The sequence below is a fragment of the Dreissena polymorpha genome, chromosome 5 (genome assembly GCF_020536995.1).
Source record: "Dreissena polymorpha isolate Duluth1 chromosome 5, UMN_Dpol_1.0, whole genome shotgun sequence".
Lineage (NCBI taxonomy): Eukaryota > Metazoa > Mollusca > Bivalvia > Myida > Dreissenidae > Dreissena > Dreissena polymorpha.
The window spans coordinates 40,588,500-40,701,967 of record NC_068359.1 but is presented as its reverse complement, the minus strand read 5'-3'; the positions used below and the strand labels follow the sequence as shown (position 1 = coordinate 40,701,967).

At 36.0% G+C, this 113,468-nt stretch overlaps 3 protein-coding genes and 1 long non-coding RNA gene across 5 annotated transcripts; 3 read left to right on the top strand and 1 right to left on the bottom strand.

Annotated features, from left to right (window-relative positions):
- Positions 1-47,642: 47,642 nt before the first annotated feature.
- Positions 47,643-51,503, bottom strand: LOC127881048 (uncharacterized). The gene is made up of 2 exons (XM_052428648.1): positions 50,997-51,503; positions 47,643-47,733 (listed from the first exon to the last, which is right to left on the bottom strand). Exons 1-2 carry the CDS (start codon positions 51,399-51,401, stop codon positions 47,683-47,685), a joined length of 456 nt encoding a protein of 151 aa, XP_052284608.1. The 5' UTR covers positions 51,402-51,503; the 3' UTR covers positions 47,643-47,682.
- Positions 51,504-53,522: 2,019 nt separating this feature from the next.
- LOC127881022 (uncharacterized) lies at positions 53,523-95,135 on the top strand. Its single transcript, XM_052428600.1, has 5 exons — positions 53,523-53,685; positions 62,091-62,239; positions 69,914-70,099; positions 75,167-75,292; positions 80,294-95,135. Exons 2-5 carry the CDS (start codon positions 62,140-62,142, stop codon positions 85,381-85,383), a joined length of 5,502 nt encoding a protein of 1,833 aa, XP_052284560.1. The 5' UTR covers positions 53,523-53,685; positions 62,091-62,139; the 3' UTR covers positions 85,384-95,135.
- On the top strand, positions 58,193-59,278 carry LOC127831176 (uncharacterized). The gene has a single exon (XM_052356170.1). The coding sequence runs from the start codon at positions 58,193-58,195 to the stop codon at positions 59,276-59,278; it is 1,086 nt and encodes a 361-aa protein (XP_052212130.1).
- Positions 95,136-101,079: 5,944 nt separating the features above from the next.
- Positions 101,080-104,502, top strand: LOC127881053 (uncharacterized). Of its 2 annotated transcripts, none has more exons than XR_008049876.1 (4): positions 101,080-101,210; positions 101,805-102,042; positions 102,845-102,882; positions 103,182-104,502. It is a non-coding gene; the product is annotated as an uncharacterized LOC127881053 (long non-coding RNA). The 2 variants fall into 2 exon arrangements; XR_008049877.1 differs by lacking the exon at positions 101,080-101,210 and adding an exon at positions 101,467-101,538.
- Positions 104,503-113,468: the final 8,966 nt, after the last annotated feature.

The following is a 113,468-nucleotide window of genomic DNA, read 5'->3' as shown; positions in this document are numbered from 1 at the left end:
GGTTCTGTACCCATTTCATTTATCGGGTATTGGTTGTGTACCCATTACATTTATCGGGTATTACTATTGGGTGTGTACCCATTACATTTATCGGGTATTGGTTGCGTACCCATTACATTTTGATTTATCGGGTATTACTCTTGGTTGTGTACCCATTTCATTTATCGGGTATTACTATTGGTTGTGTACCCATTACATTTATCGGGTATTGGTTGTGTACCCATTACATATCTTGGGCTTTAGTTTAGTAGTGTGCCCACTACAATTTTACAAGGGCTTTAGTTTAGTAGTGTGCCCCCTACAATTTTACAAGGGCTTTAGTAGTGTGCCCATTACAAATTTACAAGGGCTTTAATTTAGTAGTGTGCCCACTACAATTTTACAAGAGCTTTAGTTTTGTAGTGTGCCCACTACAATTGTACAAGGGCTTTTGTTATGTAGTGTGCCCACTACAATTTTACAAGGGCTTTAATTTAGTAGTGTGCCCACTACAATTTTACAAGGGCTTTAGTTTAGTAGTGTGCCCACTACAATTTTACAATTATCGGGTATGTGGTTGTTAATTGTTACCCATTACATATCTTGGGCTTTAGTTTAGTAGTGTGGAGTGCCCACTACAATTTTACAATAATAACATATCTTGGGCTTTAGTTTAGTAGTGTGCCCACTACAATTTTACAAAAATCAGGTATGTGTTGTGTACCCATTATATACTATCGGGTATTGTTTGTGTACTTATTTAATATTACTGGGTATTTGTTGTACCCAGTACTAATTATCTATTAAGGGTTTGTGTTCCCATATTTATTCATGAGTATTTGTTATGTGCCCACTACAGTTATACCAATGTTTACATTAAGTATGGTTTTACTGGGTATTTGGCATATAATAATGCTATACCTATAACAATTAATTTGGGTATTGGCACACTATTGTTTTTCAAGACATACCTTTCAGGTATGTGGTTTTTCAAGCTATTTGAAACATGAAATAGCAAGTAGTAAACTCTTAATATGATTTTTAATTATTTATTTTCCCCTTACATGTTGATTGTCGTTTCAGTGCCATGGGCAAAGCAAATCCTAACACAGCAAAAAGTGGCAAGTTAAAGGTCACAAAAAGCCCGCCTTAATGAATCGGAAGAGCCAGGACCTAACCAGAGCCGCATAGACATAATTTGTTGTATATGTCTCTTTCACTGTCTGCCAGTTTAAATCTGCAGCCCAATTGTTTATACTTTTTGATTGGTTGCTCTTTTTCAGGTACATTCCGAAGCTTACTTTTGTCAAGGTTGTTCATATTATGTATATATGTTAACTGACAGGTTATGGTTCCAGGTGTCTTTCACTTATTAACTAGTACCTGTACTTCATGCCAATGCGTGTTGTAGTTATTTCTCTGGTTGTCTGTCGGTTCCAAGCCACAGCTCCATAGTTGTACTACACTGTACTTGATTGCTTTCCCTGTTTATGTGTTACAGTTATTATTTTGCTTTTTGTGTGTTGCTTGACTTTTTATGTTTACCTAACAGTTTAAAGCTGCAGGTAACCTTTCACCAATTACCAATTTCTGTTATTAAGGACAATATTTGTCTTTTTTTATCTCATATGTTGTCTGAAAGTTTAGACTGCAGTTCCATTGTTTTACTATATGATTGCTTACTCCTGTATGGTTACATTTTATTATTTTACTTTTGTTGTTCTGCTGTATAATCTATGTTTACCTGCTAGGTGAAGGCTGCAGGTTGTCTTTAAAATTTTACCATTACCCTTTATTAAGGCTAATATGTGTTATATACTTTTCATATGTTGTCTGATGGTAAAAGGTAGCACCTACATTGTTTAACTACTGGGTTCATGATACCTTACTACTTTACCAATACATTTTAATACTTTGCTTTGTCAGGTTCTTGTAAATTTAAGTTTTAAGCTGCACGTTCATTTTCACCTCATAAAAGGTACCTTTACTTAAAGTCTTAATTCCAAAATTTGTTGTATACTTCACTTTGGTCATCTTGTTGGTTTAAGGCCGCAGCTACATTGTTTTAACATATTATTGTTTGATTTCTTATCGATACATTTTCTTATCTTACTCTAGTTGCTTTTCTGTTCAAGTTATTTTTACCGAACCGTTTAACAAAGGCCTGTTATTAGGGCCATATCTGTTGTATATATCTCCTATGTCTGACGGTTTAGGGACACAGATCCGTTGTTTTACTGCATTATGCTTACTTTTTTACCGGTACATCTGTTTTATGTTTGCTTTTGTTGCTTTGCTGTACACTTTATGTTTACCTGACAGTTTAATGCTGCAGGTAATTTTTCATCTATTAACAAGGCTGCTTTTAAAGGCCAATATCTGTTGCTCATATCTGCTATGCTGTCTGGCGGTTTAGTGCCGCAGATCGGGGATCATACTATATTACTTATTGCCTACTCTTTTACCGGTACATTGTCTTAGAGTATTGTATGTTGCTTTGCTGTACAATTTAGGTTTACCTGACAGTTTTAGGCTGCAGGCAAACGTTTCACCTTTTAGCAAGGCTGGTTATTAAGGCCAGTATTTGTTGGTTATATGTCCAATGTTGTATGACAGTTTGCGGCCGCAGATACATGGTTCTTACTACATAATTGCTTACTCCTTTAAGTGTTCATTTTCTTATTTTACTTTTGTTGTTTTGCTGTAAGTTATGTTACCCTGACAGTTTAAAGCTGCAGGTAGTCTTTCACCTTTTTTACTAGTGCTTGTACTTGATACAAATATTTGTTTGTTGTTTTGTGTCCGACCGCTTAAGGTCGCAGCTTCAACGATTTACTTATAGTCTGTCTCAGTCACTTTTGTTGACAATTATGTTGTGCAGTTCTTATTAACAGTGTTTTTCTTATGGAGCATACACTTGTAATTAAGTAATGCTCATTCTAGTGATCGTTAACACCATTCATATTGTTTCAATTAATTAACTTCACTCAGTTCTATAATTTGTTATTCATTAGCAGATGAATGGTTTAAGCCTAATGCCTCATTACAAATCAAAGCTTGTAATGCTTATTTGTCCTTAATGTTCACATTACCTGACCTTTATCGTAAGGCTACTTTTATATCCATTCAGGGGCAGCTACCCCCTTTTCGAATTGCTGTCCTCTCCCGTACGAAAGAGTATCTGCTTCAAATGTCTCTGGCGGCCTCGACCAAACGTGCGTATGACCGATTCTGGGTCATGTTCACAGCATTTACCTCATAACATTATGGACAGTTTGTAACCTGCTACACATAAAACAGTAGATTCATTTGTTGCACATGTGCACAATCGTTTCATTTACAATCTTATCCTCACCACAACTGTAACTTATAACTGAAGGTATTGGTTGTGTATTTTTGAGTTATTTAATGACATCTGTGTACATACTAATCTTTTTTGTGTGGGTTATTCTTGGCTATTCTTTGTCTCCTGTGGTGTTCATTGCACTAAGCGAGTGCATTAATATGAGAACCCAGGCTAACCATATGTACATACCTAAACATAAAGCTTGTGTTGTTTTTATTTAGTTTCTTAGGGTCAACTTAATATTCTGTTGTGTTTATTGTTCATGTTCAATTTTCAACAGCTTATTGCTTCTTGTATATGCACGTAAACTCGTTTGATTTTTACCTCTGCATTTGTCTGGATTATTATTGTCCATCATTGCGGCACCTTGTCAAATTTTATTCTCAACTATGTATATTTGCTTGTAAATACATATATGTATATCATTACTACATATTGTCTCAATATGTTTTTTTTCGATGACAATTCATCTGTATTCTCTATGGACCTATGTTCCGAATATACTGTCATTGTCAGCTTGTGATGTGCCATGACACCTATGCTATGTTTAAATCACAGATAACGTAATTCTCACTGGAATTTATGTTTTGCACGTACTGCAATTGTCATGTGATGTGCCATGACACCTTTTCATCCTGTTTAATTTTTTACTTTATTTAACTTGATTTAATCCAGTCAGTTCTACTGCATTATTTGAATGTTTTATACTTTTTAACTAGTCAACAGTTTATTTTAATTTTTAATTGCAGACTTTTTCAGTGTTTGATTCGGTATTACATTTTGGAGTGATGTCAGACTGTTCTTGTAAAACCATATCTGTTCAAATTAAATATTTATGCATCCATTGCTTGTCTGTAATTTTCTTTTATGAAACATTCTTTAGGACTTGCGCTCTCCATTTCCTTGGTTGGACTGGTTTGTGGACTTTAATGTTCGCCCAACTTTATGGAACATTTGCAAGTTTTTGATGGTTTTAATTCCATTATTGCTTTCTTATTTAGCAATAAATAAATGCCGGTTTGCGCTTCTGCGCCAGCCCTTTTCAATCCACTCATTTGTTGTAGTGTTTTCATGTCCCACAAATGAAATAGGAAATTTTGAGAGCGAAAATAAAAAATAATAATTTATAAGACGCAGGAGTTATAAATTGATTTATATTTAAAGCGTACTCACTCGCTGTTAACACCGTGGCTGATTGCAGCCTTTGATTACAGATTTAGTTACTGCTTTGTAACCTACTAATTTATACCGGAAATTGCATCATTCTCCAACATGATTCAGAACAAAGCAGTTTTCATTGTTTCTAAAGCGCAATTTTAACCACCATCCCACCTCTTCCTCCTGCGTCGTTATGATTCTCAGTCTACTTTTGTGTTTTATTTGCAATGTATGATTTGTACTTGCATGCATAATATACATGCCATGTTGATATAATGTCGGACTTTAATGTTCGTCCAACTTTATGGGAAATTTGCAAATTTTTGATGGTTTTAATTCCATTATTGCTTTCTTATTTAGCACTGAATAAATGCCGGTTGGCGCTTCTGCGCCAGCCATTTTCAATCCACTCATTTGTTGTAGTGTTTTCATGTCCCACAATTGAACTAGGAAATTTGGAGTGCGAAAATATAAAAGTGTTCATCCATTCCCGAATACGAGTCAATTTAAGTTCCTATGGTTTGTAGATTGTGTCTGTACAGCCATGTTAAACACGTCACACAAATGCTTTACAATATTTGGATTGCAGATTTCTTTATGTGTGATGTGAAACTTAGGCAAAACATGTGTTGCACAGGCGTTATAAGCTTGTGTTCAACTGCAATGATGGTTGTTTTATTGAACAGTCTGAAATTTTCTTATTGCAATGCATCTACTGTCAAAGAAATAGGGTTGTGTAAATGTTAATATATATAGTTAATTTGAATAGCCAGTATAAATGTTATTATAAACCGGCTGCGGGATACACATGCAAGTTTACTGAAAGCCCTGAAATCATGAATCATGCTGTCAAATCCAATGGGAAACTAAAAAGAGATTTGGGGTCAGTTCTGGGGTATGGGGATACTAGTGTTTATTCAAGGAAGCCTGGTTGGTGTATGGGGGAGTTCGAGAGTTTTCTGTGTGTTTATGAATCATTTGAAGTTGGGCTTAAGACCAGAGCGTTTGTTGTTTGAAAGGAGGTGCCATCAGAATTTCTGATCGTTGGCCACATTGTGGAGGCATTTAGAGTGTATATTGAAGGATAAGAGAAGAAAATCTAAATGGCGTATGTTATTTAACAATAATCGTTCTCGTCCAACATATGCATTATTGTAGTGATCATTCTGTATTGTTTTGTTTTTCTTGTAAAACTTGTAGTGTTTGATGTTACGGAAATACTATGTTATTGCCATGTGATTTTGATAACTAGTAAGATGTGGTATAATTGAAAGCTCGTATAAGGGATTAAACATAAACATAATGATCTGAATGGATATTCTTATATCCTTGTAGATCCCATTTTTTTGTAGGGCTGGAAGAATTATGGCCGAAAATAAGAAAATAATTTGATGAAGAAAGTTGATCGATAATGGGATAGAAGATAGAAGATTAATGAGATGTATGATGCTAACTAGAACTAGATTTGAATAAATATTGGCCATCAGTTTCACAAAGACAACTCCAAATAATTAATACAGGGAAACACACTGACAAGAAGAATTCGTATCATAGCAAAATCAAGAAGTGTAGCAATGATGTGTAGTTCCCATTGGGTAACTGGAAAAAAACGAGGAATAACTATTCCTTGGGTTTGGACATGTTAACTGAATATAACCAGCAAACACATGACGTCGGGTAGACGTCATTTTACCGTCGGATTTTCGTCGCAACATCGGCGACCAAAACCCCGACGTCTATCCCACGTCCTACCCTGACGTAAGTTAGACGTCGGAAAAAGTCGTCAGAATGACGTCGGTTTTTCAGTCGGTATTTGCAGATACTGTATATTCATATTCAATTATAAATAAAACTGGTATAAAACGAGAAATTACTTAAATCATTTATTTGCTATTTCAAAGTTATGGAAGGTAATTCATCTACCGATTATCATCGCACGTACACAAAGTAACAGCTCTTAGGATCTATTTTTAGGATACGTTTGCTTGCGCAAGCGCAGATGAAACAGGCGGCGACATTATTTCCAGACATTTTCAAGTACAGCTCTTCACAATTTAAGCAAATACAACATTTTACAGCAAAGTTCTACTATTTAAAATTAGGATCAGGTAAGTCGTAAATGAGATTGAGTTATGCTAGCATGAAAAGCATGAAATGTTTCAACTTTAACCGCGCGTCGATCGATTCTCAAGCCTTGTTGTTGTTCCCCACCCACCTAAATAAACATCGCTCGATCTTTGTCGTACTATTATATACAGTTGGCTAAATACTTAAGAAGATCGTAGGAACTTAAAGCACTTTCCACTTGCAAGGAGTAGAAATGTTTAATGTAGCCATATTAAATTCGGTTATTTGTCATTTTCTTGCAAATAACAAAGTCCAGTTGCCACGATGTGAAAAGAGACGTTAAAAATTAAAATGATAAAAGCAATGGATGAATGTTTATTAATCTTGATTTTGAATGAACATGAAACACTGTCCAGCGACAGGCTGCTGATTCGGATTTCTTTATCTCTCATTTATATGCACTAGTCAATGTACATGGGTAGAAACTTAATATCATATTGATGTACATGTTTACAGAATCAGGTACATTAAATTCATTTTAATATTAACGACTATTACATTGTTTTTCAGCGAGTGTTCTCCAGACACCGAATACAGAGCAGAATATATGCCAGGCCATTGCTGACTGTCTCAAATATGCCCCTGACAGAAGAGGAGGTGGGGGGAAGAAAGTGATAAGAAAATTTGATGAACAACTATACACAAACTCTTCTTCACTAGAACATGTATACTATTATGCTTGATGTGTCATATACTTAGTTTATTGTAACCTGCGTGTTACGTTTTATGACTTTCGGTGCATAGAATAATAAAATGTCAGCCTCCATGCACGTCTTTGTTACTTTACATGGTGTCAGAATTTGACGAATCCTGTCTACACGTGAATAATTACGCAAAATAGTAAAAGCCAAATAAAAACATAGTCCCAGGCCTATTGATTAAAGTCGGTAAGAGCCCAGTATGGAAGGTTTACACGGTAATGCACCGACGATGAATTGGCAAAGTCCGGATCTTGTAACGGCATGGAAAGACTTTTATACTCATGTTGAATTCATGTTTAAACGCTCCTTAAAAGGGAAAGGTGATGAGGAAAAGTCGGCATATCTAATGATTTGGGTTGGACTGAGAGGTAGAGAGGTTTATGTTACATGGTCAGACCTGTCCGATGATGATAGAAAAAAGCCTGCTGAACTTAAAAAGAGGTTCAAAGAGTATGTTAGACCCAAGACCAACACAGTCTATAACCGCTACAAATTTCAGTGTAGAATACAAAATGACTCTGAGACAGTAGATGAATATATTACTGACTTGAAAGTTCTGGCTAAGGAATGCGATTATAGAGAACAAAAAGATTTCCTTATTCGTGACCGTGTGGTATTCGGAATCAAGAGTCAAAAGATTAGAGAAAAACTATACAAGAAGGTTCTGATTTAACGCAAGAAAAGGCAATAGACATTGCCAGGTCGTATGAAATATCAAAAACACAGTCGAAATCCATGAACAGTGGAGAAGATCCTAATGTCCACCGATTGAAACCGCACAAACCTAAAACTCAGCAGCCGCAAACGTTCAAAAAGCCTAGTCGGAAACCACCCAAGTACACAAATCAACACAAACACCCTAGTGCACCAGTCAATACATGTGGCAGATGTGGTTATAAACACTTAAAAAGTCAGAACTGCCCAGCTGTGGGTAAAACGTGCAAGAAATGTGGGAAGAAAGATCACTTTGCTAGAGTTTGTAAAACTCGACCTGACAAAAAAGTACATGAATTAGAAGAAGACGAGTATGAGTATGATGCCTTATTTGTAGGTATGCTGAAATCTACAGGAAGAATGGCAAGAAAGACAAATGAGACTTTTAATGAAAATGTACTAATTAATGGAGTTAGCTTGAAATTCCAACTGGACACTGGAGCGAAATGTAATGTGTTATCAAAAACTGATTTCAAAAAACTGAATTTGAACGGCCCACTAAGAAAGGCAGTGGAAGCTTTGAGATCATTTTCAGGACACAGAGTTGTGCCGTGCCGGAAGGACTTATAACACTTGACCTTCAGTGGAAGGATGAAATTCATTCTGTTGAATTATATGTAGTTGACACAAAATCGGAATCAATCATAAGTGAAGATACGGCGGAAAAAGTAGGCTTGCTAAAACGTATCTACCAGACTGAAGATGAATTTAGCAATTTATTTGAAGGATTGGGATGCCTACCTAGGGAAGTTCAGATAAAGGTGGATAAAGATGCAGTTCCAGTTGTACATGCACCAAGAAAGGTACCTGTCATGCTGAAAGATAAGGTCAAAGCAGAATTTGAAAGGATGGAAAAGCTAGGAGTGATAGTTAGGCAAAAAGAACCTACACCATGGGTGAATAGGATGGTAACAGTAGTAAAACCAGATAAGTCAGTCAGAATCTGCATTTATCCAAAAGACTTGAATAAAGCAATACAAAGAGAGCACTTTCCCATGAAAACAATAGAGGAAGTAGTTGCTAAAATGCCTGAAGCAAAAGTATTCAGCACCATAGATGCAACGTCTGGATTCTGGCAGCTGAAATTGGACTATGGAAGTTCGAAATTGACAACCGTCAATACACCCTTTGGGACATACAGATTCATACGAGCTCCGTTTGGGATAAAGTCAATACCTGAAATCTATCAAAGAACAATGACAGATATGATAGAAGGATTGGAAGGTGTACAAGTGATTGTAGATGACTTATTGGTATGGGGCAAAACTGAAAAAGAACTTGATGAAAGACTACAAGCAGTGATGGACAGAGCACAAGAATGGAACCTGAAACGAAGTAAGAAGAAATGTAACTTCAGAAAGGGTGAAGTAGAATACGTTGGTCACAAGATCACGAAAGATGGTCTGAAACCAGACCCAGAGAAAGTTTGTGCAGTGCGTGATATGAAACCACCAGTGAATGTTAAAGAACTACAGACTTTCTTAGGCTTTGTCACATATCTTCAGAAGTTACTGCCAAACATGTCTGGAGTAAGTGCGCCATTGCGACAATTGTTACAGAAAGATACTTATTGGCATTGGGAGAAAGAACAAAACGAAATTTTTGAAAAGTTGAAAATGTTGGCATCAGATGCACCAGTATTGGCATTCTACAATAAGGATGAAGACATAGTGTTGAACGTAGATGCAAGTTCATGTGGCTTGGGAGCAGTACTCATGCAGAACAACAAACCGATAGCATATGCATCTAGAGCGTTAACCAGCACTCAAAAAACTATGCGCAAATAGAAAAAGAGACTTTAGCTATTTTATTCGGTTGTCAGAAGTTCCAAGACCAGTTATATGGTAGACACTTTGTTGTGGAGTCTGATCACAAACCGTTAGAGAGCATATTTAAGAAGTCAATTACAGAAGCGGCACCGCGAGTACAGAGATTTGCTCTTGCGCTACAGAAATATGACTTTGAAGTGAAGCATTAACCAGGGAAATCGATGTTGATATCAGACGCACTGTCAAAATTGTATTTGAGAAAAACTGATGAAAATATAGTTCCAGATCTCTCAGTACATGAATATAAAGAAGTGAAACTACAGCTGCTGGAGCAGTATTGAATTCTCATTAAAAACAATTAGTTGGTCCTTTATTTAAGGCAAGTGACCGATTGCCCAAACAGTACAAAACAGCACAATACAGCACAATACAAACTAACATAAACACAAAATATGAATAAAGCTGGGGTCACCGCCTTGGAACGGTCAATGCAAAGCATTGGGGGTTTAAACCGGTTATAGAGCGCAAGTACCTGAGACTATTAAAAAGTACTGGGCAATGAAAGATGAAATCACATGTGTCGATGGTGTATTCTATAAAAGATTCAAGGTGATAATTCCTCAAGGACAGAGGAAAATGATGTTGACACTAGTACATGAAACACACTTGGGCATTATGAAATGTAAAGCTAGAGCCATGTATTGGCCAGGCATGATGACACAAATTGAGCAAACAGTACAGAAATGTGCAATATGTGCTTTAAACAACACAAAACTAGGAAAGAAAGAGCCAATGATTCACAGTAAGATACCAGATAGACCATCAGCCAAGATGGGAGTTGACTTGTTTGAGCTGAAAGGTCATCACTACCTACTAACAGTCGATTATTATTCTAAGTGGCCTGAAGTAGAGAAATTGGACAATCTCAGCTCAGGAAATGTGATGGCATACTTAAGAAAACAGTTTACCAGATACGGGTATGTGGATGAGATAGTGAGTGACAATGGTCCACAGTTTAGTAGCCGTGAATTTCAAAGATTTGCAGAAGAGGCCAATTTCAAACATACTACCACTAGTCCTCACTATAGTCAGGCGTGGTCAAACTGAAAGATATGTACAGACTGTCAAAACGTTGATTCAGAAAAGTGACGACCCATCAAAAGCGTTACTCGACTACCGAAACACACCATTGGAAGGGATAAACCTATCACAAGCCCAATTACATATCGGACGACGTTTGAAATCTTCGCTGCCTACAAGAACAGAACTCATGAAACCGAAATTCACCAGTCAAAAGAAAGTACTCCAGAGGTACAAGCAGCGTCAAGCAAATCAGGAGCATTACTACAACCAAAATAGTGGTCCTACATTGAAACCACTTCTACAAGGACAGACTGTTACAATCAGACATGATGGGAAAATAATTCCAGGAACAGTGGTTAGGAGACATAATGCGCCGCGATCTTATATAGTGGAAACAAAGGATGGTTGAATCCTACGCATTAATAGACGACAAATGAAACCAACATCTGCAGAGTTTCAAAATGATCCACAAGAACCGTACAGCTCTGGGACTCATCAAGATTCAAAGGAACAGGAAAACATTGAAAACAGATCAAATCAAAGTGCTAATTTAGACATTTCAGCAGATGATTCAGTGCCAGAAGTTGTGTGTGAAAATGCAGATCTGAGTGGTACGAAAACCACAAGATCTGGAAGAAATGTGAAAATGCCAAGCAAATATAATGAATATGTGTGTAATCCACTAAATCCAGTCATAGTGTATGTGTGAAATCAGAAAAGAAATGTTCTAAATATCTTGTGAAAATTGTGAAGTTTCAATATCAGTATCATTTAGATATCATTTTTAAGTGTGTTAAAAGTGAATTTATCAGTTATGAAGATCCGTCCTGAACAATTCTTAAGATTCATTTTACCTGAGATATAATAAGAAATTGGTTTATAACATGTGTGTATCATTTGTTATTATTTCTCATGATCATTAATTAAATTTGTTGCTTAAGTTTAAATTGCAAATATTTGATAGCTTGTATTTAGATGTTTATGAACTTTTGTTGTGTAAGAGACTATGATGTGGATTAGTGACTATAATGTGGATTAGTGACTGCAGTTAGTTTGATATGTATTACCCATTTAACGTATATTTTAAGTTGTGTTCATTATCAAAATAGATGAGGTATGTTAAGAATTAATTTGTGAATGTTCATAGGATTGAAAAATACTTAAAAGACAATATTGGATATGAGCCTTACAAAAGTTAAAATTTTACTTTCATGAGTTCTTGTTTAATTTAGTTAGTAAGTTCATTTGTAAGTATAAACTAAGACATTCAACTTCATCTAAAAGACTGTTGTGTAAACTTTCAGAAAAAAGGAGATGTCATATACTTAGTTTATTGTAACCTGCGTGTTACGTTTTATGACTTCCGGTGCATAGAGGTCACAATATACTAAATAGTTTCCCTATATAATTCAATGTAAAAGCGACTACTTTGAGCGAAAATAATTGCAACCTTTTGCACATAGAGACCCCCATAACCATACCTTTTCGTAAAGGCCATTCTAAGCGGAATCGATTTTTGCAATAAAAAAGATATGTCATGTTCAAACCAAAAAAGAACTTGACGCTAATCAAAATCGACTGTTTTTGCAACTTTTTTTTCGGCCGTTTCTTAGTGGAATGTAACCTTTTTCAGTGCAATGCTTTACTTAAGTCTCCAAGTTTATCATATTTCAGGGATTCGGTCGTGAACAACTATTTATGCCCTACCATTATCTCCGAAAGATAAAACCCGAACAATAGTTTAAGATGTAAAACATGCCTTCGGGTCAACTATGATATTTTTTTAGAGAGTACAGCCCTACATGAAACGAGTATTTAGTATATTATAACCTATAAGACAACGTTTACTGTTAACATCGCGAAAAACAAGCACTTCTCGATACTTATAAACCTATTTTCTATGTGCATGCCGAATTTCAGACCGATCTTTCACGTAGAAATGCTTGAAAATGCATTTTATTAAAACGCCTGATAAGCCATTTGGCTTTCGCGGTCGGAGCTTTGATTTATAACGGGCGTTCAGGAGTTAAACGATTACCCTAAATAATAACAATCGGTCAAAATACCTACATGAAACGAGTATTTAGTATATTGTAACCTAGAGTAATAAAATGTCAGCCTCCATGCACGTCTTCGTTACTTTACAGATGAAGCTGTGTTTTTGTCATTTTCTGAGATATTTGAATTGTACGTAACAAGTAAATAAAATTGCAATTTTTTTACTTTTTTGAATTCAGTGACATGTATTTTATAGTAATCTACCATTGATTGCAACTTTTTATACATTTAGTCAATTGCAAAAATAGTCAGTTTTGCACTTAAATGATTTCTCACACTATCAAGGCTTTTAAATTGAAACTCCGTACACTGATGTAATTAACTAGTTATGTTTATTTGGAAAAAAAACACTCTTTTTTAAGCATTATTTAGAGTTTTCGTCAGTCGGGTACATGAAATGCTATCAAGCCCTGAAATAAGTGGAGCAGTTGCTCTCGCTAGGGTCTACAGCCTATAGTTAAAGCTCCTACATTAATTTATGTAGGAGCTTTTCATATGTTGGTGTATTTTTTTCTACAGGTAAATATTCTAGAGCTAAATCTTGCTTAATTTGTTAAATTTTGTTTTCCAACACTAGTCAATCAACTGTGTCACAGAGGCAGTTGTGTTTATTGGTACTTTATTCAAACATATGGGATTTAAAACAAATAACTCTGTTAACGGCCACCGGAAAAACTTTGCGAAACCGAAATTTCGCAAACTTAAGTACCCTTTTTCTTTAAGATTTGCTACTTTGAGACATAGTATGCGATAAAAGTCTTATCGTTGATTAATAATTGGTTATTTTCACTCAAAAAACGCGTTTTCTTCACTATGAAATTTATTAGCAAAGTTGGGGTTCCCATGGGATTTTTGCATTTTCCCATGGGATTTTCGATTTTCCCATGGGATTTTTTCTCCCATGGGATTTTTTTTCTCCCATAATTTGCAAATGGGAGAAAAATCCCATGGGATTTTGAACATTTTAAAAAACGTGTTTTATTTGCGTTTGCAAGTATTTTAACGTTATTTAAGGACTGTATATTGGTTTCATGCCAATTATATATATAAATATATAGTAATAAAAAAATCCCATTTTAAAATGGGAGAAAAAATCCCATGGGATTTTTCTTATTTTGAGAGATTTTTTCATGAAACTTTCAGAAACAGCATATTTTATGAAATGATGAACAACTACGATATTTTAATGCGTTAGGTCGTGTTTTAAAAAAAAAAAAAAAAATCCCATGGGAGAAAAATCCCATGGGATTTTTTTTCCCATGGGATTTTTTTTCCAATGGGATTTTTCAGTTTCGTAAGCCGAATAAGTTTTTTAATGCGAAAAACAACAATAAAGGAAATAATAATTATAATTTTGAATAAAATTGAATAATATAAATAACATGAATATTTTTAAAATGAGTTGCAATTAAAGGTTTATGCTAGTAGAACTTATCATTTCTTGTTCGAGCAGATGGTTGAGTCCAATTGGTGAGTATGCCAGCTTAGAACCAGTATAAATGCATCGCAGACAGACAACGCTGTCATACTGTACACACCGCTGAGTAACAATCTTTATTGCATTTCATTTTGCAACAGAAAATGAACTCCGTAGTATAATTGATCTTATATATGCCCTCTGCTTTTGAAAGCGTGCAACACATTAACATAACAATAAGTCCATGCCAAAAACTATGTGCAAATTCCATTCAAAGCTATATACACATTACAAAGGTCAGATGCCCCGCGTCATGATAAAATGGGTCTTATGTCATATGCGGCCAAAGTTGGTCCATCCTAGCTTGTCCAACCGCGCAGTCTGGTCAGGTTCTACGCTGACTGATATATAAAGTCAAGCCATGATTCGTGGTCTCATATCCAAACTCGGTAGCTCCTGTGCGAAACTTGCGCGTTATATGTTATATATAATAGCGCGATGTGTTTTTTCTTGCCTCAAATTAGTAAGCCCAATCAGCGTTTTATTGTGTTCTTTGCTTCTGCTATTAACAAGAACTTCAACCGATACGAACATGAATTTTATTTTAATATGTTTATTTAATGCTCGGAAAACTCATTGTATATTTAGACTACTACTTATAAAACAAAGTCGGGTTTTCAACATCTGTTTTCGGCATATAAATTGTTATTCCAAACCAGATTTTACGCACTTTACTGTACAAAATACCGTTAGGGCCACCGTGGTTACTCATTAAAATCCAGAGGGCGAGAATGCGAGAACGCGAAAGTACGATGACGACAGTGCGACAATACGATGGCGACAATGCGTTCGTACGATTGCGAAAACGCGCTAGTACGATGACGACAATGCGACAGTGCGACAATACAATGGCGGCAGTGCGATAGTACGGGGGCGACAATGCGATAGTCATATCGTACTGTCGCCGTGGTATCATCGCAATGTCGCCATCGTTCTATCGCATTGTCGCCATCGTATTGTCGCACTGTCGCCATCGCATTTTCAAATTGCCGCCATCATACTATCGCGTTATCGCATTGGCATCATCGTACTTTCGCACTGTCGGCTATCTCCATCGTATTGTCGCACTGTCGTCATCGTATTTTCGCACTGTCGTCATCGTATTATCGCACTATCGAACTGTAGAATTGTCGCCATCGTACTATCTCACTGTCGCCATCGTATTGTCGCACTGTCGTCATCGCACTGTCTGATTGCCGTCATCGTATTATCGCGTTCTCGCATTGTCGCCATCGTACTATCGCATTGTCGCCATCGTATTGTCACCCTGTCATCATCGTATTGTCACATTGTCGCAATCGTACTATCGCGTTCTCGCCCTCTGGATTTTAATGTGTAACCACGATGGCACTAACGGTATTCCGTAATACTGCTAAAAGCACAGTATGATTAGGTCACTCCCAATGCTCAAATCTCTATGTCTATTTTAGTAACAACACATGTCTATGGAAGGATATTTAGGTAAAAGTTACATCATTCGTGGTGAATATTTACATTATGACTGATGCTTATTCTAATTTGCTTTATGACAATTCCAACATGCTTGTTGTCTATTCGTTTATACTTGATGATTGCTGCAACATTACATCATTCATGATGAATATTTACATTATGCGTGATGTTTATTCTAACATGCTTCATGACAGTTCCAACATGCTTGTTCTCTATCGGTTATACTTGATGATTGTTTCAACATGCTTGGTGACTATCCAATGTTTGTGTGTTCATTATTCCTGAAACCAGTCATAATCGGTTTTGCCACTAAGCGTCATTAACAACGGCAGTTAGCAACAGGCAGTAAGCAGAATGCAAGTTACTAAATTATGACAACAGGTGGCGCGCGTTTATTTTCCGTATGTTGAATAAATTACTTTTCGGAAAAAAAAGCGAAAACATCCGAATCATTTTTACTAGTAAACTGAATAAGCTGAATTAGTTCCCTTCGTTATATAATATCCATTAAACTAAATACGTTCATTATTGCCATGAAGACCAGTAGGTTTACACAATGAATTGACTGCCGTGAATGTTTTTGATATTTGTAAGATGCAATTGGCACTCAAGAAATTATACATGTATTTTATTCAGGACATAACGGGGCTGATGTGTTGGAATTGTGGCCCTTCCCTAGTCCAAATAATTACAGTAGACGTAATCTACCGATGTGCATTGCATATCGACCTCATATTTATAAAGTAGCCCAAACCCCCATTGCCACAGACCTGTGCGTGAAACTTTCAGATTTCTCTAGTCTGTTTACCATGCTATAATTACAATTTCTATAAACACATATTTATCATTTTATGACTATATAATGTCTGTGGTATAAAGAGAAACCTGAAAGTTACAAGTACTCGTGTCTAGTACTGTACAACTATTGTTCTCCTCGTTGAGAAAACAACTACTTCATCTACATGTATTAAAATATCATAAAACATAATTTTCAATCAAGTTGGAAAAAATCAATAAATAAATGTCATATAAACAGGTTTGTCATGAACGTTGATGTCGCTCTTGGTTGCCAGAAAAATTCCCACGCACGGATTTCAACCGTCATTGTTTACAATCAATTAAGTGCATAAGTACTTGAATTTGTATAGTGTTTTTTAAAAGTGTCCAGCTACACTTGAATATATATTTAACTTATTTTTTTTAAGAAAAGTTGATTTTTCGTTATAATATGATTACTTATCATTCAAAAAGATGTTTTCACTAATTATTATCATAGCCACACGCTAACCACCTGTGTGTCCAGCACGTGTGCCGGGAGAACAGGGCTTAATGTATTGTTTGTTAAACTCTATAATATTTATATCCAATCTGTATGAAAAAATGTCGGTGAAAATTATTCCGGTGTTAATTTTTGAAAATATTGAGGCATTCGTTAATTATGGATCTAAAACGGAACATTAATCCGCAAAAAAACACCGGGCATATTGCATATTAGATCGGACACATGAAATTATTTCGAAAGAAAGCAATAAGAGTTTCAATTCTACATGAGTAAGTCTCGCTGTGCACGATTACGCTCTTACTGCTCGTATATATTTGACTCTTGGCAAATACCTAGTGTTTTATTTTGCTTAATCTAAATTGTGTCATGCATCTTTATGTACTTAAAGCAGCATGGCCAACAGCTCTTTCATATGTGAAAGAGATTGACACGAAATACCTACCCATCTATAATAAAGTTTATATGTGCATTTCAATATTATAGTTTTATAGCATTTTATGTGGTGCAATATAAAAGTACTCTAGTAAATTTGAAATTATGTAATCGATTTCCTCTCAACATACATGCAAAGTTCCAGATAACTTTTTCAGCAAAATCTTGGTTTACACTCTATAATAATCCAGCCTTAAAGTCTATTATTAATTCTTTTTTATCAGGTAAATATAATTTTTGGCACATCCGCATTAAGGTTTATAGTCTAAGAAGAGCTCATGACAATCGCCGGGTTACAGCAGACTTTTTGCGATAAAAGGACCAGATAATGGAAAACGTTCGGCTTTTCGACTGTTGTAAAGATGGTCTGTTATTCATAATAACGTTAAAGTGCTGTTGATTTCATAATTGTAATGAGGGCCTAGACGAGTGGGAACTCATTGATAAAATGTTTACATTATATGCATTGATATTGAGTTTTACGCATGATCACACATTTTGAATTCTTATTTTATTTTTCCAATGTGTAACCGTACGCACAGAATTTAAGTCTACTTTTTTACTAAATTTAATTCAATTTTTTACGACTTTAAGCGTCTTATCTGGAGCTCTGCATACATGCATTAGTAGCATATATTGAACTATATCGATAGACTTTCTTTGGTTATTGGAGGTAAATTACTGTACAAAAATTATGGTTAGTCATTAACCAAAAAAAGTTAAGTCTACAAACACGCGGTTAATTTCGGTTCAGTAGCAAATATCTTACAAAGGTGCGCAACTTCTCCTATAACATAAAATTTCCGTTATACGCCGTAAATTTACGTAGTCCTCCGTAGCATTTCGGAATGACTGTCAATTGACATCATTGTATCATGCATGATAGTATGTTGCTTTGTGCTTGGGTGAAACTCACATCTTACCATCGCGTTAATTTATTAAACGCATTAATATTTGATTACATTATGCACTGCGCCTATTGCACAAGTCTCTCTGCACAAACCAACATACACATATGCAGCATGCAATTAACGAACAAGAATGTTGCATCTGTACACATGCATGATACCATTAAGCAGAATGTAAATAGACATTGGACATCAGGCAAGATGTAAGTGTCATCAAGCATGAAAAGGTGTCTACATACTTATTGAAAGTACCATCAAGAATCATGACACAGTCACAAAGAAGGATGTAATTTTTACCTAAATACCCTTCCATATTTGTCGGCACTGTGTGTTTGCTTAATTTCACTGAAGAACGTCTACATCAACCATACATAATTATATGCGTTAAAACACCATAATAGAACAGCATGAATGAAGCTGTCTATTACTCTTTTATATTTCCTATACCAATATTTTTTTCGTTAATTGAAGGACTAGTTGAAATCTTTTATAAAAGCCCTCCCCCCCCCCCAAATAAAAAAAATAATAATAATAATAACCCTAGCAAACAACAATAAACATAGGTTAGTTAGTATACACTGTGCTTTAGCAACCATGCATAATGAATGTTTATGACTTCGGACCGTTGTGATCAAATTTAAAAAAGCAAGATGGTATGTATGCGGCACACAACACATAGATAATTATAGTTTTATACCTTAAACGTAGTTCATCAAAATAAAGATAAGTTATAATCTATGTAATACTTAAATTAGGTTTATAACGTATGCATATTTGTCTAAAACTTGTGAAATGTGATTCGTAAGCCGACGACAACATTATCATTCGGACCCTTCTCCCCACCTAACAATCGAGATTAAACACCTGTGGAGATCCCGATCTTATCAATGAATAAACCGGTTCAATGATGTCAAGTCAAATAAAACATACTATTACTATCCAAATAAATATCTATCAAAAAATGTAAATTGATATACCTACTTAACTAAAACTAAACTTAAACGATTAGCAAGAAAAATATATAAAGAAGAAGCAGGCAAAGTAGACAAATTAATTGTAACATATGTTTTCTCAGTCTCCCACTGTTAAATAGTATCTATCGCCACCCCAAAAGGGATCTTTATCACACGTTTGGTTCAACTAACATATAATTGTGACAGGACAAACTGTCAACAAATACCTTGTTAATGTTTTATACATAACTCCAATCAAAGGTTAACTTCCAAGGAAACTGCGGCATGTTAAAACTGTTGATTATGACAAAATGTTGTTTAGTACAAATCAGTACAATAGCGTCTGTTATGTGGCCTATACTAATCCAGTTAAATAAAACTTTAATCGCAGAAAAGTTTAGATTCTTTAAACCTTTAAGAAAATACATATAACAGTTCTTTCCTGTTTTAACAAAATGATACATTTAAAAATAAATTATGAAGCATCGCTAGCAATAGTAGAAAGAGAAGTAGAAGGAGAATTATTATCATTAGTAGCAGTAGCAGCAGCAGCAGCAGTAGCAGCAGCAGCAGCAGCAGTAGCAGAATCAGTAGCAGTAGCAGTAGCAGTAGCAGTAGAAGTAGCAGTAGAAGTAGCAGTAGCAGTAGCCGTATCAGTAGCCGTATCAGTAGCAGTAACAGTAGCAGTAGCAACAGCAGCAGAAGCAGCAGCAGCAGCAGCAGAAGCAGTAGCACTATCAGTAGCAGCAGCAGCAGCGGCAGTGGCAGCGGCAGTGGCAGTAGCAGTGGCAGTAGCAGTAGCAGTAGCAGTAGCACTAGCAGTAGCAGTAGCAGTAGCAGTAGCAGCAACAGCAGCAGCACTGGCAGCGGCAGTGACAGCGGCAGTGGCAGTGGCAGCGGCAGTGGCAGCGGCAGTGGCAGTGGCAATGGCAGCGGCAGCGGCAGCAGTAGCAGTAGCAGTAAGAGTAGCCGAAGCAGTAGCAGTAGCGGCTTTTTGCTTTTTTGTTTTAGAAGTGTTTGTCGTATAAGAAGAACGCAAGGAAGACAAATTAATTGTAACATGTGTTATCTTAGTCTCCGTTGTAGTAGTATTTGTTGTATCTACAGAGCCATTTTTCAGTCACCTGAGAGACATGTTTTTATAAGAGATTTAATTGTGGACCAATACATCGTGTATTAATATCAGTGTACCCACTGGGACACCACATGGGGCGAGGATTAACAGATAAACTAGGCCTTCAATTAATTATGCGCCTAGAGGCAAACAATACTATAACTTACTTATAATTTTAGGATTGGGATGTGTTTGTATCTTATTTGAAATTAGCTAGCTTAATTCAAAAACTAATTATAGCCTCAATATTATCACAAGAACATCATCACATATTCATTGTGCAATATATAATCATATCACCATCACAATATGCCAGAGCGTTAGTATTTATTGTGCATACTAATCCTACAGCAACATTTACAAAACTTATTACAAACCAACCACTCAAGCTTTAATTAAGATTGATTTCAATTTATATTATGACATACATTAAAGATTACTGTCAATTAATTAAAAAATAGCTTGATGCTTCGTACTCAGCGATTTAAATAAAAGAAACGTTGCGTTTACATTAATTGGGGTTAATAAAAAAAGTCTGCAATTAAAATAATCAAATTTAAATAATAATAGATTTAGTTTCAAATTGTCGCAATCCAATAATAATTATGGTGTTTGTATGACAAAGTAATAGCTATTCGTCATTGAATGTATGATACTCATAAAAATATTAAAACAATAACCACAACAACAACAACATATGTGATTATGTATATATCTTCTTCAGATACTCTGTGTCATACTTTCAAAATTATCCTCATAAGATTCATAATAATAAAATAAACACTATTGCAATCTTAGTAAAAACCAACTTAGCCGTTATGCTAATGATTTTATGTTCAGTATGCGTGTACATTTCAATATTATATAACAACAAGTGTTCACAAATACCTATGTTTAATAAATATTTAAAACATGAGAACCTATGAAGGTATTGCATTTTAATAGACTAGTTTTACATTGTGTGTACATTCATATAAAATCTTTTGAAAATCACACTTGAGATAATGTCTTTAGGTTTTGCTATTTCTAATCGATTTAAACACCATAAAACCACCGTATTTTCTCTTACATTCTAAATTTTCTTACATTTCCTTTTTAAGCCAAAATATTTATGTGTTCATGATTCTAAATTTTCGGACATACGGATTTTCGTACAGTCAGTTGAACAGCGCTATTTTATCAGATTTTGGCCCTGTTTTTGCTTATCTGATGACCCTTCGGTCATGCATTTTTACAACCGGATTAAAGTAATAAAACAGAATCATGCCTAAGGGCAATCGACCATTTCATTTGCGTACTTGGGTAAATTACCTTGTAAACCTCTAATAAGCAATGGTTCCTTCCAACAGCGTTTGAAATGATATCGTATTAAGAAAGCCAAACGTTTATTGTTTTTTACTTTTTATATATTATTTCAGTTGATTGCAAAGCTGTTAAGTTGTATTTTTAAAGTAAAGAACGAAGGGAACAACACAATAAAATTATGTACACTGATGTATTATTTCTACTTCAATTAAATAATTGACAAACAAACATTACACACTTGTCTCTAAATATTTTTCGTATTTAAATTTTCCAACACGAAAAACAATATCTTTAAGTGAACGGAAACTTATAATTATTACGGCATATAGTAAAAGCAGAGTTGTCTGAACCATAAGTAAAATAAAAAATAAAAAATGACACAGCTTATTTTTCCCTCAAGTGTTAATGATAATATGGATAAACAATTAAAAATACATAAAGTCAATTGTGTTGATTACTCGTTATTGAAATATTGCAATGCCAATTATAAGACATCTGATTAAAAACAAAATGTATGGTGGAATACCTAATCTGGAAATACAAACTAATGATACTATTAATGCAACAACAACAATCACATCTTTTCAAGCGCAATCAGAAAACTGCTCCAGCTTTGTATTAACAAACATAAATATGTTTGTGCTTATAGATTTAGATTAACTTCAAATCTTTAAGCGTGCTATGAATTGAATATAATTTATATTTAAAAGTTTTGCTACTCTGTTGATAACTTGCAACAGCAAAAAGGAAGATACCATTTTTTATCATCTAATTTTATTTATATTTCATTGTTTATGTGTTTATGATCACAAGGATTGTTTGGATAACAGAGTGTGTCTAGATATACCGGTACCCTTAAAAATATTTTTATGAATTGCAATGAAGCGTAGAAATTAAACAGGCCCTAATACAGACACCATTTTTATCGGAATGCGATTATAGTTTCAATAGCAACTCGTAACGCTTTTTGGATTGAATGTGTAATGAATACTTTTAGCGACAAATTGACTTGGTCAAATACTGCATCTTAAACGGATAAATAAAATTGAAACCATTTATTTTCAATATTATCAATATTATTATTTAGTTATTAATACATTAAGCAGCAAACTCTATTAATCAAAAAGATTTGATATAACATCCGAATTCACTGCAAAAATGAGCTGAGCGATAGGTTTTACGGTTGTTGAAATTGTTCATGATGAGAATGACGATGACGACGATGATGACGATGACGACGACGAGGAGGAGAACAACGACGATAACAATGACGATGATGATGATGATGATGATGACACTGATGATGATGATCACGACGATGACGACCATAACGATGTTGTTGGTGATAGTGACAATAATGCTGCTGCTGTTGCTGATGACGATGCTGCTGCTGATGATGCGGTGGAGGCGGAGGAGCAGGACGAGGACGAGGGCGACGACGACGACGACGATGATATGATGATGATGATGATGATGATGATGATGATGATGATGATGACGATGATGATGACGATGATGATGATGATGATGATAATGATGATGATGATGATAACGATGAGATGATGATTATGTTGATGATGATGATGATGATAACGATGAAAACGATGATGTTGATGAAAATAACGATCCTGTAAGTAGTAAATTAACTCATTTATTGTTATTATAATACACAAGCACATGCTAATGGATCTGTATCCGCAAGGCGGTCAAATGAAAACTCACTTGGTATAAATATGAAAAATTGAATCAAAATATCATAATGCGGAGTGTTAAAATGTGTTCAAATCTAGCGAAATTGTTGCAGGACTTTTCTACCGAAACCAATGCTTAGCCCAGTTATTTTAAAAATAATTTCAAAATACCACGATACACGTCAATTGGCTAACAAATACATTTGTAAGTTTTACCTCACTCAAAAACAGTATTTATTGAAGACAGGGCGTCAACAATGTCCGAGTTTCTTCAACGTAGCTTAAGTACCTAAAGTACCTTTCCGTTTGATTTATCGCAGGATCCTGGGTCCGCACCCACAGTCTTTTAAAGTGTCTGCATTAAAAAAGATAATAATTGTTGTTTGTAATAATCTTTGACAGCTCATAAAAACATGTAAATCCTCAATTCGTAGAGTTTCAGTATGATTTCATTTATTTAAAAAATAAAGACGGTTAACATATTTTATACACACATATATTAGTAGCTATACGCCATATAACATAGGACATAATGTATATTATAAATCAAAGCGCTGAAGGCACTGAAGTTGTTCGCTGTTGTCGTCCTTGATTAGCTTGTTCGCATTGCATATGCTTATCATTGTGCACAGGCTAATCTTATTTGACGTGCATTAAGCCTCGTTTTCCATGAAAGCAGCCAATATGTGCATATTTTAATGATAAACACTAGACTGGCCAATGGCGTTTACAAGCTGGTATATACATTCACTGCTAGAGCAGAATCATTTGTCGTCTGCTGCAGACAGGCAGTGGTAATCGTTCCTAGCAGAGTGAGTTGTGGTTCTTGACGTACTTAAGTCTTCTAAGCACCTACTGATTTGCAGTTATTACCCATCCTCTTGAAACGCCGACTAATAAAGTGCGATAAACCTCCTTTAAGCACTTGGCACATTAACAAATAAGAACATTCCACACCTAACCGAGAACCGACGTCTTTAATCGCGAAACTATTACCAGAAATTGAATACCGCCAGAAACAACAATGAGCTCACTTCGATTAAATATAAATACACTATATTCATTGCGTCCTAAGCAATCAAACATATCAACCGAAAATACCAGCGAATACAGTATTATATATGACATCGGTCTTATATATCGCCTCAGACATGCGAGAGCGCCACGATGAGTGAAGAGTGTGCGTATGAGAGTTTGTTTACAGGTCCTACTGGCCTCTTCACGAGATTTGTGTAGCCCAATCTGAATGATGAATGAAATGGATGTAGTAACAGTTATATGAACACGATATATCCGTACCAATATCCATGTGAGCACATACTAATAATAATTAATTTTTTAATCGCCATTAGCTTGAAAATAAACGTAAATAGATACAACAAAGACCAATTCGGAGACTTTAAAAAATTAAAATTACCTCCCCTGCAATAGAAAATATATATGGAGACTCGCATTCTATGGAATATCAAAATCTCAATATATCTTTCTCCGAAATTTTTTTCTGGTAAAAATCATCTTAAATTTAGCTGTATATTCGTATGTAATTAATTAAACAAGAGTTAAAAAAGGCATCGCAAAAAATATCGCGTTTTACTTGAATAAGTTACCTCCCTTAAGCCTATCGGAATATCAATAATACGTATATAAACAAAACGCGTTCCTTGCATAAGTGATAATAAAGCGCGTGCCCGTGCCACTCGTCCTCCAAATACTTACTAAATATAGTACAACGTATCTACAATCATTGCGACTAACTCAAACCTCAGTAAATAAGTAACCAGGATAAATATACGTTTAGGTAATTAAGATATAAAACATACATATAAAAATTTACAAGTTCCCTGTCTGCCGAACCCGATCCATGGACTATAGCCACAAGAGGTTCCTATGTACCTATGTAGCCGGATTGCGCCCTCAGAGCGCCCAACACCGACACAGATCACGCTACTCTCCGGTCAAACACAATACTACATAGGACTGCTGCCTTTGTCACCATATTATCAGAATCATTAACGTGCAAAATGGAAACTTTCAACTGTCCTTTCACTTCATACATAAGCCATTGCCGATCTTCAATGATCGCTTATTTCCGAGAGATGCATTTTATTTTTTTCAAACTTCGAATTTTGATATATGTTTAACTTATTCATTTAGATTACATTATTTTCACTATAAATATTGACTTTGATCCAATTATCATCTGAAAAATACGATTTCGCGATTTCTTCAAAGATCGAGCGAGCCTTTTTACCTGTTTATTTATATATATCTAATTTAAGGTTACACAGATGTGAAGTTTTCGTGGCCGAGTGGGTAAGGCGATGAATTTGAAATCTTTTGGGATTTTCCCGCGCAGGTTCGATTCCTGCCGACATCGCATACTTTTTGCGACGCGTTTTATTTCTTTTCTAACGTAATTTGATTTAATATAGCACATAAGCTATGTTTATTGTTAAATATGTTGACAATTGTATGCACATCCTTCAATTTTAAAATTAAAACAACGTTATGGCTAAATTGATTAATTTACTGCTGAAAATACGAATGATGCATGTTGCATTTTTATTTTTATTTCAAAAAGTAAACGGTAAATCTGTCTATTTTTTGGTATTTTTGCTGTATATAGTGTTTCTATAAAAACTTAGTTTAAAATATAACTTAAATGATACTATTTTGAATTTTATGACACTTTGTTTTTAACCGACCCAATTTTTACTTGGCTGAAATCACTTACATTTCATGGCGCTATTCCATAGATTAAAATTTGTAAAAAATAAATGTCTGTAAAAGAATACTTATTTCATCTTGTTTAAACTTTAAACACCTTTACTGCATCTGTACACACCAACTGCATGCCCATATTTGGAAATTTGAATGAATTATGGAACTTTTATATACCCCAGGGGTGAAAATAAACTGGACAAAAGCCGAGCGTAAGGTAGGTTTTGAAAAAATCGGTTTATTTTTTTTTAAGCATGGAAAGCCTACCTACAAATTTGCATGTAGTTTAGTGAAATGATGCTGATTAGGAAAATAATTAATTAAATTATATTTGGATATGTGCCTATTAGAGGTGCGCAAGCTTAAAAAGGTAGAATTACCGAAATTCCCGTTCTTACACGTTGTAGCATGGATCGGGTATTGGACACGATACACGTGTGTATTAGCACCCTACTGTAGTCCCGGCGGGGTTATCAACTGCACCAATACACCGGTAAGCAACCAGGGGAATATCATATGAAAAAAGAACTATCATGCATGTTTGATTTGTTAAAGTGTGTCACAAAATTTCCCTAACTGCCGATGTCGGCTATAATTTCGGTATAAACATGCAAAGAGATTAACATATATATAATGTTATTGCCGATATGTTATTGGACATTTTGTATGTCAAATGTTCATTATTTGTATTAAAATTAAGACGATTGTATTGAACACGATACACGTGTGTATTAGCACCCTACTGTAGTCCCGGCGGGGTTATCAACTGCACCAATACACCGGTAAGCAACCAGGGGAATATCATATGAAAAAAGAACTATCATGCATGTTTGATGTGTTAAAGTGTGTCACAAAATTTCCCTAACTGCCGATGTCGGCTATAATTTCGGTATAAACATGCAAAGAAATTAACATATATATAATGTTATTGCCGGTATGTTATTGGACATTTTGTATGTCAAATGTTCATTATTTGTATTAAAATTAAGACGATGCTTATTTGCCAGAAAGCGTTTATTTCAAATTCAAAACAAGCAATAATCATACATAATACCAAAATATAAAACTAACAAAATGACAACACTCTCGCTTAACGCAACGTTCAGAAGCACGCGCACTTAACAAAATTATTGCAACTAATGCAAGCTGTAATTAATATGTGACTACTTGCTATACAACCAGTATCATGCGAAAATTGATCTTATTTAATTGTGGTTCCCTCTTTGAATTTATGTTGCCTGTCGACTTTTAGAATAATGTGTCAGTAAGAAATGTATTGCTTGCTCTACAACCAGCATCATGCGAAAATGGATCTTATTTAATTGTAAATCCCTCTTTGAATTTAAGTTGTCAGTCGACTTTTAGAATAATGTGTCAGTAATAAATGTTTTTCTTCAGTTTCACATGTTTTTTTTAAGAAAATATAGTGAAAGATGCAAATGTGTCTTATTTATTTTTTTCTGTGTCTTCAATGTATCTTATTTATAGGTGACTGCGTGCTTATTTTTTTTCTTCAAGAAATGAAAGATGCAAATGTGTCTTATTTTAATTTTATCCATGTCTTAAATGTGGCTTATTTATATAAGATAAAATGATATACTGCCAGTGTCATGCAAAAAAGGATCTAATTTCTTAATATCCACATTCACGCTTTGTTCTTTATAAGCACCGTCTTTAATTAGTCTACCTCTATTTAAAGTACAGATTACTGTGAACTTAATAATTGTGCAACGGTGATGTTGATCCATTATCGTTGTTAATTTAAAATGTAGACAACAAGTTAGCAATTAATGAAATCAGTTATTTTGGAAGTAAATCTTATTTTTTCTGTACAGTAGCCAGGTGGATGTGTATTGAGCGGATAAGATAGGGATCCCCACAACAAGTTTCTAATACACAGTATAGACTTCCCCTATTATTGTATTTGTTATTTACCTGATTGGAATAAATAAAGTGTTAAAGATCATTTCATGTGAAAAGCAGGATTTCTGACATAATTTCAATCGTTTTGCTTTTATACACAATTTCATGGAACAATGAATATATTGGCGCGATGGAACACAATTTATAAATCAAGCTGACAGTATAGTATCAGTTTTTAATTATGTGTAATTTAATTCGCATCTCTTCCTTAACTCGTTCAATGACACGTGAACTTATATCAATTATAAAACATCACGTGCATCATTAAATATTTTTTTTTAATTATGAAAACATATTATATGTTCTACATGGTTTTGTTTAGTTTTTTTTCTCAACCAGAGAGACATTATAAAACATTGTTATATATAAAGCGCTTTACTTTTCTACATTACATAAAGATATATCGATTTTTTTGTTAAGTGTACGTGCTTGACATATTTGTAAAAAGGCAGTGTTTATTTTTGTAACAAAATCGAAAATTGACATTTAATTTGATGCAATCCACATTGTTTAGCGGCCAAGCGCAGTATTCCGCTCTCGGCGGCCGATGGTGTATTGCAATATATACAATGAAAAGCTGGGTTTCTGACATAATTGCAATCTTTTTGTTGACGCGGAAGTGCTTTTTGGTGGCCAAAAATACTATTGTTCCCTTTATTTAAACCTAAATCAGTATTTTTTTTACACTTGAAGGTTTGTACAGCGGCGATTTCGGTACCGGCGCGGGTTTATGTGCTTGTTAAGAATTACCGAAATCCCCGCTAAGAGGCAACATATGCTGATTTATGCTTTGATTAAACATTGATAACTAAATTGCAAAAGTGTATAGCATATTGTAAATAAGGTAGTACGATAGCATTTGTTTCATCAGATTTGTTTGGAAAATACTTTCTGAAGACTTATTATTACTATGTCATGTGATATTTACATATACTTTTGTGTAACCAATGTTTTAAATGTACATTTTACCTTTTTTACATTCGTTTACACATTTTTCACATTAATAAACTATTTAATAATGGAAAAAATATTCTGATAAGAGTGTTTAAATGATAAACACTAATATGATTGTGTACAAATCAACATTAATGCAAAGCCAAAACCCAAACATAATGACATATAGACCCTTTAAGGCGTAATATGGGGGATTGGCGTAAACATGGGTGATTTCGGCTCTGGGCGTACGAATGTAGCAGTACCGAAATCCCCGCTAATTATTTTCCAAAAGAAGTAACCGAATGGGAGATAATACATGTCACTGGTTGCTAATGAAAAAAAAACCACTATAATAATTTTGTTGACACTTGAAGGTTTGTACAGCAGGATTTCGGTACCGGCGCGCGTTTAAGTTCTAGTGTAGAATTACCGAAATCCCCACTGAGAGGCAACTTAATGCTGTCAAGAGTGCTTAATAATTAAAATTGATATCATTTTTTTTGCACCTTAACATTCATGTGAAGTCAAAAACCATTCATACCGATGACCTATTGACCCTTTAAGGCGTAAATATGGGGATTTCGGTACTAGGCGGGCGAATGTAGAATTACCGAAATCCCCTTTTCCTCATCGCACATTAGTGTAACATAAATTTTAACACAATATATGTAGGGAAACTCATATGATTCGCGTAATGTGAAAATGATTATTATGCTATAATTCGACCACGAAACTTGACGTGACTTAATACCGGACATTATGGAATGGAGCTACGCTGGCCGTATTTGACATAAGACCCATTTTCGCATATTATCTTATCAATGCTTATATGAATTTGATTGCTATAATCTAATGCGTATTCGACACGGAATTATTGTCAAGGTTTTTCATTTTGTCAATATTTATCATAGCAGGGGACATTGCTGACATCAATATGGATACTGTTTTCATTTTCTGTCGAGAAATGATATGACTTATTATCAAGATTATTTTATAGTACGGTAGCGTTCTCTACACAAGTGAGATTTATTTGTACTGGTAAATTGCTCTTATACTCACCATTCGGACTCGACGATCGGCTCGAATAAAAATGTTAGTCGCTTAAAAGTACAAATTCATCATATTGAGCACGATTATTATTATTATTATTATTATTATTATTATTATTATTATTATTATTATTATTATTATTATTATTATATAGCTTTTAGAAACTTATACCTTAAAAAAAATCCCATTGGAACAAAAATCCCATGGGAAAAAAAAACCCATGGGACAAAAAAATCCCATGGGATTTTTTATTTTTTTTTAACACGATTTAACGCGTTGAAATCGCGAGAAATGCTCATCATTTGTTAAAAGGTAGTGTTTCTGAAGGTTACATGAATAAATCTCTAAAAATCAGAAAAAAAATCCCATGGGATTTTTTTTTCCCATAAAAAATGGGATTTTTTTTCTATCAAAGTAAATTGAACGAAAATAAGCACAAATGCTTTAACAATGCTTAAAATCGATAACTAAGCACAAACGAACGTGTTTTATGTTTTTGAAAATCCCATGGGATTTTTTGTCCCATAAAAAAAGCTGGAGAAAAATCCCATGGGAGAAACCAAAATTCCCATGGGATAATGAAAAATCCCATGGGAGAAACCAAAATTCCCATGGGATAATGAAAAATCCCATGGGAAAATACAAAAATCCCATGGGAACCCCAACTTTGCAAATAAAGTTCATAGTGAAGAAAACGCATTTAACAAGCAAAAATAACCAATTATTAATCACAAGTTAGACTTGTATCTTATACTTTATCACAAATAAGCAAACCTTCAAGAAAAAGGGTACTTAAGTTTGCGAAATTTCGGTTTCGCAAAGTTTTTCCGGTGGCCGTTTGTTATGAAATAGGAGCCCCTTGGTGAATGAAGTTTAATTAAAACTTCTGGTTTATTAAAAGAAGAAATTCTTAGCACTTAAGTGTTTTCACGACAAGATGCCACTCGCTTAGAATATGGCAAGGGATTCAATATATTTACTATTCTGTATTTACAAACATAGAGACAATCCTGAGTTCAATCTAAGTATTGTGAAGTTTGAACACACCTGGCTTAATAACTAGTTTATCCATTAAATTATATGTATATAATCCATTGAAAATGTTTTTAATACGATTACTTCATAAACAGTTGTTATGGTATGTAACATTTACAGCCTCAAAAATAACACACTGTGTACATGTTGAATAATTGATAGTTTATTTTGATATATAAAATGTTAATTTGTTGTTGCTCTTTGAATATAGTTTTCAACACACACACAATGCTTAATTCAACTGAGTCTGATACATTATCTTGTTATAATGATTGAATGACAAGTTGAATGTATATGCTACTAAGTCCTACAACTGCTAATAAAATGGGCGTAATTTGTCTCTTTGACAAAGTTTGTCTAAATGTTTAACTTCAGTATGTAAATTTGTATTTTCATAAGAAATGTTAAAACATGTGCTTGTTCATATTGTAAATAAAATGTGTTTCACTTTTTAATGTTATTCTGTTATTTTATTGATTCCATTTAACTTACGTGCTTACTTTTGTATTTTGAATGAGCATTACAGTTGGATTTTGGTTTGAAATGGGTTAAATGGTCAAGTATTGGTTGAAAACAGTCCTAGTTTTCGGGTAATATTATAATCAAGAAACTGGTCGGTTGTTTGGTCACGATTATGGTCGGGAAAGTGGTTAATTTGGTTGCAAAAATGGTCGGGAAAGTGGTTGGAAAATGGTCGGGGTTTTGGTCCAAATGTGGTCAGGTTGATTTGATTGGGATAACGGTCGGGTTTTTGGTCAGAGCAGGTCAGATTTTGGTAGAAAAATGGTCGAAAACCGACGTCGGGATGACGTCGGAAAATGACGTCTAAAAACCTTTCAAATCCGACCATAAGTCTGACGGTCATCCGACGTCGGAACCCGACGTTATAGTCACCCAGATGGGTTGGGGTGTACCACTCAGGGGGGCAAAACAACACCTATCTTACTTGATTGTATGCTCCATTCAAAGTAACAATATGTGTGATAACAATCTCAGTTGGGCAGCTATAAGTTGTTATTGAGCTGTTTCTATGGCAACCGTCAGGCTTTGACTAAATAGCTAGTTTAGCCATAACTTTTGCAATATATAAGATAGCAACTTCATATTTGGCATGCATGTGCATCTCATGGAGCTGCACATTTTGAGTGGTGAAATGTCAAGGTCAAGGTCATTCTTCAAGGTCAAAGGTCAAATATATGGGTCAAAATCGCTAATTTAATGTACACTTTTGCAATATTGAAGCTAGCAACTTGATATTTGGCATACATGTGTATTTCAAAGAGCTGCGCATTTTGAGTGGTGAAAGGTCGAGGTCATCCTTCAGGGTCAAAGGTCATATATATGGGGACATACAAGATACATTCAAACAACTTGGTACCAATGGGCAACTGTCCGATGTATTATACAAAAGACTCGAGGAGTTTACCTGCATCCTCTATTCATCAAGAACGCCCACAACTGATGTTAATGAGCTAATTTACCGCCTTTTCTGTGCCAGAAAGGGTGACATTGAATCGTGGCAGTTACCACCCTGTGCTGCTTCCCTTAAGATGCATTCCATGAGGGCAAACTACCAATGTGCTATATGGAGACGCGGTCCAGAGCCAGATCCTTATATACCATCTCCCATAGGAAACGGTTGGTGTCTCAACAATGATTCTGATGACCGGGTTAATACATACCTAGCTGTTGAATGGAATGATGTTCCAACTGCATCAAATGCTCTTTTGGAAATGTCAATGTGCAGTTGTTCTCGGGAATTTAAATTGGGAACCTGTCCCTGTCTGAAATATAGACTGAAATGTTCAATGATGTGTAAGCTAAAAACATGTTCAAATCAGCAGGAAAATGATGAACTGTATACGTCAGACAAAGAAAGTGTTGAACAGATGACTCAGATAGTGAAGCTGAAATAGTCTTTAACTGATCAGTAATTACAGATGGACATTGACGTATACAATGATGATTAATACAGATACTTGAAGAACGCAGTACATGGTGACTTTAGCTACTGACAGTTCCAAGGTGGTCCGCCCACCTTCACTTGTTTTATGTCTGTGTGCTGCCTTTTGACTATTGGTGTTATTTTGTTTAGCGCTCGTGCTCTGTCTTATGTGTCTGTCGGAGTAAATGAGAGTGTGTTTTTAATTTTCATTTTTCTGCTTCTTGGGTTGATATAAATATTTTATTATGGCATCTCCCGCATCATTCTTCCTTCTTGTACTTGTTTTAAAATTGAAAAATACATACAAATTTAATAAAATGTGTTGATTTTGTTAATTAAAAGTAAGCTCAGAGCATTGCATTTTGCACAAATATTGCCTACATGTGGTATAAACAGGTACACATTCTTAAGTATGTTTCCGGCATTAGAGCAATTAATTGCACTGTTTTGTTAACTTCCTGTTGTTGTCACTGAGTACATGAAATACGTCCCATTAATGGCTAAGCTGTGTAGAATCAAATAATTTTAATGTAATAATTTTTTTTCCTTAATTGATATTCTGTGTACATATGTCGGTGCAGTGTGCTTCAGTTCATTTTATTTTCTCAATATGTACACACAATCAGTTTCAAGGGGTCGAACTAAGTCTTTCCACTAGCAAAATAATGTTATTTAGCTTATATATTTTTTTTCCATTATGTATTGAAGACCAAAGTGTTTTGTACCATTTTATAACAAATCAAGTTATACTGACTCGGTTTCCATGTGCTTTTTCTTAGTTTTGAATCTCCATAAATTTAAACATTTATGAAAATTAAGCTGATTGATGCCCCATCTTCAAAGGAGAAACGAGCGATATGTTCGTGAAACACTATGTCCCCATATAAATGACCTTTGACCTTGAAGGATGACATTGAACTTGACCTTTCACCACTAAAAATGTGCAGCTCCATGAGATACACATGCATGCCAAATATCAAGTTGCTAGCTTCAATATTGCAAATGTGTAAATTAAATTAGCGATTTTGACTAATATATTCGACCTTTGACCTTGAAGGATGTTCTTGACCTTGACCTTTCACCAATCAAAATGTGCAGATCTATGAGATACACATGCATGACAAATATGAAGTTGCTATTTTCAATATTGCAAAAGATATGGCAAATGTTAATGTTGGGGCAAACAAACAAACCAACGGGCAGGGCAAAAACGATGTCCCAACTATAGTAGTGGGGGACATAAAAAAATACCACAAGCTGCCAGTACCAGACTGTTATCAACCATTTCCATATGCTACTGGCATGCATCTCCCAAAATATATAGGTGTAGTTTTGCCCCTCTTACTGGTACACCCCACCTCAATTTTGGGTACTTGGCTGAAGGACTATTAATCTGACATCCGTCATACGTCTTGTGTCTGCTGGGATATATATTTTTGACGTACATAACGGAGCACAGCAAGAACATTTTTTAACATTTGACATTTAATCATCATGGATAATACAAACTGAAATTTATTATGTTTAAATGTGCTTGCTTTTAGAATAGAAATTAATGAATGAAAATTAAATAGATAAATAAACTTTGTAATCCTCATTGCTGTATTGTGATTTGCATAGACCCCAAATTTCAAGTCCTTTCTTTCTATCTGAGGGACATTGGTGGACTTTTGTTTACGTTCAAAGTATATAGTTGGTTCACTCTACTATACTATCAAAAATCTTTGACACCCACAACCACATCTTTCTTAATCGAATATTGTAAAATATACGTGGTTTCGATTATATTGTCATAAGATAAATTGAAAAATATATTTTTCGCATTGTTTTATTTGCCCATGCAGCTGGAGGAATCCACATCCGCGCGTGATTCAGAAGTGTGGATGTAACTGTGTGAAATTTCAAGTTGATATAATGATGCCTGTTTTGATAAATTAAAATCATAAACGTGTTGCGTAAGAAGTTGCTAAGAGTGAAGTGTCAGACATCATGTTATACGCGTGTGTTAAAATTATGTAAATGTGCTCATCTAAATCGCAGAATATACTTCAACTTTTCATCTACAATCTAACCGAAGAGGCATGTTTTCTAAAGCTTGATGTATCTGCTAAAACTTCAAAAAAGCTTTTAAGGTCAATTTAAGATGCTCTTATCACGTAACTATCGTATATTATTGAGTTTTAAATGGTTTCAATGTTACATTCTGTATGTGGACAGTTCTTTAATATAACGACCTCTTAGTAAAAATTATGTCTTATATCTTATTCAAAATATTATATATACTATACAACTCTTTTTTATCGTCTCATTATGCACGTATTATAAACTGCAGACAATGATTGATTGATATTATTTATGTGTGTAGTATGTATAATGTTCAACAACCTCGCTTACTCATATCACTCATCAGAAATATGTATATAATATTATTATTGTTGTTATCGATTGCCTGTACTTAAATGTGTTCACATGGGCCATTGGCCTTTTGGAAATAGCGTATATTGTGAATAAACTCTAAATATTGTGGCGTCCGTCAGGATGGGTTTATTGGTTTTCTTTGTGAGTTATATTCTTACAACAAGACTGGCGGCAGTTTAAATAATATATTTATTTAGTAGGTTTAATATGTTATTGCAAAATTAGACAAGTTTGGTGGACACTTTCTCGGAAATACGTTACAAGTTATTTTTAGTTACCCAAGATGTTTTTACTCACTTTACTGCCCAGACAAGTGGAGCTACCAAGATGGAAGTTGTGCTGTCAAATTCAAATTCTAGCGCCCTTATATACTTTCTGGAAAGTGCCCACGTGACCTTAACTGACCAATGACCATATGACAGCCTGCCAGCATAATAACAATAAACCAATAGGATTCTGACAGCTCGGGAATCATCCAATCAGAATCCGTCAGCCTGAGCTGTCAGAATCCACAATGATGCTGGCAAATTCTGTGTCATAGCGGCCATGACAGGTCAGATTTATGCATAACATTTACATAATAATGCATAAATATGGCTTGTCAATAAACAACAGGATCGAAATGGAAACAATACACATAATACTAATAGTTCTGTTAGTGCAGTTAATAATTCGTGGTATTACGGAATAAGTCATGGAAATGAAATGGATTATTGTGTTAAAAGGATGTAAACAATGGACATTGCAAGCCTTACACGAATAACAAGGTAAGTGCAATTATCATCATCATCATCATAATCATTAGTAGTATAACTTTGGAAACTGCATTCCACGTAAGTATAACAGTAAACAATAAAGCATTTAAGCATATAATGGGTGTGGGGGTGGGTCATTACAATCGCCCCACCTTTCTAAAATTAAAATTCTCCTGAATTTTGATAGCTCAAAAGCAAACGTCATGTGGTAGTTATCACATAAAATATACTGCAATTCAAACTAATTATAAGACTAACATTAATTAACAAACGAACATGAACATTAGAGACAGTTGGTAAGTAGTTGTTATCCAGTGCATATAACTTCCTCCAAATACCATTACGCCGTACTTATTCACTCGGGGTAATAAGTCACACTAAGATATTTTCAATCTTACAAAGGTTCTTGTTTTGCATTCAATGGTTGTACACTACACAATCATTATGAAATAATTACCCACACAGTAACGTAATAGCGGTACATTCATATCGCAAATCCCTAGAAGGTTGATGTGCACAGACAATCAAACTATTGATTTTAACTTGAACAGCAACAACAATATCAGATAACAATACTGAACATAATAAATTTAAATTCGTTATAATTCGTGAATACGTTTACCAATTATCGATAATACAGTAACTATTATCAAATTTTAAACTTAACGCGTAATCACACAATTTAAGTTACCCCTCTGTTTCAGGTGTAATTTAGAATAATGACATAATGAACTTAATAAAAAAACACTTAGTTCAGTCAATAAACAATAAAATGCAACACCCCATATTTGTGAATCAAAACGACAATACAATACATCAGTCAATAAACAATCAAATGCAACACATGTGTGAATCAAAACGACAATAATAATAATAAATTATCAGTCAATGTCCAGACTGAATGACGCCGTAAAATAGTTTGCATGTTAGTTAGGTGTAGCCTTCAACACCGGAAATTGAGTCACGAAATCAATGTATGGAAAACGATTGTTCGCAAATAACAACCACATGTTTGAGGGTTAGTTTGTCATCCAAGTGAACCTCGCCGTTCGTGGTAAAATATACCTTTATTGTCAAGCTGTCTATTTAACTATCATTTATCGAGTTTCTTTGCTGATGCTTCACACATTTATTAGTTTTAAATTAAAGGAATTGTTAATAATGTTTGGATCAAGATAAACTTGGCAATCGTTCACACGCTCAGCAATTATTTGTCTTGATAACTTAGTTACACATATATTGTTACAGATTTGAGACATCAAAGTCTGAAGAGTAAAATCAAGACCAATTTCATCAGTCGAATATAGTACAATATACGACGAAGACATCAGGGGAGCACGTAATGGATCGACATCAGGAGAGCACGTCATGGATCGACATCAGGGGAGACAATCATGGATCGACATCAGGGGAGCACATCATGGATAAAGAACAATACACGAAGAAGAAGACATCAGTTATTTCTTTTTCAAACGTAATGGAATTTCCTTGCACGCTGCTATTAATTTATCATTTGCAGTGTCAGGCATCATGGATGCAGATTCGATCATGCGCAACCATTTCATGTCCTCTTTCCCTAGGGCAATTTCCCTTAGTCTCACATAAATAGCATGACACGAATGTACATTTGTATCGACTGGTGCCCTCGGGCTCAAACTTCCAGGCAAAACCAGAAAATTGAAGGCATTCAGTAGTTCCACACGTTCAAACTTGAAATTACATGGCAAAATGGACACTCCACTCCCAAGCGCTGATGTACAGTCTCGACATGTCTCTCAAATTGACGTTGAGTTGCCAATGTGGCATGGCACAACCAACAATTTTGGTGTTTCATTCTGTAAATTTACAAAAAGGTATAACAGTTTATAAGTTTGAAATTTGCTACTTTATATGTTCTCGCTTACTTATTTTCATCTTCATAAAAAAAGTTATATGAGTCATTTATACATAACACTCCATTAACTCAAATATATGTGTTTTACACTTTAAGAATTTTACAAATGTCTGAATGTTTAAACAGCAAGCCAATAATGTTCTGTTCAAATTGCATGTTATTGTACACATAGATATAGTTCACCAAATCAAAATGTTATATGCAAAAAGCAAGTTTATTTGTTTCAGGTATCAACGAAAAGTGTCCACCACCCTAATAAAAAGGCAACACAAGTACTCAAAGGTATCACACATTACTCTAAAATAGACTAATTACTTTTAATAGCACTATTTTGAAACGTCTGCTCCAAATATGTAAAACATCATATTTATTTAAATATGAAAGAATAACCGATAACGAATATGGTTGCGCAGGCCAATTCAATTATCAAAACATGTGATATATAGCCCATATCACATACTATGGTGCCTTTAACACGGTCACCACAACTTCATGAGCAACTTAATTGATTCTCCCCAGCTTTTGCAGCAGCTCATAAACTATATATTTGGATCAAACCGACACACAATATAGTGATATAAAAATTAAGTCATATTTACTTAATTCATTTATTTATTCGAAATCTGCACTTGACTAATTGCAGAATTGAGCAAACCAAGATGGAATATGGTTTCCTTTGTAGGGAATTAATCTGTCTATGTGATACACTTTTGGCTTTAACTTTAGTCCACTCTTTACTAAATAGGTTATGTCGTCTAATTTCCTTGTTATTACATATGGACCTTTCCATTTGCAGGTCAATTTCGAACAGACTCCAATACGTCGAATCGGGTTATACAACCAAACAGCTTGGCCGACCGAAAAAGACCTCTTTTTCGCCTTGATGTCATAATGACGCTTCTGATATGCTGTGTTCTTACGAAGAGACTTCCTCGCAATTGTATGACAGCTCACCAGGACCGTCTGTAACTGGCTACAATATGACTCTGGATCACGTGCCTCAATTGAAGAATTTGGTGACCCGATAAATGCCTCTACTGGTAGGGTTACATCACGCCCAAACACCATTTTGTTGGGAGTTACACCAGTACTGCTGTGCACGGAAGCACGATAAGCCATGGTAAGCTGTGGAAGGTACTCATCCCATCTCTGTTGGTCATCTTCACAATAAATGGCCAACATGGATTGAAGAGTTCTGTTGAATCGTTCTGGACAACCATTACTTTGGGGTCGAAGCGAACTTGTTGTTACTTTGTCGATGTGAAGAAAATCACAAATATCTTGAAAAAGCTGTGAAGTGAAATTTGTCCCTTTATCACTTAAAATTTGTTGAGGACAACCAAACCGACAAATGAAATTATTTACTAAAACATCAGCAATAGTTTTTGCTTCTTGGTTAGGCAGGGGATAAGCCTCAGTCCATTTTGTAAAATTGTCCACTACTACTAAAATATATTTGTTGCCTTTCAGTGTTGTACTTAAAGGACCTAACACGTCAATGGAAATTCTCTCCATTGGTTCACCATTGATATAATTTCTCATTGGGGCTTTAGGAGCTGTATTAGACTTACGACATGCACATTTATCGCATTTAGTGATATACTTATAAACATCCTCTTTCATACCTGGCCAATAGAACGATTGTTTAAGCCTATGTAAGGACTTTTCTAAACCCAAGTGTCCAGCAGACGGAATGTCATGCGAATACTTAATAATTTCATCTCGTTTCGTTAACGGTACAATAAGTAAATTTTGTTCGAAGCCAGTTTCCGTGTCTATGAAAATACAATACAATATTTGGTTAATTACTTTAAGTCTATCCCACATGCGCCAAAGTGTTTTAAGAAAAGAAGTACCATCTGATATTTGATCCCATGAAGGCCTATCTAATTGGTTTGTCTTAGCATTAAGAATAGGACTAATATTTGGGTCATTTAATTGGGCAACTAAAAGGTCATCAGGGGTCCAGCCATTTACAACTATTTGTGCGTCTTGTTGTATTGCTCGTATAGTTACACTGTTATTTTGGTTTATGATTAAATTATTATCACAATCACTGTCAGTATCTTCATTATTTAAATTCTCTTGTCTTTCACAAACTTTACATGGTCGTCTACTTAAAGCGTCAGCATTTGTATGTTTGAGCCCAGGCCGATGAACAACATCAAGGTCATATGTTTCTAGTTCCTGTAACCATCTTGCCATTTGACCTGACGGGGTTTTCAGCTTTTTGATCCAACTTACAGCTGCGTTATCAGTTCTAAGCAATGTTTTCTGACCATATATGTAGGGGTGAAAAGTTCTTGAAGCCATTACGGCCGCCAAAAGTTCTTTTCTTGTTGCACAATAATTTTTCTCGCATTTACTAAGACCTTTGCTCATGTAAGCAATTACACGTTCATGACCGTTTTGCACCTGGGATAATACACCCCCAACTGCTAAGTCACTAGCATCACAATCTATTATGTATGATAATCCCGTTATTGGATAAGCTAATATGGGTGCTGACGTTAGCGCCTGTTTTAATGTTTCAAATGCACTATTTGCGTCCTCATTCCAACAAAATTTAATACCTTTTTCACATAACTTGTGGAGAGGTCGAGCTATTTTAGCAAAACCTTCCACAAAACGTCGATAATATGAGGCAAGACCAAGAAAACTTCGCATTTCTTTGACTGACGTTGGCACTGGCCAACTATGGACAGCTTTTATCTTTTCCGGGTCAGTGGAAACTCCTACCTCAGACACTATGTGGCCTAAGAAAGTTATTTTCTTTTGAAAGAAAGCACATTTGGAAGGCTTTAACTTTAGATTGGCATCAACGAGTTTGTCAAAAATACGGGACAAACGCTCCAGGCCTTCAGAGATGGTGTTTGCTGGCGAGGTTATATCATCCATGTAGAGGACTAGTTCTACCCACTGCAAACCGCGTAGAACATCCTCCATGCAACGTTGAAAGGTTGATGGAGAATTCGCGAGGCCGAACGGCATACATACCCACTGGTACAATCCCAGTGATGTGGCAAAGGCCGTCTTTTCACGGTCCTCTGGTGCCATTTCAATCTGCCAGAAACCGGAACACAAGTCCATTTGGCTGAACCAGGTCGCACCGGCTAATGAATCCAAACAGGCATCTGTTCTAGGAAGAGGGTACGCGTCCTTAACGGTAACATCATTAAGTTGCCTGTAGTCACAGCAAAACCTAACGGTAGAGTCCTTCTTTGTTACAATGACAACAGGAGAGGCCCAAGGACTTTTGGAGGCTTCAATGACATCCTGTTCGAGCATTTTCTTGACTTCATTTCGCTCAGCTTCCTGTTTTGCCAATGGTAATCGACGCAACGGTTGTTTAATTGGTAGCGCTTGACCAGTATTAATACGATGTTGTACCCGGTTACATTTTCCAAAGTCACTAGAATGTTTTGCAAAAACAGAACTGTATTTTAATAATAATAATGCTAACTGATGACACTCTTCTTTAGCTAGAAATTTCGAGCTTCTATCATAAAGATCTTTTAAATGCTCAGGCAAATCAGTTCTACTGGGGTTTACAATTTTATTTTCACTAGTTGGTGTCACTGATCGTACTTGAACTTTATTAAAAATTTCTTGATCAATGTATGGTTCACAAGTGCCAACTGATTGGTTTTCGTGTAAAGTTACAGAGCTGTCGGAACAGTTTACATAATTAATTTTAAGGTCACTATCGTTTGTAGTTAACACACCAGGCAACATAAGACAGTGAGGATTTGCAGAGCCGATAGGTTCCGCCAGCGAGTACTTTGTCAGTTTATCTTTATTAGAAATGCCGACGGATACAAAAGCTGCGGAATTGGCAGGAATTACTATTGTCCTGCGCACAATAACGCGACATGAAAAAGATTTTTCAGAGCCCACAAAGCACGGGATCTCATTACAATGGGTAACAAGTTTACCGCTTTTGTAATCAATAATTTCAACATATTTCAAGAGAAAATCCTGGCCTATTATGCCATCTTGCGAAATGTCACAAACTAAGACCTCGATGTTGAAATTACAACCATTTAATGTAACTTCTAAAGCAGTTTGGCCATGACAGTTAATTTGATTTGAACCGGCATCGAATACAGGGGTTGCAAATGGAGTTAATAAGTATTTTGAAAGCTTAGGCGTATTTTGATAAACGGTACTTGATAAAATGGAGCATGTTGCACCGGAATCAATTAAAAATTCTACTTCTTGAACATCAAGTTTGCCTGACACGTAAAAACCATTGTCCCAAACTTTATCAGAAAAACTACCGGTGCGAATTACATTTCCAGCAGGCCGATTTTGATTGGATTCAGTCGACACATGACCTACTGGGTCGACCGTGAGCCGTTTCCCTGAGACAAATGTGCAGGAACGTTTCGAGAAACTTCGCCAAACGATTGACGTTCACGCTGAGGACAGTCCCGGAAGAGATGCGCTTCCGAGCGGCACTTGAAGCACTTGCGCGACTCGCTCTTTGTTTTGAGTGACTGTTGCGTTGATCTTGCCAGAGACACGCTTTCAAGACGCTCCAGGCGGGAGTCGAGACCCTTAATGAGACCTGACAACTTCCGGTCTATGCCGTTGGTGTCTACGACTCGAACACGGCTGGATCTTTGTTGATCATACCCGAGGATCGACTCATACTTATCGATCACTGCAGCGGCCTCGTGAATACTGGAACAGTTGTTGTCGATACAGCGACACTTCATTTCGGGTGAAATTATTTTATACAGTTGATTTAAAGCAACAATGTCCTGTGATTGTGTGTTCAATTGACTGTACGCTTTCTTTGTGAGTTGTCTTATGTCGTCACAAAGAGAGATGATGCTTTCTCCGGGCCGGCGCTGTCTATTCTCCAACATCCCAAGGTACTTCGATTCATGTACACTGCTGCCGAATCGTTGTTTCATACGTTTTACCAACGTACAATAATCGCGGCGCTCGTACTCGTCCAGGCTCATATAAAACTGCCTCGCCTTTCCTCGAAGACTGGATGCTAGGAATAAAACACGGCTCCTCTGGCTCCAAACACCAAGCTCGGCGCAATCCTCAAAATGGGAAATATAACTCTCCCAAGGCTTTCGCCGCTGTATGGCTCTGGCTTGAGATGGGGGACATGTTCGGATGCCCTCCAGTTGTTACAACGGTCAACACCTACGTTGTTGAAATTGAGATTTTGCGCTCGGCCATGTCGGCGCACGGGACTGGACCCAGCCTCGGAATCACTTTCCGACGTACACGGCGGAACAGGTGTTGCTCGCTGACGTCGACGATGGCGACCAGTAGACATGGAAGAAGTTACTGAAGCTTCACTCCTAATTTCGAATTCACTATTTTCTAAATTTCTCAAATTTAACACAACCTCGGAATCCGAACTTTCGCTAGCCATATTTTTTAATTTGCACTTATTTTATAGGAATAGTCAAAGATTTATAGATTTATATTAACCACAATATTTATTAAATGTTCCTTGTACACGGGCCTTTTAAATAAACACAATATGTTAGTTATGCAAAAATAACACACAATATATTTTATATAATATATATTAGATCTATATTGCGATTCGCGAATCACGGATAAAATATTTTAAATTATCGAGGGATATGCCCCTTTAAACCACTTCAACGAGCGCTAAGTAAATACTGCGTCATATATTCATTCAATGACGTCATCACATTGGAATTTACTATAACTTCAGGCGGGTTTGTAAAATCGTCCTTCGGCACTGAACGATCCCCAGTTCTGACACCATTTGTGGCGTCCGTCAGGATGGGTTTATTCGTTTTCTTTGTGAGTTATATTCTTACAACAAGACTGGCGGCAGTTTAAATAATATATTTATTTAGTAGGTTTAATATGTTATTGCAAAATTAGACAAGTTTGGTGGACACTTTCTCGGAAATACGTTACAAGTTATTTTTAGTTACCCAAGATGTTTTTACTCACTTTACTGCCCACAGATACACATGCATGCCAAATATGAAGTTGCTATTTTCAATATTGCAAAAGTTATGGCAAATGTTAAAGTTGGGGCAAACAAACAAACCAACGGGCAGGGCAAAAACGATGTCCCAACTATAGTGGTGGAAGACATAAAAAAATACCACAAGCTGCCAGTACCAGACTGTTATCAACCATTTCCATATGCTACTGGCATGCATCTCCCCAAATATATAGGTGTAGTTTTGCCCCTCTAACTGGTACACCCCACCTCAATTTTGGGTACTTGGCTGAAGGACTATTAATCTGACGTCCGTCAGACGTCTTGTGTCTGCTGGGATATATATTTTTGACGTACATAACGGAGCACAGCAAGAACATTTTTTTTAACATTTGACATTTAATCATCATGGATAATCCAAACTGAAATTTATTATGTTTAAATGTGCATGCTTTTAGAATAGAAATTAATGCATGAAAATTAAATAGATAAATAAACTTTGTAATCCTCATTGCTGTATTGTGATTTGCATTATAGACCCCAAATTTCAAGTCCTTTCTTTCTATCTGAGGGACATTGGTGGACTTTTGTTTACGTTCAAAGTATATAGTTGGTTCACTCTACTATACTATCAAAAATCTTTGACACCCACAACCACATCCTTCTTAATCGAATATTGTAAAATATACGTGGTTTCGATTATATTGTCATAAGATAAAATGATAAATATATTTTTCGCATTGTTTTATTTGCCCATGCAGCTGGAGGAATCCACATCCGCGCGTGATTCAGAAGTGTGGATGTAACTGTGTGAAATTTCAAGTTGATATAATGATGCCTGTTTTGATAAATATATTAAAATCATAAACGTGTTGCGTAAGAAGTTGCTTAGAGTGAAGTGTCAGACATCATGCTATACGCGTGTGTTAAAATTATGTAAATGTGCTCATCTAAATCGCGGAATATACTTCAACTTTTCATCTACCATCTAACCGAAGAGGCATGTTTTCTAAAGCTTGATGTATCTGCTAAAACTTCAAAAAAGCTTTTAAGGTCAATTTAAGATGCTCTTATCACGTAACTATCGTATATTATTGAGTTTTAAATGGTTTCAATGTTTCGTTCTGTATGTGGACAGTTCTTTAATATAACGACCTCTTAGTTAAAAATATGTCTGATATCTTATTCAAAATATTATATAATATACAGCTCTTTTTTATCGTCTCATTTTGCACGTATTATAAACTGCAGACAATGATTGATTGATATTATTTATGTGTGTAGTATGTATAATGTTCAACAACCTCGCTTATGCCTCAGTCACAAATAATCCGGTCGCCGGCCGATGTGTCCGATCTCCAGGCATCGGGAAGACTGGACACGTCGGAGCCGTCCGCCGTCCGATGAATGACAATGTTAAAACCTCAGTCACAAATAGACACCGATCACCGTCCGATCAGCGGCCGACGTTTTTTTCCGCTCATCGGTCTGGCGCCGGCCGATGATCGCACGCACATCGGGTCATTTTGTAGCATCGGGCGGCGTCCGGATTAATTTTTTATATCAAAGTTTGTTTTACGCAATATCGGGCCCGGGAAGGAATCGAGTTGAGACCAAAAAAAGATCGGACGATCAACGAACGGTTATCGCCCGGCGTGCGCCCGACATCGGATTCATTGTACGTGTATCATAACGAGCATCGTCCGGCGTCCGTCGGGCATCGTGCGGAGGCCCTCCGGCAATCAGACGGTCGCCGGCCGATGTATATTCCTCTGGAAAATACTTTTACTTTTGCCGATACACGTTCAATGCATCCGATGTCGGGCGATCGCCGGGCGATACCCGTGCGTTGATCGTCCGATCTTGTTTCGATCTCAACTCGATTCCTTCCCGGGCCCGACGTCGGGCAAAATTTTAAGTGAGACTTAAAATTAATCCGGACGCCGCCCGATGCTACAAATTGGCCCGGTTTCCGTGCGATCATCGGCCGGTCGCCAGCCCGATGAGCTGAAAAATACGTCGGCCGCTGATCGGACGGTGATCGGTGACTATTTGTGACTGAGGTATAACTCATATTACTCATCAGAAATATGTATATAATATTATTATTGTTGTTATCGATTGCCTGTACTTAAATGTGTTCACATGGGCCATTGGCCTTCTGGAAATAGCGTATATTGTGAATAAACTCTTAATATCTTGAAATTTATTATTGTTTAAATATGGTTTAAGTCAAACATGTGGTACTTACTACTTGAGACGAATATCATAACAATATAATGGTAAGTAGGTATGCTAAACTGTCTGTCTATTGTGTTACGATTCCTCAATACATACAAATATACAATGTCATGCAGAAATATTCTCAATCTTTATTTAAAATTGTTATATTTTTTGTGAATTCAAAGTCAACTTAGCGAATATTATCGAATGTTGAAAAAATTGTCGCAAACTAGATGCAAATATAAAGAGACCGATCGAATTAAGAAAACAAACGAAAGCTCAAGATCTAATAAAAAAAGAAATCAGGTTAGGCACCAAACATGAGGAAAGTTCGGGTTAGTGGAAATTAAAAACTCTTTCATTTTAAAGTTAATCGTTATGCAAACAGTGTTGTTTTATTAAAGCAAGTACATACATAAATTTAGTAGTTGATGTTTCCTATAACATTTTTCAACGAGAATTTTTGTACACACATTTAGCCAGTATGAACTAAATAAATGATGCAAATCAAATATTTTTTTAATATTATTACAGTGTGTTGTACATTTCAGTTAAAACGCGCTTTGTTGAATTTAAATTACTGTTTCAGACAATAACATTTTTAGGTCCAGAAGCTCCCAGAATGTACAAAAAAGATGTTTGTTGTTTTTATTTTAAAATCCACCCTTTTAAACAGTTTAAGCGTTCAAATAAAGAGTATATAAAATGATTATATGTTGAACAAAAGGTGAAAAAGACTACTGGTTTTCTCATCCTACATTAAATTGGAAATTTATAAGTTTTCTAGAAACAAAGCGAAATAAATTTTATTAATGACACGAAACAATAACATTTGTGTTGTTTGTGTGAGGAGGTAATTCGTTAAATAGAAGATAAATCCCGTACCTTCTGCTGAAAAGCCTGCCAATGGGACTTCCTAACTTGAAATCCGACCCGTGCAAATGCGCAGATTAACTCGTGCACAAGGGACGTGTTGATCGTCTAACTTTTCGAAGTCAATCCAAACAAAAATATCAATTTCTTGCATGACGGTTGCATAACTATCATGAGAGCACACAACGCACATCGGCTGGAGGATTTGTTTTATAATTATGACACTAGTGTGTATATGCCTTATATAAACGTCAACTCTAATGAGCATTAACTAATGTTAATAAACACAACACGTGCTACTGCTAAGACGTTTAATATAGAAGTGCGGCATCATAAAACAAGGTATAGGGTTAGGGTTAACGTTGCCGGAGCCGAAGTCTGTTTCACAATATAAATAGTGATGGCTAGTCTATTTCATAGTAGAACATTTCATAATAGAACATCTCCCTCTTTTTCTAAAAAGCAAAACCAAAATATGATTATGTACGTTGTTATAATACATTACATGTTTGTATAATACATATGGTATGGTAATATCAAAACGTTGAAAATAAATCAAGAGTTTTCAACGAAATATTGACCAATCATAAATGTTCGTTTATAATCAAACTATGAATTTAGATGAATTTCTTTTGTTAGAATTTGATTCTTCTATTTCGCCCATTCATTTCCTGCATATTTACGGTTGCCAATCACTAATCGTCCAGCCCGTGGTCTATATCCTGTATCTGGGTTTATGATTGGGTTATTTCGGGGATCTGGGATTGACACTTCCACTTGGGGGTATTATGAGGGTGTTCATCAGGCTGTAAAACTAAGGCGTCGAATGGCTCAATATCCTGGTATTTTCGCGCGTTTTATGCGTTTTATGCAACACTGACCTGTTTCTGCGATACGTGCCACCATCTGCCGTTTGTACTATGTACGAGCGGTCACTGTGAACTTTCGACCTTTCCAATTTTCCAGATTTTTCCAAACTTAATACGAACGCTGTCATTAACTGATAATGGCGCTAATGTTCGCGATGTTTTGTCGAAGTTTGACTTTTGTTGTGCCTTATATTTTTGCATTCGTGTGCGTAACTGTTTGTCATTGATTGCTGCAGGTTACAGTGCTTTGTTTGTGATTGGTACAATTGATTTGGTTCGACGCCCAAGTGCTAGTTGACTAGGTGTGTAACCGCACTGTATGTACTGTGGTTTTCGTATTTAATGCTTTTTGCATCAGATTTTTAACTGTCCCTACTGTCTTTTCGGCCAAACCATTGCTTTGTGGATGACCTGGTTATGAGGTTCTGTGTTCGAATCCCCAACAATCGGCGAATTTTTTTGAATTCGGCTCACGGAAATTGATGGCCATTGTCCGATATCAGAATATCGGGAATAAACATTCTTGACATGTGTTTTTGCAATTTCGTTATCACTGTATGTGATCGTGTGTTCGGTAAATGGTCAATTTCAAAGAACCTACTATAGTAGTCGACCGTTAACAGGTATTCTTGTCCGTTAAAGTGGAACAGATCAGTGGCGATTTGCTGAAAGGGTCTGTCTGGGAATGCGGTAGTTATCAGAGGTTCTGCGGCATTTGCATCTTTGTGAGTAAGGCAAGTCGGGCAATTAGTGACGTAATAAGTTATTTGCTTAGACATGCCAGGCCAAAACAACGAATCTTTGGCGAGTTTCAGTGTTTTCGTAATTCCCAAGTGTGACGAATGAACTTTTTCTATAAGTTCATTTCGCAGAGACTTTGGGATAACCAATGTGTGACCTCTGAATATCAGACAATCCTCTGGGCTTAATTCGTCGCGGTGATTGAAATATTCCGCTATGTTTCGATCGCATTTTCTCGCAGATTCCGGCCAGCCATCGGTTATAGTCCGTTTTAATTTTGTAATTTGCGGTTCTTTCGTTATTTCGGTACGTATTATTTGGAGTCTTCGATCTGTGACGGGAATTTGTTGATATACCGTGTGCACGTGACTATCAAGACGTTCAATTATTTTGGGGCATGTGTCTGGCAACGCGTGATTTGACAAGCACTCACTAACAGGGATTTTTTTGCCGGGTACGTGTTGTATATTGACCTGGTATTTGGACATTGCAAGAAGTATTCTTGATAGTCGCGGCGTTGCAGCAGTCAGTGGTTTATTCATTATTGAAGAAATTCGCTTGTGATCGAAGTGAACGATTACTTCTCTACCGTACGTGATTTGATGAAATCGTTTCAACCCAAAAAGAATCGCGAGAAGTTCTTTTTCAATGACTGCGTAACCAATTTCCGTGTCCGTTAATGATTTGCTGGCAAACGCAATTGCAATTGGTCTCTCGTCTTGCATAAGACAGTAACCTAACCCATATTTGCTCGCGTCTGTTTCCAGTATCAGGGGTTTGTTAGGGTCATAATAACCTAGAACTGGCGACTGGGTGATGTCTTTAAGGGCGTCCCACAGGAACTCTACCTCTTTCTTAAAGAGGCTCCTTATGGGAGCGGTGACCTCGGCTAAGTTTGGCGCAAATTTTGCCATGTAATTAACAAATCCTAGCAAGGTTTCGACCTTTTCGCGGCTGTCTGGGGTCGGAAATTTTGAGATTACCTCAATTTTCTTCGGGTCGGCTTGTAATCCGGTGTCAGTAACCACGTGATCAAAGAATGGTACTGACTTTACCCCGATGGTGAATTTTAGCGGGTTGAATTTGATACTGCGTTCGCGTGCTCGTATCAATACCTGTGTCAAATTTTGATCATGTTCCTTGGGGGTGCGACCCGAGATTAGAATGTCGTCAACGAGCGGGTGAATACCTGGTATTCCCACATTTTTCGTTAACTTTTGACAAAATATGTCGCTATAAGCAGAAATTCCGTTACGGAAGGCGCAAGTAGCGGTATCTTCCAAACGGTGTTGCAAATTTGGTAAGGTACGACGATTCCTCGTCTAGTTCCACACTCCAGTATGCGTGTGTTAAATCAAGTAAGCTAAAACGCGTTGCGCCTGACAATTTTGCGACAACGTCTTCAAGTGTAGACGTTGCATAATGCGGACGTCGTATCGCGTTATTGAGCTGTTTTGGATCTAGGCAGATCCGCAATTTGCCATTGGGTTTTTCAACAACCACGATTGGATTGACCCAGTCTGTCGGTTCCTATACAGGCCTTATATTTCGTCTTTGACCATTTCCTCAAGTTCGGACTTGAGGCGAGATTTTAAGGCTTCCTGTATGCGTCTTGGTGGCGTTACTACCGGGATCGCATTTTCGCGAATGTGCAATTAACTTTTGCCCGGGCGAGTTCCGATACCTCTAAATAGTTCGCCGTATTCCGACATGACATATTCCTTAGTGATATGACTGTCCGTTTGTTCATTGACCTTGTATGTTAATTTCAACAGACCTAAATCAAGCGACGTGTGTAAACCCATTAGAGGCTGTTCGCTATTCACAATGTCAAATGTAACCTGCGTCTCTGATGCTCGGTATTTGCATTGGAGATTTATTTTGCCAAATACATGTATGTTATCGCCTGAGTAGGAAGTAAGTATAGTGTCAGGGGCTTTTAAAGGGGCTTTGATATTGAGCGATTCGAAATGTTTCTGAGAGATTGTGTTTACGCTTGACCCGGTATCAATTTTGAATTGTATATTCTGCAAATTGGGACCGATGCTTACATTTACGAATGCCTTATTGAGAGCAGAAGAGTGGGCGGACGATTGTAGTTAACTTACCGTATCTATGGAGTAAGGTTGTATCCACAAATCACACGAATCGTCGTCCTGTGTATTACCACTGTCACTGTCACTATTATCGACATCGGATACGTATTGTGATTTACAAACTCGTTTCCAATGGTTTTTCTTGTGACATCTTTTGCATGTCTCTCCCCATGCGGGGCATGTCCGTTCTTTGTGCGGCGGGTTGCCGCAGCGCTCGCATCGTCGATCCCGTCCATTTCCACGATAAGGGGCTGTCGGCTGTGCTCTCCTATACGATGGTTGATCGTGATCGGCTTTTTCGTGAACTCCCCTCTGTGCTGGGTATCGATCACGTTCTCGACCTCTTCTTCCGCCACGTGCGTGCCCTTTGTCACGTGAGCTGATGAGGTGTACGTCTTTATGGTTGATCATCGACATTTGTTGTCTGCAGTATTCGAAGTTTTGAGATATCTGTATCGCTTTGTCAAGCGTCAGGTTTTTGCTTTCATTTATAAGCTTCTCTCGAAGTTTTTGATTGTTCACACCGAACATTCACACCGAACACAATTCGATCTCGTATCATTTCATCATTCACTATTGCTGGAAATCGACAGTCAGTAATTTTAAGTTTTGAAATGTTCTTCTATGAAATAGACTATAGCCATCACTATTTATATTGTGAAACAGACTACGGCCCCCACCAACACTAACCCTAACCTTGTACCCTGTTTTATGATGCCGCACTTCTATTTTAAACGTCTTAGCAGTAGCATGTGTTGTGTTTATTAACATTAGTTAATGCTCATTATAGTTGAGGTTTATATAAGTCATATACACACTAGTGTCATAATTATAAAACAGGGTACAGGGTTAGGGTTAACGTTGGCGGGAGCCGTAGTCTGTTTCACAATATAAATAGTGATGACTATAGTCTATTTCATATATATATATATATATATATATATATATATATATATATATATATATATATATATATATATATATATATATATATATATATATATATATAGTAGAACATTTTATAATAGAACAGGATTAAAAAAATAGGGTAAGCGAAAGTAGGCACAAACTATATAAAATGGGCGTAATGTTGAACATTCAGGAGATCTTCGTATTTGATACAGTCAGTCAATCGATTTTGAATCACCCGGCAAAAAAAGTTAATTCATTTGACCACAATAATTTATTTCGGGATTAAATGTCAATGCGAGAAGAAAATAAAGAGTACAATTTATTTTGTATGATAACAGGTTTTGCCGGAAGTTATATGCAGTTTTTGTCAATAATAGCCAATTAAAGTTCACCCTCCGGAAAATTATTAAAAATCATTCAACTTACAGAATTAGTATTTCAAAACATTGTCTTGGCATTTGTTTTCAATCAGCAAAATGTTAATTTGAAAATAATAAAGCCTTCTATATCCATATGCACATTTCAAAACATAACTCATTCAATCAGTTCCGGTTAACTTTTTGCTGCATGTATCCCCACTGTAAGCTATTTACAAAAGCTTTCTTGCTAAAACTTAGTTTATTTATTCCTTTACCTAATGTATACCTTAGACACTTATCGTTTTGTTTTTATTGGGGCATTATGGACAATTAAATACAAATTAATCGGTCTTCTGATTATCCGGAACTGGTTGACAAACTGTAGAACTGTAAACCTCGATCAGTGGCCTTTTACTCTGCGTGTTAACCGGAGAACTGTCATGAATATCCTTATTCGTTAGTTACCCCGGTAAACGGGTTAAAACGTTAGAATAATTAAAGAGATATTATGGGCATCTAACAGTATATATAGGTGTCTATCGCATACGTTGTTTATTTTTGGTGTTTTCACTTCATATACACTTATATTTGTTATTGCAGCATCAACATACTTTAAAAACAATTTCCCGGAAAAAGAAAAATAATCCATTTGAATAGCAACCGTACTTTCGTTTTGACAACTGACGACAGAAATTATTCGATGAACGATGTGAGTCTTAATGTAGTTTTTATGCAGATTCGTTCAAACGACACAAAGACACAATTTTGTTTTACGGATCATTTTGGCTTAGAGGACTGGGTGAGTCATGTAAAATATCGAAAATAATATATATATTTTTTATAAACAACTGGTAGCAAGATTAGTTGTGTATAATTGGTCAGTAACCACATTTTAACTAATTCTTTTAACCTGTTATTTCTTTTCAGCACAATTCGACAGTGAAAATGCCCATAACATCACTTAAATGAAAAAAGTGAACGTGTAGAATTCATAACGCATACACTTATGCCCAGTCATACTTAAAGCTATTTTTGGAAATCCGACGATTTAAAACTACAGGGGTACTTATATTTGGCGAAAGAATCAAGCAGGTTAGTTGTTGAACATTTTAAGTAAATAAATCAATGATCATATGTTAAGAACGATCAATAGACGTTTATTTGGTGCAAAGTATTGTTGAAGAATATTTACACGTGGTATTGGTCTTTTCCCGCTCTACTCAGTATTTATCATTTAAAAAAATCACAGGACGTGACGACTGACGTGTCACATGTTTTGGAATTTCCGGTCAGTTTCGATTTAAAACATAACACTTGAAGTTGAACATCATACTGTATGGAAAGGAAATAAATACACAGAATAAGCACGCATATAAATATTAATGTCAAGACTATCTTATAAGTAGGAAAACAAAAACGAGAAAACGAAGGTGAGCAATTATAAATGTGTAAAAACTGTTTTGCTTGTTTAATTGGTAGGTACTAGGGTAGCTTTTTAAGTTTAAGTCGAGAGATGAACGAAAAACGAATAGTATGTGTCCATTTAAAAGTGTGCACAGGAATAACATGCCCGCCAAACAGCAAGCTTAAGCTGTAGATCTATTTTCTAGTTGACCATTTGAAGCTGTTTTTTAGCTGTTTTTGTTTGTACCCGAAAGAGCTAAACTTTGTAGTCATGCAACCATTGGCAATTAAACATGCCTTTCTTGTTTGAACCACATGGACCTTTAAGAAAAATACTTCAGTATATTGCATACTATGAATTTATATTTATATATATAGAGTATTTTTCTTAAAGGTCATTGTGGCTTGAACGAGGCAGTCGAAAAGACAGCTATATCCACTTCTTTATCTTTTAGTTTTGATCTTACTTGGGACAGCCTTATTCACTCAAGACTTATAGACATCTTCTTAATTTAATTAGCTCGGCTATTCTCGGAGGAAACCCGAGATATTGTCATAGCCAGCTCGTCGTCCCCCTGTCCGCCGTAGGCGTTGTGCTAAAACCTTAACATTTGCTCTAAAATCAAAGTGCTTCAACCTACAACTTTGAAACTTGATATGTAGATGCACCTTGATGAGTTCTACACGCCACACCCATTTTTGGGTCACTAGGTCAAAGGTAAAGGTCACTGTGACCCTAATATAAAACTTTAACCTAGGCTCTAAAGTCAAAGTGCTTCCACCTACAACTTTGAAACTTCATATGTAGATGCACCTTGATGAGTTCAACATGCCACACCCATTTTTGGGTCACTAGGTCAAAGGTCAAGGTCACTGTGACCTCTAATATAAAACTTAAACATAGGCTCTAAAATCAGAGTGCTTCCACTTACAACTTTGAAACTTCATATGTAGATGCACCTTGATGAGTTCTACATGCCACACCCATTTTTGGTTCACTAGGTCAAAGGTCAAGGTCGCTGTGACCTAAAAAAAAAAAATTTTGACAAGCTTTCGCCTCCCGAGTGTGGCACCCGTTATGCGGTGCTCTTGTTAACTTTTCTATGGGTGTAGGAGATATGAAGCAGGTAGGAACACGTTGAATACTAAACTATTGACCTTCAAGTGGGATTTTAACCTTGAGAAAGCTTACCATTGTAGCCAAGTTTAATGAAAACCTTTCAAAGAGTTTATTAAATAAAGGCTCTGTCCTCTATTCAGTCTAAGCTTGGTCATGAAAATATATCATGATAATTAAAAAGTTAATAAACAATTAATGAATTTCTCAGTGTTAAACAAGTATAACTAGTGCAGAATTAAGCACCATAAAGGCCCATAGACAGTGAAACTTTTGGGGCCCACGCCCTAGGCCCCTAGTTGGCCAATAGCCTACTAGTTGATTTCACTTCTTTATATATAAAGCCTACAAGTGTCAATAGGTTGGTGTGTTATAAAAGGTGACAATGCAATTTATAGCTTTAAAATGGAATTATAATCCTGTATTGCCAAAATGACATAATTATTTGATTAAGATTTTAAGAAAACAATCACTGTAGTATGTATATTTATGTGATCAACTATTTATTTAGAAAGAAATTTCTACTTCTACTTCTACTCGATACTTCCTACAGTCAATTACTGACTATGACTAGATATATGTTATATTGGCATGTAACCGAATGTAACCGGTAGCCAGTCTATTATATGTTGTTTAAGTTTTATGTCCCTTTTGTACTCTTCGTAAAAATAAAGTAATCAACATGGTAGCAGCGTAGTGGGAATTTTCTCGCCAGAAAACAGAAAAATAGACACTTTTATTCCGACCTTCGATCGAATATTGATCAACGCAAGAAGAAAGATGGCAGAATCGTCATTCAGACTGCCTAGTTTGCTGAACGTCACCGACCGCAATGTGACGGAGAACTTCAAGAAGTGGAAGCGGGAATTTGAAGTCTACACGACTGCAACCCGATCTGACAAAAAGGACGCTAAGGTGCGTGTCGCAATACTTCTGCACTGTGCGGGACCAAATATCCTTGACATATATGATCAGGCAACGTGGGAAGACCCGGATCACAAAAACCATCCCATCAAGGTCCTACAAATGATAGAAATCTATTGTAACCCCCGCAAAAATGAAGTTCTTGAATCGCACAGATTCTGGTCAACGCCTGTCCAAGAGCCATTTGACAATTTCTTAACAAGAGTTAAGAAAACGAGACTCAACCTGCAACTTCAAGGACACTGACAGAATGAACCGTGATAAGATAGTATTTACCACATCAGGTAAATTACAAGAACTATTATTAAGAGAAGACGAGCTTGATTTAAACAAAGCGGTCAAATTATGTCGAGCATATGAACAATCATTGAAACATGTCCAGGAAATAAGAGACAAAGATGTAAACAAAGTACAGCAAAGTACAGCCAGACCAAAAAAGAACACTGTGCGAAACAAAACAAGCTACCAACCAAAGCCGCAATCACAGCTGTGTGATTACTGCAGTAAACTCCATGCGCCTAAAAAAGAAGAATGCCCTGCATGGGGCAAGAAATGTTCCTAATGCGGACACATGAATCATTTCCAAGCTAAATGCAGAACTTATGTTCACATGGTCCAAGATGAAAATGCTGAACATGAAAGTGATGAATTCTGGTTAGCACAATTTGACTCTAGAAACCGAGTAATAGCTACAATGGTAGTAAATGACTGTAATGTGAAATTTCAAGTCGACACAGGTGCTGAGATCAACACAATTAACCAGAAATTTGTGAGAAAATCACAGGTCAAAGGTAACGCGTCTACACTAAGAATGTGGAACAAAACGACGATGAAACCACTTTATGAAGTGACACTTCCTGTAAAAAAATCCAAAAACTGACAATATTTATGATGTCAGAATCATCGTTTTCCTTAACGACTTCCAGAACCTGTTAGGGTTGAAAACGGTGCAAGAAATGAACATGATAAACATTAACACAGATGCCTTTGTGGGGAAAGTTGAAAAAGATCTTGGTGATCTAGGTGAAGCTAAGCTCTACGTAGAAGAAGATGCGAAACCAGTTGTTTTGCCAGCACGAAAGATACCAATCGCCATCCAAGGCCAAGTGAAACAAGAACTTGACAAGCTTGTAAAAAGAGATATTCTTGTTACAGTCGAAGAGCCTACTGAATGGGTGAACCAGATGGCCGTGATACGAAAATCTTCAGGGAGCCTGCGTATCAGCTTAGACCCCCAACCTCTAAACAAAGTGCTGAAAAGAGAGCGGTACAGACTTACCACATTTGATGATGTCTTGCCAAATCTCAACCAGGCAAAGTTGTTCACCAAAATGGATGTCAAAGAAGCATTCTGGCATGTGCGATTAGATGAAGAGTCGAGCAAGCTCACAACGATGATAACCCCTTTTGGACGATTCCGATGGTCAAGATTACCATTTGGGCTATGTGTATCAAGTGAGATCTTTGCGAGAAAGCTAAACAAAGCTTTGAACGGTCTCGAAGGCATTTTTGTAATCGCAGATGATATCATCATTGTTGGCTGCGGTGAAACAGAACAATCAGCAAAGTCGGACAATGACCGCAAACTGATATCACTTGCAAAACGATGCTCAGAACAGAACATTATTCTGAATGAAGAAAAGACAAAGGTCGGAAAAGAAGTGATCTTTCATGGACACAGAATAACAGACAAAGGTGTTTTGCCCGATGAGAACAAAGTGAAAGCCATTCAAAACATTCCGAAGCCGAAAAATGTCACAGAGGTTCGACAACTCTGCAGACTAGTGCAATACATGAGCAAATTTCTACCTGATCTTGCGTCGACCATGGAGCCCATTCGTCAACAAACGCGTTAAGATGCCAAGTGGGAATGGACAAATGAGTGTGACGAAAGCTTAGAAAAAGTGAAAGCGCAAATCACGAGCGCCCCAGTTTTGGCATACTTTGATCCTGAAAAAGTAGTCGTGCTGCAAGTGGACTCATCGCAACACGGACTGGGTGCATGTCTTCTGCAGGATGGACATCCTGTGGAATTCGCCTCGCGTGCTCTAACCCCCGCTGAGCAAAAATGGGCGCAAATCAAAAAAGAAGCACTAGAAATTCTATATGGACTGACGCGATTTGACCAATACACCTTTGGAATCAAAGTAGTAGTGCAGAACCATCATAAACCATTAGAGACTATTTTGAAAAAGCCTTTGGGACAAGCGCCAAAACGACTACAAGATATAATTATGAAACTCCTGAGGTATGACATCGAGTTCCAGTTTACAGAAGAAGATTCGTCAATGCAAGAGCTTCAGCACTTGATAATCACTGGATGGCCGAAAAAAAGTGACATTAGTGCTGAACTCGGACAATATCACCCTCTCAGAGATACTCTTAGTGTGCAAGATGGAGTGATCTTCAAAGGTGAAGCAATAGTTATTCAAAAAAGCCCGAGAAAAGAAATGCTGCAAAGACTGCACAAAGCGCATCTAGGTTATGATAGTATGGACAGAAGAGCCCGCGGAACGATCTTCTGGCCGGGTTTGAGAGCAGAACTGAAAGAGACCACGAAAAAATGTGTACAGTGTGAGGACAGAAAACCTCCCACTCAACAGGAAAAGTTGAAACAACATAGTGATGGACTACGACCTTGGGACAAGGTCGGATCGGACTTGTTCCAAATACAGAACAGATTATATCTCGTCGTCGTAGACTACCACTCAAGCTTCATCGAAGTGGATTTTCTGACAGCGGCAACCACTCAGCAAGTGATTGACAAAATGAAGAAACACTTTGCTAGATTCGGAATTCCCAGAGAACTGATAACCGACGGTGGACCCCAGTATATGTCCACAGAATTCCGTAACTTTACACAGAAGTGGGGTATAAAGCATCACATCATGTCACCCCACCACTCAGCATCAAATGGTAAAGCTGAGAGTGCTGTGAAAGCCATGAAGACACTGATCATCAAGTGCCACGAGTCGCGTACGGACCCGATGGAGGCGATCCTAGAGCAACGAAACACCCCTCGTGCCGACACCAAGAGGAGTCCAGCTGAGATGATGATGAATCGAAAGCTACACACCATGGTACCTTCGGGCGTGAAAGCAGAGCCAAGTTGTGAATCGCGAGTGAATCGTAAGAAATCAGTGAAAAAATGGTTCGATCAAAAAGCGCACGATCAACCAAAAGTAAAAATCGGTCAATCAGTGTATTTCCATAAGCAGAGCAAAAAGCCCTGGCAGAAAGGCATAGTTGAAAATATCAATGGTGATCGATATATTGTGCGTAGTGAAGAAAGTGGGCTGTATGCCAGAAATTGTGTTCATATCCATCCAACAAAAGTCGAAGTGCAGATTCGCAAGCAATCTCGGCCTCGTTATGGCGATATGAAATCTGAAACTCGTAATCAAAGCGCCCCAAAGACGCATGAAACTACTCGTATGACTGCAACATCTTCAGCAGGCAACACGACAGCAGCCTCTGAATCAGAACCAACAGCAGCTTCGGAATCCGGCCCGAGCAGATACAACCTAAGGCCCCGCGGAAACATTCAAAGACCCCAGTGTCTTGAGGGTTTTGTGTGAAATCAATGAATAGTTTTCATATGTCTTAGACTGAAGATTAGATTTAAGAAAAGAGATTTTAGCTACCAGCTTGATAATTTGATCAGAGTTTTAAAATGTCAAGAAATGACAAACTGTTTGAACATGTTTAATTCTAGTCAAGTTAGTAAAATAGTCAAACTGTTTGAACATTTTTAATTCTAGTCAAGTTTGTAAAAGTTTATATGTTTAGACTGTTCTAAGAGTGATTACTATTGTTAAGTGAGCTTAGTTTTATAAGTTAAGACTATTTTTAGAGTTAAAACCATTGTCTTGATCATTTGAATTGATATTGTTAATGGATCTTAATAATATTGTTTTTAAAGAAAGAGGGATGTTGATAGATATATGTTATATTGGCATGTAACCGGTAGCCAGTCAATTATATGTTGTATAAGGTTTATGTCCCTTTTGTACTCTTCGTAATAAAGTAATCAACAGGTAGATGGCCTGTTGACAAAAGATACAAAACCAATTTGAAAGCATGGAAAATTTCAAGCGCTTATGATATTGTAAATTGAACATGAAAAAAAAGCATTCATTTAGTGGTGATTTCATTATAATTTGCAGCAACATATATCTGAGTATAATCTATGAAACAATAAATAATTCTATACTAGGTGTGTTAGAATTTTATACATAAGTTTTTTGAAACATGTGTATTTTTTATATGATCATAAATTCACTGGATGAATTGCCCATTTTAGCTCCATATTCACTCTGGGCTTATACAGGGTGCAGGATCAACCAGGCTCACAGGGGTTTACGCACGGGCTGGACAGAATGTAAAACAACTGTTTATAACTTTATTTTTGCAAATATTTCAAGTTATTGACATACATTTGCAAAAATCTTTAGTGCATAAAAGACAGTTTGTCATAAGATTTAAGAATAAATCATTAATGCATCAAAATCAGTGCCAAAATTTTACGTTGTGTGCAGCATTACCGTGAACATCAATGTGTTTCTTACAAAAATTTGGCCAAAAACCAAGGCATATTAAATAAAGTAATTCTGATGTATTTCCAGGCTTGGCGAAATTGCCGGTCCGCCTGTCCTGGCCGGCAGATTTCCATTTGGTCCGGCAGGTTTAACAAGAGTGTCGGTCCTGGCGACCGGCAAAATGTGAAATGAATGCAAACAAATCATATTTTTATCAAAGTTGGAAATTCAAAGAGCAAACCCCTTACTACATCATGAAAATGAAATCACTCATTGTTTTGATGTTAGCAATAAGTTTGTTACGTACAATTAGCAGATCCAACTGGTTACACAACACCTACTTCAAACTCAGTCGCAAAATCGGCAACTGCATTCTAACAAAAAAGATCTTGATAGCTTTGACATATTTTTCAAGTAGATAAGGACATTAAAATATGAATTTCTTTATAAAGCATGGCTTTAAAGGGTTGTTTATAAAAATATAAACAATGTTCTATTATCATGTCTTTATAACATGCACTCGTCATAGGTCTCCAGAAATGTCATCATTTTACATTGTACAAGTTAGTGTCCATTTAACTGCAATTTTATTCGACAAGGAGATTGCTAAACTGTGTGCCACTGAAGGAGATATGGAAATTGAAGAAGATTGTACAGACTATCAAGACGAATTGATGAACATCGAAAAACTGTTATCTTATTACGATAAAGCACTGGCAGTTGTTTTTTTGAGCTAAAATAAAGGGTTTATGTTAATGTACATAGTTGTGTTGTTGTTTTTTTCGGTCCGGCTAAATTTTCTCCGGACCGGCACATTTCCTGAAATGCCTGTCCGGATGACCGGCATAGTTTTTCCAATTTCGCCAAGCCTGATTTCACATCATCATAGGCATACTGTCTTTTATGCACTTGTTTAAATTCTTAACAAAAATTGTTTCAAAAAGTTATTTGAAGAAAAGCACCACATACCAGTGCAGGGGTCTAGCTAGGCTCAAAATTTAGGGAGAAGTCACTTCTCCCTAAAACCTAAATAGGGAGAATTGGTAACATCTTTGGGAGAAATGGTACATTTGCGTCATAGATCTTAGTTTTACGTATATTTTGCAGCAATTTAACGGATCAGTGGTTACTGTTCAGCTTGCAATCAACTCTTCACTTGTTTTATACAATAAGACATGTAATGATGTTAAGTGTATAAAACAAACATTTTTCTTATTTTATTGATTGTTGATTATGATGGTACTTTAAATTATTTATTTCCTGAACAGGTGTATCAAATAAACTTCAATTGTAACAAGCCAGTAATGTTCAGAATCTTTTTACTTCCTTGTTAATTTTAAGCAATTCAACATTAAATCAAATTCATATTTTGGTTCAAATATTTAGTTTTAAATTTAAAATTCATTTAAAATCTCATTTTACAGCAGAGATTCCAAATCTGACCTGTAAATGAGCCCCATATTTAATGCCAGTGATAGGTTTCATCTTCCCATTTGATCATTCCTTAGTATTATTTTAATGGGCCATTTAACATTGCTGAAGCATAGTTATTGGTAGCCAGCACAAGGCAATTTATCAAGGCATCATCTAATAACAATTTCAAGAAGTGTTATAGCTCCAGACTGTTCTTAATTTTGAATGTTCAACTTTGCATGACCTGTAAATGGGGCAACTTATGGCTGAGAATCCTCCTGTGTCCTATGCTCTACATCAAATAGATTTTTTAATCAGTCAATAACTGGCACAAAGTAAATGATGAAAAGGAGAAGTCACATCGCCTTCATGTAATAATTGTGAACCCCACAAAGTCGCATGATCCTGCACCTTGTTTATAGACCTTGTTTTACTTAAGGAATGTGAGACCAGTCCTTATCAACCACCTTGACAGCCTATTAAACAAGATGCCAAAGCAGAATACCAAGAAGAAGAAAAGCAAGGATAAGCCAAGGCCTGGCCAAGTTACTCCATTGACCGGGAACAAAGCAGAAGAGAATGATAATGGTTAGTCTAATTTTTGAGATGTTAAAACTCAAATTTAGTGCAAATTTTGTATAGGGCAGTAAATTTGCTTCAGCTATTGCTGCAGTATAAAGAGTTGCTAAATAATAAACAGAATCTTTTTGCTAGATGCTAGAAAAGAACTCATTGTGTTCAATTCAAAAAGGTTGATACTTTGCTGTTTTAGCATCGTAAAAAATTTGATTTTTTAAATAATATTGACTTCGCCTGAATTATGATAATGTATTTGCTATGCTATGCTTAAATTATTCCACTTTGTAGTGTGAAATTGATAGGGGTTTTATATTACAAAAAATCATGGTGATTTATAAGCCTTTAATTATTATTGCAATTTGTTGTTGCCATTGTCCTTCAAGCTCATAAACTTCTCATTCCTTATTGCCACAAAACTTCCCAGGTATCCTCGGTTTACCATCTTTCACAATGTTTCTTAAAAAATCCTCTCAAAGATTATTATAGATTAAGTTCCTTTATGTCCCTGAAGTCTTTTAGCGTGTTTTTTTTTTCAAATTGAGAACAATATGATTGGGGAAATAAAGCACATACAATCCTGATATTGGCATCTTTAAATCATACATGTATGAAGTCATTTTGCTCATGAGGTCAGGCTGAAATATGTGAGGACCCAGATTTTGTCCAAGCACTCCGATGTTATGTAATTACTAGCATACACATGGTGCTCATAAGTGGCTTTAAGGATACCTTGTTGTCTGCTTTCGTCAGTGTGTGCATCTGTTAACTTTTTATCCACGCCGATAAAAAATTCGGAGGGGATATAGTAATTGGTCCCTTCTGTGCGTCCGTCCTTCCGTCCGAAACTTTGTTCAGATCATATCTATTCAATAATTTTTCTTTAAACTTAGAATATAAACAGATGGCAACTTGGAGAAGTGCAGTGACCAAGAATCATAACTCTTATCTACCTTAGTTTTTGAATCATATCCCTTTATATAATTTCAAAGTAAATTTTTGTCTGGAGCATAACTCTAAATGTACTAAGTGTAGTGACTAAGAACCATAACTCTATCTACCTTAGTTTTTGAATTATCTCCCTTTATTTAATTTCAAAGTAATTTTTTGTCCGGAGCATAACTCTAAATGTACTGAAGGGATTTACTTGAAACTTGAAATATAAACAGATGGCAAGTGGGAGAGTGCAGTGACTAAGAACCATAACTCTATATACCTTAATGGTTTAATTATCTCCCTTTATTTAATTTCAAAGTTAATTTTTGTTAGGAGCATAACTCTAAATCTAGTGAAGGGATTTACTTGAAACTTGAAATATAAACAGATGGCAAGTAGGAGAAGTGCAGTGACTAAGAACCATAACTCTAGCTACCTTAGTTTTTGGATTATCTCCCTTAGTTTTTGGATTATCTCCCTTTATTTAATATTAAAGTATATTTTTGTCCGGAGCATAACTCTAATTCTACTAAAATGATTTACTTGAAACTAGAAATATAATAGGAAGAGTGCAGTGAACATGAACAATAACTCTTTCGGCAGTAACTTTGCCTGCCCAGTCCCCTCATGATAGTAAGTAAGTGTACCAAGTTTGAATGCAATAGCATTGATACTTTCTGAGAAAAGTGGACCTAAACGCAAAACTTAACCGGACTCCGAAAATTTGGTTAAGTTTTGTGTTTTGGCCCACTTTACCCCTAAAGTATCATAGATATTGCTTTCATACTTGGAACACTCGCAAACTATCATAAGGGTACAGTAAAAGGACAAGTTGCATAACTCTGGTTGTCATTTTTACGGAATTATGGCCCTTTTTTGACTTAGAAACTTTCAATATATGGTTAAATTTTGTGTTTCGATCCACTTTACTTCTAAAGTATCAAGGCTATTGCTTTCAAACTTCAAATACTTTCATGCTATCATGAGGTTACTGTACCTGGCAAGTTGAATTTTACCTTGACCTTTGAATGACCTTGACTCTCAAGGTCAAATTATTAAATTTTGCTAAAATTGCCATAACTTCTTTATTTATGATTAGATTTGATTGATACTTTGACAAAACTACTCTTACCTGACATACCACAATAGACTCCACCCAAACCATCCCCCGTGCCCCCGCCCCCCCTCCCCCCCGAATCCCCCCCGAATCCCCCCCTAATTTTTTTTTAAGATCATCTCAGAAATGACCACCACACCCTCACACCATACCCACCCCCCCCACCCCACCCCCCCCCAAATTTTTTTCGCACCCATGAATCCCCCCCCCCCCCCCGAATTTTTATATATTTTTTTTTTGCATTTTTTTTTCCTCATTTTTGGAAGATAATGTAATAAATGTCCACCCCCCCACACACTACACCCCTCTTCACTCCACCCTCCCTCCTTTGTGATTGAAATTGAGAGTCCCTTCACCTTTAAAAAGAAAATAGATGATGGGTCTGCACCCGCAAGGTTGTGCTTTTGTTGAGTGTTTGGTACTTAATTCCACAAATGCATCTAAAGATAATTTTATATGCCTTTTTGATAAAATATTTAGTTCCAGTGCTCATTTTATTTGTTCACTTGCAATAATGCTATTTATGAAAGAAATTGATGCAACTTTCCTTTCTTTTGGTGAATTTTTTATGCCAATCCAGGATTATATACTTTTTTCTGAATTGAGAAAGTACCTTTTACGGGTACTTTATAAAGAAAGACAAAAAATGCTGGTAACAGTGTCTGTTGGGTCTTCTTGAGTATGTTCAAATCATGTCCCTGGGGTCAAAAACGGCCCCATCCCCAAATGGACACATGACTTATATTGACTGGTATAATACATTATTTAAAACATCTTCTATAAAACCGCAAGGGAGAGGGATTTAATAATTGGCTTCTAGTTGTATTGTGGTCCTCTACAAAGTTTGTTCAAATAATCCCCTTTTGGTAAAATTTGGCTTCGCCTTAGGCAGTACTCCATCTAGGCCGAAATGGACGGGAGCCCCCCTGCCCCTCAGAAGCCCCGCCATGCCCTTCCGAGGCCCCGCCCTTCCTTTTCTAAATATATTTTTTTTATAGACATTATATTTTAATTTATAAATCTCATATTAAATTGTTATTAATTAATTCCTCACTATGGACATTTTATTTCCATGGTTTATTAATAATAGAGATAATATATTCTAACATTTAATAATATAAAAATTTATATGCAACAGGGAGCATTCCGGATACTACCATCACTCGAAAGAGCACTTGAAACAAAATACTGCAAGTTCGAAAGTGCCCTTTTGACAAAATATTCCCTGCCCTGCCTTTTTCAAATCCTAGATGGAGCACTGCCTAGATGTTACTTTTTTTATTTGTATATAGTAAAACCTGAAAGAATCTTCTATCAAACGCCAAAATCGAGAGGTTTTGTATTTTGCATGTATCAATGTATGGTGCTCCAGAGGTTTGTTTAATAGCATCATAATATGTCATATATTGATCCTCTGCTAAATCTGTTTAAGTCATACTCCTGGTGTCAAAACTTTCTATGCCCCACTGATCAAATTATTTTATGCAGGTTTAGGAAATATAAATATTGATAAACATTAAAAAATCATCTCTGAAACTAAAAAGGTCAGGAGTTTGATCATTGGTGTGAAACTTAACATAGTTCCTCTTCAAAATTTGCTCAAATCATTTGCCTGAGGTCAAAACTAATCATGCCCAGGGGTCACATCATATATAAACTTAAATATGTGGTAAATAATGACAATACCCCTAATTGTATTCTCTAAAACAGCAATGGTTAGGGCTTAATATTTCGTGTTGGACATATGATGGTACTCTGTTAAGTTTATTCAAATCATGGCCCTGGGCTCAAAATTGACCCCACTCTTGTTATCCTCTGCCATAGGCGGAGGGATATTGTTTTGGCGTTGTCCTTCAGTCCTTCTGTCTTTCCATCCATCCGTCTTTCCGTCCGTCTGTCTTTCCGTCCGTCCATCCGGCACTTTTGTGTCCGGAGCCATATCTTGGAAGTGCTTCAGCGGATTTCATTCAAACTTGGTATGAGTATATATAAAATTATAGGTAAGAGGATGATGCACGCCAAATGGTATTGTACACCATCTGTTAATAACAGGGTTATGGCCCTTTGTATCTTAAAAAAAATTTTTTTTGTGTCAGATATAACAATTTTGTATCCAGAGGCATATTGGCGGGGGATATCAATTCAACGAATTTGCTTGTAGTTTTATTATGCTCCCCCAAAATTTATTTTTGGGGAGCATATAGTCGCCGCTTCATCTGTCCGTGGGTCTGTCTGTCTGTCCGTCCGTCTGTCCGTCTGTGCACAATTTTTGTCCGGGCTATTTCTCAGCAACTAATGACCGGAATTCAATGAAACTTTATGTGAAGCTTCACAATCAAAAGGAGATGAGCATATTATCAGCGGGTTCTGGTCGGATGATTTTTCACAGAGTTATGGCCCTTTGAAATTTTCCATTAACTGTACATATAGTGCAATTCTTGTCCGGGCTATTTCTCAGCAACTAATGACTGGAATTCAATGAAACTTTATGGGAAGCTTCACTACCAAGAGGAGATGTGCATATTATTAGTGGGTTCTGGTATGATGATTTTTCACAGAGTTATGGCCCTTTGAAATTTTCCATTAACTGTACATATAGTGCAATTCTTGTCCGGGCTATTTCTCAGCAACTAACATACATGCCATACGTCCCGATCTCGGCGGGACAGTCCCGCTTTTGGGCCCTTTGTCCCGCCGTCCCGATATGAAACGATTTGTCCCGACATTCCTAAAAAACGATGTAAGGTCTATAGGTTCCCAATAAAATTCGCTATTCAAGCTCTGTTTCGCTTACACTTACCCCCGCTAATCCCTTTATTGCCCCCAATTAACAATCCGATTCTACTTATCGTGTGTACCAGTGTTGTTTATGACACCTTATCAGCGATTTATCGGCTAATTATTATTTCATCAGGCATTATCACCATGGTGGTCTTCAAAATAGTGGTCGCTTATTGCTATCGATAGTTGTATTATAATGAAATAAATGTTGAAAATGTGTTTATTTTTGTATTTGTTTGAAACGGTTAACAAAACAATTGTTTTGTAAAATTAACTCTACGTCATTAATGCGTCTTTTACATTCAATGTTTAGTTCATAAATAGCGGGATAATCCGAATGTGCAATATACCAAAATCGCAACAAACAGTCCAATAAGTGATACCCATCCTGTCTAGTGTAATTGGGTGTAATTGTAATAAAAACAACGAGGTGCTATGCATGACAGTTTGACCCTACTCCAATTAAGCTAAAAACCACGAGGTGCTATGTATGACAGTTTGACCCTACTCCAATTAAGCCGCGACAATTGACAAGTAACAAACTGCGCATGGATACATGCTTAAAAAACATCGCAACAAACAGTAAAAGTGGTACCCATCTTGTCTTGTGTTAGTGTAATAAAAACAACGTGTTGTTATTCATGACAGTTTGACACTACCCCAATACAGCGCCTGACAATTGACAATTCAGTTTAATATGTGTATATAAGAAGAAAACAAAATATGATTATTAACATTAAAGAAAAATAATTCGAGTAAAGCATCCATAGACTTCTTTTGTCCTTTTGTTTTTGTTGGTGTAAAAACGGTTGAGGCGTTGTTGACAGTTAAAATTAACACAAAGACGGTTTGCTTCCACCAAAAACCTACCTCGGAAATGTGTACGGCCGCGCATTCCGTGTGTAACTGATGTAACTGTTCGGTAGATAGTTTACTGTAACCGGTACTTTCAGTGTACTGGATAGCCTCCCCTGCGTTAATGTTTGCCATTGAAATTAATATAATGAGTATTGTTGTTGTAATGTTCTAGATTTTGTACTCTAAAAAGATGAATATTATCTTCGTTGAATAGTATCTTCGTTGTTTGCTATTGTATTATTTTATAAAACTGTTATTGTTAAGTTTTAGATTCCATGCTTCATATCAGATGTTTTATGTCTTGAATAAAAGTATCAAGAGTGTTTGTTAGTACTATACTGACTACAGTAAAGGTGGAATGATAAATCGTTTTAGGTGTCCCGCTTTTTGGTCAAATGTCCCGACAATTTTTTATGGAATGTCCCGCTTTGGACCTCAAAAATTATGGCATGTATGGCAACTAATGACCGGAATTCAATGAAACTTTATGGGAAGCTTCAGGACCAAGAGGAGATGTGCATATTATCAGCAGGTTCTGGTCGGATGATTTTTCACAGACTTATGGCCCTTTGAAATTTTCCTTTAACTGTACATATAGTGCAATTCTTGTATGGGCTATTTCTTAGCAACTAATGACCGGAATTCAATGAAACTTTATTGGAAGCTTCACCACCAAGAGTAGATGTGCATATTATCAGCAGGTTCTGGTCAGATGATTTTTCACAGAGTTATGGCCCTTTGAAATTTGAAATTTTCTATAAAAAAAATTATTGTCCCCCCATCTACTGTGCCCTCAAGACATTTCCTTTTATCTGAATATATAGTGCAATATTGTGACCAAAAAACCTTTGGGGAGTATCACCTGTCTCCGACGGTTTCTTGTTTTTTCTGGGGTAAGTGTAAGGTTTTGGCTAGCCCTTAAACCCTTAATGCTCTGTTATAAAAAATGAAATTAAATATTTGTATTTAATAGAGCACTTATATTCTCCTGAATCGCTCATTCTCAGAATAGTTTAGTTCCTTCTGGTCTTTGGTGAGCCTCTAATGGCCCATGGCCCTCATGTTTTAATATTTCGTTATCACATTCTTTTCATAGAACTGAACTGTTTTAGTTATAACAGTGTTATTGTGTTTTTATTTTGTTCTACGCAGCTATAGGACTCAGTAGGTGTATTATAATATTGTGATAGAATTGCAATCATGCATTTTTTTAATTATACCTCCACAAACGAAGTTTAGGGGGGTATATTAGTGAGCTTGTCTTTCTGTCGGTCTGGCGGTCGGTTGGTCCGTATTAAGTGTCCGCTTTCTAAATCAAGTTGTTTTCATCCGATCTTCGCCAAACTTAGTCAGAAGTTTTATCGAGATGATGTCTAGGTCAAGTTTGAATATGGGTCATGCCGGGTCAAATACTAGGTCACGGGTTCACTTAGTGCGTTTTAAACATTAAGCATGGTGTCCGCTCTCTAATTCATGTAGTTTTCATCAGAGCTTCACCAAACTTGGTCAGAAGTTTTATCTAGATGATCTTTAGGCCAAGTTCAAACATGGGCCATTCTGGGTAAAAAACTCGGTCACGGGGTCACTTAGTGCGTTTTAAACATTTAGCATGGCGTCCACTGTTTTTTGTGAAGAAAACATGCAAAATCTTCTGTGTCAATGCGGCATGTGGAGGTATTCGTCACTTCTGTGACAAAGCTCTAGTTTGTAATAGATTATTTATTAAATAAAGGGTAGACTGTTTATGTAAAGTTGTTGTTTTAAAAACATGTTTATAGAACCTTAGATAAAATATATACTGGTATATATATAGTACATGTATCTCATAAGTTTTTGGGTATATAAATTATAATTGTATGCTACTCTAATCTAGTCTATGTGTTATACTGTTTTAATATTTGTTTTTGTATTTAATTTACCAACCTTATGTGCGCTATAATTAAGCATGTGCAGAATATATTTTATTTAAGATATTTCTTGTTAAACTTGTGCAGGACAGACAGGTCAAGAGCTGCGTTCGGAAACAAAACATACAATTGAGCAGAGGAATGTGTCTGGACCTGGAGATATGGCAGGGCCTGCGTGTGTCCACAACCATGGGGCTCCTAACTCAGTTAACCTGTTTCCAGGTGCCAAGTTGGTCAACCACGGTGCAATGTCTCTTCCTAGGGTAAATGCAGGTATGACATTGGAAACTAGACTTAATTCATATGGTCCCATTGAGCTGTTTTAAGAGCTTAAAACTGCTGTTTGTACTTGCAATCTGTTGATTGTTATAGGCTACAATGTTGATTCACAGTGGTGTATTTGTAGCAATGGCACCTTATATAAGAAATAAAGTGGATTTATTAACTGGAATACTCTTTTTGTCCTAACTTGCATTGGTCTGCCTACACAGGGCCCTCAAACCATTTTATGGGAAGCGGGTCGCTACCCATAGCAGGGGGAATTTTCGCGGCGTTTCCCTTTTTGGGGGATTTTTAACTTACTCTCTAATTTGTACATGTTTGCACTATATTCATTGCTTATTTCATAATTTAGTATGTTTGACAAGATTAAATTAAAATAGAATTGAGATAAAGTAATCATGAGACATCTATGTATAAAAATAATTTTTTTTTTTTTTTTTTTAGGGGGAATTTTTCCCCCAAAAAGGGGAAAAAGTATACTTTTCAGGGGGGGGGGGAATGCGGCCGAATTTCGGCCGTGGATTTGACAGATTGAGGGCCCTGCTACATGTTTATAGGAGCGAATTTGTTTGGAAAAGTTCTCCTACACACTTTTCAATTAACAACATTCAAACTTCCAAGCAATGTTCCTTATTATATGAGGTAGTGCATGTGCCATATTTATGGTCCCATGTTAGGAATTACAAAAGTTATGTCCCTTTTTTACATTGATAATTTCTATTACATTATTATGGCTATTGTATAATTTATTTGCAAAAAGTATACATCTTTGAAAATACAATGTCCAGATGCATTATATTTGGTATGTAAGATTGTATATTGACCCTCTTCTAAGTTTCATAAATTCTTGACCCAGGGGTAAAAAATGGGGATCAAATAGATTATAAAGCACATATTTTTCTCTCATAATTGCAAAATTGTACTAAAGGTCTCTACAAACATTGTCCAAATAATTTTTCACATGTTGATTCTGGCCATGTTTCAGGGTGTAATAGCTCATTATAAAAATCTATGTTCATGTAGCTTTTTATGCCCCCCTTCGAAGAAGAGGGGGTATATGGTTTTGCTCATGTCGGTCTGTCCACCAGATGGTTTCCGGATGATAACTCAAGAACGCTTAGGCCTAGGATCATGAAACTTTATAGGTACATTGATCATGACTCCCAGATGACCCCTATTGATTTTGAGGTCACTAGGTCAAAGGTCAAGGTCACGGTGACCCGAAATAGTAAAATGGTGTCCGGATGATAACTCAAGAACGCTTAAACCTAGGATCATGAAACTTCATAGGTACATTGATCATGACTCGCAGATGACCCCTATTGATTTTCAGGTCACTAGGTCAAAGGTCAATTTCATGGTGACCCGAAATAGTAAAATGGTTTCCGGATGATAACTCAAGAACGCTTATGCCTAGGATCATGAAACTTCATAGATACATTGATCATGACTCGCATATGACCCCTATAGATTTTCAGGTCACTAGGTCAAAGGTCAAGGTCATGGTGACCCGAAATAGTAAAATGGTTTCCGGATGATTACTCAAGAACGCTTATGCCTAGGATCATTAAACTTCATAGGTACATTGATAATGACTTGCAGATGACCCCTATTGATTTTCAGGTCACTAGGTCAAGGTCACGGTGCAGGACCCTCGTTTTGCACTTTTCACTGCCGAATATCGGCAGCTTCCCCCATGAAAAAAGTATACTTAATCCCTTTTTTCAGCTAAAAATTTCCCCTCCAAAAAAAAAAACAGTGCCAAAAAACGTATTCACACAATGTCCGACACTACAACTGACAGCCCATATAGGGGGCATGCATGTTTTACAAACAACCCTTGTTAATTTTTTATTTTTTTTGGAGGGGGGGGGGGGATTCGTCAAGCACGAGGCCCAGAGGTTTAATGTGCGATTGATTGTGTTCCTCAAGAAAATTGAATACAGCCTTGAGGTCATATGATTATACAAACCTTAATATCAAAGTAACTATTTATGTTTGTGAGCAAAGCTCACAAATAATGCAGAGGCAATTTTGCAAATCAGTATGGCTTAGCTATGGTAGGAACCGTAACCAATGACTGCCTGTGTGGATAACTGCTGTAAAATTTAGCAGACGACAAATGCTTAAAGCATTTTCTCTAACCACCCCATATGCCTGTTCTCACTGTTACACTACATAGTGCGTATTTAACAGCTTGTAAGACAACGTTGGCCAGTCTAGTGTTTATCATTGAAATCTGTACATATGGGCTGCTTTAAGGGAAACGGATGCATGTCAAATAAGATTAGCCTGTGCACACTGATTAGCTGTATCAATGATTTGAAAAAACCCTTACATCTCGACCTGTGCTTTAAGACACACTCTTTAAAAATTTGAATGGGTTGTGGTCATTTCAAACTTGCGATTTAAAAAGCTATAACATAATTTTGAAAACTGAGTTGCGTCTAAGATTATAAAACAGCGAACAAATTCAGTGCCTACAGCGCTTTGATTTACTACATGGCATTGTACTATTGGGTATATAATATTTCATAGTGGTCCTTTACAAAGTATTGTATAAGCATGTGCCTGTGGTAAAAACCATTGCCACGACCCATCAATTTTATTTCTATCTACTTGCTACAAACTAGAAAACACGGCATCTTATCATCAATGTGTCATGTTTGATAACACGGTATCTGGAGTATTGTCTGTCACTATTGTAAGAAAGTATAGTTTCTGTATGGTACTAGCTTGCTACATATTTGGAAATGTGGGGTTGAAGGGAATGTTTCATCACTATTGTGACAATTTCAAGATAGGTCATTAAGTGTTTATTTTTAGGGATTGCATTCATGCTTATGGGCTTTTTGTGTAGGGACATGTTAAAAAAATTTAAACGAAAAATATTAGTATTGTATTTAATTTCCCCCCCAAAAATCAAATTGCTTAAGTTTTCTTTCAAAACTGTTAATTTGAATGTATAATGTACTGTCTTAAAAACAGGGTAAATTTATGGCAGATAGCGTTTCTATCTTGCTTGTGACATACAAGTATTATTCAATATCTTTTTTTTTCAATATATTTGTTTCTGTTTATTCAAATTTATATTTGATTTCCCTTCGAAAAAGCATGTCAATAATTTTCAATTATTAATTTATTTCTGGTGGAAATTGATTTTAAACTACCCAATTTTTTAGCTCTACTGGCTGAAGGCCTGAAGAGCTTATGTCATGGCGTGGTTTCCGTCGTCCGTCCGTGCGTGTGTGCGTGCGTTAGACTTTTTCTTGTTTATGCGATTAAGTCCACAGTTTTCATCCGATTCTTTTCAAACTTGTTCAGTGTCTTTATATTAATGAGGACTCGAACCCTATTGAAAATGGGTTACATCAGAGTAAAAAAACCTGAATTATCTCCCCTTGAATTTGAGAAAATTGTGAAATAAGGCTTGTTTACACAATTAAGTCCACAGTTTTCATCCGATTCTTTTCAAACTTGTTCAGTGTCTTTATATTAATGAGGACTCGAACCCTATTTAAAATGGGTTACCTCAGAGTAAAAACTCTAGAATTATCTCCCCTTGAATTTTAGAAAATTGTGAAATAAGACTTGTTTACGCAATAAAGTCCACAGTTTTCATCCGATTCTTTTCAAACTTGTTCAGTGTCTTTAGATTAATGAGAACTCGAACCCTATTGAAAATGGGTTACATCAGAGTAAAAAGTCCAGAATTATCTCCCCTTGAATTGGAGAAAATTGTGAAATAAGGCTTGTTTACACAATAAAGTCCACAGTTTTCATCCAATCATTTCCCAACTTGCACAGTGTCTTTATCTGAATGAGGACTCGAACCCTATTGAAAATGAGCAATATCGGAGTTATAAGTGCAGAATTATCACCCCTTGAATTTGAGAAAAAATGTAAATCTTTAACATTTTGCCATAACTTTTGCAATATTGAAGTTAGCAACTTCATATTTGGCATGCATGTGTATTTCATGGAGCTGCACATTTTGAGTGATGAAAGGTCAAGGTCCAGGTCATTCTTCAAGGTCAAACGTCAACAAAAAAATCAAAGCGGCGCAGAAGGGGACATAGTGTTTCCGACAAACACATTTCTTGTTTGTTTACATATAAAGTTCTATCCTTTTGAAACTTCATCGGATGTTTTATATCATCAAGGGCCAGAACCCCATTGAGAGTGAAGAACATTTGTCTAACTTATTGTTGAAAAGGAGCCATTTGAAGTTTAAATTTTACGTTTCTTCTTGCTTATGCGATAAATTTCCCATTTTAGGTCTGTTTATTTAAAACTTACTCAGATTGTTCATACTATCAAGGGCTTGAGCCCTATTGATTCCAGCCAGTAGAGCGATTTCAGGCACTCATGGGCCTCTTGTTAAACATTCGTATCCAATTCTAACCATTGTGACCAAAAAACACGATTCTGTTTGGAGCAATTTATTTTATTCCTATCAAAATTTTCAATTATGCGTAACAAACAAACAATCCAAAAAACGTTTTGGATTTGTTCAATGCAAAAAATTATAATATTTTACTGTTAAATTAACCACCACAACCAAATTGTTGTCCCTTTAAACAGGGAGTCTAGCTTAAACTGGTGTGTTTTGTCACAGAAATTATTTCACAAAAGATTTGTCATAATGTGCGTAATTAATTGAATTTAAATAAAAGTTTGAAAAGCTGGTTTGGTAATAAATTTTAGTGAAGGAGCAAAATAGAATGATATGTAAAATAAACAATAACACACAGCAGAGCTTGGCCAGTCTCTATAATCTGCCCTAGCCATATAATGGCCCTTTTGCCAGAGGCCCTGTTATGTGGGCAGCTGGGCTATTATAGACGTCCAGCCCAGCTCTGGCTGTAATAAAGTAACATTTATTGTAGAGCAGTTCTTTACAAAGGATACCATGGGCTCATATTTGCCAACTCTGGGGGGTTGAAACAGTGTTTATAGATTTGTATTAACAAAATAACGGTAATAATTGATATCATCTTGTAATAAATTACTCATGTTTACTAATAAGTGCATTCTTTGCCTTTGTTTTGTTTTCAGAAGATACCAGTATTCTGCTGCGGGATTCGATATCAAATGACATTGCAGACCTTATAAAAGATACAAGAAAGTTATCACAGCTACAAGTGGAGAAAGCAAGATGGGAACTGTCTGACAAGAAAAGGGGTACATATAATAAATTTTTCATTTTTAAGGTATTTCAGTGTGATTTTTCTCAAATTCCGTCCCAAAATTCCCCAAGTACATTTTACTTTTGGGATGTTTGAAAAATTCTTTTGAATGAAGACAGTTGAAGATGTAATTGAAATGGTACCAATTTGTTTTGTTCAATACAATCAATTTTTATTCCCTCAACGGGAGGCATATAGTTATCGCACTGTCCGTCGGTCTGTCAGTCTGTCTGTCCGCCCGTCACACTTTTCGTGTCCGCTCTCTAATTAAAGTAGTTTTCATCCCATCTTCACCAAACTTGGTCAGAAGTTGTATCTAGATAATGTCTTTGTCTAAGCCAAGTTCGAACATGGGTCAATGCGGGCAAAAAACTAGGTCACGGGGTCACTAAGTGCGTTTAGAAGCATGGTGTCCGCTATCTAATTTAAGTAGGTTTCATCCGATCTTCCCCAAACTTGGTCAGAAGTTGTATCTAGATAATGTCTAAGTTCGAACATGGGCCATGCACGGCAAAAAACTAGGTCACGGGGTCACTTAGTGCGTTTTAAACATTGAGAATGGTGTCCGCTCTCTAATTCAAGTAGTTTTCATCCGATCTTCACCAAACTTGGTCACAAGTTTTATCTAGATGATCTCTAGGCCAAGTTCGAACACTTTAATGGCAATAACTTTTTCAATATTGAACATAGCAACTAGATATTTAAAATACATGTGCATCTCATGGAGCTGCACATTTTGAGTGGTGAAAGGTGAAGGTCAAGGCCATCCTTCAAGGTCAAATGTCAAATATATGGCGTCTGTCCGTTCGTCTGAAAACTTTAACATTGGCCATAACTTTTTCAATATTCAAGATAGCAACTTGATATTTGGCATGCATGTGTATCTCATGGAGCTTAACATTTTGAGTGGTGAAAGGTTAAGGTTATCCTTCAAGGTCAGATGTCAAATATATGGCGTCTGTCCGTCCGTCCAAAAACTTTAACATTGGCCATAACTTTTTTAATATTGAAGATAACAACTTGATACTTTGCATGCATGCGTATCTCATAGAGCTGCACATTTTAAGTAGTGAAAGGTGAAGGTCATCCTTCAAGGTCAAATGTCAAATATATGGTGTCTGTCCGTCCGTCTGAAAACTTTAACATTTGCCATCACTTTTTAAATATTGAAGATACCAACTTGATATTTGGCATGCATGTGTATCTCATGGAGCTGCACATTTTGAAAGGTGAAAGGTCAAGGTCATCCTTCAAGGTCAAAGGTCAAATATATGGCATCTGTCTGTCCTTCCGAAAACTTTAACTTTTGCCATAACTTTTTTATGCCCCTGAAGGGTGGCATATAGTTTTTGAACTGTCTGTCTGTCTGTTCATCAGTCAGTCCGTCCGTTCGTCCGTTCGTCTGAAAACTAACATTGCCCATAACTTTTTCAATATTCAAAATAGCAACTTGATATTTGGCATGCATGTGTATCTCATGGAGCTTAACATTTTGAGTGGTGAAAGGTTAAGGTCATCCTTCAAGGTCAGATGTCAAATATATGGCGTCTGTCCGTCCGTCCAAAAACTTTAACATTGGCCATAACTTTTTCAATATTGAAGATAGCAACTTGATATTTGGCATGCATGTGTATCTCATGGAGCTGCACATTTTGAATGGTGAAAGGTTAAGGTCAAGGTCATCCTTCAAGGTGAAAGGTCAAGGTCAAAGGTCAAATTTTGCAATATTGAAGATAGTAACTTGATGTTTGGCATGCATGTGTATCTCATGGAGCTGCACATTTTTAGTGGTGAAAGGTCAAGGTCATCCGTCAAGGTCAAAGGTCAAATTTTGCAATATTGAAGATAGCAACTTGATATTTGGCATTCATGCATATCTCATGGAGCTGCACATTTTGAGTGGTGAAAGGTCAATGCCATCTTTCAAGGTCAAGGTCAAAGGTCAAATTTTGCAATATTGAAGATAGCAACTAGATATTTGGCATGCATGCGTATCTCATGGGGCTGCACATTTTGAGTGGTAAAAGGTCAAGGTCATCCTTCAAGGTCAAAGGTCAAATTTTGCAATATTGAAGATATCAACTTGATATATGGCATGCATGCGTATCACATGGAGCTGCACATTTAGAGTGGTAAAAGGTCAAAGTCAAGGTCATCCTTCAAGGTCAAGGTCAAAGGTAAAAATTTTGCAATATTGAAAATAGCAACTTGAAGTTTGGCATGCATGTGTATCTCATGGAGCTGCACATTTTGAGTGGTGAAAGGTCAAGGTCATCCTTCAAGGTCAAGGTAAAAGGTCAAATTTTGCAATATTGAAGATAGCAACTCCATATTTGGCATGCATGCGTATCTCATCCTTCAAGGTCAAAGGTAAAATATATGGCTTCAAAGTGGCGCAATAGGGGGCATTGTGTTTCATGAACACAGCTCTTGTTTTAAATGTTTTTGGACACCTTTTATTGGATTTTTATGGACAGCAATTGGGAAATTTGTAGTTTTTCCCTGATCGGAAAGTGCTGTTCTTTATAAAGATGGAAAAAAATCACTGCTGTCATATGGAAATATACCTTGTTATTGACTAACATAGCAAAATAAAATTTGAACAAGGTCCAGCTTCATTATTTTGTTGGTATCATCATTAATTGGTAGTTTGTTAAAATCAGTGCTTTCCACAGGCCATTTAACAGCCCCTCACCGGGGCGCTTGAATTTCGAAATCAGACTCCGCGGGGCGCCTGAAATATTCTGATTAGTGTATTTTGTCAGTTACTGCAGCTAGCCATTATAAAGATAAAAGCGATATCGACTTCGCTGAAAATTTTGAAAGCCAATTTACGATCTATTGTTGCTTTACCTAACTAAAGCCTGCCTACAGGCTGAGCGTCGTTGTATTGGAAAATAAATATTGGCCAATGAGAGCGCACGCTTTGTCAACAGCACTCGTAGACTGGCAATACCTGCTGTTAAATCATGCAGACGACTCGTGACGTACACTTAATTGCCACAGAAATCTTGGCCTGTTACTTAGAAGACTGATGATGGCAACCGGCTGTAATCCTCATGAAAATCGTGCATTTCATGCATAATACGGTCAAAAACATTTATTCGTATTGTAAAGTGTTGAAACTAATTATTCTTGCATTCATTACGCAACTGCTAATGTTTTGTGATGTTAACGCGTTTGTAATCCGAACACACACTTCCGCATGTAAATGTTAACGCGACATTATCTTATTCTTGCTTTAAATTAGCAGTGTCAATATTTTTTGTGTCCACCCTTTGTCTTAATAAAAAGGGCGCGAAAATTATGCAGCATGGACAACGTAACTTCATTTGCATGGAAAGCGTGGGTGTATTGAGCATTGTATAAACAAGCACACCTCACGTCAGGGGGTTTACGCATGTTCAGTGGCAATATTTCAACAAATCTATAAATAGTCACTAATGCCGAAATTTATTTGATACTTAAGAAAAATGACAGTGTTTGGGTTAAAAAATTATTGTGCATTTTCATCGTCAATATTTACCAGAAAGTGTTTTTAAAAATGGAATAAATGGGATTATCGGGTAATGAATAGAAACTTGAAAAGTAGTAAGTATGCAGTAATAGTCGGGTTGATACGGATGTATTGGGGGAATCGTTCGAGTCGGGATCTATGTGGGACAGTTATAAAACTATTAAAAAGTACATCTTTATAAATTACTTTATAGCGGGAGGAGTTTCTTAAAGAGTCATAGCGCAACAAATGACGTCTTTTGACGCTGTTTTTCTTAGAGTTATAACGCACCACAGAATCTCAATTGACAGGTTAAATGAAAAAAATCTACGTCGGGAGGGAACATCGCTCCCGAAGCCACCCCTGTCAGCCCTGGGGCGCCTGAAAAATTCCTATGGAAAGCACTGAAAATTCTGCCCTTTTGATCATATCTGACCATGCAATAGGGGTAACATGGTTTATATTGACTTGCCGAGGAAACTAATTCAACAACAATTTCTGCTTTTTGAACCACAAGGCACAAAGGCACAATATTTAACCAGGTTTTCCAAAGGAAAAAACTGGTTATTAGATTGGCAAATGTTGGCGGGCGGGCGGGCTGGCAGGCACGCGGAACAAGCTTGTCCGGGCCATAACTTTGTCGTTCATTGTGAGATTTTAAAATCATTTGGCATATTTGTTCACCATCATTGGACGGTGTGCCGCGCGAAAGAATTACGTCGATATCTCCAAGGTCAAGGTTACACTTTTAGTTCAAAGGTAAAAAATGGCCATAATTGAGCTCGTCCGGACCATAACTATGTCATTCATTGTGAGATTTTAAAATCATTTGGCACATTTGTTCACCATCATTGGACGGTGTGTCGCGCGAAAGAATTACGTAGATATCTCTAAGGTCAAGGTCGCCACAACTAAATTGATTTTGAAACAAGGGGGGTAACTAAGAACATGTATCTATGCACATTTTGAGTTGTCTCCCTTTATCAGACTTTTTTTCAAATTGAAATCAAGGTTGCCACGAGTAAAAATAGATTGAATTTGAAACAAGGGGGGTAACAATGCACGTTTTTAATTGTCTTCCTTTATCAGACTTTTTTTTTTATATTGAAAACCTGGTTTTGTGACAATTTTGTCCCTTGTTAATTTGATACATTGTAAAGTGGTCCTCAACAAACACAGTTCATGTCACTGGATGTTACATGCTTATTAAATACTGACTGTTATTAAATTACATAAAACATGGAAAGAAATTAATCACTAGAGTGTGCGTGTGAATTATTGGTATTTAACAACAGTGTTCATGTGTACTGTTTATTAAAAGCATGCCACTGAGTTCAATACTAGATATGCCCTTGTGGTCTCTTTGTTATGGACATTTAAAAAAAATTACTGTTCTTCTCTAAATCCTTCAATATTACTCAGGTGATCAATCCAGAGCCCATATTGCTGGCTTCTTTACCTTTAAAATCTTAACATGTTTTTACTTTTTTATTATTCCAGAAAAAACACAGACCAAAGAAGCTTTTGGATTTCTTATCCTTAAAAACATACTTGAGAAAAGTCATGGGAAAGCAGAATTACAAGATCTAATACTGGTAGCAGAGGAAAGTGTCAAGATTTATGATGGCGCCTTGACATTTGAACAGCTGTGTGGTGCACAAGTTCGAGATTTTATTATGATGCACACTGATGTTTTTAAACGGCTAAATTGTGACAATAGTACTTGTGTGGCATTGAGGTGTAAAGGAGACTCATCCTTAAGCACAAGAAGCTTTGCAGAGGCTGTAAAGCAAAGTCCTAACAATGAACAGTCAAATATTAAAAAACCGGATTCATCAAATTCCCTGCAAATAAACCAATTAAACAGTGAAACAGATTTGAGTGACAATCAATGGACTAGAGTTAGCCGTGGAAAGAAAAAGCCTCTATTAGCATGTGATGAGCCCAAACAAGTTAAAAAAAAATCAACACATTATTCTTCAAAGCCTTCAAGTGCAAAAACTAATTATAGTGCATCAACTAGTACAAGCTTGTTAAACCTTGTTCAAACAACCAAGTGTGAAGCTACAGCCACTAGAAGGCAAGTGAAGAATTGTACCAAATCAGACGAGGAATGGACTGAAGTTATTCATAGTCAGAGAGCTGGTACAAAAAGCTCAAAACCTAACAAAGATAAGCCACTGGCTCGAGAGGTATTACGTGAAGATGACCAGGATCCGAACATTGGCCATTTAAAATCTCTTTTAGAACAGGAGGAAGGAAGAGATTTAATGTTTGTGAAAAGTCATGACATCTACTTTGCAAAACCACATACATGTCAGCAAGACATTATAAGTATGTGGAACACACCACATAGAATTCGTTCATACATTGTTATTGGCGTTACAAAAGGTAATCCTAAAAAGCTCATTGGATGCAACAAAGATTTTGACGTGAATTTTTATTCTAAAGAAAGATTGTTTACGGATAGCACATTTAGTTTTACACCAACATACGTCTGTTTACCGGTTCAGTACAAGTCTATGACATTTGTTGTAATTGAAATTGCAAGCAGCTGGAAAATGGGTCAACCAAGCATAGTGAAAAAGGATGTTATTTTGGACGATTTTGTACTGAAACAAAATGAATTGTGGTATAGAGATGGATGTAAAAATGCGTTCTGTGTTGCATCAAATGAAACATTTGGCATGATTTTTCATTGGTTCCTTGGTACAAATGATCCTTCATTAGAAAGCTTGGGAAAGGGATTTATAGTACCTGAACTGGTAAAAAGTGAACAGACAGTATTAAAAAGACCACACATGGTTTCAAACCATTTGGAAAACTGTGATGAATGGGGATCAAGTGAGTCTTGTTCTAGCATGGAAACACATGATGTGATTGAAGAAGAAGGGGAGTTTACTAAGTTTTGGAAAGCATGTGGTGAATTTAAAAAACGTCACTTCATATTAATATCTGGTGACATATCGAACAGACATAAGCATCTCAGAAATCTTTCTCTAATTCCTTGGATAGCAGTTTATGATTTTGACATAAACAGCTGTACAAATGGGTTACTGAATGCCGTACAAGATGAATGTGAACAGATTAGACATTTGAAAATAAGCACTTGGAAAGAACCACCACCAGTTTTCTCTGAAAATGGAACTCATTGGTGCTTCATGAGAGGCTATCGGGAGCTGTCAGACACTCGGACAGACAGTCAGCCAGAAAAAATTGAAGATCATCATACATGGTTGCAAACTGTTAAAATTAGCATTGCTGAAAACTGTGAACAGATTGTTTCATTTGCAGATGAATACACAGTTTATACTATTGTGATCCTATGGCCAAAAACTGAAGAAATTATTCTGTTCATTCGTAAATTTCTTGACAAGATAGTTTACGAACTTAATCACAAACCAAAGCTCGTTGTCTGCATGAATGAAAAATGTAGGTCAGCAGATGAAGAAACAGCTTTAAATGCATTAAAGATGGAATATTCAAGTTGTATACATGTCTGCATTATTGACTTCAGTGATTTATGTCTTGGGCTAGGAAGTAAACTACAAAGCGTGGGTAACAGATGTTTGAAATATGAACTTCCAAGAATGCAGATTGACATTTTACCAGACTTTATCACTGAAAAGGACGCAATGTGGCTAAAAGAAGACTTGGAAGTGTTGTACCTTCAAAATCCTTACAAAGTCACTGATGCTGATCATGATTTTCTGGAAACGGAAATTATTAATTTCTTTAAAGGAGGAAGATTTCCATGGTCAGCTTGGTATGAAATAGGAGATTCAGGTGTTGATATTCGAAGAGATTCCTTAAAGGACGCAATACAAAAAATAGACAAGCTTATGTCCCAGTCTAGATGCTCAACCATAACAATTCTTCATGCACCTGGATCAGGTGGGTCGACTCTAGCACAACGAATATTGTGGGATTATCATGAAAAAATCCCATGTGTTCAGGTACGAAGAGGAACATTATTGAAGACAAAAGATCTTTCCAGAAAGATAGAATTCATACATGAAAAGACACACCTAACTACATTGATATTAATTGATGATGAAGATGATGTTAAGGTGAAACAGTTTTGCAAATCACTAAAATTTGCAATAATACTGAATGTGAAAAGATATCCATTCAAATTTGGGAACTTATCAAACAATCCAAAAGATAAGTCAGCTTTGCAAAGAGGTCATGAATATAAGATTTATCTCTCTGGAAAAGTGTCAAATAAAGAAGCACGCGAGCTCGCTGTTAAGTTTGGTGAAAGGTGTAGCCCAGAACGAAAAAAGACCTTGGAAAAAATGAAAAATGATGTGATGAGATCAAGACAACATTCTCTATATGAGTTTGGAATGACTGTTTACAGCCATGAATTCAAAGGCATAGCAGCTCATGTGAGAGGATATTTACAGATAAGTCGTGAAGCAGAATTGTCACACATTAACAAGTGTTTGGGTTATTTGGCATTAGTTTATTTCTATGGCCAAGCGAGTCTTCCTTGCCAGTTTTTTGCTCGGCTGTTTTATAAACAGCCCAATCATCAAATGATTCTGGAAGAAGATTTTCCTCACCCAGTTACTGAATTTGTAGTGTATGAAACAAATGATAGAAAGCAGCACATGATCCGCATTTGTCATTATGAAATTGCCAAAGAGATTCTAGAACAGATACTATCCAAAGATTGTTCCAGACAATCTCATGCATGGGAACATCATTACTCAGACAAACTGAGTAAAAATGCTTGCAAAAACCTTGCAGCTTTTTCTAAAGATTTTATTGAATATTGTAGCAATAAGAAAACAAGTAACTACAAAAGCAGTACAGCAATAGGTCATATCTTGGCAAGAACATTCATATATCGGGATGAAGTAGATTTGACTTTAACTGCAGTAGACTTTCCACGCAAAAAGGCACAAGTTTCACAGTTGTTACTTGATATTCCTGCAGGAAAACCCATGTTTGAAGAAAGGTTGCAAATTCTTGAGAAACTGGCAAGTTCTTTTCCGGATGAACCAAATTTCCATGCCCATGTTGGCAGGTTTTACGCCTTTTGTGGACCGGATGATGACGAAAAGGCTGAAAAAAAGTTTAAGAAAGCAATATCTTTAGTCAAGAAAAGAATTGAAGGGAGCAAGTTAGACCAATTGGACGATTCCTCAAAGTCAACGCTTGTGCATGTGTACCACATGTATGGAAGCTTTAAAAAGAAGCAGATCTCAAGTATGATAGGAAAACATAAAAATGAGGAAACCAAGACGATGGAAGCAGAGGAGAAGTTTTATGTGAAGATATCTAAGCTTGTTGAAGAGGCAGAATTGGCATGCGAGCTTTTTGAAAAAAGCCGAGTGTTGACACCTGACACGTGTGAAATATTTACTGGGTCTTACATTGGGGAAATTAATGTCCGGTTACAAATATCAGATTACGTTATAAGGCATTACAAAGAAACTGTGTCTGAGCATGAGGTTTTAAAACGATTTTTAGAATCAGAAGCAACAGCTGAGTGCCGATCATTTATTGAAGAAACAATTTGTCGCCTAGAGTATTTGTTTAATGCATGTTCAGAGGACGCTGATATGGAAAATGTGGAGAAGCATAGCATCATGACAATGATAAAGTGGTACAATGCTCTTTTTAAACTCCAAGTTCTACCGCAAGAATGTCTCACGGTTGTCCATGAGATTGACATACGTCGGATAAACATTTCTGCTCTGAAATTAGACTATGGTTCAAGGCCAGAATTGCAGTGCATTGAAAATGTTAATGATGCTGGAGCAGTGGAAAAAATAATAACGCTATATGAGGACAATTTTAAAGATATTTCGATGGGACAGTTTGAGGTTGTCAGCAAGAAGCGTCTTGATTATGACTATCAAGAATGGATTTGTGCCATTAGACATGATTTGTGCCAAAGGGTTTACAATCTAGATGATGTATGCACCCATGTTCAGATCTGGAATCAAACGGTTCGGTCACCAATGTCTTTGTTCTACCTTTTTGTTGTCAAAAGCGTGATGGGTATAGGACATGATAGTGCCCAAGGCAATACTGAATCCTTGATCGAAGCAAAGGAGTTACAGCAAGAGTTGACAAAGAAAGTATCATTGTTGTTAAAACCAAAACATCATCGAGAGTGGTTAGGGAATGGTGTAGGTATAAAAGCAATACTGCAGTCAAATCGAAAAATCCCCATATCTCACCATGAGGTCAAAGATCAAAGAGTTCTCAGTGTTAATTTAAAGGTTTGCAAAGGAACAATATGCCCTCCAAACAATAAGCCTTACTATGGTCAGATTGAGCTGGATTTACAAGTTGACAATTTAAAGGTGTTCTTTGTACCCAAGAGAGCTGAACTGGATGGGCCACGACATAAGGGTAGACGTGTGCAATTTAACCTGGCTTTCTCGTTTGAACATGGATACGAGGCGCTTAATGTAAAGGTTCTCAAAAGGCATGGCTGCTCAAACTGCAGTCAAAAACTCGAATTCAAAATTTCTGACACCAGTTTAGTATGTCCAACTTGCAAAGTGACTGTTTTCAAAGATGATTTGAATGAAGTTAAGTCTGATTCAGATGAAGAAAAGAAAAACTGAAAAATTAAAGAAATACTGTGAAATGGGATCATGTGTATGTATTTCAGAGTTAATTTGCATGTTTCCCAGCGTTTTCATGTCTGCATTTATGTGTGAACCTGCCCCTGTGACTTTTCAGGGGGAAAATTAATTTGAGCCAAACTCCTGACAAGGTATTGCGGAAGATATAATGTTGTGACGTAGACCAGTGTGCTATGGCCAATGAGACCTTAATGTGCTCTGATAGACGAATTCATCTGTGACTTATCAGATTGGGAATTTAAATGTGGAGAAATAAAGGAGCCATGACATTTTATGTTATACTGAGATAGCCTTAATTTGTATTGTGAGTGCTCTTAAGAAGTTATGATGCATCATATGGACTGTATTGCAGTTACAATAATGGGAATCAGGATAATGTAATTGATCTGGCCTTAGATAGAACCTTTCAGTATACAATAAAAACAATTTAAGGGCACTTTGTTTAAATAACTTGTTTTTGTGTATAACTGATATACATTAAAACAGTTGAAATGTGTACATGCAAATCATATGTATGTAGTGAAAGCGTTGTTTTTTTACTTCATGTAACCATCAGATCTGTTTTAATAACCTATGACTAAACCAGCAAAAGGGCATTACACTGTTCGGTTATTTTTGAGTAAACAGACACAATCTGCAAATTTTGTATAAAGTATGTTCTTTAGTAAACATTAATTAAAAAAAAAAATCATAAACTATGCCTTAGATTCTATTTTATTCATAATGAAATGTTTAATATTCAAGTTTTTGTAATATTACCTTTTTTTTTAAAATTTTCAACATCTGTGCCTTTGTTGTAATGTGTCTTGATAAATGTACATGCGTTTTCCCATAAATAATGGGTTAATGTTATTAAGACATTATTAATATTGATGAATTTATGCATGTCATTAAAACTCTTATTATCTGAACATTTAAGAATTTTGAATGTTAATATATACATGTATATATATATTTTAGATTGTTTTCCGATACTTGTTACTTAAGGCCTTTTGTACGTAAGAAATGTCCTTATTAATAACTTTATATAAAAATGTATAGTTTTTCTTTAACAATGCGTTTTTTTAGGACATTATTAATAAAGATGACTTTATGCATCTCTTTTAAACTCTTATTATCTGAATATATAAGAATTTGAATGTTAAGATATACATATTTATTGTCCCCTACCGGTGAAACCGGAGGGGACTTATGCTTTGCGCTCTGTGTGTCAGTCTGTCTGTCTGTCTGTCAGTCCTTCACACTTTTCTGGATCCTGTGATAACTTTAAAAGTTCTTCATATTTTTTCATGAAACTTAAAACATGGATAGATGGCAATATGGACATTATGCACGTCTTTTCATTTTGTTCCTAAGTCAAGAATTCTGGTTGCTATGGCAACAAGTATATAAACAAAAATAATCTGAAAATGGCGGAGTTTCACCGGTAGGGGACTTATATTGCTTGGCAATAGTCTTGTTTATTGTAGATTTTTTTCAGATACTTGTTACTTCAGGCCTTTTTTATGTAAGAAATGTCCTTGTTAATAACTTTATATAAAAATGTATAGTTTTCTTGAACAATTCGTTTTTTTTTTTACCAAATTTATTATTAATAGGAATAAAAAAACCTATATTGCCCTTTTGTGTTGAGGTAGATGTCAGCAACAAATCAAAGAAAAGTGCCTCTAGTCATGCTGCATTTCAGTGTATAATACCATCCATTAAGCATGTTCATAGCTTAGAATCACATTTTTGAAACTGCAATATATTGGATTCGTTGAAACTCAGAAAATCAGAAATACCCACCACCCACTAATTCTATTTGTTATTGAAAATATTCTTACCTAAGCTTAAAACTTTGGGAGGCATTTATAGTCAACCTTGACTTTAGATAATGTGTTTAATATGTTTGAATATCGAGGGATGAAAGCGAAACAGCTCTAATTGACATTTTTTCACAAAACGACTTTTTTGTATATTTTGTATTTTTTCAGTGCGAAAAGGTTTTTAGTTCCATTTTTTGCAATTATATTATTTTCAGTATAGGAAAAGTATTTTCCATAGACCAGTGTTATGTGGCCAATGAGACCTTAATGTGTTCTTATAGATAATTTCATCAGATGGGTAATTTAAATGTGGAGAAATAAATGAGCCATGAAATCATATGTTATACTGAGATAGCCTTAAATTTGTATTGTGAGTGCTTTAAAGAAGTTATGATTTGTCATATGTAATTTATTGCATCTACAATAATGGAATAATGGAATTGATCTGGCCTTATAAAGCACCTTTCAGTATAAAAAAATAACAACTTAAGGACACTTTGTTAAAATGAATTGTTTTTGTGTATAAACTGCTATACATTAAAACACGTGAAACGAAAAATGTGTACTTGCAAATCATATGTATACAGTTAAAGTTTTTATTTACTAAATGTAACCATCAGATCTGTTTTAATCATGTATATCCAAACCACTGAAAGGGCATTGAATTGTTCGTTTTAGCTCACCTGAGCACAATGTGCTCATGGGTGAGCTTTTGTGATCGCCTTTTGTCTGTTGTGCGTCGTCAACATTTGCCTTGTTAACACTCTAGAGGCCACATTTATTGTCCAATCTTCATGAAATTTGGTCAGAAGATTGGTCTCAATGATATCTTGGATGAGTTGGTAAATGGTTACATTTGCTTAAAAGCATTACTGCCAAGGGGCGGGGCATTTTTCTTTATATGGCTATAATTAAACCTTGTTAACACTCTAGAGGCCACATTTATTGTACAATCTTCATGAAACTTGGTCAGAAGATTCATCCCAATAATATGTTGGACGAGTTCGAAAATGATGCCAGTTAGTTGAAAAACATGGCAGCCAGGGGGCGGGGCAATTTTCCTTATATGGCTACAGTAAAACCTTGTTAACAATCTAGGGGCAAGATTTATTGCCCAATCTTCATAAAATTTGGTTAGAAGATTGGTCTTAATGATATCTTGGATGAGTTCCAAAATGGATACGTTTGCTTGAAAAACATGGCTGCCAAGGGGCGGGGCATTTTTCCTAATATGGCTATAGTAAAACCTTGTTAACACTCTAGAGGCCACTTTTATTTCCAATCTTAATGAAACTTGGTCAGAAGACTCATCCCAATAATATCTTGAACGAGTTCGAAAATGATGCCAGTTGGTTGAAAAACATGGCCGCCAGGGGGCGGGGCATTTTTCCTTATATAGCTTTAGTAAAACCTTGTAAACACTCTAGAGGCCACATTTATTTTCCAATCATCATGAAACTTGGTCAGAAGATTTGTCCCAATGATATCTTGGACATGTTCGAAAATGGGTCCGGTTGCTTTAAAAACCTGGCCACCAGGGGCGGGGAATTTTTTCTAATATGGCTATATGTGGCTTTAGTAAAACCTTGTTAACACTCTAGAGGCTACATTTATGGTCCGATCTTTATGAAACTTGGTCAGAAGATTTGTCCCAATGATATCTTGGACATGTTTGAAAATGGTTCCGGTTGTTTAAAAAAACATGGCCACCAGGGGGCGGGGCATTTTTCCTTATATGGCTATATATGGCTTTTTTTAAACCTTGTTAACACTCTAGAGGCCACCTTTATTGTTCGATCTTCATGAAACTTTGTCAGAAAATTCATCCGTTATATATCTTGGCGGAGTTTGTAAATGGTTTGGGTTGGTTGAAAAACATGGCAGCCATGGGGCGGGGCATTTTTCCTTATATTGCTATAGTAAAACCTTGTTTACATTCTAGTTAAATATTCTCAAAGTTGAATGTAGTAATATTTATTTCGCAGAAAATTACTCAAGGGAGAAAAAACTGTTCATAGCTTGAATTGTTTGAATTCCAATCATGAATGCACACTTAATTACTCCAACTGACCCTTATCAGCTGCCTGAGCACAAATCAATGCACATCTCTGAGTGAACCTTGTTGTTCTATTTCTAGATCAGCAACTTGATACCTTGTTGTGCTATTTCTTTGATGTGTGGCACCATAGATAAGAGAATCAAGATATAATTGTTGAGGCACACAGTTTATTATGCTCCTCCAAATTTTTTTTTTGGGGGGAGCATATTTAGTCGCCGCTTCGTCTGTCCATGCGTGTGTCCGTCCGTCCGTGCACAATTTTTGTCCGGGCTATTTCTCAGCAATTAATGACCGGAATTCAATTAAACTTTATGGGAAGCTTCACTACCAAGAGGAGTTGTGCATATTATCAGCCGGTTCTGGTCGGATGATTTTTCACAGAGTTATGGCCCTTTGAAATTTTCCATTAACTGTACATATAGTGCAATTCTTGTCCCCCCAACTACTAGACGTTTCCTTTTATCTGAATATATAGTGCAATATTGTGACAAAAAAATCTTTGCGGAGCATCACCCGTCTCCGACGGTTTCTTGTTGATGAGGTCTGAATTTTTTTGTGTGTTTATCAAAGATTTGTGTTTTAAAACGGATGTATTGATTTTTTAATTGGAAAAATAATTGCAAGGTGAGTCTGAAAATAGTTCATGTTTGTTTAAAAACAAGTCTCTCAGGGGGTGGTAGTTTATTTGTATGTCTACAGTTGTTTATAGTGAAAAATTGTGAATACTTTTAGTCACAGTTTTAGTTCAATCTGAATGACTCTTGCTGAGTACAAATGTTGTTATCATTTCTTGATTTAGTTTACTCAATTAGTTTTAATAATATCTTCTTCAAACATGGTGACAATCTTTATGAGCATAATATTTTTTGCTCATGGTGAACTTTTGTGATCACCTTTTGTCATTGTCTGTCTTCCGTTGTGCGTCATGAATATTTGCCTTGTTAACACTGTAGAGGCCACATTTATTGTCGGATCTTCATGAAACTTTGTCAGATAATTTGTCACAATGATATCTTAGACGAGTTCAAAAATGATTCAGGTCTGTTGAAAAACATGGCCGCCAGGGGGCCATTTGTTGTTCATTCTTCATGAAACTTGGTTAGAACATTTGTTCTATTGATATCTTGGGCTGCAAAGAACAGGTTATTTCTTTTTATCTGAGGTGAGCGACTTTGGGCCTTTCAGACCCTCTTGTTTTGAGTAAACAGGCACAATCTGCAAATTTTGTATAAAGTTTGTTCTTTAGTTAACATTTATTTTAAGACATTTTCATAAAATATGCCTTGGATTGTATTTTATTCATACTGAAATGTTTAATATTCAAGTTTTTGTAACAAACTTTTTTATTTGTCCACACCTGTGCCTTTGCTTGTAAAGTGTCTTGATAAATGTACATGTGTTTTCCCATAAATAATGGGTAAATGTTATTAAGACATTATAGATATTGGTGACCTTATGCATCTCATTAAAGCTCTTATTATCTGAATATATATGAATTTTGAATGTTAATATATACATATTTATATATTGTAGATTTTTCAGATACTTGTTACTCGAGGCCTTTTTTATGTTATAAATGTCATTGTTAATAACTTTATTATATAGAAAAATGTATAGTTGTTCTTTAACAATACATTTTTTGACCAAATTTATTATTAATAGGAACAAAAACATATATTGCCCTTTCGTGTTGAGGTAGATGTCAGCAACAAACCAAAGAAAAGTGCCTCTAGTCATGCTGCATTTCAGTGTATAATACCATCATCATGCATTAATCATGTTCATAGCTTAGAATCACATTTTTGAAACTGCAATATATTTGATTCGTTGAAACTCAGAAAATCAGAAATACCCACCACCCACTAATTCTATTTGTTATTGAAAATATTCTTACCTAAGCTTATGAACATTGGGAGGCATTTATAGTCAACCTTGACTTTAGATAATGTGTTTAATATGTTTGCATGCTGTATTGATTTGAAGGAGGAAAACACTTAACTGTAACAATACTTAATTGAATGTCACTAAAGGAATACTTTATTACTAAGAGAATCTATAATTAACTTATGTAAATTGATAAATTCTAAAGACTTGGAATATTATTGTCTATAAATATGTTTCATTGCTGTTTCTAGATTTTTGTATGCTGATTCTGTAGGTACGTTGAATAGTCTCAGATAGTTAGAATACCCGGTAGTGAAAATTTGTTTATGGGACTTGTTTTTTATTGAAAAACAAAATGAAATTCAATGTATTTACTGACAACAACATGTATATCATATTAAGAAAATTTTATAATAATTTTAAAAGCAAGATAAAAAGTTGAATATAAATATTACCAGCCCCAGGATTCCAATCAGTGATCTTTAGAAGCAAACTTTATAGCGCTTACGCTTAACACTAAGCCGTTTTGATGTAACAGCAAATTGTAAAAGCTTTTTTGTAATATATTTTCTATATTATTGACGAAAAGTATAACAAGCCCTTTATAATTTTTATGCCCCCGGATCGATAGATCGGGGGTATATTGTTTTTGTCCTGTCTGTCTGTCTGTCTGTCTGTCTGTCTGTCTGTCTGTCTGTCTGTCTGTCTGTCTGTCTGTCTGTCTGTCTGTCTGTCATTCTATCCCAAAACTTTAACCTTGGTTAAAGTTTGATAACTTTTGCAATATTGAACATAGCAACTTGATATTTACCATGCATGTGTATCTCATGGGCTGCTCATTTTGAGTGGTTAAAAGTCAATGTCAAGGTCATCCTTCAAGGTCAAAGGTCAAATATCATTGTATTTTTCTTTCCTAAAACTTTAACCTTCGTTAAAGTTTTATCATAACTTTTTTAATATTAAACACAGCAACTTCATATTTGGCATGCGCGTGAGTATCTCGTGGAGCTGCACATTTTGAGTGGTGAAAGGTCAAGGTCATTCTTCGAGGTCAAAGGTCAAAAATTAAAAAAAAAAATTTTTATTTCTCCATTCAATCTCATACTTACTTCTCGTGGAGCTGCACATTTTGAGTGGTGAAAGGTCAAGGTCATCCTTCAAGGTCAAAGGTAAAAAAAAATCAAAGTGGCGCATTAGAGGGCATTGTGTTTCTGACAAACACATCTCTTGTTTCAATTATTATTGATGAACTGTAAACGCTATTTCAGTAATAAATTTCCCAAATTATTGAGGAAAAGCATTATGAACACCTTTATTTGCGATTGTTATTGATAAATTGTAAATGCTATTTTAATAATATGATTTCCAAATTGTTGACCAAAAGCATTACGCATGTTCTATTTTTTTTGTATTGTCGTTGATGATTTTTCATAAACAAAGAAATATTTCAAATATTTTTTGAGTAAGAATTGTAATTTTGCTTGCTTATATAATATATTCACTTTTTTTTCGAATCTATTGCAATTCATTTTTAAAATTGACATTTTGCTTAACGTGTTTAAAGGAATTGATGCAATCGATCTGTAATTGTTTTGTTGCTCATGAAATATTCTGATATGGACTGTTTTCATGTCACATGCAATTTGATATCAGATATGATTTAAAACATATTTTGCAAATTTTCTTTGTACTTGTTATCGTATTTTGTTTAATTGTTTACTTATATGCAATGCATGAATATTTATTGTGCTTGACAGGGGCTGACTGATTCCAATTAACCAGTATGTTTTTAAAAACATGGATCAAAATGTTATGCATATTTATATGTTTCTATCATAATACAATTGGATTTGCATCATTTTAAGTCACTGTACAACACATAGGGATTCTGCTACCAAGATTGTTGAAAGTTCAAAATTAGTTTGCTGATTTAAACAAAAGTGAATTTGTCACACAAAAACAGCAATTCCATAATAAAGGCCTTTTAGGAAGAAATGTCTAATTCTGGATAGCATACATTTCCAATTTTAGATTTTAAACTGACTGTGATCTTGACCCTTGACGTCTCGGATACTCTGTCTAGCTTTGCTTGTCTCTTTTATTTATTATGCCCTCCTTCAAAGAAGAGGGGGTATATTGTTTTGCACATGTCGGTCGGTCCATCGGTCAGTCGGTCCATCGGTCGGTTGGTGAGTCCGTTCGCCAAATGGTTTCCGAATGATTACTCAAGAACGCTTAGGCCTGGGATCAGGAAAGTTCATAGGTACACTGATCATGACCGGCAGATGACCCCTATTGATTTTCAGGTCACTTGGTCAAAGTTCAAGGTCACAGTGGCTCGAAGCAGTAAAATGGTTTCCGGATGATAACTCAAGAACGCTTAAGCCTGGGATCAGGAAAGTTCATACGGACATTGCTAATGACTGACAGATGACCGCTATTGATTTTCAGGTCACTAGGTCAAAGTTCAAGGTCACAGTGGCTTGAAGCAGTAAAATGGTTTCCGGATGATAACTCAAGAACGCTTAAGCCTAGGATCAAGAAAGTTCATAGGGACATTGATCATGACCGGCAGATGACCCCTATTGACTTTCAGGTCACTATTTTTAAAGTTCAAGGTCACAGTGACTCGAAACAGTAAAATGGTTTCCGGATGATAACATATTCACACAATCGCTGCCACTACAACTGACAGCCCATTTTGTTTTACAAACAGCCCTTGTTTAAAAATCTTTTGTCTTGAAATGAAACCTTTGAAAGGGTCAGATTCCTGTATGTGACAATCCTATGGAAAAATCTGGTCACTTATAAGAATTTGAAAAATCTTTTCGAATCAGACTATGTTGTTCAGGACAAAAATAAGGTGCTTTGACATTGAATTGTTTATACCTTGATCATTGACATGAGGACTCCGACGTATTTCTTGCCCACAACACAACTGATCATCCTGGTCACTTAATTATACTTTATTTGCAATCATTACATTCAAGGCACTGAGCCTTGCTCAGTTTGAAGAGCGGTGTACTACAACGCAAGGTTGGCGTGGTTTTATTCTTGACCCAGTGATATAACTTGTCTGCGTCATGATATTCATTCTATGGCCATTCACCCCTATCTCTGAGTAGGTCAGTTGTTAGCTTCTGGCATAAGTATGTGCAGCAGATACTTTTTAACCAACATGCACTTTAAAATGAAAGTGGGTTTAACTTACCAAAGTCACAACTGAAATACTGTTTAAAATATAAAATAAAATACAGATTAACAAACCCATACATGCTGGACAAATTTATCTCACAACAAAGAGTTTGGGTTTATGTATCAAATGTGACCTTTTAACCAGCTTGAATTGTGACTTTGACCCTTAACTTATGGAACCTGGATCTTGCATTAAAGCCCCCCCCCCTCCCACCCTGGTCTAGACAATGTCAATGTTATGCTTCAGTAGAAAGTTAAGGGTTGATTTGTGACTTAAACTGTGTTATTGACCTTTGACAGAGGTGCATGATTCTTGTGCGGTACATCTGTCTGGACATGCTTGTCAATGTTGCCAAGTTACTTAAATATCCTTCAAGGCTTAAATTTGGATTTACGATCAGTCACAACATGCAAATCACTTCTGCCGAGTTATTTTTAAAACCTGCCTCAGCTAGGACTCACATAATATGGCTGTTTTTGAAATAGCGAATATGAATTGATTGAAGAATTTCATGGTGGCATAATAACTTTAAATAGTAAAAGCTTATTGAATAATTATAAAAAGACGTATGCTGCTTTCAGACTCTCTTTTTTCACATTAGCATAATATAACAACATTTCTTTTTAAATACATTTTTCAATATAATAATCACATTTATGTTATTTACATGTTTTAAATCAAAGAACAGTTTGTCGGCGTACTTGTTGGGCTGTGTTTAAATGAACTTTGTGAAGTTGACTGCAGGTATTTATAACTTGTTTTACCAATAAATAGTTTACATGAATCATATTATGTTTATTTCTGTTATTACAATTTTTGAAGACAATTCAGCTCAACTGGTAGAAATTTTCCAATGACACTAAATCAAATAGCCCTCTATTACACCAGAAAAAATATAAATGAATTAACAGAATACTTTCGTAAATAATAGCATTTAAAGCACAAATCATTCCATTATCATGACCCCTGATGCAATTTTATACATTAAAGTTTTGTCAAAGTTTCAGTCTCAATAACAATACTGAATACAATTAAATACAGGATTTTTTGGCGGTTTGTACTTGCAATTTCACTTAAAATTCATCTTAAGCATTGACTGCTGAACCTTTGCAAAAAAAACCAACAACAACCGATTAATCAGATATGTTCTGATAATGGAATTAGTTGGCAAAAATGCCAATATAGTGAAACAATTGAAATAAACTTTTTTGCTCAATATCAAATCTATATAGTTTGTTTAACAAAATATTGTGTTCATGAAAATGAATACTTCACAAACCAGTTTGTACACACTTATATGTTACACAAATGGTATTAAGTAAAAATTACTTATAATAATATTTTTGTAAAAAAATTCCCGCCAATTGCCAACAGAACAGACAAGACATAAACGTTAAAGTACAACTTTATAGTATAGAAAAATTCACAAACCAAAACAATAACAACTTAACATGATATATTAAAATTATTATTGAATACAGAAAGTGAAAGAACTCTTCCTCCCATCTAGAACAAATTAATGTCAAAATTATTTTCCTCTTTTTACTTAATAAACCAATATTGAATTACAGAGTTGTTTGAATGAAATCTGATACTTCAAAGATATATGTATTTTTGATTTGTTATTAAGTGTAATTTCTCTCATATTGCAAAACTGTTTTTGCTGTCTTTTACAACTAAAATGTTTTAAACAAAATTAACACCTGTTTATATCATATAGTTGACTTACCTGGCAGTAGAAAAACATTTCACATTTAAATAAAAATACACAGCTAAAATAAAATCCAGTTTCAATAAAAGCGCTGTAGGCGCTGAAGGCCTGGGGCTAGGTTTAGTGTGACGTAAAATGCATTTAGGATGTTTTGTCCGAATTTCTCCATTTGTCCGAATTTATACGGATAGACCCTAGCGGTTGAGTGCAGAAGCTCAGAGACTGTAAGAAAAGACAATAGTTGTATATATACTACAGTGTACATAGACGGTGGAGGACAACACGATACTGGTTGTGGGAACGATAACCTTTTGATCAACTCTACAGATCTGGTAGAGGTTTGTCTACATATAGGCGGTGAAGATATACAACAACAACAACATGGCCGCAAAAAACTGTTATTTTGGCGTCAAATAAATCACTTTCAACAGCCTAAAATAGCTTTCTATTACATAATTAACTGATCGGGAAAACACTCATACTTCCTTTGTATTGTAAAAGAAAATCCACTAAAGCCCAAATCTCACTTTTGCCGGTAGAGCCCCCGTCCATCCCGGTTTGCTAACGCCAGTCGACCGGCGAGGACCGAGATGATTCGTAGAAATTTTTAACGCAGTCACACTATTTCCCGGTGTCGCCCCGGTTGAAGCCTGTCAACAGCCCGGCAGAGTCCCGGTCAACCCGGACTGGCTACGGTTTATCCCGGTGAAGCCCCGGTTAACGCCGGTAGTGCCCCAGTGAAAGCCGGCAGCGTCCCGGCATATCCCCGGTTGTCGCCTGTAGTGCCCCGTTTGAACCTCGGTGAAAGCCGGCAGCGTCCCGGCAGTGTCCCTGTATACCGGAACACCGCCGGCACTCGCCGTGTCTATTCCGGCATCAGACCCCGGCAGAGCTACGGCAACGCCCCGATTTCACCCGGCTCGTCGCCGGTAATGCCCCGGCGGAGCCCCGGTGAATGCCGGTGGCGTTCCGGCAGAGCGCCGGTTTTCTTATATACCGTAGCTATACCGGGACTCTAACGGCATTCACCGAGGCGTTGCTGTAGCTCTGTCGGGGTCTTATGGGCCCCGGTGGAGCTACGGTGCCGTCCCGGTTGTTCCCGGTGCCGCGCCGGTCGTTGTCGGTCCTTCCCGGTTCATCCCGGAGGTATTAAACATTTTAATACTTTCCCGGTGGAGCCCCGGTTCATCCCGGTCGTCCCCGATGGAGCCCCGGTTCATCCCGGTAGATCTCGGATCACGCACACGGGCTCCGCCGGCATCATAGTGAGACTGGGCCTTTACCCTGATAAAGAACGGTGTAGAGATAGTGTACGTTGTCTCGCGTTTAACTTTTCGCGCTCGATTTGCGCGCTCGATCTGCGCAGTGAAATATCATATCCGGTAACTTCGTATATTTCCAAGAATGATCATGAATATTTGTTGTTTTTGTTTTTTTCATTTTCTTTTTTCTTGAATGTCTCGTTAACGCAAAATAAAATAACAATATCTTAAAATATGTTTATAAATACCAAATGTAATGTCTTCAAAAAATGTATCAGAAAAAAAATCTTCTGTCTCCGTAGACACTCGTATCTTTTCGGCCTAGACCGTCAAGTGAGGAACTTATTCTCGCATGAATATGCAAACAATAATAAAAATGTCGTAGCCAATGCTTAGCAATTTTGCTTCAATAATATTTTTTTACACGTTTTATGACACTGTCATGTTATATACATGTGATGTTCTGTATTTACAAGGCGGGTTATTGAGATCTGCGAAGAACTTCTTTGATTGCGCATGAATTACCGCCAAGTGGTAAATCGGACTTTTGGGAAATCATTCATTCGTGGGTTTTGGCAGCCAGCCAATTCTGACTGTCTCAGAAATTTGTATCATTGCTATGGCCTTAGGGCTACTCCCCAGGCAAAAAACTCAAATGAAAAAAAAAATTATTTTATGATATCTGCAAATTTTTAAAATGATTATCACAGTGTAAGTTTTATCGAGTGGAGGTGTTGAATTTACCAAAGTAAGCAGCCGTTGGTGGGTTGGTGTAGACCTCTTTGCCCAGATAATCCTTGTGGTAAGTCTGCTTCTGTGCGAGCCGGCGGTTTTCATCCGCAAGGCGGCGCTGAAGTTCCTCACGTTTACGCTCCTGTTCCCGCTCCAGAAGCATGACAGCACGCGCATTGGCCAGACGCTGACAATCGTGCTCAATGTTACGGAGATGCTCTACTTGTGTCAGACGCTGTTCACAAAAAGAACCGATAAGCATCACTAACCAAAACGAGGTGAAAACCTTTTTTTAAAGATCCATAAACACTCAAAATCAGCAAATACTTTGAAGAATAAAATGTAACCCCTATAAAAAAAAAATCAGTGTTCCATGTAGCAATTGCAAAATTTGAAAGCTAGATTAAGTCTGGTAAAATTGACAATACAAAATGCTTGTTTTTTAATTTTTGTGGGACAACAAGTCCATTTTAATTTCCCGCGACGATATGCGAACATTTACGAGCAGACGCGATATTGGCTTTGGGCAGCGTCGGAAGCATGACGTAGTTAGTCATGAATAATCACTGTTATTTATTGGTGGAGCTCAAGCAAGGACATCCTGTTCTTCCGAATCAGCAAGAAAAAAACAGAGCATGCAAAAATACAAGTGTATATGGGGCAATACTTAAATGAATGGAAATTGGTGATGAAAAGAATTGGGTTTTCCCATGAGTTTGAAGTTTCCCGTTATCAATTATATAAGCGTGCGGACCTTATAGAAAGCACAGGCAAATTAATTAAGTGCGCTTCCCATTAACGAAAACTGAATTACTTCGATCCTGACTCGAGATTATGCGTACAATAAAATAAGATGACGAACGTCGTGAAACGATTCTTAGATGCTAACAAGTTGCAGGATGTTTGTATTTTAACGTTTTTACACAGATGTTACTTGTTTTAGGGTCTACATATTGTAATTAACCTTCGTAGGGCACTTTGTGTTGTGGGAACTTTTTATTTATAATGATAGTATAAGGCGGTGTTTGTGGATCTTTAAACAAAGTTTATTTGTCAATCCATACATTCAAGACACCGAGCTTAGCTCAGTCTGTAGAGCGCGGAAATACAAACATAAGGTCACTTCGATACGTGTCCCTGTGATAAAACTTTTCTGTGAAGTGTCATAAAATTAGTTGTTTTGCGATTATCCCCCCCTTTCTGTTATGCAGGTAGGGTAGTAATTTAGCTTATGGCTTAAGTATGCGCATTAAGTACTTGCAAACCAAACTGCCCTTGAAAAGAGTAAGTAGGATCAGCTAAAAGACATCATTTGAATGAAATTATGTCAAAAACATCAACAAGTTTAGGATTGATGGATCAATTTTGACCTTGAATTGTGACTTTGAACCTTAAAAGCCAGGATCTTGCATGCAAAACTTTGTTTGGTCACTTCTTTCAAGTTTTTTGAAAATCTGTCCATGATGGACAATCTTATGCTGCAGACAAATTGCTAGGGTTTGATTTGGCCTTTAACTGTGTTCTTTGAATGATTCAGGTGTGAACTATTCTGCCTGGAGATGCTTTTCAATTCTGCGAAGTAATTGGAATATCCATCAAGGTTTCATATTGGACATGGAGGCAGTCCCATCATGCAAATCACATCTGCTAAGTTGTTTAACAATCAATTCATGGTCTGGGCAAAGCTTGTTCTATTTGCCTGCTAAGACTCTTCTATAATATGGCTGTTTATCAAACAGGAGTAAAAAATCATATTGGCATAATAGCTTTAGTTACAAGGATATTGAACAATTGTAGAAAGGTTAATTTTGTTCCATTTTTTTATTCACATGTGTATAATAGTTTTAAATTTTAAATAATTATATTTTTATTATATTTGCAAGTGGTAATATGTTTTCAAGTATTTTGTTCAAGTTTACTATCAGAATTTATAATTTGTGTTACCGAGTATTTTTCAGATAAATAAATTGTTTAAATTTAACATTTTGTGCTCATTTCTGTTATAACCACTTTTGAATACAAAGCAGCTGAACTACAGGAAATCTTGCAAGCACATGACCTTAAATTACCCCCATAAGCCCAAAATGGTTATATAAATTTACCCACTCCCCTCTGGTAAAATGGGACTTAATGAATGTGCGTAATGTAATCTCTGATTAGTCAGCACAGTTTCTGCTTTTATGGTATTTATCATTTAAATCAATTCTCTTCTAAGTGAAAATTCAGTTAAGGTTGAGATTGTTGTCTCTGATAAGCATGTGCGGACTGCACAGACTAATCTGGGACACCACTGTACGCACGTGCTGTAAGCCCAGTTTTTCCAATGCCCGGTTTGCAATTTAAATGAAAATACACATTGAACACACGTATGAATCGATTAATCAGATATGTACTGATAATTTTATAAGTACTCAAAATTGCCAATATACTAAAAATGATGTCAATTTTAGGCCATCAATATAAACTGTGTATAGTTTGTATTACGTCGTATTAATCATAACGTATTCTTTACATACGAGCTTTTAAACTGTTATAATACACAACTGGTATGTAGCTATATAAAGGTCTAAAATAACTTGGAACAAGCACATTCGTTGAATTGATATCCCTCACCTTCTCATTTTGATCTTTATAAGTATGAAGTTTCATGTTGAAATCTGATATTGTTTCTGAGATAGAGCTTTTATTTGTGACATAAAGACGGATAGACAGACTGACGGACGGGCAATAACAAACTATATCCCTCCGCCTTTGGCGGGAATTTTTTTTTGTAACAAAACACAATCCAGCCATTTACCAACACCACAGAAAAGACTTAACGATAAAGCATTACTTCATAGTATATTACAGATAGAAAGTCCACAAACCAAAACAATAAGAACTACATGCAACATTCATGCCGAAAATATTAAAGAAAAGTTTGGGGCTTACATACAATCATCAATTTAATTTACGGTTGTTTTACAATTACGATGCCAATTACACACATGCATTTTGATGTTCATTCCTTTCTTAAATTTGGCCGTGATAAGATGGGCATAGATATTAGATAAGATAATAGTCAGTTAAAGTTAACCAATATGGCTTTCAAGCGTACACACTAAAGTTCTTGACGTTGGAACAATGCGTTTAGGTGATTAGTGTGCTAGGCAAAGTAAGTTATAATTTGATCTATATAATTATAATTACATTAAAATATATGTCAATAGTTATGTATACATGCATATGATTGTTGAAAAACATATTAAACACAAGGCAAATTGAAATGATAAATATACAAACAAAATTGTATTTACAATCATTTCTTACATAATATATGCATTAGTATTCACATATTCAAACGATAAAGCACATACGAGTATAAGGTACATGTTAAAGGTAAACAATAATATTTTGCAATGTTTCAATCGATCCTGCGAATAAAGACCACCTGTGAACAAGGACCGCAACAACCACATCCGTTGAAGTGTTTTAATTGACAGGTCAGACTGTACTTAGAAACAATATAAAGGAGGAAATAATGTTTGTATTTTTCATTATCAATTAAATTTTTACCTGTTTTTGTCGTATTTTTCATCACCAAAATCGTTAAATGATGGTTACTTTGTTGAAACTTTGAACTGGTGGATTCGTGATTGTCACGACCATTGAAACATAGAAGACAAATCAGGACTGGTAAATGGTGGTCGTCTTAGCGAGTTGGTCGTAATAACGAAGTGGTCGTTCAATTTTTTTAATGTATATCCAGACAAAGGCGCAGCTGACAGGTGAATACAGTAAAAGAGGAGCTGAAGAAACAGACGGAGACGAGTGAGAGAACTAGTCACGAGGAGTCGACACACAGAGACAGGGGTACGAGAGAGGGTCGAGAGATCGAGAAGAGAGGTCACTGAACAAACATGGCCAAGAGAAAGAAAAGCACAGAGATCAAGATCGGTCAGCATCAAGTTCGAGCAAGAAAAGGAAATACGAAGATGATATGTGAAGTAGTTATTTTTTATTTTTTATTTTTTGGAAGTTTACAATAATAATATAAATATTAATAAATGTTTATGATATTTTTTAAACAATAAAAAACTGTTCTTTTAGAAATTTTCAACAGCATGTATGGATTTTGATATACCTGGCTATAAGTGATAATGAAATGTATTGACAGATGCAAGAACTGGGTCCGTGGATCCAACTTCAAAGTCACAATTCAGGGTCATAGGTTAAATTTATGAAATTGTTCATAAAAATTTGCCCAGCTGATCAAATGATAAGACGAAGTGTCATGCGCAATAGCTAGATCCCTAGATCCAATGACAAGGTAACAAATCAAGGTGAAATGTCAATTAAGGGATTTATAAATAACATAAAACATTGATCTGCCTTATACGTAGTTTCCCACAGGAAAAGCAAGTCCCTGTGCGCAAAATCAAGTTCACAAGGTAAAATTTAGGAAATTAGTACTTAACTATGGAAGCATATTTGTGCCACCTCTTAACAACTTAAAATAACATGAAAATAATGGAGGATTTCGCAAAAAAGAAATTCATTTCGCGAAAACAGATTCATTTTCAAGGAAATAAATATATTATGTTAACACGAATTTATGCATGTTAGTGCTCTAAACTGTTAACACATACAGATAAAATTTTCATGAAAATAATGGAAGATTTCGCGAAAACAAATAACTTTTCTCGAAATCAGATAACTTCATGAAATTATGAATATAAATTCGCGAAAGGTGCCAGTTATATAAAAATACATTCTCTTCAATCGGTGAACATTGTATTTATACTACAGACCAAGAACTGGAGTGTGCGTGCATACTATAGCAAGTAGTAAGTTTCCTTTTATTGTTTTATTTTTAATGTAAATGCATCTTTGTTGACGAAAATACATGTAGCTGTTTTTACATATTTATTTTCAGACACAAAAATGGAAATTACTGGGTGGGAAATGGATGTGCGATTTTTCTGTATTCATTAATGCAACAGTCTATACAGTGTCAATTTCACATTTAGAGTTCAAAGGTCGAAAACGGTACAGTACCAATGTCCCCCTTTGGAAAGCCACTTGTAAGACCTTTGGATTTTTTATTAGAATAATAGATCTCTTATTTTCTTTATGGTTATTCCAGATCATACCCGCATACGATATTCAGGACGCCGATCTTCAGGGTATGTCATCATCACAGCTTATTGTTTTGTATCGTCAAAGAGGTTATTCTATACGTGAAATTCTTGGAGTTATGGCCATACGACATGGAAAAATAACAAGCGAACGATCAATTGTCCGAGTCTTGAGACGTTACCGCCTGACGTGAGGCCAAAGTCAACACAGTCTCGAAAAAATTATTCAAGGAATATTGCTTGAGTTTTCAGCTTCCGGTAAAAATGCTGGTTACCGGAAAATGCGTCAAAGACTCCTGATTAATCATGGACTTGCAGCTACATTTGAGATGGTTCGTCTAATTTTAGGACTCATTGATCCACAAGGTGTTGCATTAAGGCAGGCGGGAAGGTTAAGGCGGAGAATTTATATAAACAATGGTCCCAATTTTGCAATCCATTTAGATGGCTGGGACAAATTGAAGCCATACGGTTTGTTAATCCATGGAGCTGTGGATGGATTTACCCGTAGAGTGTTGTGGCTGAAATGTTGTGATTCTAACAAACAGCCGATGTACATATCTAGCTTTTATTTAGACTACATTAGGGAAATTAATGGCACTCCAGTTCGGGTTTACGGTGACCGCAGTACAGAAAATTCTATTGTCCGTGATGTGCAAATGGCATTACGATGGACAGACGCAGATCAGTAACAGGGGATCCTAAGCTTCGTCTATGTTTCATCTAACAGAAATGTCAGAATTGAGAGGTTTTGGCGAAGTCTTAGAGAAATGTGTGGAAATGTCTGGATGAACCATTTTAAAGATATGAGTGATTTCGGATTACTGGACACATCTTATAGTGTGCACTTAGAATGCATAAGATACTGTTTTCTTTCTGTCATTAGTAAAGACCTTTATGAAGTTTGCAATATTTGGAATACTCATCGTGTTCGTCGAAATAACCGAATATCATGTCCTGCAGGAAAACCTGAGGTGTTGTTCTTTCAGCCAGAAGTATATGGTGTAAGAGATTGTAAAATACCACTGGTTGACAATAGGGAATTAAATGATGTGGAACGGGAGTATTCTCAACGCCCTCCAGAACTTGGTGTATCACAAGAGTTCCTGACAATTGCAAGAGCAGCTGTCGGAGATTTCAATCTTCAATACCCACCTAGAAACAGAGAAAAAGGAACAGAGCTTTTTGCTGCAATAACCATGTACATTGAACGCCTCGTTTAACACGGAAATGAAACAAAAATGAACTTTATGATACTTCCTTACAAGCTGGCAAACTTGTGCATTGGTTGACAAAATGTCAATTAATAGATAATGTTGTGTCTGAAAGCAGAGCACGTACTAGTTTTAAAAAAGCTGTTGGCTTTGTATGCGCTGTCATTGCCATGTATGATTGTGTGGCAATAAAACAAGACATATTTTGTCAGTTTCGCTTTAAAATATCATTTAAATATGTGGCCAAAATGCTAGCTTTATTTGTTATGAACACCCTGAAATAAAAAAAAACACACAAACCAGGTTAGGGTGTATATGGAATCAATACCGTAACAGGGGAAGTAGTGTTACACGAAGGGTAGAATGTCTGGAAATATAATTACTGGATCACTGCACTGTTTGCGTAACACTTCCAAATTTTATATGAACGGCGGAATGCTTCTGTTCTGCCCATGTGTGTTAATCGCCCTTATACTGTCAAATAGTTATAAATTTTTTGGGCATACGGTATGAACAAGGCAACACAAGGTGCGCCTTGAGACGGTTCTGTAAAGACTAAAGTTAAACGAGAGAAACTGACTAATTACGACTGTCAAATTTGATATCATTGTGTTATGCAGTCGTGTCAGAGAACTGTCGGGTGTCATTTTCTCTTGTTACCTTGAATGCAGGGGTTGTCATAAGGCACTTCTCGTCTTGCCTTGTTCCGCCAATGTGGGGTGAGAATAGCAGTTTTATGCCATACAATAAGAGTGTTTCATATCCAAACTAATTTTCATTATGCAGTAGTCTACATGTGACCTTGACCTTTGAGTAACATACCTCAAACACACCAGTATATATGGATAAATACATCAAGAGTTATGTACAACTAACTATTTGTTAAGGTACAACTACACCGAGTATGTGAAAGTGCAAAGGTAAGTCAGAGGTGGCTGTATTAGTTGAATTTGTTTGATGGTAATCAAGATCATATTTAAACAAGAACCGTTCGACATCCACACACTCGACTTTTCTCAGGGCAGTGCTAGATTATTATTATAAAATGAAAATCTAAGTGAAAAAATATACGTTGAACATGGGGCATAATTCTGCCAAAATATTTTTGGAGTATCTGTCTTGCAAGTTTGTGTTCTCCTTTTGATAGTTAACAACAGCCCATTGTATAAAACTTGGATATCTTATTCGCCGGTTATCTTTGTCCACTGCTTAAATTTGTTCAAATTGGTTAAGACCTTGGTTAACTTTAACAACAAAAAAAAAACAATATCCAAAGCATGTGATGGTCTCGTTAATCTTTTAATCCCCACGCTTTTCGGAGAAAAAGTGGGGATATTGTGGTGATGTCCGTCCGTCCTGGCCACCAGCTCCTCCTACACTATTAGCACTAGAACCTTGAAACTTACATACATGGTAGCTATGAGCATATGTACGATGGTGACAGTGACGGAATTTTGATCTGACCTCTGGGTCAAAAGTTATGGGGGTTGGGGCGTTGCCGGGTCAGAGATTTTCCTGCGACCGCGATTCGAAAAAGGCTCATAACTACTGTGTCCCTTCAGATATTGCTTACATATTTGGTATGCATGTGTATCTAGACAACATCTATCCATGCGCATAAAATTTTGACCCATGTGACCTTGACCTTGAACTTTGGGTCAGTTTTTAGGTTTCGAAATCTGCGACCGCGATTCGAAAAAGACTCAGAACTACTGTGCCCCTTCAGATATTGCTTTCATATTTAGTATGTATGTGTATCTGGAAAACACTTTTCCATGCGCACAAAATGTTGACCCCTGTGACCTTGACCTTAAACTTGGGGTCAGTCTTCAGGTTTCAAAATCTGCGACCGCGATTCAAAAAAGGCTCATAACTACTGTGTCCCTTCAGATATTGCTTTCATATTTGGTATTCATGTGTATCTGGACAAGACCTTTCCATGCGCATAAATTGTTTTACCCCTGTGACCTTGACCTTGAACTCGGGCCAGTTTTCAGAATTTGAAATATGCGACCGCGATTCGAAAAAGGCTCAAAACTACTGTGTCCCTTCAGATATTGCTTTCATATTTGGTATGCATGTGTATCTGGACAACACCTTTCCATGCGTATACAATTTTTTACCCCTGTGACCTTGAACTTGAACTTGGGGTCAGTTTTCAGGTCCGCGACCGCGATTTAAAAAAGGCCATACCTACTGTGTCCCTTCATATATTGCTTTCATATTTGGTATGCATGTGAATCCAGACAACACCTATCCATGCCCACACAATTTTGTACCCTTATGACCTTGACCTTGAACTTGTGGTCAGTTTTCAGGTTTCGAAATCTGCGACCGCGATTCGAAAAAGTCTCATTTCTACTGTGTCCCTTCAGATATTGCTTTCATATTTGGTATGCATGTATATCTGGACAACACTCTATTGGCATACAAATTTTTACCTCTGTGACCTTGACCTTGAACTTGGGGCCAGTTTTCAGGTTTTAAAATCTGTGACCGAGATTCGAAAAAGGCTCATAACTTCTGTGTCCTTTCAGATATTGCTTTCATATTTGGTACGCATGTGTATCTGGACAAGACCTTTCCATGCGCATGAAATTTTTTACCACTGTGACATTGACCTTAAATTTAGGGTCCGCGTTTAGATTTCGAAATCTATTATGTGGTTATCTACCCAATCAGAAGAAGTGCAAGCATTTTCATCGGACAAAGGAATTTTTCAACAATGAAGCGTGTGTATTGAAAACACATATAGAGTTACACAGTAGTGGCGCAGAGATGTATTTTGTAGTAAATTGTTTGTGTTAACTCATCTGTGAATTGGTTTAGCTCATCCATCTAATGTTTATACAAGGGATTATAAAATATTGGCGCAAAGGGACACCTGTATATGAGAGAAGGGATGGAATGCAGTCAAGCATAAAAAGCATGAGAAACTCATGGAATAGAGCCTCAAGAATCTATAAAAGGGCTGAAACTTTCAATTCGTTCAATTACACTTTTAGACTCATTACTGAAAATCTGTCAAAATGTTTAAGTGGGAAAAATGTGAGAAACAATTTAAAGCAAGATGGACTTTGAACAGGCACATCAAAGACAGACATGAAATTCAACATTTTCATTGTAGTGTACAAGATTGCGATAGAAAGTTTCTGAGACGCTACTATTTAGTCAACCATTTAACCTCAAAACATAACTTTTCCAAAACAGAAGCAAGAATATTGGCTATAAGAGAGCATGTTCAGCCACTCATAAGTCATTCCAATGAGGATGACATGTACATAATGGACGTCAGTGAAGTTGATTCAGTATTAGATTTGTTAGGAGAGCAGGATGAGGAGGAGAAATTAGGGTATAGATTTTCACTCATTTTTTAGGTTATTTTGCATTAACTTCTTCATTTCTACACCGAATTACTTCAAATTTATACTGAACATCTCTTATGACAATACGGTAAATCTAAACTATGCATGGCCCCATTACCAACCCTGGGGCGCCCCTGTATCAAACATGCGGCGTGGGGATACGCGTCTGCCTCTGTTGCGCCATTTCTAGTTATACAATTGAAATCCAACTTAAATTATCCAAAAAACCAGAGATATTGAAAAATATAACCAATGATAACTTTTATCAAAGTTCACACAACTGGCTGCAAGTGTTCAAAGTTAGAGGTGAAACCTTTGATAGTTGTTGAAAAATGGACACCAGTCACACACTTAAACAAGACTGATGTCCTCAACTACAATGGTCTGACAACAATAACTCAATATGCGTCGAAAAGTAGAGCTAAAATACATTAACATGATTAAGTCAAGCAAGGGCAAATAAAATTAATAATGACACTGTTTATTTTAGAAATTATTTATTTAAAATAAGACAGACTTTTTGTCATATCGCAGCATAGCAATCAATGTGAAATCAATGTTATAAGAAAGTTAAGAAAATAAGAAAAAACAACAAAAAAACTCCGCGGACGAAGTTGTGCTACGGACGCAGGCAGGACATGAAACATTGTACCATAAATAGAGATTTAACCTATAAGTCTTAGTGTGACCTTGACCTTGGGGGAAGGGACCTGGCTGTTCAGCATGATACATTGGACAATGATGATGAACATTTGTGCCGAGTTAAATGAAATTCACTTACAAGATGACGAAGTTATGCTCCAGACACGAATGAGACATGAAACTGTATCATATATGGAGATGTGACCTATAAGTGTGACCTTGACAGTATAGGTAGGTACCTGGGTGTTTAACGCGACACATCGTCTAATGATGGGCAACATTAGTACCAAGTTAAATGAAATGCGCTTAATAAATGACAAAGTTATGCTCCGGACACGAACATTGTACCATATAATCATATATAGACATTTGACCTATAAGGTGACCTTGACCTTGGAGGTAGAGACCTGGGTGTTAAGAGCGACACATAGTCTAATGATGGGGAACATTAGAACCAAGTTAAATGAAATGCGCTTAATAAATGACGAAGTTATGCTCCAGACACGAAACATTTTACCATATAATCAAATATGGACATTTGACCTATAAGAGTGACCTTGATCTTGGAGGTAGGGACCTGGGTGTTAAAAGCAACATATAATCTAATGATGGGAAACATTTGTGCCAAGTTAAATGAATTTGCTTGATAAATGACGAAGTTAGGCTCAGGACACAAAACCTTGTATCATATTGTCATATATAGACATTTGACCTATAAGTGTGACCTTGACCTTGGAGGTAGGGACCTAGGTGTTAAGCGTTACTCATCGTCAAATAATGGGTAACATATGTGCCAAAATTTCGCGAATTTTTTTAAGGTTTCGTGAAAAGTTTTCAAGAAAAGTCTTCCGTTATTTTACTCTTTTCGTGAAAATGTATTATTTCCAAGTTTTCATGAAAAGTTATCTGTTTTCGAGAAAAGTGATATATTTTCGTGAAAACTTTAATTTATCTTTATGTGGTGGCAGTTTGGAGCACTAACAGGGAAAAATTCGTGTTATCATAATTTTTTTTCTTTTCGTAAAAATTTATCTTTAATCGAGAATTTTTTTTCTCGCGAAATCCGCCATTATTTTCACGTTATTTCATCTGGTAAGAAGTGGCACAAATATGCATCCATACTTAAGACTTATTAGATCAATACTTTTTTTAATAACTTGGTAAAAATATTCAGCATCGTGATACAGAGTGTCACCCACATCAACCAGGACACTAGGTGTAAGGTCAACATAATAAATTAAGTTCCAAGATAAAAGATTTGAAAAAGGATTTTTTGCATTAGTAACATGCATACTGAATGGCTCACACCATAACCGATGCCAAAGCATGAAGGTCCAGTTCACAATTTAAGGTCAAAGGTAAAATAAGAAGAATGAAAACTTCACATAATCTGTTACTGGACATTTTTGTTGACTGACTTGCATATCTTGGAGTCAAGGAAACTTTTATCTATATGATTGTATCGTTCCATAACCATATTATATAATTATCATATCATCATTAAATCATATTCTTTAGAGAAAAATAAGAGTTATTCATGCCACCTAGTAAGTCTCCATAGGCATATGATGTTCAATTTCAGACCTTCATCAACTCACACTAATGGACACAGCTCTAGTGACAATGAGGGATCTCAGATGTTGTGGGTTCGACCAAACCTCAGGGCTTGACTCGTAGATAAGAAATACAAGAAAGGGATATATTTTAACGTGAATATTAGAGATCTACATAATGCATTGACTATTATGCTATCTTGGTTTACGAAGTATTTCAGATAATCAGTCTTATATTACAGACCATGTATGATCAGTAATCTACTGGTCTGTTCTCAATCAAAAAGCTCCTATACTAATATTAAGTTATCCATGTCTTTATAACTTATAAAAACTGGTCTTGTCAATATGGTACAAACAAAGCTGACTTATTTTATCCACCAATGATGGTTTCATTAAATAATAACGGTTGCAATGGTTTGTGATTTTTGAAATGATACTCTCTGTGAATGCTATCTTTATACCCCTAGATAGGGGTTTTCAAAAATCAAGGGCATTCTAATTTAATTCTTAGTAATATTTGATCTTCAAGTTTAAGGTTTATGACTATCATATGTAAAGCAAGTACCAACAACAAGACATATTTCGACTAAAACTCTTAATAGTAATAGCTCATTAAAGTTTCAGTTTTAATATTTTTTCAGGACTTTGACATTTGAAAGCATACCTGTTTTACAGTCATTTTCAATTGGATTAATTTTATTGTAAATTGGATTGATTTTGCTGTAATTCTGTATACGGTATTATGGTGCTCAATTGTGTTCATGCTTGATTATCGTCATGTATCTTGTGTTTCACTGACATTTGTATGGTGGTCAGGCTTTAAATCTCAGGTAATAGTGATTTTGTTGACATTTCCAGGTTGTCATAGTTGATGCATGTCTTTGAAAAAGATCACTGTGTTTGTAAAACGGAAGATGGAGAAATATTAGAAGGTAAACCAGTGATTCATTAATGATTGATTGTGAAGTATTGCATAAACTTATAGAGGCTGTTTGTTGATGTCATTTTAAAATGATTATTGGTATAAACTGTCAATTATTTAATATCAATCAATACAATTAACATGCAGAAATCAAATATGTTTGTCAGAATTGAATTGTACTTAATGAAATTTGCTGAAAAGCAATTTGCAGTCAAAACAGCATTATCATGGCATTTTTTTCACTATAATTTTACATTAGACAATTTAGAACTAGGTCAAGAGTTTTATTTGTATTTACTCTTGTCTCATTCACGTACGTGTATTAAGCTATATGTATTTCGGATATCTCTCAGACCATGCAGGAGACGGTTGTATCACAGTCAGACTCTGCCTACGTGTCCATAGTGTCAGGGATATACAGGGGCAAGGTAGAGACAGCTATATCTCCCTAAAATATGTTACACTTGTATATATATTCCTGCTGGCTACTTGACATAATGTTTGCTTAAGTTGTAATCTTGTTGACAGGATTGGTAAAATAATATGATTTTGCCATAATTTCTATTGTTAGCTTGACTATTCTCCCAATAGTCCAAGTTATACTTCTAACCCAAATGTTGATGTTTGGTCGTCATTGCCGTTTGCTTTCTGGTATTGCTCTAGTTAAGTGCCACATCTCCATATCAATGATTATGATACAGCTATTCAAATGAAACTTCATAAATGTGTAAGGTCACTGTCCAAGTTCCATAACTCTGAAATGCAATTTAGAAGAATTATACCCCTTTTTTTTCTTTAATAATTAGTTACTGTAAATGTGCAACGTCTCCATATGACTGTTTCTACTATAGGTTTTCAAGTTAAACTTCACGCATATGTTTGGGGTAATTGTCTGAAATCACTGACCACGTTTCATAAATTTGACCTGCAAGATAGCACAATTATGCCTCATTTTGTTCTTTAAAAAAATATAATTGACATTTTTCATGCAACTTCTCAATATCTCTATATTTACTATGCCTAATTTTTTTTACTAAAACAAACATAGTTTACATTGTTCATTCAAAACTCCTCATCTCTATATTTACCACGGATAATAAAATTGCATGTTGCAAATTTTATTCAGAGTCTTGATGAAAATATATAACCAAGTTCTATTATTGTGGCCAGTTTTTTAGCAGGATTATAACCCCTTTTGTACGATGTGACCTTCACACATGTCTTTTTGATCATCATGCAAGGTCACTGACCAAGACCAATGTCTCTGATCTGCACTTTAGGAGAATTCTGCTCCTTTTGTACAAAGATTCAGGTTCACAATCGCACACTAATTTGTGTGTGTAGGTAGCATACATGCATCTAAATTAATTGGTGACTTTTGTTTAATCCTGATTTTTTGGAAGGCTAATCTTCTTGTTCAAAAATAATTAAATAATTTAATTACAAAAAAAATCAATTCCAAGTTTGCATACATTATGAAATTACTAAATATATTTAACTTCAATTATGTCCTAGTGGTCATTATATCAGGAGGCTGACCGAAAATGTATGTTATACAGAAAAATCGTAGAGGGTGCTTTCCCAAAACAGCTTTTGTAAAAATTGCATGCAACAGGAACTTTTTTATGTAAATGCTTCAGATATTCAATTGAAACGTGGATCATAATGTGATTTTATATGCTTCTTAAGATGGTAAAATAGTTTCTGACCGATAACTTTAGTTTGGATAGAGGTATTGTGCTTAAATTTTATAAGTGGGTATCTGACAAGCATACCTAGGGTGGGATTGCATTTGGGGCCAGCTGGGTCATGACCACTGTTACTTAAAATAGAAAATGGTTTCCGCTCAGTACCTTGTGTTTGGAACTTTGTGTGAATGTTGATAACATGCAGAAATTGCTTTCTAACTAATTTAAAGTCAATTAAATTTATTGCAAAATATTAAAAAAATTAGCTTCTTGGCATGGTCACATTTCTTATTTTAATTTATAAATTTTAGCTTAAATATACGATATAACTACCTTAGATATTCAACTGTAAAGCACTTTCGTGGTCATTATATCATGTGACTGACAGGAAATGTACATAATAGTACATAAAGGAAAAATACCAAAGGCGCTGTCTTGGGACAGCTCTTTTTGTAAAATGTTGATTACCACTTGTCCGTACAATAGTGATATTGGTAAATCAAAATTCAAAGCTGGGCATTAAAGACAATGTATGTCAAAACATCGATATTTACTTTTGTATAAGATGTTTGAGTAAAGATTTTTCTATAAAAGTAAATATTTTTATTTTCCATACGCATATACTGCTGTCACATATTACTACATGGATATCTTGATGTTCAACTTAATAAAACCAGAAATAGTACCATAAATTGTTCAATATCACTATTATTAACCTGTTACATTTAATTTCATTTAAGTCAGCCATTTCACTTGTACATTCTTTTATTATATATTTTTTCAGATTGCTCATGTACTGGAGAGACAAGTATTGAGAAGTATTCTGCCATGTTACAATTGCTTTGCGATAGAGACAAAGTGGTACAGATGGATTACGATTCTATATGTGAATTTGTAGGTGACAATAA

Excerpts from the sequence above, each read along its gene's own strand:
- LOC127881048 (XM_052428648.1), bottom strand. The coding sequence starts at position 51,401 with ATGTCGATGATCAACCATAAAGACGTACACCTCATCAGCTCACGTGAC. Across the intron at positions 47,734-50,996 it reads AACCTTACTCCATAGATACG|AAAAAGAGGGAGATGTTCTA; the intron begins GTAAGTTAACTA and ends TTTGCTTTTTAG.
- LOC127831176 (XM_052356170.1), top strand. The coding sequence starts at position 58,193 with ATGGACAGAAGAGCCCGCGGAACGATCTTCTGGCCGGGTTTGAGAGCA.
- LOC127881022 (XM_052428600.1), top strand. The coding sequence starts at position 62,140 with ATGCCAAAGCAGAATACCAAGAAGAAGAAAAGCAAGGATAAGCCAAGG. Across the intron at positions 62,240-69,913 it reads AGCAGAAGAGAATGATAATG|GACAGACAGGTCAAGAGCTG; the intron begins GTTAGTCTAATT and ends AAACTTGTGCAG. Across the intron at positions 75,293-80,293 it reads ACTGTCTGACAAGAAAAGGG|AAAAAACACAGACCAAAGAA; the intron begins GTACATATAATA and ends TTATTATTCCAG.